We start from the raw sequence: 140,487 nt of genomic DNA, 5'->3' as shown, positions 1-140,487 counted from the left end.
TTTGCACATTAGTTTATCTGAAGTTATTCAGCATTAAAGAATAATTACATTTTGGTCGTCAAAGAGCAAAATTAACAATTGGTTAAAGGAATGAGAAGGGGCCGCAAAACTCCTGTCCTGAAAGCAGAATCAAAGGCAAACCCTCTTAAATTCTGACCATTGCAGTTACAGCTAATTAAGATTAAGTTTCTCATCTCCTCAACCACATAGGATTAAATAGAATGGCTTTCTCAAGAGTGCAGGCTCGCCTATGAGTCTGGTGAGCATGGCCGATGGCAGAGCAGGTTAAATGTGCCAGCTCTTGGGTAAGGCTGACATGGCAAGTGCAGCACATTGACGATACAATACAACAGTCCAGGGAATACAATTTTACCAAAGTAATTCAGGCCCTAGTCTATAAATAGAGTGAAAGAGAAAGCCTATAAAACCACAAAGTTCCCTCTTGGGGTTGTTTTAAGTGGATCCTGTTTGGATGGCTCTGGACCAAAGATCATTTGTTGATTTAGTTGCCCAAAAGCTGCACTCGGATAGACATTATTCTCTTTGCCAATGTTGGCAGTGAGGTAATTATTACCTCTGAAGTACGAGAGCACAATAACAAGCACATTTCCTCTTAACAGTGTCAAGGGTAAAGATGTGACACAACAAGGCTTCCTTGTCAGACGCCTGTGTGGTCGGAGTGAAACTGTGCAGTTGTGCCACTTAGTTTACTCCATTTTCAAGTGCTATATCATTCCAAATGTAAACTTGTCAACCAGGATTAGGCCGACATTGTTGAGGGAGACAAATGTAAAGATCATTCCTTTGCATGCATGAGAAATGTACTCATGCCGTAGGTTCGTCAGACAGCAGTGACTGTTTTTTGTAGTGTGTTTGTGAGTGTTTTTGGAGAATTGGTGGGAGGGATGACAGTTTCATAGCTTTATTTTGAGCCCCTGCTGATTGACACTCCTGATAAAGTGATGGGAACAACAAAATGCTGCAGTCTGACCACCTGAGACCTTGATACATTATATTATATATGTATATAAAACTTGTTTTACAAGTTACAACCGTTTCCTATCCATATAGTTAGAAATGACCTCCTCCTTGCTTGTTTAAAAAAATGTTATTTTGTATTAAAATACAATACAGCGTCAATAAATGCAAATTAAACTGAAATAAAACTTGAAAATTCTATTGACTTCAGCAAACTATCTTGGTAAGCTGACAACAGTCACTTGTATTAAAACTATCATAAACATAACACACTAAAAGGATACGTTGAAGACAATATACTTTAAAGAGTTAGAGGTTTGCAAATCAGAAATCAAATAACGCTAGACATATTAAGGCACCCAAAATAACATAAATAAGACAACCATAAACATGTACCTTAAAGTGTAAATGATTTACCATTCAATAATCAAACAGCCTGCAGAAATAAAGGCATAGTTGTTATTTTTACCAAACATCGTTATTAGAAAACAGTGGCACAACTTGAGAAATGGGTTAAAAAAAAATTCTTTGAGTAGTTGATGGACTATTTGTTCATTCATATTGTTAAGATAGAATTTTCGAGCCCTCATAATAGCAGTTAGCGAGGTTGAACAACCCATTGGGGTTTTCCAAAGATAACTGGGCCTCTTATGTAGTAACATGTACTATTGAGTCACACAGCTGAGCATCCGTTTTTCTAGAAAATAAATAACCAAACTGGAGCTAACTTTAAGTATGAAATAGGCAATAATAACAAAACATAAAGACACATTTGCAGTTACATGAACAAATTGACATTGAAAATGGTCAACTGCCAGCTGATGCTAAATAAATGAGATCAGTTCATGCTGCCACTAAATATAAGCTTCCATTATTAAGTGAATTTTTCCATCAAGCTGAGTTGGACTGTTACCAACAAGTAGCTCAGATGGTTTCCTGACTTCGACACTGGTCAGTCCAGCTTATGAAATCAGCCAGTGTGAGGCCCGGGTTTCACTCTTCCCTTCTGTGGTTCACTCTCAAGTCTGAGAGGAGCACAAGAGGGGGAATGAAGCGCAATTACACAACTTGCTTTTGATTTATGTCTCAAAATTCTTGCTCAAACTGGTTTGATGACATCGCTCCATTCGCCGCTTGCTGACATCTGATGAAAGGTGAGAGAGGCTGTGCTATTCTTTCACAGCTTTTCAAAAAAAAATAAAATCAAAAAGACACTTTACACTGTACAAAAGGAGGATTATTTATGTGTTACAGCGTAAGCGCTTGTGTCAAGATTATTGTAAGACAGCCCAAACTGTGTAGCAATGTTTGCTCAAACAGAAAAAAAGAATGGATTAACACAAAAGAGCTATTCATTTGTATTTACTGCGTAATACAGTCTCATATTAAAAGCATTTATAAAAGCCTGTAATATGTTTTACTAGTGCACCAAAACTAATGCAAAGTATTTTGACATGCATTCCCCGTTGTAAAGATTTGAAGACAAATATTGAGGGTGACAAAATCTGTCTTTTGTACTCATGACATACTACAGAACATTAATTGGAAGCTTAAGACAAAATAATTCCCCATGGTGGAGATTACAATATTAAGATTTTGAATACATTTCCTTTGCATTTCCATGGCTGACATCTATTTTAGCAATAGTTTGAGTTATCGTCATGACTCATAAACTAATGACAAATGGACAAATGGAAACAAGCATTTGTTTCTTCCAACTATGCAAATTTAAGAGTCAAACAACGCGCTTTATTTTCAACAGGTCTGACAGTAGCTGTTTTTAGTTTAATAAGCAAGCCTTGCAACAATAAATCACCAGTAATGACCTTTGAATGCTGTGCTTACTAAAAACAATAACATTTCCAAGTATATGAAACAATGAGTGGGCGGTGCAATGTCATGTTTACCAGACTGGTCTCAACTGTACTTTATGTACAGTAGTTTAAACCAGCATGTGGTCTCACAGGTTTGCTGTACATTTATGTACTTTAAAGAAACAGACTCCAACAGTGGGAAACACTGAGTGTGTGTAATTACTGTGGCATTTGAGAAATGTGAAAAAGTTTCTGTCTGATCCTAAATGTTGTTCATTCATTCTTACAACACTTTGCTTGTTGGCTGGTGAATATAAAGGGATTGTCAGGAGCTGTAAAGAGGGCTTATTGTTACATTCCTGCACTGACCACAGCAACAAACCCTTTCACACAGCCCTTTTTTTTTAAATTTTTATAACAGCCAATTAATTCTTTTTAAATTCCCAGACGTACTTACTTTTGGGGGCAAAAACATTTTGTTTACAGGTTCTGCATCGCCGATAAGCGTTAACCTTTGTCCCTGCATTGCAGTTACTGTCTACGACACGACTGTTGCCGTCTGCGTGCTTTTATCAAGTCGCCATCACTAACAAAACAAAAATCTGGATGCCAATATTGCGTAATAACAGCTTGTTTGCACTTATATCACGAGTTTGTTTATTTCTAAAGACTATAAAATGTACTTGCATTGACTAGTGTATATAGTTTATAATGTGTATGTAGTGTATTGATAATCAATGTCACAATTTAATTTGATCCATCTCCCCTGTATCTTTGCACAATAAAACAATGTATAATGAAATATTGGTAGTAATCCCCTCACAATAAATATTCTGAAAATTGCGTTAAATTTGACAGATTTGGACCAATTATTCTAATTAAATGCAAGTATGTTTCTGCAGTTTGGATTATTTAGATATGGAATAATTGATTATCATCATTATTATTATGATTATTATTTTATACACAAACATCTGTACAGATCAATCAGCCGTTTAGTCAGACTGTTAAACACAACCAAATTGTTTGACAGTGACAATGATCCAAAGTGGTAATAAGTGTTACTTACCCTCTCCACTCGCTCGATGACAGCTCATCACAAAGCAGATAGCGGTCAAAACAAAACACAAAGTCCGGAGCCACATAACTGAGTCGGAATGAAACACCATCCACCACTATTCCGGGTCAAATGCTGAATAATCCTGGGCGAGCACAGTGCACGACTAGAGGAGAAATACCTTCAGGAAATCGGTTTTGTTTTGCGACGTGGGCCGACAGGTAAACAAAAATAAATAAAAGACATCCCGGAAGATGGGCGGAGGAACGAGTCCAACGTGTTCAGTCAACACAAGCTAACGCTGCTGCTGCTAAAGTTAGCCACCTCATGGGGAAACTGCACGTTTAACACGCGCCCGCCCACACCCCAGCCTACCACGGGACACACGTGCCCCCTTTTGTGTCCTTAATGGGTAAACAGGTCCAGTTGGGTTTGTCTTGTGTCCGGGAGAGAAAACAAAGAGCAAAATCAGAACTTGTTGTTCCGAACAGAAGCTAACAGCCAAGCTAATGGTTAAGCTAGCTGTCGAGCCTGGCTCCACCTCTCAAGGTTTAAGGCCACAAGTGAAGTTTGAGCTGCTTTACAGCCAACTATCTCACTTAATTTAAACTTGTATGAACCCCGCGAGCCCCACACAGCTGTAGCGCGTGCCCGTTGATAACAGGAGATACATTGCATGCGGGAATATCGCAGGAAAAGCGACCGCTAACTTAATTTAGAGGGACTTTGTTGGAGCTGCTGGCTGCTGACTCGATGTTCGTGGCTGCGTGGCGTCACGTTAGCGCGTCTACGAAAAAAAAAAAAAAAAAAACACTAAAAGAAACAACAATACTCTCAAACGAGCTCAAAACACCACAGTCGGTTTATTTCGCTTGTGAAAAAGGTGTGTTTAAACTCGTTAACGCCAACGAGACAAACTCCTCTTCAGTCAGAGCACAGATTTCAGCGAGATGTCCCCTCTCCGTCTCTGAAAGGGTGACAGACGGACTTCGTTCGTTCAGCTCTTCTTTCGTTCTTTCTTTCTTCTTGTTTTGCTTTGTGAACAGGTCATAAATACAATTTTCGTATACTCCAAGTTGTGTTCACGCTCCTGCCGCCACAGTCGAGGCTCATGCGTATGTTCGGATGAGAGAAAAAGTAGGTGAAATAAAGTTTTCGCGATATTTTCCCCCACATACAGAGGTAGATTGTACAGTCTCCCAGGTCCTGCAGGATCCCTTCTTCCCAGCCTCTCGCCAGTAAACAAACCGTGCCAGTGAGCCAGATGGGTTTGAGGGGAAATACGGACTGGAGATTATTGGATTACACAACAAACTGATCCTTCTGTCAGGTGGTTACGCATTCAAAAGTTATTAATGTCCTTCTATCGGTACTTTGTCATGTAAAAGACTTGACATATGAAGTACTGAAGGCTGCTGTGGATTTATTGGCATTTCAATTAAAATGACTATATTGCTACAGCGAATGCACTAGAACGGATACAATTCATCGATGATTTCATTGCGAGAAAAGTTATCTGCCACCAGTTTAGAATTTAGGATTTGCTGATTTTCTTCAACTGTGATCACTGTATATTCGTGATATATTATAGGCTAAACAAATTACTGATTCATTGATTAATCAAGAAAATAATGGATATTGAAAATTGAGTTAGCTGCAGTCCAAAAATAAAACACAACATTTAACTACAGTCGTGTACAGTTACAATAATAACAATAATGATAATAATAATAATAATTATTATTATACAAATATATATATTCATTTAAAAAAAAGTTAAAAGGTATATTTTCCAAATTTTGACAAATTGAGTCTAAATAGAATTTAAACTTTCTCCAGTGGATGGAGCGGGTTGTCTTCAACTTCAAAGGTTTGATTATTATTAACATACCAGTATGATGATTCATGCACAACTACAGTGATGGGCGAGCAGCGTTGCTGGCCTCGCCCCCTCCCATCAGGACACAACCATGTAGCAGGGGAACGAATCAGAGTCACAACTTGTCCGCTCTGGACCTTGACGTTTGCTCAAGTACCTCTTGCTAACTTTTTGCAGAACTTTCAACTAAATCTCACTGTCCTCAGTGGCTGGTTTGCTCAGTTGTTGATCTCTGGTTAGATTTGTTCACACTGCAACATCACACAAAGAAGCAGATCTAAGTGTCTTCAACTATTTTTTTTTATCCCAAAGCAATTGTGAAATTTCCTGCTTTCTCACAATCACTCGACAAGATGTTCAGCTTTTTTCATTGTAAGTTGCACAGACATTAAGCAGGATTTCTAAAAAAATACAAATATTACCAGTATACAGGATGGTTTAAAGCATACTGACAATACTGATATGCAGTATTGAGAAACATGCAAGGTAGTTCAAGTGTTTAAAATATGAACATTTTAGCTAAAGTAGGCAGCATTGTCCATCTATGTGAACATAAATTTCACATGATAAGTTTATATGTAAATTGTGTTAATAATAAAACAAATACAGAACACAAATATTTAGTGGCAATCCAAGTGTTATAAAAAAATTACAGAAAATGTAATTTCATAGTTCGAAAAGTATAGTACACTCAATACCAACAGTACTGACTTCCTCCATGATCTCACAAGGTGTAAGTGACTAATTTGACCAATATCAAGTCTGAAAACATGTTCTGAGTAATGTTTGAAAAATCAAATTTACCCATCACATTTTGTCACTTATACATCAATTAATTTGGCTTTTTCTTCCAACTCAATTCAAGATCACATGCTTTTGAGGTAAGTTTTCCAAGGAGCCGAAACAAAAATCCATCCTTAATTCACCTTTGCACAAAACTAAAGAGTAATTGATTCCAATCAGACATCATACAACTGTACATGTTCACAAGTGAAAAAGATCCTCTGTTATTTTAGGAAGCCGGCGGGAAATGACAAAGAAGGAAATCCTTCTGTGATTCAACCATTGTTTAAAAAACAGAACTTGATTTTCCTTTTGATCCTGTGATGTTCTCACACTCAGACGGACTAATGGAAACGTATCAAGATCACGTATTTCAAACTTGAGCTCTCAGAGGCTAAAAATATCTGAGATTGTTCTCGCTGCCGTGTTTGTGAGAGCTGCAATAGTGCGCAGTGCTGATTCACCTGTTTACATCCTCTATTAAAGTAAGAACATAATGTCCTGTTGATAATGGTGCTGGAATAGATTTTACTGGGACGCTCCTACAAAAAAAAAAACTGGACTCAACAGGATTTTTCAAGATTTTACAAGATTTCCAAAAAGCAGCCAGGTGATGTGAGTGAACACGAACCGCATGCTGCTGGTGACGCAGGCATCGATTCAGCGGGAAGTAAAACAGGAGAGCAGCTCATTAGTAATATCAGCACTTAGTAGTAATCAGAGTTATTTACCGAGAAAGTTCACAACAGCACGTCAGAGATGGTGGAAGGAAAACCGAAGCAACCGGGTCAGGAGGTGATGTTCGCCAACGCCTTCAAAACTTGTAACAACAAGGGGGAGAAAAAAGGTCACCATAAGGGATTAGCTACTGAGCCAATAGGACCATCATGCAATGCGTTTCCAATATGTTAAATGTGTTGCATGTCCAACAGTGCCACAGCTCCATTATCTACTTTTTCCGCTCGAGATGTTGATGTTGTGTGGAAGTGAACGTCCATGAACTAGCGGTGAATATCAGACATTTGTTTAATCTTGAAATATTCAGATACCGTTCCTTGAAACCAGCTGTCAGGATTTCCGTCTGGTTTTTAATATCACAACTATACAATATATAAAGACCATTGCACAGTTCAAATGGAAACTGTATGCGAATGACACCAGCTGACAGGAAGTAAACATGGACCCAAGCTGTTGCCTAGGAACATACTAAAAAGGGGCCTTTCAGACAAAGGACAGGTATGTATTTAGACAGATAATGTGAGAAAAATAAAGATATTTTTTAGCATTAAAGTGGTAAACATGTTTGAGGAACAACTTAGATATGAGCACAATGTGTCTTCTTGAAACCAGTGTGGCTAAAGCAAAGTACGTGCCCTTTTTTGCTATTTTGACCAGATTAGGGTCATTATGGCTCAGAACTATTGATGTGTTATCGAGGCTGCAATGAACCAACAACAAGTGACTCATAAAGGCATGATGTGAATGCTGTAACCAGCCTGCAGCCTGTTGCTGGGGACGAAAAGAAAAGGTCATTTTTTTTAGCTGTCTCCTTATCCTGACCTGTGCTGGGGCGTGTCGAAGGTGGAGCAGTCCGACTGAACTCAACATGGACACAGTGCCTGTAGCCACTAACATCTGGTTGTTGCCTTCAGTGGTAAAGTTACAATCTGCATTCATATTGGTCTGGTTCAGGTGACAGGTGGAGGGGGATCAAGGTGATTGCTTAAAAGCAGACGTGTATGTGTCAACATAAGTTTATCTATATTGATCTGATGTTGGAGGTTGGAGGGGTCATTCTTTGGAAACACTCAAAGGTTGCACGTTGATTTACTTTAAATCAAAGGTAACCATTTTGCAGATGATGCTGCTGTATTTAAGACCTTTGGATTGCCCCTACAGTAGGAACATTTAGCAGGTTAATTTAAGGTTGTTTCATCCCCCAAGAAAACAATCCAAAAGTGTATAAAGAAAACCTGTTCTCTAATTTGAACACATTTTAAGTTTGTTTTTATAATATTCTTTGAATAGTTGAGGAATGTAGTTATGAGTTGTTTTTATTTATGTTTTTATTGGTTTATTACATTTTAGTCCAGATTGGCTACAAAGCTGGAGCTGGTGTCAACAATCTTATAATACATTTTCATACTGCAAAAAATCCTAATAGACACCATTAGCTGCTATAGCCAATAAGGAGAATACCAAAACAACAATGATATATTTGCATTACAGAATGCTCATACAATCTGGAAAGTACACATGATTTGCAGTAAAGGAGCCTTAACACCCGTTCGTTCTTACAACCATAAACCCATCAGCAAATACTTAGTACTTAAGTCATTGGCTAACCTTTTCCAAAGCACACCAAGTATTTGGACAGATTTATTCCAACAGGCATTGATTTTCATTTAATGTACTGAAGTATGAAAGTCATTTTTGCGAGAGCTGAAAGTTGCTCAACAATTTCCCACCATTTGGTTTCCTGTCAAAGGGACGTGCAGTTATGTGGGGATGCTGCTCGGAGGAAGAACTCTTCCTTTGCGGTGCCTTCAAGGAAGCTTCAACATCCAATATTTACATGTTTTCTGTCAAAAAGCATTGAGTTCACAACCTATGTTGTCAGGAAATCAGAGTCGGAAGACAAACAATAAGCAAACATGGACTTCCTGGAAATTACTCCGAATTTGGCACAAACATCAAGCGGCTTGGCAGCGGCCTCTTAAGTGGTTTCAAGGCCAAAACAATGTGAATGAACCCGACATGATAACCGAAAGACAGCACAATGAAAAAATAACTAAATCTGTTAAATGGTAAACACAAATTTGATTAATAAAAACAATAAATATGTTAATTTCGCCTATCACTTTACTTGAGTATTTCCATTTCATGTTACTTCATACTTCAAATCCACTTCAAATATATGACAATTCAAATACAATTAAACACAAATATTACTTTTTGCACTATTGCATTTACTTTAAAGTTTAAGTTACTGAGCCGATTCCATTTAATAATACAAAGTAAAAATCAACTGATGAAAAATCATATGTTGTATCCATCAGTATATTAAGAGATTCAAAGAAATCTCCACCTTTACCAGACAGTTAATTAAACAATTATATAATAACATTATTCTGGATGGACCAGTCGGCATAATGAGCACTTTATTGTTGGTACTTTAAGTATAGTTTGATGCTAATACATCTGTACTTTTAATTCTAACAAATGTGATGTAGAACTTTTACTTTACAGCATCTCTACATCAGAGTATTGCTACTTTTCCGCAAGTAAATTATCTGAGTACTTCTTCCATCCCTGGTAACCCTGAGGCTGACTTTGGTACAGCCGAGTGCAAAATTGGACGCGTTTGATGAGACTCACAATGAAATAAAAACTGTAAAATATAGCTTATCATACGCGGTTAAAAGAAAAAGGAAAGCGGGCAGCAAATGTAGACAATATTTGTGGTAAATAGCCTAAAACCCACAGATGTGATAGTCGGAACTGCCCCTCACAGCAACAGGTGCATTACGTTGTTTCTCTCTCAGTAATGACATCCTGTAAATGTGCTGAAATGATCGGCTCACAATAGAGAGTGATTAAAGCGCTCCTACTAAAACATGCCTGAAGCTGCCACTCTTTGGGTGTCTGCTGCATGCAGCCGCATCAGCGAGGACCACACTGGACCTCGCTCCAACAGGGAGGTATGTAGGCAGCACCGTGTTCGAATGCGACCGACAAAACAACAGGGCCAGGGTTCACGGTGATAAGGCTGACTCACTGTGAACACACTTTAACATACTGGTGTTATTTCTGTAAGGCTACAGTACCTATAAGAGTTAAAAGGAGATACCTGAGAGGTAAACACAAGCAGTTTCAAATTGATACCACTTTTTAAAGCGTGGCTTTTTGTGTATAAAACGGCCGTTGCCCGGAGGCAGCCACACTTATCCCCGGGTTAATCGTCAACTACGTGTGCTGGGAAGTCATATGAGGAAACATTGGTGGTCTGCATATAGAACATGGGAACGCGGACAGCGTGGCAGAGATTAGTGACAAAGACAGGTTCACACAGACCTGTTTGACTGGAAGAACAATGAGGTTCACACATGATTCATTCCAGGGCTCTTCCGAGACGCCAGTACGCTACACTTCTCCACCACAGGAAAAGATGCTGCCGTGTGTCAGGGCCGAGTGGGACATCCACCACTGGGTCCACTTCCCCTTCCCACTGCGTCCATGGTTCTAAAGAAAGATTTCTTCCTGCTGACATTTAAAGTATTTGCAAAGACAATACTTTGCGTTTTGAGGCCGAGCTTGATGGATGCTCAGCCTCTCTGAGATTAATGGACACTTACATTTATAGCAACGGTGCTGTGGACCATGTATGGCTTGTGGCCAAGACCACGAGGCCGGTTTTCAAACATGCAAGCGCTCTTCCACTCTCATGCACCTAATTGAAGCCTGGAAAGTAAATGTGCTATGACAGCGACTCTGCATCACAATACATTCCAGCAGCTCCCCCAAATAGTCACATGGCCTCTTTTCATCCCCAACCCGAGCACAACTAAAACGACGGGGGGAAACTCGAGAGGGGCTCTCGCACACACACACACTTGTGCCTTGGAAGTGATCAGGTAGCTCCTCCGAAGCGCTCAGCAAAGTTGCTCCTGTTAAAACATGCCCAATCCCTTCCCTGCCAGAGAGCTGTTAATCCCAACAAAGCTTTGAGCCACTAATTCCCGTAGAGTTGGCGCCCGCTGTTTGTTGATGAGTTGTGTAGCTACAAGCACTGAAGGCTGCAAGTCACAACATCCACCCCCTCTTTCTTTTAGTGCCACGAGAGCTTTAAAATGGGGAAAATGTATAAAACATTATACATGTCAAACATGGGACCGCAAACCTTTACATGTACAGGGGTCCAAACTCAAAGTGTCATATAAAGCTGGAGCAAGGTCGTCATCTTTCTTTCACCAGCCACTAGATTTATGAAGCCCACAGGCCGCAGTATGCGCGTTATAAAAAACCGCGTTATGCTGATGAGTCTACCGGACTAAACCACCACCTACCTCAGTGCTGTGAGAGGGCTTCTCATGAAACAATGGGCATGGATTACAGTTAGGAGTCTTAATATGATCTCCTCTATCCCAGGTTAAGACCACGCAGCACCTGTTGCTCCACTTGGACACTTTGCCCCGCTGGTGTTTCCTTCTGTCTGCTGGGATATGTGATGATGCCGGCAGACTGCTCAGGCATGCAGGGATCACGCTGTAAATGTAGAGGGAAATGTCCCACGAGTGGCTGTCGAGTCTTCTCCATTCCGTCTCGGCAGACACACCGCTTTCAAAAGCAAAGAGTGAAAGTGATGTGAAAGCACCATTCATTTCGCGAAGGATCTTGTTGGCATGCTTTGTTTGAGGCCAAATGTCAATGCACCCACATTTACATTCATGTTATGCTGCTGGTTTCTGTAGAAAACCCTTGATGAATGTATCAAGATTAAAAATGTCTTTATACTCAACCTTTTCTGACACCAGTCAATGGTTTCTAAATGAAGCTAAAGTCCCAAAAGGTAAATAAATATTTTAAGTCATTATAGAAAAAGTAAAGGATTATAATGCATATTTGTGGTCCATGTTGTAATGTGGTACAGTACACCCCAGTGGGGGTCCAAACGTCTCAAAACTACAGAAAATCACATCACATTTCTTTCCCCTCACCATAGCTGCTTTTAATAATAAAAGTTATATAATTCTGGCCCTGAAATGACTATTGGATCGAACCGCTCTCCCCTAGTACACACTTGTTCAGGAGAAAGCAGCGTGACGGTCTTGTTGAGGGTAAATAAGCTTAGGTCTGTGCATTAATAACAGTTGAGTATACACAGCGTCTAAGTGGAGGAAAGCATTAGAGCCTCAGTATAACTCTGAAAGGCAGGCTGACTAAACAAACATCCAACATGTTAGAGCATGAAGCAAAAAGTCTGGTACTTTGAATAGTAAGTACAAGTTTGTAATGGGCTCTAATGGGATTTAGCAGACATTAAATCCAGGATCTGTGTTTTAAACATAACACTAAAAGGAATTATAAATTGATAGAGGAACACCTTGATACAACATGTATGGTAATCCCCCCAGAACCCACAGAGGCAAATTCAAGCATTTCATTGTACAATAAACCTTTAATAAATAGTTTGTCATTAGTTTCCCATATTTACATAATAACCACCATTTACTTATGTTGCCATACTCATTTCTTGGCTAATTTTAGGCACACAGAGAGAGAGAGAGAGAGAGAGAGAGAGAGAGAGAGAGAGAGAGAGAGAGAAAGAGAGAGCGCGAGAGAGAGAGAGGGTTCAGGCCACAAACCACATCGTACTAAAAACAGGAGTGGCTAGCAGGTAAATCTTGAGAAATATGTCATAATAATTGCACCATACAACCAAATAGACCGAGAGGTGGCCATCTCCTTGAGCAATAAATATATACACTGTACGTACAAGTCATTTTAGTACATTTAGAGTTGTCTGCTTGAAAGCTGTACGAGTGCACATGGGGCTGGTGCAGAATCTTACCAATTTTAGTAGGATCCGGGTTTACCAATGTGTTGGTCCAATAAATGTTAAATGATAATAAAAAAGTATGATATTCAGAGATTAATCAACACTAATGGCCTTCTGTCTAGTAACTCCCCTTCTGAAATAATGAAAACTATGACAAGTCAAAATGTTTAGGGTATAGCGGGGTCAACATGTACAGCTTGGCTTTGAACATTCAGTGAATTTTGTTATTATTTACTGATAAATCGGAGAAAAATATCAAATATAACTAACCACAGTGAAATGCTTGTGATTAAATGACGATTGAGATCGAAAGACAAGACAGATGGACAGTCGATAATTTACCATCTCGCCATAATGTTGAAAAGATTCCTAAAATTACCGGATGAAGTTTTAAAAAGCTAAAAAAAAATAAAACAAATTCAGCCCAAAAAAATTAAGACAAGAGAAAACAAAACAATGAAAAATATTCAAACCGCTCAAGTAAACAAGCACACGCACACACACACACAGTATGAAACCCAGAAAAAAATTGGCACAAAATATATGACATACATTTCTCTTCAGACGAGGTTAAACAGCATGAAACCCATTGTAAGCTACTAATCCATATCAAGTTGTTTTTGGCTAATTAAATGCACTTGAGGCATTTCATAAATCAACTTCTTTAAATTTGGATTAAGATAATTTACCAGTCGCGAGCACAGTATGTGAACAAAGGGAACACAGTGTCACTGATGCGAGCCACCAAAACCAGTTCATGTTCAACCAGCGCCGCCTATTGGCAAGAAAGATAACAGCAGCGATTAGACCTGAAGACAGAAACGCTGACGTGCACAGAGTGGAAACAGAACACAAGCTGTAGCTTTGATACTTACAAATTTGAGGTTTTACATTTTGCTACTATTATATTGAATGTTGACTGAATCATACTTCCTAAGGAATTTTGAGACATTCATAGTTCTATCAAAGTCACCGTATAACCTCAGTCCGCCTGGTTACTTTGTAGCTTGATAGTTTGTTTTTTTTGCGTTTGAAAAACATGTTTTAAATCATTTTATGTTGGTTTTATCTAATGGCTGTTTATTTTGGTGATCTGTATTGTAATTAGGCTGCCAGCATTGTTATGTTTTTATGAACCGACTGAATCTTAAACGCCTATAACTTCATGCTATAGTTTTACTCTGTCACAGTGAACACGCGTTTGTGAAAAAACGTAAAACCTTAAAAAGCACTCATCACACATCATCCTTTAAGAAAGACAAATGCGCAAATGTATCATTTGCCAAATATTTGAGGAGCCGTTACATTCCTTGCCTGTAGGGGGCGACTAACATTTCTCTCCCTCTTCAAGTCTAAACTACTGTTGCAGCCAGCTGTTTCCTCTACGTGGCAGGTTAGTGTGAACTGAACTGGTCTCAACTGGCGTCCTTTTTGTAGAGAATCTGAGGGCCGTTAAATGTCAGTTTGTGATTTCGAAGCCAACTCCTTGAGACGCTTCACATCTGAAACCGTTTCATTGTTCATATTACCATTGTAGAAATGTATATACGCCACATCACACTTAACCTTTGAATTATCTTCCGCAGCAGCACAAGTGATATTCTGTTCAACCTAATGATATTAATTCAAAGACTCCGTATTAACAGTCAGTGCCACCACTGACGTGCTGATAGCGACACTCTAGCTCCAAATGGTCCAGTGGCTTGTAAAATAAAAGCATGGTTCTGTAAGCCTTAACCCTGATGGTGATACATGTCAGGAAACAAAGAAACAGAAAGGACATGAAACCATAAAGGAATAAAAAGTTTGTAACTGCTCCGATGGGAGCGATAGCGCACGATTACTGAGCCTTTTCAGACCTCGGTCTTCATACAGGTTACGTAATTAATATATATATATATTATTATATATATATTAAGTCACTTCGAGGCAACATTTGTTTCTTGACTAAAATTTGAAGCACAACTATCCTTCAGTTCGAACAGAGAAAAATATACAACCCAAACTGTACTACTAATCTAGAGAATGGCAAGTAAACACTGAAAAACAGCTCTGGCTAATAAAGTGGTCTCTCTCTCACACACACCTCTCTCTGTCAGAAGTGTGATGTTTGAACAAAGTCTGGTCTTGCGAAGCTTTTTATATCTGAACTGGTTGACCCATCCTGACCTAGATTAGGCAGGCGCCTCTCCCAACATCGGTTTTCAGAAACTCCCCTCATAGGTGTAACGTTGCTGCTGTGCATTCAGAGGAAGAACTGTGTTCCCTTCTCGGACGCTTTAACAGAGCTGTATTTGCAAAGACAAGCATCAGAACTGAACTCAGCTTGTGAAAGACCAGCAGGCAAGTGCTCAACTGACTGTTCGTTACACTCCATTGGACGAACAGACAAAGTTGCCACTTCACTGGCTACCGAAGAATATGAAGAATCACACAGGTATTTAGTAACATTTGATATCCACCCCACTCACACTCTAAACCAAAATGACTCCGGTTCTGTTTTGCACCAAGAGGGGACAAGCTGTTGTATGCTCCACTCTGTTACCGCTTTATAGAAACTAAAGATTAGAGTCCAGCTCAGCAAGACACACACACACACACCTTTCCACGGCAGCCCAAAAGAATACTCAACACACTCTTCATACAGGGTGTTTAGAGAGTCCTCACAATAACCCCCCTGATTTAAAAAAGAAAAAAAAAAGGCGACTAAGGAAGGAGTGCCCACTTTTGTGCCGTGGACAAACACCTCCTCATGGCACTTGAGTCTGATGTGTGCCTGAGGTGAGAGTGTGTCCATGTGGTAAAATGTGTATTTCTGTCCATGTGTGCGGGGGTGTTGGGTTGGAGCGCTGTCTGCCCCCCTTAGCTGTGGTTATACACTGCTGTCCTCCAGCAGCGGCTCCTTGCCCTCGGCCCCGCTGCCCTGAGGGCTGTGGGAGTGACTCTGTGCCCCGTTGCTGTGCTTCTTATAGGCGCCGGGCCTCGCGCCGGGCCCCGTGTGCTCCGGGATAAACAGAGCCACCAGCAGAGACAGCAGCACTGAGCATGCACCAAACAGGAAGGGAGGACCTGGGATGATGGCACTCTGAGTAGAGAGAAAAATTTTGTTGAAGCACAGTTCCCTCAAGTGCAACTTATTATTTGCATGCGTAACAGTATTGTGTATCTACCTCATCAGTGGGGTTGGCCATGTTAGGTTTGGCACCTTTCTCAGAGCCGTCCGTGTCGGTGAGCTCCACGTGGAACAAATAGAAGACAAAACCATAAAGCGCAGGGCCCAAACCATTACAGAGGCCCCGGATTCCAGTAATCATCCCCTGGACAACACCTGCAGGCAGAATGATACAAACAGAACACTGTCAGGAACATCTGTGAAATAAAAGTAACTACTGTAGCATTAAATGCAGGGAAATGTGATTATAATAACTTAAACAATAGCGTTGCTTATTCAAGACTGTGTTTTAGCTGGGCATTAAGTTCATATGTAGCGGTTTTTTTTTAAGACAAAACCAAACCACTGATGCACGCTTATTTAATCAAACAGAAAAAAAGGGAGAGATGTTAACAGATGGTAGCTTACCTTGTTGGTCGGGGTCTGCATTACGGGACACGATGGCGCTAATAGCGGGGAAAGTGATGCTGGACATGGCTGCAACTGCTCCAGCAGCCCACATCATCCTACAATCAACAACACAACTTTTGTTAAGGATACAAACAAAACATACACATATACAAGCAGTGACTGAGCCTCAAAGTTAGAAAAGTTAAAAGCCACTTTGAGATACTTCCTATTCAATTCATGAAAGAACTAAAACCATGACAATGATTTCAATGTTTTTGTTTTCAACCATCATGTGACTGCTTTGGAGTTACAATGTTGAGACTCTAGAAGTAATGAATGCTGTTTTTTCTTTTTTTGTTAACATGGAACAACCTGACCTTTATTGAACTCCATTTCCTGGGTATTGACCGAAGCAGAGAGCAGCAACAAGATGACATGTTGTGAATGCTTTCGTCGACAATCAATGGATATTATGGGTCACTCTGCCCTCCCCTCCAGGCAGAAACAGCTAAACAAACTGTCACAGTTGCTATGATCTATGACCGGTGTGTGTCAGGGTGGTTGTTTAGTAAAAGCATTGCTTCTTCATATTTACACATTTCAATTGAAACAATAGTTGAACTACTGCTTTGGATTTTTTTTTATTGAAGACATTGAATCTCAAACTGTAACTTCCGACAGTGAAATGCCTGTGCAAAAAAAAAATAATTGTACATTGGTCAAACGAAATCTTTCGAATTACACTATACACTATATTGATGCCCTTATTAGGGCTTCAGATGTCAGATTACAGTCTCACAAGCTAATGGATAAGGCTATGCTCCCCTCTGGTGGTTTGTCAGGGCATTACAACAACAGCAAACAAAAATAAATTATAATGCAAAAAAATTTGAAAAGTGCATGTATGACCGTTAACTCAAGGACTGCGCTTGAGACACAGAGGGCTCGGTATCATTTAGATTTAGAAAATTAAAGACTTTGGTTGGTATCTGACTGCATCTTCATGTTCTTGGAATATTATTTGAGTAACATTGAAAAGCAAAATAACACATTTTCAGCAGATCTGACTTCCACAAAGGGGTGTCAAGTATTTTGTGAATTTTTGACTTGGCAGTTTAAAAAAAAACAAAACATAAATACTCTCCAACTTGCCGTGCACAAGTTAAAAAGACTAAATGGTCGAATGAGCCACCATTATGCCAATGACCGGTTTGTACAATGCTGCAGGAAATGCCTGGTCATATTAGACAAACTTCCTTCCTTTCTCCCTCCCTCCATCCTTCCATCCCTTCCTCCCTCCCTCTTCCGTCCTTCCTTCCTTCCTTCCTACCTTGAATTATGCTGCTGTGTGAGCAGATTTATACGTATTAGTTCTAATTGAAACGTGCGCATACTTCTGAATCTGAGCTGCAGATGGAGGCATGGAAAATTAAACTTGGCTTTCAGGAATCATAAAGTGAAATAGAAAACCATATTTCTCCAATAATTTCCGGTTTTTAATGTGTGGTGCGTCTGCCCCTTTAAATAAATACAGTGAAAGATGAATGCGTGTTAGATCCTACTGACCAGGGTTGAGACCCGAAGCCGTACCACGCCAGCTGAAGGATCTGGAAGCCGAGGCCGAGCAGGATCGTGTTCTTATTTCCTATGGACCGCATGAGGATCCCCAACACCAACGTCTGCAGAAACACAGCACACGGGTCACACAAGTAACCTCTCAAGAAGCATAAAGTAATGCAGCAAATAGTTTGAATCATTTTCAAGTCACTGGAGTATTGACTCTTACATAGAGCTGAAACAAACACTTGATTAATCTACGGACAGAAAGGTTAACTGCAATAATATTGAAAATAAATTATTCACTCAAATGTTTAAATTAGCTGCTTTTATTTTCTACAATATAAGCAAGTTGAAGACCCTATTGTTATTTCTGTTTACACTGTTGACATGTCTATCATGTCTGTCCTCTATTGTTCCTTTTAGTTTGTCCTAATCCAAACTGTGGTTCTAAGGGTGTGGTTTGATGTACAGATTTGCAAGCGCTGTGATGAAAAATAAGTCACGACAAATACAATTCGACTTCACTTCAACTTTTGTCAATAAGAGGAGACTCAATTTGACATGTTATTCAACAGCAGTAGTGTTATTCAGTACCTGGGCTAGTATTGAGAGGATCCCCACAACAGCAATAAAGGCAGCCACTGTCTCTGATGAGAAGTGTATGACCTGAGGGGGAGATAGCGTTCAGATAACACAAGTTAGAACACGAGAAGACAAGCACAGCCACAGACAAAAAACACTAGTTGCTCAAAGCCTCGCCCCAATTTTCACTAAACACAGAGGAAGAAGGGGGTTAGGATGTGGCCTTTTGTTAACATGTGCTGTATACAACTGCATTTTGGAAGAACAAAAAAGGTGCACCTCTTTTCTCCCCTTGTATTTAGGTCAAATATGCTGTCTTTTATCTCCTTCGATACAGGCAGCCTCAGATGTAGGTCAGCTGGTGCGAGGTGTGTTTAATTTAGATACATGATAACGCAACTTCGACATAAAAGGGAACTGAAAGGTGTGAAGAGCAATGTTAGCCTCAATGCTCTAGAACTACTATGTGGTCCATTTTCAAGATGGTATGCATTTCAGACTTACCCAACTGGTTCATCCAATATCGTTTACACAAACTAAACAATTCTGACTTCAAGCAGTTTGAAAAAGGAGTCCACGTCACCTCAAAAGGTGCCGGGAGCTATTGTACCTTTAGTAAACAACTGAAGGAGTCTAAATCAGGCTACTTGTGGTTTTAAAACATATCGTTTTATATTTTCATGGAGGCAAACGTTTCGCCCCACCTGTTCAGAGATTATTAGTTGAGTTTTTCTGTAGAAAACTCCAGCTTTTTGTTAGCAAAACAAATGGTTTAAGTATTACGCTTTGACATTTATACCAAATATATATCAAACCTCAACTTCATGTAAGAAAGCGGCGCCTTAAATTCTGAATATCACAATAATACTTCTTAAAATAAAAAACAGCAAAGTTTATAGATGAATCCTTAAAATCACAATTCCATGTCACATTTGGATAAAAATGTGCTATTACATGTGGTGTACAAGTGTACCACCAATATATGGATAAGTTGCGTCTTTTATCCAGTCATATTTATGATCTTTGTGGAAGTGTAAAAGAGTAGAGTGTTACCTGTCTGAGATAGAGGAAGAAGCTGGAGTACTGGCCAGCCTCGGGGAGGTAGGAAAGAAACACTGTGATACAGATGAGGAGCACCGTGGAGTCCTGGCCCACCTTACGCAGCGACTGTCAAGAGAACAGCAAGAACGATTCAACGTTAAATTGATAGCCTCATAGACATGAGCAATGTTAGTGGAGAGCATTTCCCATGGTTTCCTACATAAATGAGCCTTCATTTATACAATAAAATGTTTTTTTAAAAACATCTGCTGCCCAATGCCCTGCTACAATCACCATGAATAGTTGATGTCATGTGAATATCTTTTACATTTATATTTCTTTTAGTGCAAAATTGATTGTTTATTTTCTCTGGACAGTGTTTTTATAGCGAGCTGCAATGGAGGGATAGGAACCAAAATACAAAAAGACTTTATTAGATGAGTCACCCTCATACTGCCGACTAATAATTTACACACAGATGCTGGTGAGAGTTGTTTTTTGACTGCACTTTTCTGTCATCAGGTGTTCAGGTTGTTAGGCAACAAAGACGCAAAGTGCCATTCGGGATGCTTTCTGCAGCTACTTCTAGGTCTATCTTATAGGCTACGGACATTAAAAGCTTTTGTATGCAGTAAAGCGTCACTGGTCTTCTTTTATTGGTAGAAAGATGAATGGTTGGCGAAGAAAGTTTCCTTCCATGTCTCTCGTTTAGCGTTGCTAAATCTTATATCCATTTCCACCCAAGTGTTCAAGGAATAAAAAAAAAACTGGCTGTTTTTTGCGTATCTTAAAGTAAAAACCCATACCAGCGTACTTGGATGTCAAAAAGCGTGCGGGCAACATTAAATGCGTACAGGTTGGCAGGTTTGCAAACAAAAACAGAGCTGATGAAATGCACTGCAATCAAACTGCTGTTTGGGAAGAAACCTGTGCATAATACTGGGTCATAGTGAACAACAAATTGTGTAATGTTGTTACTCACAGCGAAGGGGTCTGCCTGTTCCCAGGAGATGGGTGCTCCCCATGATGCTGGCCTCATCTTCTCTGGCAGTGACTCCGGTACGGCCACCAGGATGAAGCAGATGTCTAGCAGGGCAATGGCTGTGGCCAGGATCACCACCAAGGTGTCGCCGTAGGTCACAGATAAATAGGCTCCGATGGCCGGGCTGGTAACCAGGCTGGCTGCAAAGGTAGCCGATACCTGGAGGGAGCGAGATGCAGAGCTGAGCAAAACAAGGGACTGATCCTCTTTTTTTTTAAAAATGCATTTATATTTTCTAATTGGTTAGGACTCTTTGGTTGAGAACTTATTCAGTTTTGAAAAGTGAAAAAACTATACAGGCATCACTTACAAAAAACACATATTTTAACAGCAGTCTGTTTGGTCAACCATCTCCTTACCAAACCGTATGCTGTGCTCCTCTCATGCTCCTGCGTGATATCTGCCACATAGGCAAAGATCACAGAGAAGGTGACGGCAAAGACGCCGGACATGGAAATAACTGCGAAGTACCACCTGAAAGAATAAAAGGGCTTTTGACATTGTATTTTTACATTTGGGAAGTTTATAATGTTGTTAATTAGTTATTTTGGGGCGTAGTTTATTCTGTTGTTTTCAGGAAGAAGGTGAAGTACTGTAAGGCAACCTAATACAACAAGACTGAATAACTGGATAGAGCTTATAGTGTTTTGTTCTCACCATGGGCTGATCTTCATCAGTGGAATGGGTGCACACGTGAAGAAGACTGTGAGCAGCAAGAAGGATTTGCGTCCCCATACGTCTGACAAGGCTCCAATCAGTGGAGCACTCAGAAATGATAATATGCCCTGGAGAGGATGGAGAGACAAAGATGGGGCACAAGAGACCACAAGTGCACAGCGACTACGATTCAAGTACAAAGAAACCTGCAGATATTGCTTTGAGGTCTGTTTGAAAGTAAAAACCAGTCGCGGACATAATGATGGACAGTTCATAGACACTCTTGAACCTTTCGAATGATTGATTCAAGCACAAACCTGAGATTTACTTTGTTCTTAAATCTACAAAATATTTTAGATCCTCATACCATGTGTACACACAGATTTTAACTAAGTGCATCTCATTTAAAAAGACTTTAAACTAAATTTTAAACTGTAAATTGCCTTTACATTGACACAATGTATTAAATTACTATGAACTTGACACCATCTCAACTCACTCGAGTCATTCTACAAATAGTATAATTTACTAATGATATTAGTGTAGCCTGCCACTGTGAAGAAATACAGAGTTTAACAGGATGCAAAAAAAGTCAAAACAACCTGTGAGGCAGTCAAATGCTGATTTAGAATTTGGACGTTACTATTAATAAAGCTTCGAAATATTCACCAATTCATTATTTGTCATTTTGCATGTGTGCGCAAAGTGATAACATTTCTACGCACATAATACTGAATGAGGTCCAATGTTTTTCTCAACATCACAACAAGAAAATGAAAAATCTAAAATAATTTCAAGCGTGTACTCTCCAACTATCTTTAGACACACACTCCTTTTCCTGAATAGGGACCACGAAGGTGCACTTGAGGTAGTTGGCTCTCAACATGCTTCTATGATATATTCTGCAGCTAGCTGGGAACCTGCACCAGTCACTGGACAGCTTGCAGTTGTTTACTTGTAACTGCATTGGTGTTAAGCAGGGCGTCGCTGAACAAGAGTGCACATGCTCAGCAAATCTTCCAAGGAAAAATAAAAGCAGGACAATCTTGTTGAAGAAGAAACAATGTTGTTAACAGCAGCTTTAGTGCTTAACCTTACTGTCTGGCTTTGTTTGATAGTGGGCTATACTAAATAAATTTAATTGATTAACTTGCTGGCATCGAGTCACAGCTTACTTGCCGGCATGGGAGACAGAATATTCTGTCTGTGTGTACTGATAACTTACCTTTACACCATGGATAAGTCCATTCATCAGGAATGTGTGTTGGGGGAATGTCTGGTGTAATACCTGAAGAACAAACAGATAACGGCCACATAAAAACATGTTATCCACATAGTTTGCATCACATATCAAACAATGACCTACAGTGTTTTAAACCAGAGTTAAACTATAACTAGGGAACAAAACAACATGGCTGGCTGAAACTTAGTTGAATGTGCGGATAAACATTGTTGTCATTCCTCATGTGAGCACTAAATCCTGTTACTGTCATAAAAATGAATAGAGAAAACCGGAGTATAGATCTAAAATACATTCTCAGCACAAGAGTTGTATCGAACATGTTTTGGGTTTAGACATTCACAAGGAAGGGAAAGACTGGAAAGTTGAAGATGTTTTGCTTACACCTGACCTGACTTACGCTGTTTGAGCATTCAAATGACCTGAATCGTTTTAGGTTTTGGTCTGTACTTAGTATTGCCATGGTAACATGTGATGTTCAGGCATCCAGTCGAGCAACAACCATGAATTAGTACATTTACCATTACAACTGGTTGGTTGAACAAATTATTTTAGCTGAAATATATCAGGGAAGAAAAATAATCTCACTTCTGTCAAATCTCTCAGTTTGTAACATTATCTTCCAACATTTTTGGATTTTTAGACAAACCGTTTTAAAAGAGAAACTGCTTCGATATCAAACTCTTATCGATGCATAACCCGTCAGCATGAGAAATTTTCTAAATTGTATCTTAAAATGATAGAAAATGTTTATAATAATTGGAATTTGGCAGCCAACTTAAAACAGCAGGAGTTACAGCTAAAAACGCTGGTGCCGAAGTAACCACCGTCCTGTTCCACATCAAGTAACCACCGTTAGCTCTGCCAGCACCTTTGCAGTTGTTTACACTACAATCACTAGTAGCTACAAGATGCCAGCTTGGCCTTCTCCATGTTGAGAGCTGATAAATCCACCCAACCTCGTATATAGCATCTTTAATAAAATGTTTAATACTTGTATATCTATATAAAAATACAATTGGATTTTTAAAGCTTTATTATAAACAAATGATATCATGGACAACTTTTCCGTTTTTGCCAATGCTTGGTTTAACGTTGATGTCTCACAACACTTAAAACCCAGTTAAGAGGTGGCTGCGGCTCTGGAGATACATAGGCCGTTTGGCCTCTTACATTAAATGTTGTGTCAAAGCGTCATGGGTGGAAGACTAAAAAGTATTTCAGGATATGTTCAGACACTGTTCCTACAATATTGTATTTTTGCGAGGAGGGGAAAGGAGAGTCCAGTTCAAAGTCCATACCGTCAGTGTCATTGACACTGCTGTGAGAACATAAAGCCTTGGTGTAAATTAGGACATCTGGAGCTCGACTAAGACTAAATAACAGGCTCAAGCTTTTGTTTAGGGGGTACAGAAGGAAAAGTTAATGGCATGGAATAAGACTCTCCTCCTCTGGGAGTCAGTTACCCAACACACAGACTGTGAATGCACAGTGACGACTGTTGCTGCTGGATACTAATGAAGCAGTATGCTCATTGGGAGCAGTGAAGCGGTCCCTCTCATCTTCAGGCGCCCTCTGATTAGTCCAAAATGCAAATCCTACCTTCGCCCAGGGATCTTGAGGGCAACAAAACCCCCAGTAATTCAGGCTTTACAAACCCCCAGTAATTAATGCTCAACAGTTACACATATAACCACCTCTTCAAACAAGAGACTGCTGGAAAGCCTGCATTGCATAAGCCTGTCTGGTTCACATCCTGTGGCGTTCAGAGGTTTATCATCATTTGTCTGAGGTTTCAGTTTCCATCCAAAGTAATTTACAAGTTTAAAAAAAAATGGAAAAACTGGAGAAATTTAAATAAATAGAGAGCTTGGCTGAAAAATGGAACGCCACTGTCAAAATAAGGACAACTATTAATACACAATCCTGGCTGTATAAAGCATGTCACCGCTATTAATGATCTTAGCACTTTGCTTACAAATTAGACCCGTCTTTAAGGAAAAGATCCTTTTCTGTTTTTTATTTGGGCTTAATGTTCTTCTTCTGGTGCCAACCTTTTTGCAAAAACACAGGTTACATTTTTGGAAATAATGCTGTCCGAGTTGCATGTAGCAAATATATAAACCACACCACTCTGCAATGCACTGAGGTGAATGTGTGGCGTGGTTTGCCTCGCCGGTATCTGTGCTGCGGCCTGACAACACAAACCAGTGACCCCCTGATAAGCCGTTTCAACAAAGAACTGGTGCTCAGACAATGAAGCAGTTTGATGCCCTTTTCATATTTCTCACTCCATTAGCGCTTGGCAAACCATCTGCCAACACACACGCACAAAAAAAAAAAAAAAACTGCGTCACACAGCGCCTCACTCATTTGATTAGGAATTCAATCATTCACAGACACTCATAGACCTTGTATGATTCCAGTCAATGAGAAATGCCCCTCTTTGGCTGGGATACGAGAAAAGAGAGGTGTAGGCGTCCGAATATATTACAAACTGTTATGTCAGTTTTCATAACGGTGTGTCTGCGTGAGGGTGCGTGTGTGTCCGGGCTTACCGAGAGCATCGGTGTGGTGAGAAGACCCCATGCAAAAAACTCCAGGAAGATGACCACCACAGCATGGTAAACACTGGGCTCACCGATTCCCTGAGGCTGGACGGAGACAGAGAGACGCATACAAATAGAAAGGTGGTCAGCTAAGAAGCTTCAAAAAATGTTTCATGCATCCATCATGCGTAAACAGTAACACAATAACAGAACAAACTGATTTTGCATCACCTGATCCTGTGGGACAGCACACAGTTGGGATAGAGAACGTAAGCAAATGTGAAATATTCTTTCCCCCTGGACTTTTAGAATAAGCATGTACACTTGGTGCACATGCTTATTGATCAAGTTTTTTTTACTTGGTCAATACAGGGCTGAGTGTTGAACTAAAACACTACAAGAAATCAGGATTGCTCTGTGATTTTCCTTCAACTAAAATTATATATAATACATCATATGTCATACTGAAATCTGCACGTTGGTGAAAATCAATTAGTGGATTTACATCTACACAAAATGTGATCAGTGCACACAAACAGATTAAGGGAACTTTTCAAAACGGAAATTGATTCAATTCACAGTAAGTTCATTAAATTGACTTTACAAGATGCTGGATAGTCATAAAACATTAGCTGCAACTTGGAGACAATTGGGTAATAAAAGAACCTAATGAAAATGGTATATTTTTCTAACCTGATAACTTACAGAGAACAGAGAAAACGCTGCATATATGCAAACAAAATTAAGCAGTTTTATGTTTGTATTGCCACAAGCCCTTCTGCAATTTTCTTTCTCTCTTCTACAACATGAGCTTAGTGGTGCCTGCACAAAATATCAAAATTGAAGATCCAAGAACATGAGCGACTAAGGTGCATACATGCCAAAACTAATTTAAAAGCAGTATTGCGGCTCTTTTAATCCTTACTTAGTCGAATAACAATTATGTGATTGAGACAAGGTTAAGCTGTTTATATGCAATCTGCAATATCATCAATATTGCCTTACTCTTATTCCAAATTAATTTTGTTGAGTACAAGTGCACAGACCGTAAATACAGCAGAGACGATAATTTTAATCCAAGTGTTTACAGTGATTGTGCCCATTTACAGGCACAGTAATTTGTAAAAAAGATTTCAATTCATTACTGACAACATTCTTTAACATTTAAGTAAAGCGTTTCGTCATTTAAATTTCACAGCTGCGAAACAAAGTGGAAATAACCAAATATTCTGTGCTATTATTTACTGGGTCAGATTAAATATATACATATATCTAAAATGAGTAAAACACAAATTGGCATCCTTTACATTTTTGTAAAATGCACTCCCTGGAGAGGAAGTCACTTTATTAAAGGACAGTAAACTATATACAAGTCTGTATGGTGAAGAGGAAGTGTGAATGAGTGAGCGTGTATGCTGAGCAGAATCTTTATCAGGAATCACAGTGAGGTGTGATAATTGTGGAGACTATAAAGTAGGCCAAGGCCAATTTAACATAGACATTAGCTCCTAGTTTACTCACTCGTGGTTTGTCACTTCCCCACGTGGAGAGGGTGAAAGCATCACAAAAAAAATTGCCTACCAGTCTAAGTATGACTGAGCGGGCCACAAGAGTCAAAGTTCGGTTGACTGGGAAGGACTGTAAGCTTCCACTCATTCTTTTAAAGTTGTTGTCGTAGGAAAATCGGAGGAAACTTCCCTCTATTTTGTTGTATGTCTATGATTACACCACCTACCTAATTGGAAAAAGGAACAATCTGTAAATGTCTCATTCTAATGTTGCAACTTCCCCTCTTACTGAAATGACAAGCAGCAACATAATATGCGTACCATCTAGCTATTGACTGGATCAAGGATTGGATGTTGAAAGTGAAATCTTAATGAGTGAGTAGTCAGAAGAAGCTGCAGTAATACAGTGAGGCAATAACAATGATCTAAACTAAGGACCTCATAGGACTAAAGCCACATTATGCCAGAACAAACATATATAGAGAAAGCCATCAACAGAATGACAGGATAATTAATGACAGAAAACAACAGTTTGAGGCTTTTCTTCATTAGAATTACAACTCTGTGTTTATATGGATACCGGAATGTTTGGCATAGCTGTCCAACAGATTACATAACCATCTTTGATGCCTCACTATATTTATAACAATCATACCATACTCAGAATTTGCCAAAAGCCTAATTTGGGACAATCACCACCATCGTCTAAAAATGAGCCATTGCACTAGAACACCTTCTTAGTTCGCTGTCTATTTGATCAGTGTATTGAGGTTAAGGATGACGCTTCCTGCTCAGTGCATCGCACCACATTGTGGTTGAAGCGCACCTGTACCACAGGTGCCAGTGACCCAGCGAAGTGTACATGCAAACAACAAGCTGATATTTAACCAATCTTGATCACCACATTCTGAACAGACACCATATAGTTAGAAGCTTTAGTTACGTCGCAGTTGTTAAACAGTGGCAGTCAATATTGTTGCTTGCTTTTTTTCATGAATGTTGACTTAACGTTAACCGTCGTGCTTTTTTTTTTTTTCAACCAACGTTACCCAACCCTGCGTTTTAAAGTACTGCCTTTTCCCATTTACTAAACACATTATCGACTAAGCATATCTTACGTTAACCGAAAAGTAACACTACTTTGTCAAATACAATAATAATCAGTTTGCTGTATCAGGATAAAGCCAACCCTAAATTGGCACATATTGTAGTGAGCTAACCAAGCCCTAGTCTAAGCCTCATAGTGAAGCATCGTCATGCGACGTTTTGAGGTTTCTAACAAACGCGAGACTCCGTGATACATCACGTTCTGGTTTAAAGTTAAATTAACTTATATTTGGGTGAACTGAAATACTGCAGGATGATAAACAAGTGACACAACGTTGACGTTAGCCAGCTAGCATCACCAGGGCTGACGTGTGAAAACGTAGGCCGCTAACGTTCTATCTGCGTGAGCGAGACGGACCAGCTAACGGTGAACGTTATCCATTAAAGACAGACAGATATAAACACATGGCGCTGCGACTGATACGTTTTCAGTTAAATAAGCAAGGCTACTAACTAACTCCGGCAGCCGAGAGTCAGTTTAGCTCAGTGGCAAGCTCACTTGACGAAGATAAATAAATATTTAACTCACACTTCCTCCATCTTTTATTATAATTTTCTTTGCAAGAAGAATGCTGCGGTTCAGCCGCTTTTTCTTCTTTTTCTCCCCCGTCATTGTTAACTTATGTCCATTCTTGGTGTTAGAGGGTCATCGTTGCTCCTATCAAAACTAAAACAATCTACTGAAATCGGCTACAGAGCTCATAACACATCGGAAGTCGGCTATAGGTAGCTAGCAGCAAGCTACCTAAATGATGATTTCTCTACCTCACTTCAACCCTTCTTCCTGTACTAAATGCAGACCCGCCCTTCCAGTACAACATCGCTCAACGATTGGCTGCTTGGTGGGCGAGCGAATCCAATCCGCGGTTCTGATTAGTTAAGAAAAAACGTTGGCGCTACTGATCCTCAAATGGCGATTTGGGTACATCACACCGCGGGTTCGACGTACAAGAGGAAATCCCTTATATGGTGATTGGCTGAGTTTATGAAGAAAGTGTACACGATGTTCAACTACTTCCATTAAAACAATAATAACAAAACATCACACCGCGGGTTCGGTATACAAGAAGAAATCTCCTATACTAGATATTTCAAATTATGTTTTGTTGTTGGCAAAAGTGTTTTTGTGTGTGAGCTGCTTTTAATATATTATTTGTCATATTGTGTTAATTTCAAAAGGTTTTGTCCCCTGTCTATATTGTACTGGGAATACCTAGAACACACAGTAGGCACACAATAACAAATTAAAAATGTCAACAAAACAAAACAAAAAATGCAAGAATGTATAGAAGTATAGAAGTATAGTGTTCAAATATGTTCAAAAGTAGATAAATGGACAATGCAAACAATGCACATAGAGCTTTACATTGTATTGAATTAAATAGTGTTAGAAATCCATTTGAAAGTAAAAACAGGAGAAAAACAATTTTCAGGGCTATTATTTTTGTTAAAATAGATTCAAAATATAAAAATGTGTCTATCTTTTTGCATTAGGGTTTTCATCAAATTCAATGAAGTTTAGCATTTTAGGAAGAGAAAGCAGTGGAACATTGTTGAAAATAAAAACTTTTCTGCTGGAAAACTGTCACGTATGTGTGCAACTCTGAGAAATGTATAGTCAGTCATTAAAAAGATTAGAAGTTTGTACATCTGAAATGCACACTTAGTGATGATCAAACGGATATACATTAAAAAGAATTAGAGCCTTATTAAAAAAAAAGAAGAAAAAACTTGCTCTATGATCTTATTGACATAAAAGGGCAGTTCTTCAACTCCCATCTGCAGTACAATTTCAGTTTACACACATTACATTATATGTATTATTATATGTATGTTTGATCTATTCAACCATTCAAAATAAATCATATTAAATGTGTTTTTATATTACCAATCTCTTGTATTACTGTGCAAAGTATAGAATTGTAGTAACAAATCATGGAACTTAAGCTTTTTTTCTATTTTTATTCATAAGCGTTGCAGCCTTTCAATAAATAAAACAAAGATCCATCGGAACCAATGTAATATAGCATCTTGAAATATTAATATAAAATCAGGTCTTTTGTGCCTACTTGATAGGCCTGTTCAGACAACATTTCGTGTCCTTTTATCATGTTGTGCAGTTTTTCATTTACAGTATTTTATTCATCTAATGTTTGAACATAATATGCAACATAATGTGAAGAGACGTGTTGCTATCAAAACTGCATTATTGGTTATAGACATATGTAACACAGCATGAGACATTTGAAAATGGTCAGTTTATTATACAAAGTCAAACCCTGAGGATGTTCACCCCAATATGCATTATTCCTTATAAAATGTACAGGTATGCATATCTAAAAAAAGAAAAGTATATTCAAAACATTTACTGCACAGCCAAGAAATACCAAGAGAAGTTACAGAGGGAAGTATTTTCAGTCAGTCTAAAAGACAGCAATATGACTTTTCCCCTTTCATGTGTATTGGATCAGCAGTCAGTCAATACCACAGGGAAAGATGAACAACAGCGCACTCAATGAGAGCCCCAAAACGCAATGTCGCTCTGTATAATGGAGAAGCACTCCAATTCTCCTACAGACCTTTTTGGTACAAACAAACACCATAAAACCCCATTAATACCACAGTGGTGGAGCTCAAATGAATGTTCACTAGAAAAAGGAGGGACTTGTATCCTTAATTGCTCATGATGTTTTTCTCTAGATGAAACACAGCTGGTCACACAGCTTCACATAAGTACCTAGCTTTTTATTTTATTTATTTTTATTTATTTTTTTAAAATTTGACCTGTACAATTTGTAAATTTGTTTTAAAATCACATACAGTGCACAGAATATAAGGAGACTTTGTAGTAATTGCCATTCGTTCTTGTCCAGATCAGTTATAAAAACCCTGACGGGACAGTCAGCACGATCAACCATCTCAAAGCACTTTGTTTCCATAGCAGCATTGAAAAATGGAAAAGTATATAAAACAAAGTGCAAAGTTTTGTTTTTTTTTGACATTCACAAATCTTCTTTGAACACATACTTGAAAATATTCCAATTATTACAACTTGTGGTGTTATGAGCAGGTTAAATCTTCATCCTCATCGATGTAAGGGATGTCTAGGTCATCAAAGTTCCTCATGGAAGTGTTGTTGGTGATCTGGGGCTTGCTGTCGGGAGAGGGGTCCGCTAGGCTGGGCAGGAAGTACATGGATTGTGCACCATCTTTCTGAGCCATCAGACTTCTGACTCTCTGCGCCAGGTCAGCAGGTTTAGGGGGGCAGTCTGGTTTCTGGGTTTTCAATCGCATGGTCACCTTTCCTGGTACTAGAAACATCAGATTGGCAAACATTCATGGTATGAGCTTGTAGTTCAAACACACAGTCAATCCGAGTACTTGTGTTGGTTTATAACTTAATTATGGAAACAATGAAAAAAAGACATTTGATATAAATAGGCTCCGTTATTCTATTGAGGGCAAACATTCTGTATATAATGAAAGAGTATATATGAAGAGTGCAGTGTTGTCATATGTAGGCAGGTTGCATAGGTTTTTTGTTCTGCCTTTGGCCATGTTCAGAATTTATCCCTGTGTAAAAAGAACACAGCGCTCTCATGTATTTGAGGCCAGTTCAGCAATGTAGAGTGGTTGACAACATAGAGGGCCCCAGCAAAAAAAACAACACCAACAATGCAGGATCATCCTGGAAAAAAACGAAATCTAGCAAAATCTGTATTGGGTCACAGCTTGAAAAAAACCTCAAACCCCATTCCCCTTTCTTTCACAGTGAGTTGTCTCTTTAAATCCAGAGGAAGGTGAAAATACCGTACCTCCCTACTGACCTTCCGAGTCCAGGCTTTCCTCTAGACTGTCTGAGCTCATCGATGACGATGAGTCTAGGTTGTCATTGTCAGATTGCTCCTGCTCCAGGTCAGGTAACCTGCAGGCCAACGCCACCCTGAAAATAACAAAACAATATATTATTATTCAAACTCATGTAATTTATATGCATTATCCACTGCACATTTAACCTCACTGGAATTTTTGTTTTATCTCAGCTCACTTTTCTTGCTTGATGGATTTGATCCTCTCAATCAGGGTCCTTTCCATTTCATCAGAATTTCCTTGGTCTGGAACATCCAGCTGTGAGGGCTTTTCAACAATCTGTACAGATATCAGAGTGGTTGGTGTAAGCTGGCTTTCAGCTGATAAATTAAGACACTAGCTTCAAATCAGATTAATTGTATTCCCAAAAAATGCTCCAACTAGAATCTGCTCTTTAGAATGTTGTAAACATTATATGCATTAACTATTGGGTGACAGTGGCTAACTGGCAATTTCCCAGATGTTCTTGAATGCTACCTTCCTCAGTATTATGCATCCTATTCCAATTGACAGACGTAAAAACTTCAATTTAAATGACAATGGCAGAGGCTGCTTGACCCAGGTGTTATTCTTTGGTCTTGAAGTTCTCTCTCACCGTGTTTTGTCTCCTCAGTTTGAGCATATTGACAGCCAGGGCCTCTGCGTATTCCAGCTCCTGGATATTCTGCATCTTCTCATTGTAGCGTCTGAACTGCTCAGAAATCAGGACCTCGACACACCTGCAGGCAACACGGTCAAAGATGAATACACGCCTATAAAAACAATGTCCATCTCTAGAGATACATACCGTGTATCCAACAAGAGCACATATAGTATTTTGAAACCAGGCATCCCCACCTAGACTGATTTCTACCGACGACCTCTTTACATCTTCATGACCCATACACATTTTTGAATTGTATACAAATTTGGATATGCACCTTATTGTTATCTTAGACTTTTTAAATTTGCACTCTTCACATTTTGTATTGCAACTGCACAGCAATTTCTCTGAGGATAAGGTTTTATCTATATAAATAGAATAGGAGAAGAATGGATATTACATTGTTTGCTGTGGTCATTGGACTAGTTCAACACTATGTTTAATATGTTCTACTCCAATTCTACTTTTATGGTTTGATCTTGTCGTTTTCAAAAGGGCAAAAAAAAAAACACATACATACATTCATGAATCAAATAAAACTTCCTGAAGAGTTAATGGAGTGTGCAATATCACTTACTGTGTCGTCTTGCCAACATCCTTCATACCCAGGAAGGGGTCATCCACATCAGGTGAACGCAGGATGCAGGGGGCAAACACGATAGCAAGAGAGCTGGGTGACATCTTATTGTGCTCTTCCTCCTTTGCAACCCTGTAAAAAGACACTCGCATAAAGATCTAAAAGGACCTTTATCTCACACTAGTCAACAACAGAATCAAATGTGAGGTGTGGAAGATTCTTTACATCATACATTTGAGAATATTGTGGAACTTGTTTTGTCTTGGCAACACATGAGGCATTACAGTTAATGAGTAGACACAGAAGAGGGTATAAGAGATTGTCCTACCTGACAAGGTGAAAGATGAGTCGCTCTAATGTGTTGTAATTAGCAGATGGAAGTTCATCAACCTTTTGGTAGACAGCCCGTATCCTCTCAGCTTTCTCTGGCAGCTCTGAGGGGCAAACAAACAGAGATCAATAGGGCTGTCTTTTAAACAAAGACATTCTTAGTCAACTAGCAGTCAAAGCAATTAGCTGATTTAATCAATAGATATGTAAAAGAAAGGTTCTCCATAAAGAATCACACAGAAGCACCACTTCAAATCTCATGTTTACCAGAGATGTGTTTTTACGTTTCTTTAAAATAAGTCATTAAGCATAAAAAAATTTTTCAAAAAAATGAATCTGACATTACTAAAACCAAAATGACCAATTAGCTGATGAATCAATTTCGAGGGATTAATCCTAGAGATCCAAAAACCGGTCAGAGTAAACACTCATATCAGGAATTTTGAGTCAAACTGAAAGGATTATTTTTACATATTGATCTGCAATGTGGGGATTGGCTATTTTTCTTCTATTTTGACATACTTTCAACATTTACTCACCCACAGCATTCAGAAAGTCACTGTAGAGGGCAAACGTCATGAGAGGGTCCGGCAGCTCTCTGAGCCAACGTTTAACCAGACCTGTGATGGTGTGGATGGGGTAGTTGTCTAAACATGGCCCTTCAGGATCTAATGCCACAAAACATGGATGAAGCACACCAAAACAATTACAATCATGTCATAAGTATATAAAATGACTTTTTATTTGTCACAATTGGGAGACGAAGGACGTAATAATGGTACTTTCAAATTGTTTTAAAAAAAAAAGCATATCATTCTGAAGTTATTATTTTCCTTATTTAAAAAACAAATTACTAAACATGCACAAAAACAGAGAAGTTTAGACAAAAAAAGCACAAAAAGAAAGAATCTGGGATGTGGGAAATTCCTTGCTGCACACCATTTGTGCAAATTAACAGTAAAAGTAACGTTGTGTTACAATGAAGTCTAACATAAACTTAATACTTATAATCAATAGATTTGTTGGGTCCCTAAAACAACATTTTGTGTATTACAAGTTTCAACTGATAATTTCTTACCCGTCTCCAGAATCTGGTGGAGCTCCCTTGCTTGACGGGTTGAGCCCGACTTGCGGTAAATACCCTCCGTGTAGAGGCCGTTTAGCTCCACGTGCATCAGCAACAACTCCACCACTTTGGGCACAGGGTTGTCTTTACTGCTGAGGACCGATACCTGCACCCCAAAGTGAAGGGAGCCTGGCATACTGTCATCCTATTACAAGCAAAGACAACTGGAGGTTAAAAGAAAGTTTATCAATCATACTATGGTATTTGTAGGTGCATTTAAAGATGTTAATCTACCTGTCTGGCACACCGTGTCAAGCAGTCTGTGATGATTTTGCTCAGGCATTTCTTGTGACATATTAACTTGCAAGCTTAAAATAAAAGACAAAACCCAAAAAATGTTTCCCTCTTTTGAAGATTAAAAAAATAAATAAATGCCGTCATATTTTGTGTTCATGCAGCTCTTTAAACTTACCACTGCACATGTAGGCTTTCTCCATTCCCCAGATGTAGGACCCACACAAGTCACACGACTGCATAATGTTCACCTGGTATGTGCTGAACAGGTGATCCAGAGGACTATTAAGCTGTAGAGAGCAGACATAACGACAATGCACTGGGATGATTTACCTGGACATGTAATGCAAACACTTAACAAATGCAGATAGTGCTATTTAACGTACACATATGTCCTTTTTTCTCCTCTTCGTCCTCTTCTTCTTTGTTGTCTTGGTGGCCTGAGAAAAGCCAGAAGTGAGATTTCGGAACGAGTCTGGGGATAGTTTGGACTCACCAAGTAGTTTGGAGACTGATGGTTGACTGAAAATCTCCAATTTACCTTGGCTGGTTCAGACTCCACTCGTTTTATCTCTCCTCTTATGAAGCCGTCCAGCATAGACTGAAACAAGTTAACCACCAACGAGATCTCTGTCTTCTTCTTCTTGGACCCTGCCAGTGTGTTCACTTTGTTGTGGTAGCCCTTCATCAGATCTTTGTAGCCAATTTGGGGCTTCTGTTGGTTGTAGAGTGTTCATGAAAAGTTTGTGACCATTTTGAACCTTCTGAATTTGGCTTGTTTGTAAGATATTCAGTAGCAGAACAACAGTAAGTGACTGACAAACATGAATTTATCAACACAACATACACAAAACTGTAAAATAACTGTAAAAGCTAAGTCAGCAAATATACAAAAAAATCCTAATGGAGACCTGGTGGTATAAGGTGTAAAATAATATTTATTCCCCTACTTTCTTCTTACTGAATCAAAGTTCATGTTGTACAGAGAAAAGATGCTGAACTCACCTGTACAGAGTACATCCCTTTGATGGTATCTCTGAACTGCATGGTGGCTGTGAGGAAGATGCTCTCTGTTGGTGACAGATCTTTTATTCTACTTTGCAGCTCATTCACCTGAGAACAAAGAAGAGGAATTATGAACAGATGGAACACAGGATTGTTCACATTTGATGCGGGTATGGCATGCAACAAAGGACAGTTAAGTGCATGTGCCTGAACCTTTCGGCTATCGGGGTAACATTCTTAGGAGATTAGACAATACAATTTATGGAACTCTTCCACTATGAAAATTAACACATTACATATATTTAATTTATATGTGAATAAGGCATTCTAAAATATATACATATAAAATGAGTATCAGAAACAGTGTACATTAACTAGTATATTATGAAATAATACAATACATTTTCAAAACTTCCCTCCAAAATGTAGCTATTATTTAGCTATAATAGCAGGATAGTCCCATTGGCCAACCAGGCAGCAAATAAATGTCACATACAATTACAAATTACAGACTTAAAAACAAAAGAAACTGAATTAAATATACATATGTATAATAAAGTACTCTGTAATACTTTTACCAAAGTAATGTGTTTTTCTCAGTTACACATTTCATTTCATAATGATACTTAACAACATATTTGTTGGTTATGCTCACACTGCTCCATCCATGACAGCTGGATGTGTGTGATGAATGTATGTTTATTCTGTGCAGAGATAAAAACGTGTAAGATTCTATTGCTGGGCTACAGCATGTGACAACACTGTACAAAACTGCATGTCTAAAGTAGAAACAAATGTGAGCCATATGTGTTTCAAGATTTGAACGTTAAGTAAAACCGGAGTCAGCTGCTTCAGATTCCCCTTCTCAGGCATAGATCTGACCTGATGGCCGAGGAATTCGTCCAGGTTTCGCAGCTCCTTGGTGTCGGTGATCTCACGCTCCAGAGACGCGTTGCCCTGCAACGCCCGGGTAGCCCGACTGATTCGAATGGTCGGGTTTCGGATGACCCTCTCACTGCTCTGGTTTGTCCTGGAGTAGGGATGCGGAGTGTAGTTGGCCAAGGTGACTGCAGTCGGACGAGGGAGGTGTGGCATAATTAGTCTGACACGACAATTCAAAATTTAAAACAAGATATCTCCCGGTGATGAATTTTCTTCAAGAAGACCTTGTTTTACATGTGTTGATGATCAGAAAATAACCTCCAGATGGCAGTCAAGAGAATAAGTGTGTTAACCAGTGATGAATGATGTAAACGGTGACCTCTACTTGTTAGATCCAGTAAACACCGACATCAGAAGAAAAACTGCATCCAATAAGCTGTGATCGTTTCCTCTTTGCTTTAGATCTTGTCCCACATATATGTTAGTCACTGTTGCTGCCCATTTAAAATGTATGAGTACATATCAAAATCCTCTGCATTGTGCAACAAAAATATATGAAGATTGCTGCTTTTGGTCACCTGCTGTATTTGTTGGAGTCTCGTCGGCTGGAAAATATTTAGGCGCCCGCTTTTTCAGGAATTTACTGAGAAACCAAATCCTGTATAAAAAACACTCTGTATTAACTCCATGCAGAAACATGAACATTATATATTACCTATTGTTAAAACATAAAGCTTAAAACATTGAACAATTTCTTTTGAACTGAGTGAGAGTCTTACCTCTCAGGAGTTGTGAGTTGTGATTGGTTTGATCCTTGTTGTCCCGATTCCTCATTGGTGCCCTTGGCTAGGAAACTGAACCTTGACCCATCAGTTTCTGTTGGTCTCTGCAAAAGTATTAAAACATGAACACGTTCGAAGCCCAAATATAGAGTTTGCTCACCAAAACCCCCCAAAAATATTGTATGAAAACCACCGTGTGCCACCATGTCACCCTGCAGCAGCTCATCAGTACCAGCTCCAAAACAGCCATAAACCCGATGAACTATTAGCACCATAGCAGAAAAAGAGGGAAAACAGTAGTGGTAGTCCTTCACCATTTTTAACTCATGCAAAGCTCCACTGTTTCCTGCCACCAGCTGACTGTTGACCTTTTTTGAATTGATCAGTATTAGTGAGGTTAGTACATATATAAATAACATTGTGTCAGTGTGTTAAAACATTTGTTTTTTAAAATAATATTCCCCTGTTTGTAGGTTAATTATTATATTGTATTTGCTCCAAACAACAATTGTATGATATTTGTCATTAATTTTGATTTTTGTGAATAACAATATTCCAGTGATCTTTATATCAATTAAAGTATAACAATGGCTTTAATCAGATTGCTAATGGATTTGTCCAATGGTATTTGGGGTTTTAGGACTGTTAACATGAACAAAATGAACAGAAATTAATCCACAAGCTAAAACGATCCCCTGTCTTTATTACATTAGATTTAATTTAGATGATGCTTTTATCCAAAGCGACGTACAATAAGTGCCTTCAACCGTGAGTACAAACTCAGGATCAGGAAAGTGCATTTTCTTCAATAAAGTCAAACTACAAAGTGCTATCAGTAAGTGCCATTTAAGTGCTACTTAAGTGCCACTACTGCGCTACCTTCCTTATTCAAGGTGTAGTCGAAAAAGATGTGTTTTCAGTTTGCGATGGAAGATGGAGACACTTTCTGCTGTCCTGATGTCAATGGGGAGCTCATTCCACCATTGAGGAGCCAGGACAGCAAATAGTCGTGACTTTTTAAAGTGACGAAGAAACACCATATTCTGTGGTAACTCTGAACTGTATCTGCTGACCTAAAGCTCATTTAAAAAAAAGAGACAAAAAAGGTCAGAAATTATTTTTGGAAATTATCTTGGATATTTCCTTTGTGTTTCAGTAACAACAGCTTTCCCTCCCCCCCAGAGCAATGCAACCTTCAATCCGTCTGGGATATACACATGCAAGGCTTGCATGCAGAGGAGAGTCGTGGTTGGTCAAAAATGTCCCTTAGGTCAGTACCTTGACCTGGGATTTGACGGCCCGGACATCCACGTTACTGGCTGAGCTCCTCAGGCTGGCCACATGGGGGCTGATGGGAGGCAGTGGAAAGCTCCAGTACTCGCTCTCTTTGGAGCTGCCAAGATTCATCATTAGACCACTGCGGGCGTAGGCTAAGCGCCGCTTGCGTTTGGGCTGCTTGCGGAGACGCACCCTGACCTGATTGGGCCAGGAAACTTGATGAGGCACAGACTGGAAGCCTTTCTTAGATTCATGCGTAAGAAGCCTCCATTTGTGTGGTCGTCAGTTTACGGCACACATAACTATAGTACTTTGAAAAACCAATGCTAACACTTACAACTGTATAAGGAGCAAAAAGTTTAATGGATTGAATGTTTCAGTGTTTTGTATTATGTAACAACATATTGACAAAGATTACCTCATTGGTAGAAGGTGAGCTATCAGAGCCAGATGAGCTGATCTTTGATAGTTCATCAACAGACAAGGACTTCCCTTTGAGCCTGCTTTGCAGAAGGAAATAAGAGCAGAGCAGTGGCCTAATGTGGGACTTTCCAATTATACATTTAGAAAAATGATTGCTGTGTAAACATCTTGTTATGAGATGGACTCAAAATCAAAACACATGATTTGATTGGTGAAACACAGAATAGCTTTATGATATTAGTGAATAAGATGGTTTGGACCATATTAAGAGATGTCCAACATTTGTGAAGAAAGATTTGTATGACTTTAGGATGCTTACTGGAACGTATTGTTAGGTCGCCGCCCTATTTCTGGACTTGATTCATCCGTCGGTTCGCCCTCGCTCTTTCTTTCCTTCCACTTCTCTGCCTTCTCCTTGAAGCCTCCGATATCTGTGTAGCGCTGTAGCGAGCTGCTTTTAGAGGGGCTGCTGCAGGCGTCATCACTGCAACCTTTCGGGTCCAGTGGGAGAGAGAAGGGCCTGTTGAGAGGGGGCGGGGATCCTCTGCCCTCTCGCTTCTCTCTGCTCCTGGACCTCTGCCGGGTCCTGTCCGGGCTGAGCTCCACTTTGTGCTGCCTCACTAACTCCTTTTTTGTTGAGCTGTTATGCAAAAACCACCACATTAGACTGTCATCACTAAAACATATCCATAATACAAATGCTTATGCTTTATTTTCTGTTTTAAAACAAATTCTACCTAAAATGCCTGCTAAAAAGAAAATGCAGAACAATATTTGACCACTAGAGTAATTTGGTATACGTTGAATCTGTGGCTTTAAACTAAAATAGTTTTTTCAAAGACAAGTGCATCATTTGTTGTATTTTAAAGTCAGGGTTGGGTGGATGGCATGCAGCACATTTTATGTCAAAAAATGTTACCCAATATTGACACTTTCGTGTATTGGGGAACCTGCTAAAATACATCTGTTGGCTTCTTTTCTAAAAGCATGCAGTTGTGTAGGTTTGGTATGTACCTGTCCCATCTAGGCCGGGTGTCGGACACGTTCTTATCACCCTCCGTGTCATGTTGGTAGTTTGACTTCTTCAGCGAACTCCTCCACGCTGTCTGGATCACTGTAGCAGCTCGGTTTTGGTTCTCATAAAACTCACGCCAGTTTCTCTAAAAAAGAAACACCAGAAATCTTTTAATCTTGAACTTTACTTGTCAGTGTGACATTTTTGTTATAAGACACTGGGCAGGAAAGCCATAGCAAACAAATACTTATATGGTACCTGTATAATCAGTGTGGCATCTTTTTTTTGCAGGAAGTGCAACCTTAACAGACAAGCACGGAACCAGCGCTGCAGGACGATGATGTGGTGCATCACTTCTTTGTAGTGAGTGTTTTGGAGCAGTTGCCTCTCCTTCTCCTTTAGGAACACCTGAGTAGAAACAAGAGAGGTGCACAAATGATGAAACCACTGGGATCTTTTATATTGTGAAATCTGTGGTACACTTTAATACATGCATTACTTACATTATGTGACTTTATTAAGACTTTAATACAAATAAAAAATTGTCTTTTCAGGAAGTGATTCATGACAAATAACTTTAGGGGGACATGTCCCGTCATTTGTTGGACGCTTTAAATTCAAAACATATCAGCAGAAAATGGGTACATGTATACCCATTGGTGACCTAAGTATGAAGTAATTTTCCAGGCATAGCAAAATTACTCTAATCCTCTGGTGATACAGAGGACCACGGTGAGTTTAAATTACTGATATGATCAATAATATTTACCTTGGTTTTTCCTATTTGATAATTGGTCTTATCCAGCTCCATCTTCTCAAACAGTTCAGTTATGTGCTCTGGTGTTACAGTAGCTCCTTTTGGAAACCACATTCTGAACTTCTCAACAAATTCCTGTCATCAAAAGAAAACAGGATCAGAAGTGCAAATTAACTTTCTTCTCACTCGTCAGGTTTTCTACTAAATGTATTGCAAACTTTAATTACCTTTTGCGCAAAAGTACATGTGAATCAATGATTGTTTTCATCCACTACAGTTATGCAATTATTTGGGGTCTACTAAGGGTCTACGGTCGAAAACTCATTTTACCATTGCAGAAGAAGAGGGCCCAGCAAGATGATGTACTTAAAAGAGTGCCAGTTGACCTCAAACAGGCTACTGCAGACCCATCGCAGTCCACTTTTATTAATTTTCAAACATTTCTGTGTGTTTTATGTAATAAGGTGAGGAAGGTCACATTAGAACTGTGTGGAGCAATTAGGAGACTCTTTGAATCTGCTGCTATCTTTCATCTCTTCAGTGGAAGTTAAAGTCTTATGCTTCAAGCACTAAATCTGTTTTCATTCCATTCCAGTGTGTCACATTTTGCTTTTAACAATACACAAACCTTTTCACCTAAACCAAGTGTAAAAATTAAAAACACCAATACACACACGCCACATAATTCATGAATGCCCACCTTAAATGTGTATTTGGCACTGTAGCCGGACTTCTGGATGTGAACCATCTGCAGTATGCCTTGGTACTTAATTTGCTGAAGCACAAGTTTATCATCAAAGAGCAGCTCCTTCTGCAAAAACAAAGCATTTTCCTAAGTGATACACTGTGTTATACATGAAGGATTACATTCACAATGAGCGGATGCAACAGAATCACAGATGACGTTACCTTGTCAGCATTGGAACGAACACAGAAAATAAAGAATGGCTCGGCTTTTTCAAGTGCCTCCATCAGCTTTCCGAGTGAGGTCTGCAAGAGACAGAAGTGCAGTGATTGTTGTTGATTGTTTTGTTATCATGAAAGTATATGATTTTTTGAACAGTTTGGAGTTATTTAAAAGCTATACATTTATTTTCATTCTATCTATTATTGCAAGTTGGCCTGTGCTCAGCCCGTGTAGAATAGTGCCATATTTTCATCAAAGTAATACAAATATAAAAGAGAGTATCACCTTCAAATAATACATTTAAATTTGAGACTTGAATCAAACTTTTCCCTACCACATAAACTAATGTAAAATGAAGTAATTAATAAAGTTGCCCTTCATGAAACAGAGCAATAATGGTCAGCAAAAGTGTGGAGAGAACAAACCTGAAACTGAGTGCCAACTGTCGGGGGCTTTGTCCTCCGATGAGGATTGAAGATGAATTTGCTGGTTCGGTCATGTGCGGTGAGACCAACAATATGTCTGAGGGACTGCAAATCCATGAGATTCTGTTTGATAAGACATAATTCAGTCTGTGAGCTTTCAGACTCCCAAAACAAAACGTCTTTGGACGGACACATTGATAACAAAAGGAATGAATCACTCAATCACTTTAAGAAGTACAAACATCTGTGTAATGGTGGTGGTTTTGAAATGATGTAAAAAAGCTCTGAACTTCACCAACACTGCAACCATGTAGCAGCAGTCTCTTCTATGTCTGGTAATCCACATTCCCACTGTTACTGTCTATGTATTGGCAATCATCATTCTCTCTGATTTTCAATCTTCAGGGGAACTTTTTTTAAAAGACTACTCAACAAAAAATAAAATTACAAGATTCATTCTGTGTTCAACTTGGCACACCAGTCAGACTGATTAACCTTAACTGAGAGCTATTGATGATCGTATTAAGTCTAATTTGGCTCTTACACATCATTAACAGTTTACCTTTGGAATGAGCTGCTTTTGTCGACTGCCTCGATTTTTCCTGCAGAAAAAAAAAACACAAGATGAAGCTTCATTAACATATAGCTTGAAATTTTTTAAGCAAAACACTCTAAAATCCGTGTGTTAAAACTAAAGACATGAGACCCACTTACTTTCTCTTTTCATAATTGACAAAGATGTCTTCAAACACTTCAAGTGGATGTTCATCAGAGCGATCAAAGGAGAAATCCAGAGTCAGGCTGTTGCTGTAAATGTCACAGAGGTACTTTGATATATACTCTTTTGCATGATTTATTTTTATTTGAAGGTATAATTTTCTTTTGACAAGCATAAATAGCTGTTTATTAATCTTAAGATACATGCATCGTTCCCTCTGGGTCATTATTTTGTCTTTTGTCTGTGTGCATTAGTGTGATGTGAATAGATTCTTGTGAGGATCTATTTTTCTTTGGGTGAACAGAAAATGCCTGCCTGATTCAAAACCCATGTTTGAAACCATTTCATTATATCATAATGAATATTAAGTGTGAACATAGACTTGTCGCTGGCAGTAAAATCCACTACAACTGCATTAGTGGAGTAAAGTTACCTGGACAATCTGTCCACAGCACTGCTGCGCCGTTGTTTCATCTCTTTAAGGGTTTTGCGGGAGCTTCGTCTGGCAGATACTGTGGCAAAACAACAAATCAGTTGGATGAAATCCTCAAAACATTTCTCAAAAGAAGAAAAAAAATGTTGATAAGATAAAGGCTGACTAAGTCATTTAGAACATGACATTCAAGCAAAGACACATCTGAAGTTTTTTTATGTATTCAAACAAAGTGAATTATTGTAGCTGCTGAAAATGGGGCTTGATTAGCAACTCAAGCTACTTACTCGATTCTGCTCGCTGGCGTCCCAGTTTCTTGAATACTGCTAGGATGCGGATGGTAGCTCGCAGAACTCCCCATCTGAACTGGGCTTCTGGACTGGATGCAACCAAGTGATGAACAAACGACCGCTCACTGCTCCGTAGAAGCGATATGACTTCAGGACGCATGTGCTCCGTGTTTTTCTGCTGGAAATCCTGAAGAACAAGAAGAATCACGATGAACATGGTGTATTCCTCTCTTTCTTGTTGCAGTTTCACAAGGGAGCGCTACATGCATTACTTGTATTCACAAGCATCAACTACACAGTGCATCAACAGTCTTCTTGAGGGAGGGAATAGCATTAATCATTCACCTAGTTCAAAGATTTTCCGGGTTTTTCCCACAGTGGCTTATCTAACAAGGCTACTGCAGACACTGTGTTACAGTGTACTTTTACTGAGTTTCAAATGTTTATTATTTACTTTGTAGAATAAAGATGTTTGCAGTGTGGGAAATATACCCCACCTTGATGTGATATTTAACCTTTCCAGCAAACTGTTGAATGACAAAAGTAGGCTCTGTATGTGAGGAGGGAACAATTAATTGGTTGTCCCCATGTTGCTGCTTCAACTTGTCCAACAGGGTTTCATCTGTGGCCTCAGGGACGCTGAAGATACACAGAGAGAAGGACAGAATATCAATATTAGTTTCGACCCATACAAAAGTGATCCCTCTGAATTATCAGATATAACACGGTAGACGTAAGTGGCAGTGTCTGTTTCTGCAGAGACCATGCCCTCTGCCTGTATTTGTATTTTCTTATTTTGCATAGTTGGGGACATTTCTGGGCGTCAACCTCCATTAAAACAAAGCGATCAGGTGCCAGATCAAGGAGCACGCATCAAAGAGGAATCTACGCTAACATAGCAAACGAAAAGCCAAGCGGACTAAGCTCTTTCTAAAAACAGGAGTGAATCAACAAATGGCTTTCAGCAAACACTTGCGGAGATGATTATTTCCTGATACACAATATACAATACTGTTGTTTGAGAGCATTTGACTGAAAAAAAACTATATAATGTGAAAATATATATTTAGTCTTTTTTTAAAAGATCATTCATGCAGTTTTTCCTACAAAGGCATATTGATATGCATGTAAAAACACAACTTTGACATCATCCATATCTTTTTGACCTGACAAAGACCTAAGCGTGATCAAAACATAAAATTGTGGTGCAGTGTGCAGGGATTTTTCTTTATGACGCTGATGTGTATAATTTATCTTTGATTTCATCTGAAAAAAAGTTGTTGCTTAAATAAGGAAGGAATATAATACAGCTGTGATCAGCTGACACAACAAATGGGTTTATTTCCACGTATTGTTCAAGGAAGGAATTATTTATCTCACCCCAATCTTTTGACTATAATTTGACAAAAATCTTCTGACTAAAAATCATCAGACAAACTACTTCATTACTATATTGTATTTACATGCATTTTGATTTCTTTGACCCATCATTTCATGTAAATTTGGTGGTGAGAAAATCCATGAATATAAAGAATTGCAAACAATTACCCAATGTTACATGTTCACCTACTTGCTCTCCTCATCCAGCAGGTCAAAGAGTCCTGCTGACTTCTCGCTGATCAGCTGAATGCAGCTGCTGTTGTCAGTGTAGTCAATGGTTTGCCAGGTGATGCCCTCTGTCACATAATCTTCCTGTAATATATTTCAATTTCAACAAATATATAAATCTGTTACTCAAAGGTGAATGTAAATGATTGCGTCTCTGTGGCACTGATGAAGAAATGTATTATAATTTTACATATTTACAGATGTTTGCAGAATGGTAACTCACTGCAGACATTTGACATTTAATAACAAAAGTACAGAATGAATACTAACTACCCCTAAAAGTCAGGAAAGATTAAAATAAAAGGAGAAAAAAAGAAAACACTGACTTGCTCAAGCTTGAATATGTGCTGGTTGATGTAAAACTGCAGTTTCTCATTAGTGTAGTTGATGCACAGCTGCTCAAAGCTGTTTGTCTGGAGGTTCTCGAATCCAAACATATCCAGGACGCCGATGGACAAACACTAAAGACACAATAGAAAATCCTTCATCACCAAGATACAAAACAGCAGCGCACTGGAAACATGGTAGTGCTACGTATTAGCTACATTACGTGACGCTAAACCTATGTTTTTATATATATATATATATATATATATATATATATATATATATATATATATATATATATATATATATATATATATATATATATATATATATATATATATACTTTTTTTTTTTAAACATGCAACTTTGACTTCAGATAGATGAAAGCACGGATCATATAATGCATTTTTCAGCATTTGATTTGATAATACTTTGTTATATTGGAAAAGGTTTGGGGGAACCATTAAATATATGCAGTCAATGTGGCAGTTTATGGCGGTGAGACTTACAGGGACCGACTCCTCCATGTCCCGTCTGTTCAACATTGCATGGTTGATGTGAAGGATGATCCAGTCAAACAGAGCACTGTATAAACACCTGGCCATGGAGTCTCGCACTGTGGAGGCCTGAACACAAACAAATATCAAACAAAGCAAATTACAACTTCAACTCAAGTGTAAAAAGAAACGTTTGCAGCGCTCAACTCAAAATATTAAACATTTTCATATCGTATTTAATGATTTAATAATTCAAAGGGTCAGCTGTAGTAATACTACATTTTACCCTATACCTCTTGTAGTGTGTACTGTGAAACTACGGCAGAGTCGCCGGTCACCACTCTCCTCTTGGTCAAAGTCTTAACCAGTGGCTCCTTTTTCACCTAGAAAAACAGTGTTACACAACAGTTTCACAATCCTGCAACACATTATTTATCACATAAAAGCCCTACGAGTGACTGTATTCGACAAACAGAACCGGTTGAAACAGGTTTGTTCTTAAGCAATACAGAGCTATTTTAGGAGTAGCGATGATGCAGTACATCTCCAGGGATTGCTGTGATTTCATTCATTCAAGAACAGGCTTTTTATTGAACACTAGAAATAAAATGGAGTCTGTAGACTCCAGATGATAATTTAGCAGTTAGCATCCATAATCATCCGTTTCGCTTAAGGAACGTACTTTGAGCAGGTTAGACAGTGTGGACAAAACTTCAGCAGGTCCAACATCCAGGACTTCGCTGTCCTCTGACTGTGTGTACGTCACATTGCCCAGGTGCAGGATGGCAGAGAGGATGGAAAATATGCTGCGCAGCAGAAATAAGACACACACAAGCAGACGGCTCATTTTTGGCTGAAAACCATATACTTAATTTTTACTGGCTGTGTATTATAAGTTGCACTGCGAAGTGTTACTTTATATTCCGTGAAAGGATTTAGTCTCAATGTTCATTTAAATTACAAACCTGACCGACTCGTTTCACTTTCGGTTCACCCTTCAAACCACTTCATGTATGCACGCACGCACGTACACGCACGTACACGCTCGCACAAACACGCACACACACACTTTATTTCTGACACTCTGTGTATACTTATGTATATTTTAGAATTCTATTTACATCTCTTTTACTGTTTATTTCAACCTTGCTGCTAGTTTATAATTATATCACTAACAACCCGAAGGTGTGCATGTGTAGCAGCTTAACATTACTTTGTTAATATGATGATGAATCAGTGTAGCATTCCAAGCACGTTTAGTACTGGAGAAGATAATAGTAGTCGATAGATGACGAGATGAAGTTAGACCATTAGATATCTATTATTCTTTCAAAATGTGACTCTACAGTGTTTCCGTTGATGTTGTGTTTCCTGTCCCTGCCATCTGATCTACCTTTTCAAATCATACGTGTTTGTAGTTGCTGTGCAACGGGTTTGTTACTGCCGCCACAGGTAAACCTCGACCCAGAAACACAGTGCAAGCTCGAAAATATGTCAATTTTTGGTGTCGCTGTTTTTGTGTGTTGAGACAGTTTGATGAATATGTTATAAGAGTAACACAGTGTGGCTGCAACATCTGTGGTGTTGAAGGAGGGAGAGAGAGAGAGAGAGAGAGTGGACAGGCGTTGACATGTAAGAGCAGATAAAAATGAACACTGACAAGTGTCAGGTTGTCGTTAATGAACAGTCCAGGTTTCAGTTTGTTCATGACTAAATGCTGCAGCTCACCTCTGTGAGAAGCAACAAAACAAGGTCCCCCCTCAGCTTCTCGACCACGGCCTGGAAGCCGAAGCGGGAAAATGATTTTGTTCCTTCCAACATTTGTGGCTCTGGGCATCATTATTATTGTCATGGGACGTAAACATTGTCTGGTCTGTTTTAATGAAGTAACATTAATTACACAACACTTGAGATGAGTAATCCAAAACAACACATTTTAAAAAAATACAATGATTAGATCTTGGGGTTTATGACATTAAAGCAGTCCTCACGTATTTGACTCAGAAAAACATAGTTTTAGAACAGTGTCATATGAATTGCTACTTATGTGAGAACAATATATATATTGAGGAATTCCCATTTTTGATGCTACCGCACAATTTGGCACATTGAGAACACACGGTCCTGCCTAAGAGGAGTCCATCTCTACTTGTTTTATATTTATGTCTCATCAGATAGATTAGGCACCCAAGCCAAAGAACAATCTGTACTTGCAGGTCAACGGACACAGAGTTAGTTCAACGTTGTGTAAATGTAAGGAAGAATACTTTTTTTGTTTAAAACAAAGTCTTCACTGGATCTCTGTGTTTCCACTGGAGGTGATGCTAAATAATGTATGAAGCCTTTTATATAAAGACATTTTTACTTTGTCCATACTGGTTGGAATTTATTCATTCAGACAGTTACTGTCCTCAGTGTGGACCAACCTGAAGAGGTTACAAACTAAGCTGCGAACGCTTTAATGTGTACGAGGTGTAGGAAGTGCCCCGAGGCTGTCAGGCGCTTGATGACACACTTGCTGCATTTTTCCACTGCTTGACTTGACAAGCTCTGACCTGCCCAGACACCAGTGTGGAAAGGAGGAACAAATGACTTTGCCTTCCTACAAAATGATTTGAATGCTCCAGCTAACTGAGAGCAGTGTGTAAGCGTCAAACACTGGGAGTGTTTTCGGGCCACGTACAGCAAATATTTGTCCTTTAAATATTTCTATAAATCCTAGCTTTATTCATTCTCTAAGCGAGTGGACTTAATAATGATAATATACATTGTTGGGCTTCTGGCATGTGTTGTTGTGTTCTTGATGACAAATCTCACATGTCTAACCAAAATAAAACCTAATGATTATTTACAAATGAAGTGTTTTGTGGGCACATTATACTTTTTACCTCTCCTTTTGACTTAGTAAAGCTAGACTGGTTAGTTTGACACCTGCTTTCAGCATTCCAGTTGCGTTGTTCACTTTAAAAATCATACATACTGTTTCTTGGTGGAAGCCAGGAAGCCAACCATCTCCATAGCTTGATGGAGCCTCTTGTACTCATGCCCAAGTTTCTCCTCATCTAAATGGAGGTCTTCCTACAGAACAATCGGACAGGAGACGGAGAGAAAGATGCGTTTAGCCACAGAGACGTATGCATGGAAGCAGATCATAACGGCACTCTAAAGGTCCACACATAATGTAGAAACCAGGTGAAGGAATTGTTTTTATAATTAAATCCAAGAAAATCAATGCCCTCACTTTTTTTGTTAATATTTTAGCTTTCATCTGATTCTCTATAATGCACTTCGGTCAACATATGTTATTTGTAAATGCTCTCTATGAATAAATTGACTTGGCTATATACAATTTTCCAGGTAAATTTTGTGTCACAGCAAATTATACTGCACCTGGCTGAGCTAAAAGGCTTTACCAATGTATATTCTAATGTCTAAGCAAAGCAATAACAAAAAACTTACAGAAGTTAGTTATGCGATTTAGTTGAAACTGCAGCTATAAATTGTAAAAACCTAAAAAAGATAGAATATGTGAAATTGGTGTTGGTTGGTGCATGTTGCATTATCAATAGAAATTTACCAGATAACTTGAAACCAAACAGAAACCAAACTTTTCAGGTGGTGTCCTAGTTTGATAACATAAAATGACAGATCATGTCTAAACCCTCTCTCTGCTGTCGTAAAGTGTGTGGATCAAAGCTACCTGCTTGAGGTAGAGATAATCCTGCGGCTTTGACAGATGAAACTCCTCCTGCTCGTCTTTGGACACGCCCGCCAGCAGATAGTAAAACACGTGGTAGTTCCTGCAGGTCAGAGGTTGCACAAACCAGGCTCATGTAAGTTTCATTTCAACTCTGTTATTTACTCAACATTTCACTGCACGCAGCAGAGTGTCGCATGTTTTTACTGGCTTACATTAGAGGTCAGAGTTCACGTACAATTTGATGACAATGTGAGCAAGGTTGATAGCAGTTAAGTATACATTTCAATTCCCAGATAATGAATGAATACAAAAATAAATGTAAGTGAGGAGTGCCTTCAATATACCTCTCTCCTTGATTTCTGGACACTAGGCGGAACTTTTCCAGTAGGTACTTCTCAATAACTGCCCTGCAAGAGACAAGAGAATGTCAACAAACCTTTGAAGCTTTGGTACGGTTGCCAACATTGCACAATTATGACATCGGAAGAAAAATGAACCGTTAAAACAAATATATCAACCAAGATAACTCTGCTGCAGAAGCCTTGAAGATGTACTAATCAAGTAGAGAAGGTTGGGGAGAAAAATGAAACATGAAGCCTTACCCTCTGATGACGCCATTCTCCAGATAGTTGAGCTGGATGAACTTCCCAAAGCGACTGGAGTTGTTATTCTCTGCCGTTTTAGCGTTGCCAAAGGCCTGTTTAAAACACAGCGAACATAAGTTTTCACTGAAATAAACAGACAAATGTGTAGACATGTAACTCACAGACACTGGCACCCAGTACTAAACACCGTAAATGTTTACAGTGCAGAGCAGCGATCCAATAAATCAGTTTGGTTTTTGGGTGGCAGGGGGCTGTTTCTGTAAGCAATATTATGAAACATTGAAGATCAAGTTGGTCCAACGCTGAATTTCATTTCCCCATGCACTCCAAACACAAGGTACATGTACTGTATGTTTCCAAGTTATGCAACTTAGAAATTCACCCAGAATCTTTTTTTAGTGGGGTAGATTTGCACTGAAGCCTCTTGTGGCAGAAATGGGCATCACAACAACACACATTTACTGCAAAACTTGTTTTTCACTGCACAAAACTTTTCTTAAAAGATAAAAAATAAATGTTTTGATGAACTTAGAATACCAAAAATGAAACCTTTTTCATCAGTTCTTAAATCATAAACACAGGAGAGAAAACTATTTATTTAACCATTTATTCCGTACGTGTAAGAACCTTGCACATAAAACGCATTGTTTACATTTAAACTGTATTTATATATATAAATATAACTGATGTGTTATTTGATATTTGACTTTACACGAACACTGCCAAGAAGTCCCATTACTACAACATTATCATTACTAATTACATCCCTGCATGATATTTCAGTCGGCCTGCATGAACTCATGGACGGCAAAGCTTTCTCACTGTTTGTTGACCAGGAATGCAATACAACCGGGAGACTCACACTTGTTATGCACAGGATTAAGTGGCCACAAACATTGGAAATAAAAGCTCCATTAAGCAGCCTTATTGACTAGTTCTCAATTAGGCTTCTGAATAAACACAGTGGAGTTTCACTCTCACTTACAGGAAGACACACTTCCTTCTTCAGTGGTTGGTGTTTCATGCACTGCGAATTCTCGGTAGTTGTTTTCTACTGTGGGGTTGAAGATATTATCTGGAGCACAGGCAGATATTTTATGATCTACGTCACAGTTGCAAGTATTGTAATTTGGTGTGATTGAAGACGGTATCCAAGGTTCAATATCAACAACTAACTAAACAGACTCCACCTGCGAAAAGCCACCACTGATTGACACATTCAGGATTATGAGCGCTCGCGAGCTGCATCTGACTCTGGATCAGCTTCTCCTTCCTAAGTTTGAACCTTTCCCATAGGAAAGTGAAAATCCAAACTGAGCCCATGTCAGAAGTACTCCCTCATTCCAGATTGAGAAATGCTGCTGGTCGTGTCTTAACAGGCAGCACAATGCTGTCAGTTAGCTAGACCTACAGACCGCTCTGAGAATTACTGGAATGTTCCTTCCCTGTGCACCTCTGTAAACACAGTGCATGGTTTTCATTTTCAACCAGATCCATGAAACATATAGAAAGAAGACACGTGGTGAGAAGATGGTATCTGGAGGAGGGTGAGCAACTAGTTTGGGCTCTAAAACTAATGATTCATTCAGGTAGATCTGGTTTGCTTGTAAAGTAAAACAAATCCCAAGCTTATCATCAGGAATTCGGCCTTGAGAAACTGCCAACAATGTGGGAAATACCAGTGGAAAACTGGGGAAGGTTCAACACACCCGTGGACACTCGATTTGACAGAATGAGCTGTGACATTTCCAAAGCTGCTCTATATTTTAAGAAAATAGACAAACTAACTAAACTTGCTCATATTATATTATTAGGATTGGGCAATATGGAGAAAGTCTAATATCACATTGTTTTTTAATCAAATACAACATTATCAATATTATGACAATATTGTAGGGTTGACAATTGGTGCTTTTACAAAATATTTGTACAATAGGATTTATTGATAACTAATCATCAGTAATGTAGGTATAATGACTAAAGAGAGCATTATTCAAACAAATAATATATAGATCAATTAATAATTAAAAGCCCCAGTTCAACTAACATCACTGTAATTCTAATGTTTTCTAAAAAATCAACCAGCCTAAAAAGGAAAAAAAACAACAATGACAATGGAGTTTTCAGTTTTTGGTCTTCGTCTACTTGACCGATCATTACGAGTCACACAAAGAGTCAATCGTTTTTAGAGGCCTCAAAATTGTTGTTTTTATTCTATAAATCCCAAGATGAAAAGCAACAATTAGAGGACGGTCTTACTTGTTGTCTTGCAACCTCTTGAATGGGACACATTGCCCAGGCTAGGAACCACTGGTCGAGTACATATTTTACATTTCCCACCAATCAATGACCACCTCGTGATTATGTGACATTTCCTCACTTTGTGAGTTGCAAACCCGAACATTAAATTAAGCAACTGAAGCAACTGGTGCTAAATTAACTGCGGGATACTGAATGCTGAACAGGATATACATCAGTTGTTTCTTAAAAATTCAGAAGAAAAGAAATATGTTTTCAACCGGATCACACCTTGAAATGTAGACGTCAGAGAATCCGCGATGCCTGAATTCAAACACATCTGAACAAAGGGGGAAGAAAGAGTGTAAGGGTGCATTTGTGAGACTGAGGTGAGAGAGCGAGAGCGAGAGAGAGAGCACATAGACCTGGCTGAGCCTGTTCTGACACGTTCCTCCTTCTCTTTTCTTGCTGGTGATCCCTCAAAAACAACGCCCTGCAGATTCCCCCCCTGAAGCTCAGCGCGCAACTTACTGAACTGGGGGGGGTGTTGTGGTGGTTGTTGGTAACAACACAAACATCCACCAACAACCCCCCCTCCCCCACCTCCTTCCCTACCCCCTCAAAGTGCAATCACCTGCTGGCTATCGACCGCTGATTGATTCCATAATTTAATACTTTTAAAACTTTGACAAGCTGCAGTTTCACAATCGCGTGCAGTTTCTGCCGCATTGATAACATTGAATTCCGAGTTTATTTCCTATGAAAAGGAACAAGCATGTTAGGGTGTGAGTCATGCATTAAAAGGAAATCCCAAGACGGAAGAGGGCGTTCTATTAAGCAGCCAAACTACAGAACTATTTAAAAAAAAGAAAGTTTAACAGACAAATTGATCCTCGTTACTACAGTGGGCTTCTTGCCAATAGGTTTGGCTTGGCCTCTATTGGTATTCTGTTTTGGTGTCAACACATGTGTTTCACGTTCTCTCTTCTATAGCTAAATCTCTGCCTCCTTGAACGCCTATCAGGAGACGAGCACAAAGGAACACACAGCCGGATCAAATAGCAGGGAAAATACGCAAGCTGTCGCTTTAGGAACTCGTTGGACTCGTTCAGAGAGAGAAAGAGAATCCAAATTATCCATATACTCTTAAAACCAAAGACTGACTCCATGGGATTGTGTGTATGTCAGAGAGACACAAGCAGCAAAGAAGGTTTCGTTTGATAAATAAGCGGAAACCAACTAATGCATTGCCTCCCACTTGGAGATTTGTTCTCAGTTCTTGTGAGTCTCTAAAGTTTTGGTAAGTACCAGGGAGGCGAGTACTTCCCAAAAAGAAAAGCATTCGGCATATTTTCATGTCAGTTATCATTTGACATTGTGTAATTCGATCACAATTACAGGGAAATGTGCCGTCCTGTTACTCATTGACAAATAGTTACTGCAACACACGGCTCATGTGGCTGCCAGCAAGCACATCTTTAACCCAAATGAGTGAGAGTGAAACTTAACTGAGTTCCAAGTTTTGCTCTTCGGGGCTTTACGTTTGAAGAAATGTCACGATACAAACAATGCAAACATTGATATTTAAATATACTGTGTTACTGCTCATTATACTTCAGCATGAACAATATGGATTTTCTGAATTACTATTAAAACTGGTAAATGTTTGTGGCTCTTTACGTATTTTTAGGAGTTCTTCCTAGTCATAGATCTGACAGCCTTTTTGTGGTTATTGTTGATGACAGCAATTCACTCTTTTTTATTGCAGAGAGTTAAAACCACCTGTTACTGATATTACATATCTCTATGGGATGTGGTTTTTTTGTATGTCCTCTAAAGAGGACATACAAAAAAAGTTGGTTATTTGTAGGATGCAAAAAGTGGTTTTAGTTAACTGAAACCTGACCACATTAATCTGTTGATCAGCGAAATCATATCTGTAGGATTCTACAAAGTCAGAGTGGCAGAGTCTTGTAAAGCGACATTTGGGGGTTCTCGAACCAATAACGCAAGCAAGTTGGTGACTAATGTGGTAAAAGATTTGGAGGGGAACAAGGTTAGACTGGAAAAGCCTCAAATGATGTAAATAAAAAAGGGACAATCAGACCAATACGCTCTCATATAGGTTTCATAAGTTTTTGATGAATGTTTTTTTTAAATTTTATTCATGTCGTAAAATAATTTCACACGCACATAAAATGGCCCAAAGGTGTATCACTAAATTGCCGGTTTAGTCCAACCAAGAGTTATAAAAGAAACAGACAGTTCACCTCAAAATCAACCTGTCGTTCTATTGATCTATCTACATTGCTTTGGTGTGAGTTGCCTGGGCTCAAGCTACAGCGCCAACGGGACTATAATAACTTTGTAGGCAGCACCGACTCATGTCATCAAAGCAGCATACAATCACAATGTGTCATAATGAGTCCGCAAACGCTGTTTTTCGTCCCTGTGTGGACGGTGCACACGTGCATCTTTCTGTTTCAGCTTCTCGTCTCATTGTCCCTCTGTGTGCGCGAGTGTAGACATTCCTTAAATTAATGTTTGCGGGCCCTTTCCCAATAAACGGGGGCATTTTGAGGCTGCTGTCTCTCACCATTAAGATTCTTTGGCAGTGTCAGGCTGTGACAATATGTTGACAAATAGCACAACAGGTAAGATTTTCTTGATTTTGAGCTGAACTGTCCCTTTAAGAAGTCAATTCTAACAGTTGAGAATCTGGAACCAGATAATGTTTGTCAGTTTTCCTTGTCAAATTTTCAAGTTAATAATATTAGATAAATTGATATTACTTTTCTGTTGATTGACTGATTGTTTCGCCCTTGGCCTTAGCCTTCTGAAGAATATTTGTTACCTGATACAGATAATGAAACACCACACAAGTGTCCTGCTGCAACAGGTGGGTGTTAGTTTTTTTTAACAGGTGGCCAGATTCACGTCACAGCGACCTACCTCTAGCACCGGGCCGGCCCCGAGGACGGTCCGCTCCAGTCCACTGGAGTACGTCTTCTGGCTGAGGGCCGTCAGGCAGTGGATGAGATAACTGCTGCTCTCAGTCTTCCCTGAGCCACTCTCGCCAGACAACACAATACACTGGTTGACCTGCCGGGTCAGCATTGAACGGAAGGCCACGTCTGCTATAGCGAATATATGAGGGCTTAGTTTGCCCAGTGGCTGTTTCTCGTACATCTTGACATACTTGGGATTGTAGTAAAGCGGGAGGAACTTATTGGGATTGATGGCGATGAGGATGTTACTGGCGTAGGTGTAGATTTTGAGCCTGTAGAAGCGCTGGCGTAAAGCCTCCAGAATATTCTCCTGAGTCACAATTTGGAGGTTACAGAGGTCATCATAGTCCTCACTGCTGTTTTTGACTTTGTAGCCAGGCTTGCTGGCTTGCTGGTCCTGCAGGATGAAGTAGTACCCATGGTTCTGAGGGTGCCACCTCTGTGCATGTCGCGGCCACAGCAGGATTCTCTCCAATAGGCAGTCCCCGGCTTCCAGCAACCTTTCCTCTCTCCCAGGTCTCCTGACCTCCAGCAGGCTGTACGTCTGGCTGGCATCCAGGCCCAGAGTGACCACGGCATTGTAGATAACCGCCCTTGCCGTGTCTCCGGCGCCGACCTGCAGGGGACAGTAGGTGGCCGTGTCCTGGGGAACCCTGGGGTAGATCTGCACAACACGGGCCTCGCCATCATGTTCAGGGGGCCCGGCTCCTTCTGTAGTGCTCATCCTGATTTACAGATATGCTTCAGCATAACTCAATGCCCGTAAACTCTGCTCGCCTCCACTGTAGAAACAAACACAGTATGTGACCAGACGGCAGTTTAACATGAAGGGGAATACAAAGCAGGATTTACTGGAAAGCACAGGTCAATCTAAAGTTGATAAAAATGTGCATTCCAAAAATATTCTTTACTGCAAAAATTATGTATTTCTGGTACATAACCCTCAGCAACAGGTATACAGAACAGCATGTCTATTGCATTGCCTCCTTTCCTCTCACTGTATCCACATGTAAATAGGGCTACCTACTGTATTAACGATAGCCAACATGGACCTTATTCCCATCGAAATTCCAACTCATGCTTCAGTCCATAAATGTATCAAACAAAACCAAAATGTTAAAATATGTCTCACCTTTTGAAAAATAAACACTCATTTCATATTTAAAAGCCGAAATACTCCTGAAAGCGACGCGAAGAGGAAGCTATCTGGCGTTAAGGAACTCCTACGACACAACGTAAGGAAAGAAAAGTATTTATTCACCTGAGCTTCCCCGAAAAAGGTGCGCCAAGAAGCTGCTTACTATCTGTTTCAAATTACATGTATATTCCCATCTGTTCGGCGACGGTAACACTCTCACAAACTACAGTTTCTTTAAGGAACCGAGATTAACGTCTCCGCAAAAAGTTAGGCGAACGTTACTTCCTAGATTTCTCCACACACTGACACACACAAACACACCCGTCGACGAGGTGGAAATACATGTCTTTCCCTCCACTAACCTGGGAGATGTCAGAGTTTAGCCAACAGGAGATGAAGCTGCTGAGAAAAAAAAAGAAAAAAAAACCCACCACGGACCTTTGTGTCAGACAGAGCGAGAGAAGGTGACACTTTCACATTACCGAGGAAAGAAGTTAATAGAGAGCGACACGACGGATCAATTCAATTCACCTCATTCGTTGTGACGGGCGAGATGTGGGGGGTGAGCACCCCCTGGTGGAGGTTTGATGTACTACACGCAGCTCACAGCACACCAAGAGTACGCTTATTTCTTTTTTTATTTATTTATTTTTTACCAGGTATAGGCAGTACATTTAAGCGCTCGTATTGATATGTTTCGCTACTTGTACCTCACTATTGTACTATTGTTTTTACACCACTATATTTTATCACGTCATGTTAGTATGTTCTATTGTTTTACTGGTTCTTTGAAAAATATTATGAAGTATATTATGCCAATATATGTTTCTGTTTTTTTTAAGTTGCTTTCTGAAGCTAGGCAAAAAATGCAGAGCATCTTTGTGTATGTGACAAGCAAATGGGATTTGATGTTAATGCATGATGTTAATCAATGAATAGAACAGATCACAACCCTTAGTTTGGCAACCACTGACCTGAATACTTAAAAGTATATAAAGTCATATAAACTCGCTCCATCTGGACCAGCTAGCAGTAGGCTGCTTACAAATTAATGTCCCAGTATTATTAATCTAGTAATGTCATGAATGCACTGTTAAAATAAGAAAAACTATTTTTCTTAGCACAGTGGAAAAGAATAAATATATATAAACAGAATAGTACAGGAGAGAATATGGCTTTATTCTCCCATGTCAGGAAATGTGTCTCATAAACTAAATAAATAAATAAACAAAACAATTTCCATTACACAAGGGAATCCTAGTGACACTCAAATCATTATCTTTATATGTTCAAAAGTTGAAGCAATTCATTTAAATTAGTGCTGTTTGGTTATTATATTGGTTGCAAGTTACAGTCCCTCATTTTTCTTTTTGTTGACCTGAGGTCTTTCATAGTGTTGTCCAGACTCCAGAAGACATATTCAGAGTGGAGTAGATGGTCAGCAGCATAAACAATAGACGAAGTGTTTGGTTTGGTGACTCAGGTTTAATGCCAGGGTGTAATGGCAGGATCCCGTGTCCCTGTCTGCACTCTTAAAACTGGTCCAGAGGCTCTAAATCCTTTTAACAATTTTAATTAACATTTTGGCCTCAAACCATTTTGTGAAAGTAGCAGCTGAAAATGAATTGGATGTTTGGACTTGAAAAACATGTATTTATAAGAGGATTTGGAGGTTATGTGGGAGTATTCCAAGGTTATGTTAATAATATCAGGTGTGCAGAGTTGCTTCTGGTCATGACAAATCAATAAAGTATTTGTAAATAATGTTAATACTGCTGTTGGACTATTGTGGGCATTACAAAACTGCACATGGACTGAGACTTGTGGCAGTGAATATTGAACCTATGACTTTACTTGTTCATGTGCTTCCACTATAATTTGGCTTTTTATTTAGTATGGATACTATTATATTTAATGTATGCAGGATTCGATAAAAACAATTTAAATAAAGCAAATTTGCAGTAAATCTTGAGACATATAATGTTGGTCTGATTGCAGCTGCGTTGATGTTTTTATCTCACCTGCACAAGTGAACACATTTTCCTCCTCTTCTTGCTGCTGACCACAATGTTCTTATACCCTCTGTCATTAAAACACACCCACACAAAAAAAGGCAAGGAAAGTCTTTTCTATATCACATTTCATACAAAATTATGATTTGAAGCACTTTACATCATCGTAAAAGAGGAAATGCAGCATACGTCATTTAAATGCAAATTCAAAGGAAAGAAACAATTAAGAAATACATTTAAAAGATGAAAAAAAAACAAATACATAAATTGTACGAAAACAAAGTTGCTGTATGTTGTTGTAAAGTCAAGAACAAATATTTCAATACATTTTTTTGTATTGTCTATACTACATTTGGCATGTGTGCATATGTTTTTAACAACTCCACAGGACAATTCCATTGGTGAAACAATTGTTGGAAGATGTCCAAAATCAATAGCATCAGTTTTGCTCACGCTAATGCAGCGTCTGTCGGCAGAGGTGTGGAGCGGCTGCATCCCAATTTAGTGAAGAAGCTCGCAGACACACTGACAGCTTATTATAGGATGAGCAATGAGGAGAGGCAACGGGAAGCGTTACTTAGCACAAATCAGCTGCTGTTGATAACGACTACCTGCAGAGGCAGCCAGATTCTCCTACACAGGAAGACAAATTAGGACACACACACACACACACACACACACACACACACACACACACACACACACACACACGCACACAACACAAATTCGTCGCTCCTGCTACTAAATGCTATGATAAACATGTTTGTGGTCATCTGTGACGAGCTCCTTCTGATTAATTTAATGGGAACGATGATGACAGTCTTGTTCGCTCTGATTGGGTCACGTTAGATGCCACTCTTGTTCCTGCTGAACTGAGCCAGTTCTGCAAAGACACACTGCATCCAGTTCAGTAGGCACGGGAGTGCACAACTCGGAAAGACTGTCATCACAATCACAAAATGATTTAAAGCTCACAGTTCAATGCGCAGTATAGTGTAAACTCTGTGAGGGAAGATAGGTGACACCTTGATAATACTTGTATTGAATTAAATCATCTTTATCTTGAAAAATCTTTAGCTTTATGAAAAAATCTTTCCCAGAAATGTAATGTTGAAAATGGACGTCTTGTTTCTTCCTCTTCTCCACATAACTGCTCTGTACCGTGTGTCTGGACATGCAAGACTTTTAAAGCATTCCTCTTTTACAGCACAGGTTGCTTTTTCATTGAGTGTGTCCTTCTTCTCTCACCTTTCTGTTTGAGGCCAATATGTGAGAGCTCATTATTTCATGTCAGACACTGAACTTAGCCACTGTGAACAATCCCTGTTTGGTTCAATGCTCACTCATGAGCTAAGTTCTGCATCTTCAGAAAAGTCATCCCAGAGTAATATTCACAGCAGGAAATCTGAGCTTTGTGTGTCTCATTCTGCAAGAAAGAAAAACATCTTAGGACAACTCATACAACCATACAGATTTTAAATATGAATGTAATTCATGTTGCAATCATGCTCAGCCCTTTTAAAGTAATAATATCGGTCTACTAGCTGCTTTTTTTTGTTGCTGTAATTTATCCAAATGACAAATCCATGTCCACTTCAGGCAAAGACGTCATAAAATATAGAAAAAAAGGTATTTTGCGAATAACATCAAACTGTAGTCTAATATATTTCACTGGCCACTAAAAGTAAAAGGTGTGGAGACATAAGATGAAGGGGCTCAGTCGCAGTTTTATAATTCCAAATGCAATCTGTAGAGCTCTTACATTAACCTGCACGCTAATAGGCCTCATAAAAAGTGAATTGCCTCACATCACTCTTCAAATCCAGCTGTGGAGGAATTACTATTTTAGTAATTTCAAGTAATGGCACCAGTCAATTTTATATAATTATATTCACTCTAATTATTGTAACTTGCAAGACCTGCAAGCTGCATTTGTAATGTTGCAAATGTTCAAATGTTCAAATCCAAGTTTGCCCAGTAATTTGTAACTATAGCTTTTATTTAAATGTAGAAGAGTAAATAGTCATGTAAAGTATCTCGATGTTGTACTTAAGCACAGTATTTGTATTTAGCTACTTTCCCCACCTATAATTACCAAAGAAGGAGAGGCTGCATGCCAGAAGGTTTAGTACACTTCATGTAAATGACTGCTCGGTGTTTCATCAACTTTAGATGCAGCTATCGGCTTTCTCTTCTCACACAGTCGGTATATTCCTTCCCAACCCGGCCTTGAAGAGTCTACCTCCATCGTTTGTACTCGGATAGTTTGTCTGAGCCTCAGGACGCAGGCTCAGTTTTCAGAATAAACTGTTAGTCCGACCAAACAGTGGTGTCATGACATCACCGCTCGGTGGAAAACAACTCTCTCTCACGTTCACACCACCTCCATCTGTAGCCTTGCGAGTAAACTTAATGCACTCGCAGGCATCAATTGTATCTTGATTTTCAAAACTTACAACAAAATGAACTGCAAGCGTCACATGATCATATTCAGACTCTTCTCTTCTCGGAGTTGTACTAGTTAAATATTATTTAACAAGAACATGCCTACATGAGAAGATACCACTTATTCCCAGTTTTAATTCGATCATCGTGTAATTTCCTCACTTCTTTATCCTTGTTACCCAAATAAGTCCCGATCATTGTCTGTGTCCACAAAATGACTTGGATTTCACACCATTGCCGTGGCACAAATCTTGTAAACACAACCCAAGAGTTGGATTAGTTTCAAGGGTATCAGTGTCAATGTGAAGCTACCTGAGCTCGAATGCCATTATGCCATTCTTCACCCTGCTTCAGGAGAAGAAAAGGCAGCTGCAGCCTTTGTCATCCCGCCACCTCATTGTTTCCTGTGGAGAAGATCCATCTTTAGTGTTAAATGAGAAGCATAACAAGCCTCCACCAGCACCTTCATACATGACTTTATTCAACTTCTCCACTGCTCGGGTTAACAGCCTCTTCTAGAAGTTGTAATGAGAAAACGTGGGTGTAATAGGAAGACGGAGAAAGTGAGGAAAGAGCGGCACGAGCAGTTTGGCCGCGCTACATTCAGAAAAAAATTTCCCCAAATAAAATAGGATACACTGAAATGCATCACAGTATAATTCCAACACAAGCTCTGGATTTCATCTTTGAATTGTCTTCAGTCGATCAAAGAGCTTAGACACCAGCCTTCATGCATCTAGCCATAAAAGTGCCTGTAATAAAGTGTGAGTCTCAACGTACCTGTCTGTAAAGCGAGGAGAGAGGCCCTTTCACTTTCTGCTGTTTCCTCTGCTTTCTGTTCCATGTTCTTAGCAAGACAACGCCGCTTGCTGCTCCTCAAGCTGTTCAGTGCAAGGTGTGGGTGAGCGAGGGGGAGAGCATATGTGAAAAGAGAGAAGGCACAAAAGGGGAGGGAAGACGGAGGGAGGGATTGAGGGAGAGATGATGGGACAGGTGTGGAATTTACACACCCTGCTGGTAGTGCACACTATTGACATATTTTCTCCAGCGTGATGAGTCACCCGTCTTGTGGTGGAAATCTGAGGACAACGTAGATTTTCTGAGCGAGACCGCGACAGACTGAAATATAAAAGTAACGAATTGTCTGCAGGACATATTATTGTTTCAGTCAGTTTTTGACAAGAGTATATTTTATTAGAGATGAAGATTACAACTCTTTGTGGAATTGACACATGTGCCATCTGCACATAATATACGGAACAAACTAAAAAGTTAAGCAATCTGGTTTTCCATCTAATTCCCCACCCAATCCCGGAGGAGACATACCATATTGAAGGACTCTTTGTGTCCAAAAAAAGAGTTATTTAGCTTTCTGTTTATAATTAGTTTATTGTGTTGTACTTAGTTATTATACTTATTTTAACTAAAACAACAAAAACATTTTTTTGTTTGAATTCTAAACATTACGATGTCTTTACTGCAACCGCAGTAGAGCGTCATAGTAGACAATGAGAAAAATATCAAAAAACCTGCCTTAAAATAGGAGGACTATGACGTTTTACAGAAAAAGTTCCACAAATTCTATATAAGGTGAGATATTGTGTAAGTGTACGACAATACGTTGCATGTTTTTCTTAAAAATGCGAAACCATATCAAATGTATAATCCTTGTTAGTTAAAGTCACCAATCCCCAAAAATACCGCCAATCACTTTTTGCAAGCTCCAGTTTGCAGAGTAGAAAATGTAAACTGTTCCCCCTCCATCACATGAGGGCCCTCATGTCATTCACCACACCCTCTATGTACATTCTGCCCTGTCTCCATCAGGATGATTGTTTTGATTTGATGGCTGCAACCCAATACCGGGAGCTTACATACATGGTTGGTTTATGTCACTGTCCCTCTTACAGCAGGGCAGCGGAGGGTGAAAAACACAGGGAGGCTGTCTCGAGTTGTTTTTCTCTCCCCGGCTTTTAAGAGCACTCTGCAGCGTGCTCCTCTGGCCCCTAATGCTCCTCGTCCATTTAGCAAAGCAGAGCTGTGAAACCCAAGATCACAGGCATGGTCAAAAACAATTTCACCCTCTGATTGAGCCAATATCCACTTTACATTTTGAGGACAGAAACAGTAATCTGATATGTGTTACCACACACACACACACACACACACACACACACACACACACAATATATATATATATACAAGCTTTGTAATCTGTTCATTTCAGAGTAACCCCCACTTGTAACCAGTCACAATGTATTTGTCACTGAAACCTCAGAAATGTTTTGCATTTTTGACAGATACCTGTATCCTCTCCAGAGCTTTATTTGACGTTATAACCGAAGCTCCTAAACACACAAAGTTATTAGTTTGAGAGTATAAACATGGGTTTTCTCAGGAACTGTTTCTCAGGCATGGTTGTTTTGCAGCGAGAGTTGCCGTGAGCACAAAGAGATGAGCTTCTGTGTGAAACCAGACCCAGTCTGGAGTGATGGGCAGTGCATGGCGGGGAGTCCTGGACGCATTAGCCAAGGCTAATGGGCTAGCTGGCTCCGAGAGGCCCGACTGTCCTTTATGTGCGGCTACGGCTGGAAGAGTTTACTGCTATAAACTGCTTTTGACCACTCTGATGTCCAACAAGCCCCTTAAATCTCAAATTATTATTGTTCAATGCTGATGCTAATGTTTGAATTTATAAAAAAAAAAAGAGAGAAAAGAAAGGGTGATGATGGTCATATTTGTGGATTTGAGTGAAATGTCACAACATATAATGTATGGATTTCTGTGAAATTTCCTACACATGTTAATATAACCCGTAGGATGAATTGTAATATCATTGGTAATCCCTGAACTTTTACTGGTGCCAACATTTTCATTTTTACCTGCAGAACTAATGATATTCCCATCAGCCTCAGCTGAATTTAGACAAACTCACTCTTACTTATTACACTCTTACTTATCAATCTTATTATCTATTGATCCATCTGTTCATTCATCTTTCCATCTATCTGCTACAGTGTGGAATTATTTACAGTAATGAAATATTAAGTTACAGTATCAGTTCCATCAGATAAAGTTTTTGGAGTCAATACGTAATTTTGACATTCACAAAAAGTGTTGCGACAAATCAGCATGTCCTGTGAGAGCAAAATGACCCGTGCTTCACTGAAAAGGGGAAGTGCATAATGGGGAACCTGAATGTTTTCTGTTCTTGCAGTGAGTTTCAGGTCATTTGGCATCAGCTTTAGAGGGAGCGCGTAAGATAGTTAAAAAGGCCACGGAGACAGGAAGGAGCTGCATGATGAACAGCTCCTTATGTAGAGGAAGTGGATTGATCTGCATCCTTTCCTGCATGCAAAGCCAACGGGCCCTTTCTTTAAAGAGAGAGAGAGAGAGAGAGAGAGAGAGAGAGAGAGAGAGAGAGAGAGAGAGAGCTGTAGATGGTGCTGTTGCATTAATCAAATGTGGAGGTGATAAAATAAGAGTTTTAGCTGCCAAGAATGAGACAGAGATGGGCAGAGCTTTTGTGGCGGTAAATGTTCTTTCACTCAGCAGAATTATTCTGAATAACATCGACGAAAAAGCTGCGCAATTCTGCAATTTATTATGCAAATAAATAATAATGATATGAGTTAATTATTGCAATAGCAATAATTAATTAATTTGAACATATTACCTTTCAAAACTATCAAGGATCAGGAGTGCCACCTATTGATCATAAGGAGAATTTTACTCTATTTCATAGGTGCGAGAGATCATTTAAATACACGTCATGCCTGCTTGGTTAAAAAATGAAAAAGGAGAGTTAACAATGTTCTACGTGCAAGATCATTTAGCTTGTGAGCAGCTGATATCCTGGACTATCAGCGGGGTCAGTAGCTATCCATTGCATACTAAAAAGGAAAACAGCATCTGTTAAAATGACTGGGTGACCTTTGACCCTCACAGCGGCGAGAGGGAGTCAGTGACACTGGTGCATACCAAGCTGCCGGGTCGGCTGCACCGCTGACTCCCCGAGCCTCGGAGGTACAAGTATCACACAGGAAATGCAAAGAGCTCATTATATTACGTATTAAGAGTTATAATTTGAAGGTGTATAAATAATAATCTAGAAATGATCATATCCAAGATAATTTTGGTCACTCCTAGTGTCTTGTTTTGTTGGTCCAAAACTCAAAATATATTCAGTTTGCTAAGACAAGAAAAGGCAGTTGTTCTTTTTCAGAATAAAGAACTTCTCATGCTTCAAAAGGACTCAAAATAGCTATCAAATTAATGTTGTGTTAACTAATTAGCTAATTAACTAATTCAACTAATTAATAATTACTACATATTGTGTACTGTAGTGTTTTTTGCAACATATTCTATATACTAATATATTTTGTTTCCTGTTTTTACTGTCAGCATACAACATTTGTCTATGTATTTTATACAAATAGGAAGTGATGCACTACAGCCAAAAGCAAAATGTTTTTTGGTGCTGTTTATTTATTGTCGGATTTTTTTCTCTCTGAGATTTGCATCTTATTTTAATATTTTGCATCTGTGAGTACCACTTCCACACCTGACCTCCATTTCCTTCATGCATTAGCAAAAATAGTTTACAGCAGCAGAAAACTGATCTAAGTACTGAATATGTATACTTTAAAGTGCTAAATTCAATATTCAGAGCATTAACATAGCAGCAAACAACATTTTGCTTTGTAAACATGTTGAGTTATGTCCACTGGACAGAGAGTTGAAGTCACTCTCCCTCTGTGTGTGTTATAATGTAAGCTTATCATTGCCTGAATGACATAGCAGGCTTTGCTTTTAGTGCATGTGAATGTGTCACTTTTAGTAGCGTGAACACACAATATGCTCTACACGTTGAGCATATTTACTCTACATATTTTAATTCTAAATATTTATTAAAAAATGTACCGCGAAAGAAGAAGTAAAACTAAAATCCTAATAAATCTCTCAAAACAATGTTGATGCTCACCAAAATTTCATTGGAAACGATGGCATCTAAGCTGGGTTTTCATCCAAAGTGTTCAGTGGATGTGATGTCCATCATCCAAAAGCTGTTTTACGGAAAACATGGGTGGGAGACGGCAGAAAAGGATTTTCATGCTTTTTGTACATTTCCCAGTTTCCAGTCTTTGTCTTCTTCAGAGTAGAAAATACGAGATGTAAATACATTTAAACATGTCATCATGACATTTTATTTTGGTCACTCTTTGTGTTGTATGACACAAGGTCATTTTCAACTTTTTTCCAGCTTATCTTCCTTTTCATTTATTTATTTTTCAGCCAGTTTTACGAGTTGCTACTGAAGAAAGATGTCACTTAGTTGTTGTTTTTAATAAATTGAATCCTCCAGGTATTTGCAGAATAACATACAGCATCATCAGGAAAATGTAAGGATTGTTTTAAACAATGGGGCAGTTGTGTGTAAATTATTGCCTGACTGCCTATTTCTGCTTCTTTATGCATGTGAATAATAATATGATCACATGAGAACTACACTGCGCTGTAAGTAAAGATAAATGTCTTATTCTTTACTTTTAACAAAGAGCTTTTTTAGTGATAAAAATGCTCTCAGGAGTCAACCAAAGTTTGATAAATAACAGCCCCAGACTGGACGTTGCCTCAGATGGTCTTTACGGCAGTTTTGATAATAAATAATAATTATGATAATTCTATTACTGTATTATATAATTAATAATTGGGGCGGCTGTACCTCATGGGGAAAGTGATCGTTTTAAAACCACAAGGTAGATGGCTCGATCCCCGGTCTCACCATAGTTTGCATGTCGAAGCGTCCTTGAGCAAGACACTGAACCCCCAGTTGTTTTTCGGGCGCCTCACGGCAGCACACCGCTCCTTAATTACTAAGGATGGGTTAAATGCAGAGACTAATTTCCCCACTGTGGGATTAATAAAGGATACTTTCTTCTTTTTAATTTAGCGGAGAGGCAAAGACTCTCACAGATAAGGCTATGTAAGAGCTGCGGCACTAAATAAGACACTGCCACTTAGGAAAATAAGGGAGGTCGCATAGCTTGAGCCAAGATTGAACATTGTGTCAGCACAGCGTGTTAAACAACACTCCCAGACTTGGCTGTTTCTGGACGTGGTTCAACCTAGGTCTTGCATGCATGCCGATCCTTTTAATGAACGTTCGCGAAGCACAGAAACACCTCTACTGACCGTCGGCAGCTCTTCTCACGTCAAGGCTACAGGAGGACATGTTTGCGAAATGATCTGTCAATGCAACCACAAGACCATTTTTAATGATCCTCCATCTATTTGATCCTCGATCAGATGTGAGCCACGCAATGGTCTCAACAGCGAGAAACTGTGGCTTCCAAGCGTTTCCAGAGTACATCAGGGGATTGTTTTTCTTTGCCATCTGCTGTACCTTTCCGTATCTCCACAATAAAAGACACCGAGAGCTACTTGAAGAAGAGCAAGATCGAGAAAGTGCAACATTATTTATTCAGAGCAAGTTTTCGTTTGAGGCTGATTTTAAGTCGTTGTTTAAAAGGAAATGGGAAGCAAATTCTGATTTTGACGTTAATTGCTTACCTTCGAGAATTTTATTCTAACATGTGAAATCAAACACAGTATGTAGGTAATAAGTTTTCTGTCAGGACATGTAAGGCTTTGATTTCTCCCTCAGTGCACCGATTTAAGTGCACCGCTATTCATCCCTGATGCGAAGATTTGAAGGCTGGAGGCTTCACTGTTTGTGTTGCAAGGCAGAGGCAGCGAATGAATGACTCAGCTGTTCTTTGTGAGCAAACATGAGAGATTTCTTGGAACAAATGGACGGCCGTGAACTTGAGGGTCAGAGGAATGGTGAAATTGATGTTTAAAAATTGCAGGAAGCTTGAAAAAAAAAGAAGAATTGAATGAAAAAGTTTATATTTAATACAGCGAGGATGTTTGGCAGTTATTATATATTGCCTCCATTGGAGAATGATTTAATCAATTCTGAATAAGTAGGTCTACTTATATGCAGAACGTCTTATACCTGAATTCTTACATTATCAGTTTTTAATATCTGGATCTTTAAGAAAGAAAAACATCCTGACTGTGCTTGGCGAGTACTCCTTGACTGTTTAGCTCATTATGCTCACAGGGAAAGTTTTCCTTTAACTCTATTTTAATGCAAATGCATCCTGTCCTCCACCTGAACGAGATTTCTGGCAGAGGCAAACATCTCCCACGTGAGCTTTATTTCTGTAACCAGTGTAGCATGAAAGAGGAACTAGCAAGCTAGCTAACTCGCTAGCCGCTAAACTTAGCTGACTAAAATTAAACAACTTCATGTTTCATCACTGACTCTTGTCACAGTGGAGGAAAGCACGTCGCTAACGCCAGATAGTCCGGCAGTCAAAGCACAGTATTAACACAAAATGTCTGATACCAAAGGTTTTATGATTTTTCCTTATGAGGTTATGTCACTATACCATACGACTAAGGAACAACCCTTCGACCCCAAATTGAATATGCTAAGATTAACAAAGTAAGGGGATAAAGTTATCGATTTTTGAGAGAAGTTGCAGACATATTAAAAAGCATTGCTTTACCTTTCTTAACTGTGGATGAAATCTTCTTCAACTTGGTGTAAATATTGAAAACATGCACCATGTTGCTATAACATTTTCAAAAGACTTTGTTCGAGCTTTTTTTGTTAAACAGTTGGATCCTCGGAAGCTTTTCTGTGAGGCCTGGTCTTAATAGTTTCTAGTACCTTATACTTACAAAACATGTAATCAACTTTTTACATGTAATGCATTGTTATAGATTTAAATACCAAAACATTAAGCTACAACAGTAAAATACCACTTCCACACCAATGCATAATACATTATAAATATAATATATGACATATAACCCTCACAGATCCATTTCTGTTATACTTCATTTTAACAAAGGATCTGAATGCTTGTGAATGCTTCTTTCGGATGTAATGTAATGGACTTTGGCAATGGTCATTTGAAATCTTCTGCCCTGGACTAACGACCGAATGCCTTGGCGTTAGCTGCTTAATGAACAATGAGATGTGTTTTTATCTGGGTCAGTGCATGTTACTGCTGCTGGTTAGATTAGAGTGAAAAGAAGTCTGACTGTCTGTTCCTGTTGTAGAATCAATGTCCCTGACTGTCAGATGATGGCAGGCTTGGCTTTCCTTTTAAAAAATGGATGTTTTTGTTTTGTGTTTGTTATTTGGTAGCCTCTGAAGGGATTTGAGTGTTTTAGTTTGCCCTTGAAAACACTTAAGTACTTTAAACAGCATCTTGACTCACGAGCAGAATGACTCAAACAGATGTGTTGGTCTTTTATATATCATTTTATATTGTTCATATATTTATATCTCAACAACTATTTGATGGATTGGCATGACATTTGGCACACAGTAATAACATTTCAAAACTGGCGCCATCTTCTGGTAAAGATTACATATCGTCCAATTCTTTTGTTTTTTTTGTCCAAGTACTGTAACTGCAAAATGATGTCATTCCCATCAGACTCAGCTACACTGTGTTCAGTGCTGATACATTAATGTTAGCATGTTAATACAATAAACTAAGCTGGTGAACATGGTACTCATCGTGAGCCTGTTAGCATACTGATGTTAGCATTTAGCTGAAAGCACAGGTGTGTGAAGTCTCATAGAGCTGCAACTGTGGCTGAATGTCCTCCTCAAACCAAAACCCTTCATTTTTACACTCATGTAGAGTAAAGGTCCTCAAACCTATAATCACTGATTTATCAAAAATATAAACGTTTATTGCAAATTCTTCAGAATGACCTCCATTACTGTTCAAAAAAATTCCTGTATTTTGTCGCTTATAATTGGAAAGACGTCATACCGCATCACTTTGCTCTTGTGGAGATTTGCACTGCTTTTGTCTTGACGCTGTCTCCTCTTCAGCTCACGTCTGTTTTTTTTTTTAGAACTGCTGTGTATTAATCGGAAACACTCTTATCTATAAACATGACCTTGCTTTTGCGGTAGCGTGTCCTTTTGTGCTGTCAGTTCAGCTGATAAAACTCCCCTCCCATGGCTCCCCGGTTTATCTCTGCTTCCCTCTTGTCACCATTCAAGAGCCAAACCAGGTGTCCACAAGCACTTTTTCTTAAGTGCCCAAGGAAAGTTCCATATCCTGGCAACAGGGCAAACTTAATCATTCCCTTTCCTTTTCCTTACTGTCAGCCATGGCAACTGCTCTCTGCAAGACGTCTCAGGAGCTGGGCTTCTCACCACTCACTCCCCCTGTCATTAGAGCTTTTTGACATTGTCATTTTGGACTCCCGTTTGGTGCCCTTGATACTCCCCATAAAGGCAAATTAGCTATAGCACTTTAAGGTTTTTAACACGTTGTGTGCAGATTGCGTTTAAACAGGAGAAATTGTCTAAAGGTCTAAAAGCAGCCAAGTATTTTTCTTAAGACAGTCCTTTTTCAACCTTGCACAAAGAACAAAAGAATAAAAGTGATTTGCTCCGTTGTCTATTTTAGTGTCCTAAAAAGCAAGAACACAGTGTCTCTCAGCTTCCAACGTCACACTAAAGCTATTTTGTTCTCACACAAAAACTCTAAGGATAACTTATCTTATATGAATTGCATGACGGAGCGGGTTTTATGGCACCATGATGCAATTAGGTTTCCTGGCTCAGAAATAGAAAATTGTTTTATATTCCTCTTTGGTACAATGTAACCATTGTGTTCCCTAAAAGCAGGACATGCATCGACACACCGAGAGATGATATGAGATATGTCCTCACTGGGTGTCAGATCCGGTGTGGTCTTCTGTAAAATAGTCTCGACAATGTCATTAGTCACTAGCATGTGACGGAGAAATAACTTCTGACTGCAGTTTTTCAGGCTATTTCCTCTTGTCTCAGGGAATCCAATCTTGCCTCAACGATTTTTGGACACTTTTACAATGCTACCGAGGGGCAAATTGGCTTAATTTATGTGATTTTTGGCCTGTTTTTGATACTTTCCATACACCATGGGTCTTTTTTCCCCCCAAAGAAGTCATGTAGGGGCTAGATGGAAATTACTATTTCACGGGGGTGGTGGTTCTTCACGACATGCAATAATTAACTCACAATAGGAGATCGTTTGGGAGTGAAATTAGATTGACATCTACAGCAAATGTTCATCCTTATTAAACCACCCAGTTTGCACTGTATGTGCAAACTATCAGGGATGAAGCCTGGTCTGTATGAATGATCAAAGCCTGGTCTATATGGCTCAAGCATGGTCTATTTGGCCCAAGCCCGGCTTGAATCAGCTCAGTATGTCTTTTGGCTGAGGCTGACTTTCACATCTCACAACTGACGACCGCAACCGACGCATAGAACTGAATCACATTCATACTTTACCACATGGATAATTACAAACAGAGGCATACAAAATGACAAATAAAACTCAGCAGCAAACCTTTAGGGTGTGTTTACACTGTAATATATTTAGTGTATTATGTTTTATGAGTTGGTTCATTCATGGTGAATCGGCAGCCACAACATTTTTTGGGATATATTTGCACCTCTGTGTAAATAAAAGCATTGATGTGAGCAGCTGCATGAATGAAGTGTCTGCACAGGACTCTCTGCGGTTGTGTTTCTTTTGGGGGACGGAGTCACTGTTTGCTGCTGCTCTTTTTTTACCTTCATTATGCAACGTTATAATTATAATGTACACGATGGGAAGCTTGAAATACTCATGAGAACATAATGTTGAAAGAGCATGTTCAGTGTATTGTTATTATACTTCTGTTGGCTCTAAAGTTTGTAAACACAACGTTCACATTAGCAGACCCTGGTGTATCTTAGAGCACTCATTTAACACACTGTGTGTGTTGTTGCAATAGGAGTCAGATTCTCTACTCCAAACAAGTATTTTGAAGTACGTTACGAGGTTTTCACTGAATAGTTACAATGCGGTCAGCTTAGTATTTTGAATCAGAAAAATTGTAACATAAGGGCATAGAGACAGCGTATAGACAGAACAATAAAACATAGGCTAAGTTGATACAAGGACATACATTAAACAGAATAAAACACTGGATGTGAGGGAGGCAATAGATTGAGACATCATGACCAGTGTAAGGTTAAAGGTTTTAAATGAGATGTGAACATATTGACTATTCAAATATGTTTTAGTTGATTGATTTGTTACTTGACTATAGGCGGATGACTGCAGACCGACTGAGAGACAACATGGCTTTGAACGCTCTGTGGCTTTTTCATGTTGTGCCCTTTAAGCAGTAAAACATTTAAATCAATAGGACACACTGGACGTGAGTTTGATGAGGCTTAAACGAGCATCTACAATAGGTGATATCACAGACAAAACATAAATCATATAACGTATAATTTGCATACTAACGCATTACTAACAATTTGCATACTGTGTATGTGGGACACTCAAGTCTGCGTCAGTAAATTTCTGGGCCCTTGCATCTGCAGGAGGGTAAATAGGCCACACGCCATCTGACACATCACTGACACCATATTGAGCACCTGTTATAGGCTGGTTTAGAAGTATCCATATGTGCTAATTAGGTCATCTTGACCCTAGTGAGGACAGCAGAGTGCAGAGTGGCAGAGCGGCAAAGTGTGGCGCCCACTCTCCGCTTCCTGGTTGCCCTCCAGTCGTGCAGCCAAGCGGAAGGTTTGAAGGCCAACACAAAAGAGTGTGATGTAAGAGCTGCATAAACTGGGAACTTTTTAAGGCAACACACACGCACACATACTAAACCTGCCTATAGGTAATGGTACTGGCAGTGTGACAACTTAAACTTTTGATATTCTATTTGTAGCTCAGACACTAAGATCTGCCTGAGGAACCCCTACTGTGAAATACTGAGATCAAGACGACAGGTTGAGGTGTTGCTGTCTCCTCCTATCGACTTTCGTGTCTCTTTGTCTTTCTCCCTGGACTGTGTATGTATGAGATGGATAGAGTTGGAGGGAAGTGCTTATATTCAGCCGTGTAAAAAATACTAAAATGTTAAACTTGGGTGGAAATATTGCATCGTTGCTAATATTTTGCTCCAATCAAAAAAAGTCTAAAAAACTTCCAAAAGTAGTTAGTTTCCAAAGTTGCAACTAAAAATAGATTGAAATATCACAGTTTACCACGATCAGCTGTTAAACTAAACAGCTCGCGTGGTACCAAATCTACGGGCCGCTAGTGATATTTACAGTAAAAGTACAGGTAAAAAGCAATAGTTTATCAATCCATCTGTGCAACATGTAAAGGAAAGTGAAACCTAATTCATTTGTCCACCATTGCTATGTTTACACCAGAACAGCATGCACAATCTGCCAAAAGTTTTTTTTTTTGCTAAACTTATCTACACACCGAGACAAAGCAGTCAGGAGGGCAGAGGACAGATGGCAGGAGGATAGAGGACAGGAGGAAGGACGGATACAGACTGATGTCTGTTCGTCATTCTTTATAAACTTCACTTGGAAGTGTTATCTATTTTATTAACATTACACATTGGTTTTCAGTGAGATTTTATTGACTTTATGTCGGGACTTGAGGTTGTAAACATAACTGTTGCTGCTCTATGAACAATATATTAATATGGATTCTATGTATACATACAATGTGTATACATACAATCAAGATTATATATATCAAATGTATATAGCCATTTGATGCATAAAATTAAATTATATATGTTTTTAAAAGCAATTATTAAGTAATTTAGAAAAGCATGGTATTGATAAAAATACAATCCTAAAGATACCATACCAGTAGGCCACCGTAGTACTCCAACATGCAGGTTAGTTTGGAGTTTCGGATGCAGCCAAGACTCCAGAAGGCTAAACTCTGAGTCTAATTCCTTTGTCTTCACTAAAATAGAAATTCTAAATCAACCACGACCGAAATCTAAAGGATTGCCAAGTGGCAGGATTTCAATTCTGGCTGATGTAGAATTTCTATTTGAGTGAAAACAATGGAATTGTACTTTGAGTTTAGCAGTCTGGAATTATTTTGTTGAGACATGAGCTTCAGGTTTTCAGAACTGTAATAACACATTTTTTTCTCAAGGAATATTGCCACAGACACAACATTTGTAATACTGCAAATATGCAAATATCCAATACTTCAGTATGCCATAGGCTCAATCACCATTGTGTTAGCTCTTTCTGACATAGTTAGTGACTTAACAGACATTTATTCAAACTGGTATTACCGACTCAATGTTGCATGCCTCAGTCAACCAGTCACATAACAGTTAACATCCATAAAATGTCATCACTTCAGAATATCATCCTATGCAATTTGTGTGAAATTGTCATAAAGTGCATATGAATATGAGTTAGGACCAAAAACGCTTTATGAGGTCACAGTTACCTTTGACCACCACATTCTAATCAGTTCCTCCTTGAGCGGAGAGGTCCCCAAAGTGGACATCTGTGCCAAACTTGAAGACATTTGCTCAAGGAGTTCCTGAGATATTGCGCTCATGAAAATGGGACAGACGTGAGCTCACACTGACCTTGACCTTAACAATATATATATATATATATATATATATATATATATATATATATATATATATATATATATATATATATATATATATATATATATATATATATTTACATATATATACAGTTTATATGTATACATACACTTATACGTAAAGTCAATCCAGCTGTGTTTCATCTACAACAACAATCTTTCCCCGCAGCTGGGACCAGACTGCGTATCCTCTTGCTGCGATATGGATGAATCCCCTTCATCCTCCTCTGCTGTTATTCTCAGTAGTTTCTTTTTCTTTTTACAACCCATTGTCTTTTTTAAAAAGCTACAGTTATTCTCTTTCAAAATAAATGCCTTGCTGTTCTCCGTCGCTGGGGATTTAGAGCCACAACAGAGGCGCTTTATGCTATTTTTAAGAGAGATCTTGATTGCTCAACCTGCTTTTCTTTTCTCTTCCAGTTAGCCTGCCATTATGGTTATCTACACTGAGCAGAGATTGATTTATAATGAAAGAATCTAGAGTTTAAAATGGCTTGAAAAGTTTAAATGGCATGTAAACACCATTGTATGGACTTGGGAGGAAGAAGGGTGCGTGATTTTCGAGAGAGTTCAACAAAAATATCTGTGCTTGCCTCAGCAGAGTTAAGATTTGCTCAACTATTGAGGTGACGGCACTTTAACCGAGACAATGAGAGAGTGGATATGACAGGAATGACAAAGGACAAAGAGGGGGAAGGCATTGGTGGGAAGAGAGGTGGAAAAAAACTGAATTGTGAAAAAAAATGTTCCCATGTACAAAGGCAGTGGCTCTGTCTCCTTGACTCAGAGTGCTATCTACTCCCTCATATGTGTATGTTTGAAACCCCACCTCCCCCAGTGCTTCTCTCCTCCCCTCCCCTTCCCTCACCTCCTCCTTCGGTCTCCGGCTGAGGAATCCCAGGCAGCGTTTAATTGCAGAGTGCAAAGGCTTTAGTTGGGCTAATGAGCTCAGCACCGGAGCTGGGACTCTTTCACGCACTCTCTGAGGGACAGAAATCCTTTACCGGAGAAGCCTCGCCGGGCGGCTGGATTTTAGGTGGAGGGGAAAAGAAGGAATTCATGAATTCAGGTACAATCGATTATCAGAGAGCATATACCAGAGGCAGGAGACGGAGTAAGAGGTGGAGAAAGAGAGGAGAGCGGGAGAGGGGAGGGGAGGAAACGGGAAATACACACAGTCACACACACAGAGAGAGAGAGAGAGAGAGAGAGAGAGAGAGAGAGAGAGAGAGGGGAGGGAGAGAGGAAGAGAGGAAGCCTGCAGCAGCAAATGAGACAGAACAACGAGGCGGGAGAGGTAGAAGAGAGACAGAGAGGAAGGGAGGTGGAGAGGGGCCCCGAGTAGGAGAGAGGGCTACAGGGTGAGGAAGAAGTAGAGAAAAAGTTAGGAGAAGTATGAGAAGGAGGTTTTCAGGAAAGAAAAGAACTGCTGCAGAGATTAACAACTACAGGAGAGAAGGAGAAGGGAAACAACAGACAGGAAGGAAGGGGAGGGAGAAGTCCTGGGTAGAGAGGAAGAAAAAAAAAAAAGAGCTGAAGAAAAGTTTTCTTGTGGGAAGACTCAGATGAGGAAAACAGAGCGAGTGAATGACTGGGCTAGAGAGAGCAGTGAGGGGAGGTAACCAATTGTTTTCTAAGGCGTTTTCCACACAAGCCTCAGGACTTCTTTGGACATGTACACAGAAGGCTCACAAACAACGGGACACCACCGATTTCTTCAGCCCATCAACACCACCGCCCCCTGCTCCTGCCAGCACTGCGTCCACTATGAGCAGCCAGCGTACGGCCATCACGGTGGGCTGGGATACCAACCAGCATCAGCCAGACAGACAGACCACAAATCTCTGGACTGTAGGAGAGACACCCAGGCTCCTCGGCTTCAAGACGGAGGAGGGAGAGCTTTCGTAGCGGACAGAGCTGAGAGAAGCGGTCATCGCAGCCCACAGAGGAGGCCTGTGTTCGCAGGGCCGGGCCCTTACAGCCAGTCAGACGACTTGAGCCAAGTTTGCCCCTGGGAGTTGAACCCTGCCCAGTGGAGCTACCCGCCGGAGCCTGGGGTGAGACACTATCCGTCTGTCAGAGAACAGTGTGGCTGTGTGGTGCACAGCGACACCAGGGCACACCCCTTTAACGCCGGGATACCACATCCTCTCCCCCATCTTCAGGTCAAAGGTCAGGGTTATAGGCACCGGAGGACAGTCAGGTATGTCTCAATGGAAGAGGAGGAAGAAGATATCGGACGCGTCTCTGAGAGCTATCATTCGGAGCCACACAATCCCCATCTGGGTGTTTTACACATGCCAAATGGCCACTGCGGACCAAGGCCTGTGCACTTTGAGGGAGGGGAGGAAAGAGATAGCCATCAGGACCGGGGCAGACTGAAGGGTGGATCAGAGGAAGACTGTAATTCACGCGGTGGCGCTCACAAAGGCTTCTTTCCCACTGAAGTCCCACAAATACACTTAAACCAAAGAAGACAGAAGGAGCCCTGCGTCCCACTTTCTGACAACAGTAGTCCGGAGCCCTCAAAATCGACAACCAACGGGGACCATCAGTGCCAGGGTTCAGCTGTGGCCAAGCAGAAGAGGAGGCAGGATTCGGTGAGGGATCAAATCAAACAAGTGGTGACAGATCTGGAGGATGTGTTGGGGGGTTTGAAGCAAGTTCACGTGGAGATGAAAGAGGTAGGAGGGTCTATTATTATAGATGTCTATTCTTTACATCAGGCGTCCAAAGATGAAGGTCTGCATGTAGGTGTCTCAGCCTTTTATCCATACGCCCCTGCATATTGTGACATTTAATATCGACATTTGATATTGTGAATCTAATCAAAAGATTAGATTTAAACAGAAAGTCCAGATCAGTTTGACACATTGTGTATCTGTTTGTACATGTTCATGAGAACATGTTGGCATGTGTGTCTGTGTGTGCGTGCACGCTGACTGCATGTTTGTGACTCACCTATCGTCTCTTACTGAAAGCTGTGATTGAGAACGATTTGCACTGACCTTTTGCAGAATGCTGTAGAAATTGGCTGCGTATTAAAAAGCACATTTAAAAGCCTGGCTTCAGACTGTTACTAAATTATACCTTGCTCTTATGGTATCCATTTTGCATGCAGCTGTAAAAAAGCTTTGATTCACAGCTGAATGCATCTGGGCAAGGCTTGACATTGTATTGAAAGAACATTACAAATGAAATACCTCCATGATTGTGAATAGAGACAGCTGGAAACTAGAGGACATGACATTTAAAATACATTTTGGCAGTGGTGGAAGAAGTACTCACATCCTTTACTGGAATGTTCCAAGACTATAATGTAAAACTACTCCATTATAAGGTTAAATCCTGCAGCGAAATACCACTTGTGAAAAAGTAGGAGAAAGTTGTATCAGCTAAATGTACTAAAAGTGAAAAAAAATACACTCATACAGGATATCATTAGATTGTTACTAGTGATATACCAATGCATAAATCAGAATTGTTCTATTGTAGCTGGCCGAGGTGTTAACTACTTAATATACAGATAGTTAAGTCCAGTGTTTCCAACAAAGGGGTCAGGACCCCTGTCAAGGGTCACAAGACACATCTGAGCTGTAGTGAGATGATTAATGGGAGAGGAAAGAGGAATAAAGATAAATGTGACGACACAGATCTATATTAATTTTTTTTTAATTTTCTCTGTATTCAGCTTTTTGTGAACTATTGGAAAGACTTACCTCTTACATGACATGAAAGCATCCCAGCTGTTCAGAGGGGGAACGTCTTCTTGACTGAACCGCAAACAACTCATCTGAAATACAACAAGGAGCCTGAATTAGACACTGTGAAAGGTTACAAGACCAAAACAAATTGAAACCACTAGTTTGATTTTTAGGAATGCATTGTGTTTCATAAGCTCATCAAATGTTTTTATGTAAAATCTTGTTCTGACAAGTAACTGATGTTTATAGTTGTCAAAGACATGTAGTGGAATAAAACATACAATATTTCCCTTTGAATTGCAGTGAAGTAGAAGCATAAAGTGGGATCTTCAGTACAGAGTATCTTTATTGTCATTCAGGTGGTCCAGCAGATTGATCGTCTCACAGCCAGAATTGACCTCAGCGAGGAGACGCCTTGCATCACTCTGGGGGCGTCCATTAACTTTCACGGCTCAACTCATCCAGGTGACCTGAGGGTGGCCCAGCTGCATGATCACAAGCCTGCTCCAGTCCAGGCAATGCAACACATCGACGAAGACCGCATCATTTTAAGAACTAACTCACCCTCCCCTGTTCACATGGCATCAGTCGTCAAAACCAGCCGCTTCACTCCATCCAGCATCACTAAGGAGGTCAACCATGAAAGGACAGGTGCAAATGGCCACCCGCCTCACCTCTATCCCCGCAGAGACTCCAACCACGTTGGCCAAACTCATCCTGAGTCGCACCCCCAGAGCCTTGACCCTACGGTCATCATTGGTAACAGCACCTCCAGTTCAAGGACTCAGAAGCCTCCTCTTTACCCTCAAAACGGGCGCTGTGGGAAGGGCCCGTACCCGCCTCCCAAGCCCGCGAGGACCTCTGCTTACCCCGGGAGAGGCTGCCAGAGCACCAGCATGGTGTGAGGGAGGGGGGGGTCATCTGCCCCAGTGCCATGGGGGCCTGAAACATGAGACCCTGTTGCAGCGAGTGGAGGTCAGAATGGGAGCAGGCAGGGGAACAACTCATGGTAAGTTCAGATTTCTCTCTCGTGTTTTACACTGTTGATGTTTCCATCAGCGCTCTCAGCTGATGACGTTTGCCATGTTTACTGGCAGCGTAGTTTTCAAAGTCAGTAAATGAATTGCAGTGTTCCTCCCTGTTACAAAAAAGGGTTTATGCGTGTGTTTGATGTTCGTGTGTGTGTGATGTCTGTGTGTGGGCGGTGGCGGTGGAGGGGGCGTAATGTGTCTGTTTTTGTTGATGTCACATGATTTCCCAGTCTTCACTACACTGCAAAATGTGTCTGTCTTGGCAAGTGGGATGAGAAATGAGTATTTACACTTCAGATTCAACCAGCAGGCTGAAAAAATGTCACTCGCTGAAGGAAATTTACACTTTTTTTGGAGTAGATTTGAATATCTGAGGAATATCTGATCTTGCAGAACAAGATTAGACATTGGTTATTAAACATCTTAGAACATAACTCAAAATAAAGGCCAGATAAATTCGAGCAGCTTAAAAAGTCTTTGAATTTTGGCAATCTTTCTCACATCAATCACTTGTATCTGACAGCAAAAAAAGCAAGATAAAATCTTGAAACTTTTTTTTGCAGTGTAACTTAGTCATCACTTCGAGGCAACAGAGTTGGCAGGAGCTCAGTCCTTTGCGGAGGAAGACCCCACAGCCGCTTGACTCCAATCATGTGACACTAAAGAGGCGTCATTATATTTACAGGATAATCATCGCTCTGACTCAGAATTGGCAGAATTTACTTATCTGTCTCACTGAGGAAAAACTAAAGTTTTCATCTCGTGTCACCGTCAGATGTTTAATTAATGACTGTGAACGAGGAACAGACTTAATAACAAGATGACATCTGTGAAGAAGTCGTTTCAGCAGTTGGAGGGAGAGGGAGGGTGGGAGTACATACAGTCCTACAGTCCCTTCAAAAAGTCCACCTTTATAGATACTTCAGAAACAGTGGATGTTTCTGTACTTCCCTCTTGTGCAGAGTATGCGTAACTGCAATCTGTTTTTCTGGCCTTTCTGAGTTGGGCAAGCACAATCTGGTTTTAATCATAAAACCCTCTGGCCACATGCCAGAACGGAGTGAGGCAAACTTGGTATATTTGTGACGTCCATATAAACACAAGCACCGCTGCACAGTAAAGCAGCTCCTCACATTATGCTGCAAGGAGAGACACGCTCCAAGCTTCAGGTCGAGGCTGGCTGCCAGAGAAACGTGTCGGAAAAGTGCATGTACTTGAGCTTTCATTTATAAAATGAGACGAGAGTTTTACGAGTGGTAAGTGTAATGTAGCTTTTCTGTTCAACACTGCCCTTTCTTTTCACTTTCAAAGTCTTTCAAAGCATTGATGCGTTTGACATTATAAAGGCCTGAATCATCGGAATTAATCACCCAGAGCAGGTTCAGTGTTAAAATGGCGAGCACAACAGATTTTGTTGTATGTAACCGAGCCCCACGCACACACACACACACACACACACACACACACACACACACACACACACACACACACACACACAAACACAGATTTTGACACGTCCAAGATTTAAAAACTCCATGATTTTAGATAATATCGGGTTTTAATGGTGCACATTCCTAAATAAAATTCTGTTTCATCAACTTACCACATACTAATTAGTGCACAGCAGTCTTGAAGCCCGGTATTATTGAGTACTGGTTTCTGCAGCTCTGGGCTAAATGTCACTAGCACCTGGCAACATACCCAAGGCAACATGTTATAACATTTCAACTTATTTTTTTAACTGTTTTAACTTGTATTCTCTGTGTTCGCTCATTTATTCTTTGTACTTACATGCTGTGCTCTGTTGCTGCACAATCAACTGCCTTTTGATTGCTGAAATGAGTGGTCAATATTGAACCACAGCTCATTTATGCCTCAAGGATTAGTCCATGAGTAGAAGTCGGCCTGAGACTCACTTGCAAAGACTGGCATAAATGCCCTCACGTCCGATAATACCGCCACCCTCAAGGTATGAACCTAGCAAACAGCCTTTGCGACAGTAAAACTTGATAAAATCTGGTTTACAGCACTCCTCCACAAGCGAGGCATCATGACTCACAAGGACACTCACACACAGAGCTTTACGTTCAGTACAATAGAGATTAACACAATTTCTATGGCTCCATCAATGAATGATGAAAAGCCTTGAGAAGAAGCCCGGTCTTTACATTTTTCAGTCTGAGATATTCAAGGTGCTCAGTTCAGAATCTAAATTATATTTTTCCCTCTCTTTTGTCGTGTTGTTTCCAGCAGGAGCTGATGCCACTGAGACAAGCTGTCAGCCGGTGGAACCAGAGCACGGCCTGAAGGTGGGGATATTTCCAAAGGGAAAACTCCCCCCCAAGAGTCGACCTGCAGCTGTACGTCACGCAAGCACAGAAGCATGAAGGAGTGGCAGTCAAACCTGGACAAGAATTTATGCTTTTACTTTTTTATGTGAAGAAGCGACAAATAATGAGAAAGATAATGTAAACTACCACTCAATAACCACCATTAGAAAGATAAAAGGTATATTTCTATGACAATGTTAATTTATTTTATAGTAGGCTATTTTTTATTGGGAAGAAATATATTTTTAGGCAGCTTACACCAGTATGGATACTGCCTAACTTAATGTATGCTGTATCAAGATTTATATCATTGAAACTATTCGACAGATATTTTAATAAAGAGCATGGACAGGTTTTCTCACTGCTACGTGGTTGTCAAAGTATGTCAGAAGAATAATCAGCAAGGAGACTGAAAAGTTGGAGAAGCAGAGCTGAGATCAAACTGCAATACAATACATTCTTCTTCCGTTTTTCACACAGTCTGACGTTTCAATTAGCTAACTCTAAGAGATGTGCATTGACCGCTGAATGTCCCACATTTCAATATGAAATAAAAAAGAATTGATGCCAGCATTTCATTGCCCCTGACTCTGGGAAATTATTTATGCATTCACTGAGTCCGATAGAAGAATCCCAAATGGTTGTGGAAGTTGTGGAAGTACTTCTCTGGCTGCTCTGGAGATGGCAGTGTGTGAGCCCTCACGGCCTTATTCTGTCAAGGTGGCCCGGACCAGCCAGGCCAGCGTGTGTGTCTCTTGTTTGTTTAAATCTTGTCTGAGATTTTCACCACTCTGCTCACACAAGCTGCTGCTGTTGTTATCAGAGGACACCGCTTCCCCTGTGACAACTAGTATAATTCATTCACATCACAAAACACCCCCCACTTTCTGTCTCTTTTATTGTGTGTAATCCTGACAGGAGATGACACGTGCAGACTGTTAACTGTCCTGACCACTTTGTCACTCTCCATCTGTGTCTGCAGCCTATAGCAGTCAGAGTTATTGTGTTATAATGGCAAGTAAGGTTGTAAAGAATGAATAATCATTATTTGTTAAGAGCATCACGCAAATTATTGCACCACATTATTATATACTTTCATAATAGTATAGAGTAGAGGGAAGATTGTTTTACTTAGCAATTAATCATGTAATTACTTTTGAGTTTAGATATTATTATTTATTATATTATTGTTAGGTAAATTGAATTCCAATATCAATTTCCCAGAGAAAACCACCAAATTAGAGTCATCGGCCTGCCACTGAGGACGCTGCCCCCCACTGTTGCTATGCCTGTTGAGCACTGCATGTGTGCAGTTCATGAAAACAATGAAAGATTTACAACTTGAAATTCCTGCACAGAGGTAGACATAAGCAGCCGTGTCATTTCTAACCAGCAACAGCCAATTTTACGGCCGAAATGGCAACTGTCACTGCCAAATTTATCAGTAGTAGCAGGATAATGTTACAATTAAGCTAACGGTACATTACGCCGTTATTCGTGCTAAAACGTGAACCGTGTAAAATAATTGCGTCATGGCTATAGTTGATATCTTTTCTAAAAGATATAAAAGCGTTGTCTTGCTTTTAGCAACAGCAGGCAGCTGCTTTCAATCATAATCCACAAAATAAACACAGTACTGTACAGTACATGGCACCAAACAGCAGACCGACTCAGTTAGCTACTCGCTGGTGAACAAAGTGGAGCATTTAGCAGGTAAAGAGCCAGATATTCCCATCAGGAGGTGGTGCTGTCTGTTCTGAAAAGGCTTTAAAAAACATCGGACATGTTGGTCATCGGTAGGTATTATGTCCCATAAAGTTTTTGCTACATAAAGTCTACATATTGTTCTGTGGCGCTTACGGTGTGTGTGAGAGAAAGATGAGATGGAGAGAAAACATGTGTGGACTCTCAACTGCTTTAACACTCACATTAATTAAGAATAGTTGAATCTTACAGATGTATATATTTTCAAAAATCATGTTACAGTTGTATCTTTTATGTATAATTCAATTCAAATGAAAGTGAAAAGGTGTTGCTGAGTAATGCCTGCCTCGGATTTGAGAAGCGTTAACCAGTGAATATTTGTCATGTTTGCTTATTGAATTACTGGACTCATGAAGAATCATGAGTGCAGCATTGTTACTACACTTTTTTCTTGAGGGAGAAAAGACTAAATATTTTATAGTTTAGTCATTAACTGTGTCAGAATGTTTTCCATTTTGCAGACTCTGCCAGTGATAGGAGGGGTCTGTTTTGGCAGTGAGCTAAAAGTATGGCCTTAAGATCTTTGTTTCAAATCTTTATACCAAAATCTAACTTTTAAAACAAATAATCTTGTTCAGAACGCTCTATGAATACCAAGTTGGAATTGCAAAACAAACATCAATCCTCTGAGGGATCACTTTAAGGTCTGCAGGCTTGGATCTCAGATGTCTGCTACAACCTGAGAAAGGCCATGCGTTGGCCTGCTGTCCAAGTCTGAACCTTTCCGCATACTTTGCCTATGAATCTTGTCAGACCGAAGACACACTGGCTGAGCTGCTGGCCGTGCCGCCTTTGTAAATACTGGAGTGACTGAGGAATTTCAGACAAAGATTCAGACCAAGAACAACACCAAATTTAAGTCCAGCCACCTCCTATTGGTCTTATCCACCCAAAAATAATACATGAGTAGGATGTTGTTAATACCACAAGTGTTCGATTCCTGTCCAGAGGAGTATTGTTTCCTGGTCTGTTCAGATTCTGGATGGAAAACCACAGCAGGTTAAGCCACTGCAGTCTGAGAGGCCCGATCCTGCAGTAACAGCTAGGTGCTAATGGATCCAACCAGCCTCCTAAAACACTGAGCCAGGCAGGAAGAGACAGTAGCAGCTTTGATTTCGGTGACATATTTAGTTAAGTTGGTACATTGGTATCAAAGCATATGTTGGCATATATGTTGATGTGTATGTTGTCCTACAATAACAGGACAGTTTAAAATTTAATTTTTAAATATTCGGTTAAGTGCAAATTTATCATAGCTCCCACTACGTATGCGTATGCGTGCACACAGGCTCGTGCACACATTTTTTATAAGTCATTTTAGGGTAAATACAGGTTTAGTTTATACATCAATTATGCAGGCATGAAAATGGGTCAGGGGTAAAAAGGTGAGAAGGACATATAAGTATGTATATATATATATATATATATATATATATATATATATATATATATATATATATATATATATATATATATATATATATATATATATCTGTTCACTTAACACTAACCGCCCCCCTCCCCCAAAATAAACTGATCGAATCTACATTATTCACGTCGGTCACCTATTTTGGTTTCAAAACGGCGAATTTCGCCGAAAGGTGAGGGATTTTCATGCCTGATTATGACCCTGTTCCATTAAGGTGGGTTAGGGCCTTGGTATTGTACATGTTAGCTCACTGGACTAACTGTGTCACACTAAATAGGAATGGATCATTATTCATCTAATCAGTTATGCCTGTGTTTGTCCTGTTATGAAACGTCAAATGAAAAGATCCAACAATTTTGTGAAGCCAATCCTTTGATAATAGCGATAAGTTGCTTTCTCTTTTAACAAAAAACTGTGTATGATCTATTAGGGGTTTTCAGTTTTCTTTCTGTTGTCAATACAGCCAACAACAATCTTGTTTTAAAGATAATCAAACTAGGGATAACATTTTTTTAAATCTCATGTTGCCAGAAAATGAGACGCTAACAAAACAGTTTTACAATTTCTTTTCTATCCCTGAGCTTCATTTAGGCGTTTTAAAGTGAACAAAACAGATTAATGCAAGTGTATGAAGAGCTTACAGGCAGACTGTACAGTAGATCAACAATCAAAGAAAAGCAAATCCTTCGTGCTATCCCTCCAAATACCACCCAAGTCACGATACCACCCAGCTTGAAAGAGAAACACAATTCATCATCAGTCCCACTCAAAGATTACACTGTTCTGTTTCAGCGCACAATGTCGTTTCCTCTCTCTCTCTCTATATACGACACTGCTGGTTGTGTAAATGACCCCCCGGGTGAGAAAGTAGGCCAGTATGTCTGCCCTATACGCCCTCGCTAGTCTACGGCTGACCTCAGCACTGTTCTTCATCTCAAAGGGATGACAGAACTGCAAAGGAATTTCTCTGCTCTGTGCCTAAACCAACCTGTCAAGGCGCTCCTTTTAGGCTGAGCACGATCCTCTGCTACGTCCCCGCCGGCTCTCACGTGGCCCTGCTTTGTTGAAATATGACCTGGAAATACCAAACCCTGGCCTTAGTAACCTCTCCAAACACTGTCTACCTACGTGCAGATGCATCCGGAAAATGTCTCCCCCTGTCACAGTATGTTCAGTGTGGGCTGCAGGCAGATGGCAAAACCCTTCCCCTCCTCACCTTACCTACCTGTTCGCTGGATTGTGTTTGTTGAGGCCGAATGAGAGGTGCCAGTCTGCCTTTTTTTCTTTTTTGGCCTTTGCCAAGGCTATTCTGTGTCTTTGTGTAAGGCTAACGAGAGACTAAGTCCAGATGTTGGTGTGAAGCTCCACAGCTGAACAAACAGTTTCTGTCTTCTCTAGAGCATGACATGTTTAAAATGACATGCTGGTCCAAAAAGGAGGAGACCAGCTGAGTTCTGAGGAACATCGTCAGCCAAACACTCATCACCTGATCGGCTTGTTAGGACAGCTTAAAGTTCAACATCCCTTGAATTTGTATTGGCTCTGGGCATGGCCATCTTGGCCGGACTTAGAAGTGAATCAAAAAAACAAAGTCAAGCGAGTGAAAAGTAAGTAAAAATTCAGAAGATTAACGCCAAATGGTAAAACAAACAAGGATTTCCTGCAGATTCTGTGATTTTATACTAATGGCAATAAAGATATATTCCTTGGTTGGTGTAAATTCAAGTGGGAGACCAGTGATTTAAATGTTTGTTTAATCTCTGAGTCATCGTATTATTGAACAATCACATTTGAGTGGGCTTTGGGTGAAGGAGTTGGACTGCATTGGCCGAAAGGCAATCTCATAACCCACCGGTTATCATCTAATGGATGGATTGACGTGGCATTTTGTACAGACGATCATGATCCCCAGAAGATGAAGCCAAATCACTTCATTGATAAACTTACTTTTGTTCCAGCGCCACCAAAAGTTTGACATTTTGCTTGACACGGATTGGATGGATTGCCATGAAATCTGGACAACACCATCATACGTTTTTCCGTCAAGCTCAGCAGTACTTTGTGTACTGTGGCTCAGTGGTTAGCCCGTCTTTCAATCAGAGGATCGGTGCTTCGAACCCAGCCTCCGCTCATTCACGTCGTTGCGTTTTTGAGCAAGACACCTAACACCTGATTGCTCCCCGTTGCTGTGTCTACGGTGTATAGAGCAAAAATGTAAATCGCTTTGGATAAAAAGCGTGTTCTAAATGTAATTACATTACATTTCGCTGATGCTTTTATCCAAAGCGACTTATAATAAGTGCATTCAACCATGAATGCAAACTCAGAACAACAAGAATCATGAAAGTACAATTTATTCAATAAAGTCAAACTACAAAGTGCTATCAGTAAGTGCCATTTAAGTGCTACTCAAGTGCTACTACTACGCTACCTTCCTTATTCAAGGTGTAGTCGAAATGTAATGTAATGTGTTCAGTGCTAATTAGCAAATGATAGCATCATGTTGTTAACATTTAGCTTAAAGCACTGCTATGCCTAAGTACAGCTTCGCAGAGCCTTAATGATGTTACCTCTGTTCAGATCAGACTTTAAAATTCAGACTTATTTAACCCTCTGTTACAGCATTCCTTTGCTAAAATAGTCACTGAGTGTAAATATTGTCCTCAAAATTCCCAGACAGACAAGAAGCCAGACGACTCAATAGGAATCAGAGGATTTTCCAGACACTTTCAATAACATAGACAATCTACTCTGGCAGGGAAGCACCTTGGTGACTTCCAACCTAAACATTTTCAATTGCACTTAATCTTCCCGGTACGCTGCTTTTTTAAACTGAGACTGAGTTCTATTTGGTTGTAAATACCCAACATCTGTGCATTTAACAAGGCATACATTGTCTGGAGCCCGTATGTTTTCCATTACATCATTCAAAACCGCTTCATAATATATAAAGAGAGTGATTTGCTGGAGGTAAAAACATCTATGAATAAGCTGAAGCGCAGTCACCTCTCGAGAGAATACAATCTATAAAGCTTTAGTGCTCCGCCTGTCATTTTTTTGCGGTTTGAAACAGTCTAGTGCTTGCTGCTTATACACATTTGTCCTTGGGAAAAACATCTTTGAATGAATTGCTTGAGATATTCTCTGACAGGTTGTGTTAATTCTCCCACTCAGACAAAATATCCCAGACACAATCCCCAATGGACGTGAATTATGTGATGGATTTATTGCCAGGAAGGAGCTGGGAGAGGCACTTCTTTTTACATGCACAGAGGACGAGAGTAAGAAAAGGCCTCCATTCATGGTGCTCTAGCTGTGTTGTAGTAAATGGCATGGTCATATAAGATCCTGCGGCTTATGTCTTCACAGAGGCTTGTCAGCAAACATGCCGCCTGTTTGTCTCTGAGGCCTTGATCAGCACGCATCCCTCAAAGTAAAGCCCACTATTCAACAGGACAAGGACGAACAGCTTACCCAGTCCTCCACAGTGGACTCACTTTGTATGAAAAAGATCCTTTTCTCCCTAACTATAAAGACTATTATATAATAGAGCTCGACATTTCATCCTAAAACATGGACATAGCTAGAATCGAGACTTCAAAATCTTCACAGATCCATAGATAAACAACTTTGATATTGTGGCATTCAGGAAGATTACTCCTGCCTGTGGTTATCATAAAAAAGGAAGAATTGTTATGATAACAAACTCCTCTCTCCTCACCATCTTTATTGCATTAAATCCAACATGCCAATAGAATATAATACGGTTTTCAACAATGTTTTAGCAATATTAGCAGTTTTACAAAACAGTTTCGCCCATTCTTTTCATTCACTCAGTTATACACAAATCACACATTCTTCAACATACCATTTAACATAAAATGAGATATTTTCCATTTGCTGATTTGACCACAAAGTGTTTAAAGAATCGGTAATATTCTGCCTTTTTCGTATTGTCAACACATGAGATGATCGAAAGCAGCAGTGAATTGATCCTACAGTACAAATACATGCACCATCCAGCAAACGTGAATTCTCACTTTCACATCCAAATACGCGGCCAGAAATAATCCCTAAAAAATGTTCTATTTGCACCCATTTGAGTAAAATGTACAAAGAGCGACAGTGCACAGCTGGTTTATAAATTTGATCAAATGAAAATGTATTTTACCTGTTTTACGCAGATTTCTCTCTTGAACCAATGGACTTGAAAACCTATGCTGTAGAAGTCGGGAAGCATTGAGAGAGACGTTTTCCTTTGCCTCTAGCTATATCCGGTCTCCGAGAAGTCTTGTAAAATACCTTGTGATACTAAAACCCGGTGAATCAACCACTTCCTACCCGCTTTCTGTCTATGCTTGACCCAGACTACCTCACTCCTCGGACCGTCAGCTAGCTGAGCCCCCGAGGTGACTTTGATACTTTCATGAGATGTACTGACAACAAGGAAAATAAAGAATATCATATCCTTTAAATTAAAAAACATAAAAACACAGTACACATAATAACAACAAAAACAACAACACAAAGCAGTATAACAAGACAAAGACAACATGAGGCAACAACACATTTCAAGCAATAACCAGCATTCAAGAAAAATGTATATGAACACAGTACTTGTATTTGTTAAGGAAAAAAGAAGATATCTTTTTGTTATGACTTTAGGCACATTTGTAGAAATACATAATCAAGTAAATGTGAGGATCTCACTAGTTTAATGTACAAAATATGTGTAAACGTTGGAATGTATTTCCAGTATATGCAACACTAGACTATGTCAGGAATGTAGCACACAGTTACAATTAAACACTTTACCCATCGCACTTTGTGTTAGTCAGAAGGTTGATGTTGCTGCGCAGCACAGGGAGAGATGGTTGCTACAAAATTCCTGCAGGGAATATTTGAAAGGGAAGATTTTAACTCCTGAAAAAGGGAAGAAAGATAATTATTAAAAGGCATCCAAAGGCATCAATCCATCACAAGACTTGATACAGAATCACTCAATAGTCATTAGAAAGTTTTGCCCTTTTTTCGGATGTCATCGTTGAACAGAAACACTCTTACGATACCTTGATACTCGACAGTTGCGCGTCTGAACATAAGTCCCGGTGTATATGATATCACATCTCACTATGTTGTTGGTGAAGTCTGACTCCATGACGTGGAAATTGGGATTGACAGTAACCTGAAATATATAAAAGCAGTTTTAAAGGGCTCTCCAGGCATGTTAGTTAAAAAAAAAAAAAAATGTCCATGTTGAGAAATGTAACGTGCTACCTTCAAGATGTAGTTTCCTGGAGGTACGTCAGTGATGTCGATCCATTGACAGTCGATGTTTGCAGCGTAAACGTCATGGCATCCCGGACTCAGTCCCTGAAAAAAACAACCCTCAGTATTGTTTATTAATGCTTTGACTCTGGCTCTTCAGACGACTTGGACTGCTTTTTTCCTACAAGCGCTGCAAATGAAGCACATTTGAGTTTTAGTTAAACAAACAGTTCTTTGGAAGCGAAGCTGTTACAAGAAACCAGCGCTAAGCAGTAAAAAAGACAGAATCACAGAGCCCAGACAAAAGATATGCAGTAAGAAATATTCCCGTTTCTCAAGAAGTAGATTTTTTACTATTTGGCATACTGGAGTAAGTGTATCTGAGGGGATTTGTAAAAAAAACAAAACTTTTCAACTCCCAGCCATGCTACTTACATTCTGTTTGACGAAATAAAATAGAATACAAAATGTACATTTTTTAACTGAACACTGAAAAGAAGAGATGTTGGTCTAGGTCTCTAAAAGTGAAGCTGTAGAGTTTTGAACTTCCAAGAAGGTCCAAGACTTCTGCAGCAAATATTAAGATTTGAACTATTTGAGGAAACATCTGTCTCTTATGAACATATCTTCGTTGATAATGTGTTGTCTATCTGCACTTTAAAGTGAACATGCACTACATTAAAAAGGTCTCCTGCTAAAGTTGCTCCTGTATATTACATCTCTTTGTTCACCAGATCAGACTCAAGATTGACTGACTCCCCTTCTGATCTGAATGGGTTTTATTCTGACCAAGATAGAACCCTCTCATTCAATTCAAATCAATCCAAATCAAATCAGATGTGAAGTGCAGGATTATTAGACATGATTTTTTTCCCTCATGACTTCCAATACTTTACTACTTTTTAACTGTGTAACGTGTCATTTAACTTTGATCATATTTCATGATGCCTTTCATTGTTTCTGATGCCTCATTACTGATTTCATCAGGTCTCTCTTGCAAAACACAATTTGATCTCAGCGAGATCACCCAATTAAATACATTTACTTCACTGTACCTGTGTATGAGACGTACAGGCGTAGCGCCGCCTGAATCCGGGGTCACAGCCTGTGTCCTCCAGGCAAAAACTGGCCTTGTGTCCCTCGGCAACTTTCCGTCCAGTGACGATGTCCAGCAGGTCGTAGTTACTGAAGGCCTCCATGCTGTGGAAGTGTCTGAGAGGGTCGAACAGAGCAGAATACGAGCGTATCATTTGTGAGATGGCCCGATTAGGGTTCAGGGATGCTTTTAAACCCACAATGTTAAGTTCTTAAGTGATTTTTGAGGGGGGGTTCAGCTTTGTAAATCATATTTAAGTCATTTCACTTTTATTCTGAGTGAACTTACTGGTGACAGCTGTGCCAATCCCACTGATATCTTGGCTTGACAGGAAGGAAGTCAGAGGTGCCTTGGTTCTTTACTTTCTGGGGGAACCGCAGGAGGACTCTGAAGTCAATGTCTCTCACTGAAGGTCCATAAGCCGACCTTGAATGGATCAGAGGGGTTAGGCGTATAAGCTGCGTTGGAAAGTTGCTACTGGCTGAGCTCCCAGGGGCGAGTTGTGTTGCGAGCAAAGGGTTTGTTCCATTGTTCTGAATGCTTTTGGGAAAATCAACCCATAACATTTACATCTTGGCAGGACATGATGTTGGAGAATCACTGCTCCATGCTCCATAATACCATCAAACTGTTTTTCGAGCACTCTGAAGAGAACAGTTGTACCACCACATTGAAAAGTCATACAGATGTAATTGAAAGTTATCCTGAAAAAGCCAAAAGTTGAGCAAAAACTAGTAAGATCAACCTTCAATGAGCAGTAAAAACAAAGGAAATACCTGTGTTTAGTGTGTGTGTGTGTGTGTGTGTGTGTGTGTGTGTGTGTGTGTGTGTGTGTGTGTGTGTGTGTGTCTGCTTTAGTGTCTATGTAGTACCTGGCTAGACAGTTCTCCTCAGCGGCACAGCGTAGCGCAAACATCTGCATGCGTTGGATATAAGCACCTGCTTGGATGGCATATGGGTCTGGTATGAGGTCTGGAAGTCCTGGGAGACAATTAAAGGAACAATCCATGTTTTTTGTTTTTTTCATATTGCGTTCTTAATGTTGCCAGTTGATTAGTGCTAAGAACAATGCACACGCAAAAGGCCATGTCCAGCTGATGATGAGAGCATTGCTTGACATGAATCAAAGGATTTTACATTACTAAATGAATTCAGAATTTTTTCCATTCTTGCCATTCATGTATGTTTCGCCTCTCAGTGAGTGAGACATGAGCATATTAGAATATTTAAATCCATGCAAACTAAGAAGGCTAAACTCATTCTATCTGATTAGGATGCTTAACTTACCGTTCTGGAAATATCTTGTTCCATACCCTGTGCCAGGCGGACGGCGCGTGCGGGCCACTGACCTCCCTCTTGTAGGATAGGAGTTGTAGAAAACCGAATTCCTGTGGTTTTTTAACGGGTTTCGAGGGTCGTCATTAACCATGTCCTCTGCATTGCCGTTTGCCTCGTATGGAGCATCCTCACTTAGTGCAGGGGATGGAGCAGGCGCGCCAGATTCCCTTTCCAGAGCATTGGAATGTACTGAGATGGATTGATCTGTCTGTGCGGGTTGCCTGGAGGAAGACACCGCCTCTGGCACCGCGCGTAACTGTTGGTAGTGCGCACTAGGTCCTGGTTCTCCTCCTCTAGTGTGCAGGGCAGAAGCACCCACACCGACACCTCCTCCCCTGCCTGCCAAATCTGTAAACCTCCCCGGTGCAGAGGCGTTGATGGTGATGGCGTGTTCGGAGTTAAAGCGACGAGCGCCGAGATGACCAGCAGCCCCTGGTCCGTGAGGCCGCTCAGGCGGCTGTCTGGCCCCTGACGCACGGCCATTAAAAGGCACATACTGTCTAACATCGCGTACTGACGCAAGAGATCTCGTCCCTGCACTGTGATCAGTCCTGGACTGTCTGGACTCAGCCGGCACGGGTCGTCCAGGCGTCGCTCCTCTGTGCGCTCCGGGCATTTGGCTCCTGGTGCTCTCCCTCCTGCCGGTGACGTACAGCCTGGACTGGCTTCGGGACTGAACCGGAGCATGGTACTCTGACCCAGTGCTCATTAAACTGTAAACCTGTCCGTTGTTCTCCCACTGAATCCGGTGCCGCCAGGGTCCAGCTGCGCGCTGCTGCTGCCCAAAGATGGAGGGAAGTTGTCCATGGAAAAAGAATAAAAATAAAACCGACAATTTTGCCATGGCAGTAGGAGAGAGAAAATATAGATCCCGCCTTTAAATCAATGATACATTCGATTGTGACACGCACAGAATATGTGGAAAGTTGCTGAAAAGCAGCAGTGCGCTCTCAGTTCCAGCTCCGGCACAGAACAAGATATCAGTTGTCAGGAGGACTGACAAGTGGAGGAGAGGAGGACTGGAGACTTTTTTTTCCGGCTCGTTTATCGAATTCAATTCGATTACGCAAAGTCAAACTTCCAAGGAAGAAGATTTAACCCATGCCTCGCCGTGGCTAAGTTCTGGGGACGTTTGCTTAGTAGACTTTACGCACGGGTGTGAAGTGAAATCACCTCAATGTTAGCATTCAATCTGGATACAGTTAAGAACCAATCAGCTCATGAGAAAAAACTAAGATGATCTGGTTTTGATTTCAGCTCGCATCAGTTTATCCGCTGAAAATATTAACAATACTCTGAAGTGAATATGGTTGCATCTAAATGCCATTAGAAAACTTAAATAATCATAATAATGAATAAAGTTAACAATCATTTTGCCATTGAAGTGCCCCAGATGGTTATTTTATTAATATCAATAAACACATCCCAGATTATCTCTTTACATATACTGACATGATGCCGCACGTTGGAGCAAAGGGTTTCCTGCCTCGTGCAGGACTAAAGCTCCGCCACACGGCGGCAGGATGCCTCTGTGTCACTGTCCTGCAAACACTGATGCTCTTCACACGGTTGTTTTTATCTTCCAGTATCATCCTAGAGTCCATGGTCCAGCAAACAAAACGCTGTTATCAATAATTATTGTCAATTTTATTATTCTTTTGACTGAAGTTTAAATTTATATTTTGAAAGAAACAATCTATGCAACAAATTCAAAACTTAACATTCTTTATTATTATTATTATTATTATTATTATTATTATTATTATTATTATTATTATTAATCTCTTTAATTTGAAGAAAGGATTCAGATCGTTTACTTCAGTAAAAGTAGCAATACCAAAAGTGTGTGTGTGTGTATATATGTATGTATATATATATATATATATATATATATATATATATATATATATATATATATATATATATATATATATATATATATATATATATCTATATATACACACACACACTTTTATATATATATATATATATATATATATATATATATATATATATATAGAGAGAGAGAGAGAGAGAGAGAGAGAGAGAGAGAGAGAGAGAGAGAGAGAGAGAGACTGTGTTACAAAACAAAGTCATGCATTTAAAACCTTACAGAAGTAGAAGTAAATGAGTTAAATAAAACCACTTATATAACATACGTAGTACTGTATCCATTATACAGAGCAGCTTTTTATTTGTTCTATTCACAACATGAACCTATAAGCTACTAAAGCTGTACAATGTTTGGAGCATACCATTGAGTACAAGTAACTCCAAAATGTTATCTAAGTTCAGTAACTTAACCGCTGGTTACTGAGGATGTCAGACCAGCTGATCACATTCACTAGGAGCCATCCCAAGCTGTCACTCACACTAAAAGAAGATGAGCAACACTAATATAAAGTCAGTTTTATTGTACGTGTTAACACGTTCATTTAGTCATTTGTCGGCACGTGACAATATATGTATTAAAAGAGGGCCGCATATGTATAACTACTAAAATCACTGCTGTTGCCTCATCATATATGTCGCTCAATGTCTTTTACACAAAGACTATTTTAACCTCGTCTGGTTCCAGGTGTGGAACTTAGGTGTGACGGTCACAGATAGGAGAGAACACGCTCACTGAGTGAAGCAGAGCTCAGTTCCTCTCAGCTCTCACATGCAGAGCCGCGGTGTGTGTTTCCTCAGCCATGTAGGGCATCAGGGTGGTGCGCCTGCATGCTTTTCTATTCTTAGTCAAAGAAACCTTCCCCCTGCTCCCAAGTCCAGCCCCGCCCCGCTGCTGCGGTCCAGATTTATAAGAGCCGCAGATCCTCGGCACTGGTTTGGCACAAGACTTCCTCAGCAGGACATGTAACCCACAAAATGTAGCCAGTAAGTATTGATGTTGAATTCAGTCTTTATTGTGTGTCTGACCTGGAAGTAAACAAATCACAACAAATGTTGCCACAAAAAAAAAACTTAATCTTTACTGTAAACTAGGAGTGCTTGTACATAAAATAAAGTTTCTGGTTGTTTTCATGGTACACCTTCAGCAGCAGCAGATCTTTCCCGAGTGAAAGACTAATTATTTTTACCCTTTGAATATATCTTATCCCATGAATCTAGGTATCGAGGGCTGCTCACAGCTTTGCTTCTTGTGAGATTTAACGACGATGATGGTCTTAAAATGGTTTTACCACAAGAAGGAATACACCTGTTATCTTCCCCTGAGGCCTCACACTGCCAGTCTGAGGAGTTTACAACTATTTGATAAATCCAGAGGGTTTACCACAGATCATGGGGAGACAATACAGGTGAGATGCTGAAAAACATGTGTGGAGAAAATGATGAAACAAATCTGTTGTCCCATGAAGTGAACGCTTAGTTCCACCTGAAAGCGGCAAGTGTGAATTCTTAAATAAAACAGACTTTTTTTTTTTTTTTCCGAGCCTGAGATAAAATAGAAGTGTCTATGAAATGATGGATTGTGTGATATTTGATGACTGCAGATCATCAGGTTTCTAATGACACGTGTTGCTTATCGTTGATCAACCTTTACCAAAATCAGCTCGGTCAGCTGCGCTCACGTTTCAGGTTTGAGCATCATGCGACCGTATCTATCTTCACGTTTTGGTTCGTCTACACGTGACAAATTAATGTTGAATGCACTCAATGTGTGAGCTATTAAAAAAGTATTTTCAGTGGACCCTTAACTCAATCAAAAAGTTAACACTGTCTGATGTTCAGGGATTTAAGCTTTACTTTTTTGTTTTAACACTTGAATTAATGAGCACAACATGCCGTTTATTTCTCTAGTATATTTTTGACTTCATGGCAAACCAATAAGGGTCGAGAGCCAGTTACCTAATCAGCCACTTTGTGACCTTTTAAGGGGAGACACAGGTGGAAAGATAACTTTAAAAATATACATTTAGGTATTTACTTTACCACTGAGTTTATTTGTATCTGTAGATTTCTCTAAAATTCACCAAACGTTACCATAAGATAATGCCCAATTTTAATATTTAAATATACTATTTCAGAAAACTTTTAACACAAACAAATATTGCGTTAATTGTAGTAATCAAACTTTCATGGTGATGTCTATTAGTGAAACTCTTTGACTGTATATCTGGTTGGATGTCTCACCTTAGAGTTGAATCCATGATAAACACAGAGCCCACCTGTTCCTGTATCTATATCTAGCACTTAAAAGTAGTATATAATCATTTAATTCATGGTAATGTAGCTGTAAGCAGATATACGTGTTTATTAATTCATTTCTCTTGGTCTTAACGTCTATCAGACAGCTGCAGCGAGTCTAACATGTCTCTTGAACACCATGAATGTGAGCACATTCCTGCGGTCCTTGACCACTGCATCGGCTTCCTGTGTGTTGAAGACTAGAGTTTAAAACGGTATTACCCGTCTATAAAGCATTAAATGTTCCTGGACCGAATCTCAGTACCGCTCAGGTCATTTGAGACGGGTTTACTCTGTGTTGCCAGAATAAAAAAACATTTTTATTAATCCGTAACAAATAATTCGCTTTTTTATTTAATTGCCCCATAAAAATGCAACTTCTTTCAAATGTCTAACTATTAATTGGCTTGATCTTGCTTTTTGCTTTGGCTTTCATTGTCTTTTAAATTAAATGTTAATGTTTTCTTCAAGTCTTGTGTTTAATATATTTCTATAAAACACATTGAATCTCCTTGTGTCTGAATAGTGCTCTAAACAAACTTACATGCTGCTGTATGAACAGATTACTTTTGACAATATTGTAAAAAAAAAAAAAAAAACACTGTATAAGATACATCCTAACAGAAATGAATACTTTACATTAAAAATCAGTTAAATGTTCTAATACCTGTTTACAGTGACATTATCGGGTATAGTAAACCATTTGTTACACAGCTTGTAAATGCTAAATAGGGGGACTTCAGTTGTTCACATGTGTTTAGTGACAGCCGAAACTATTCCTGTCGTTACTTCAGGGGCATAACCACAACTGTTCACATGCCTCAGGGGCCCTCACTCACTCACATTGGGGGATTTGTGCAGCATGTGACAGCCGCTCATCTCTTGTGTCCCTGCCTCGCCGCCTAAATATGGATGCCACGGCTGAACTTTCGGGCGGTTGCCATGGCGGCCCGTGACGTGGGCGCACGAGGCTCTCACCTTACCAACCCGGTGGTGGCGTGTGGCGCGTCGAGTGGGTGTGTGGGAGTCAGCAATTGGCTGCACACTCATTTAATATTTTCCCCTGACACCCCAACACTTAAATATATGCCTAAATATAAACTGACAGACCAGCTACCCTCTGCGCCGTGCCAACTGCTGGCATCTGAAGACTCCCAGAAACGTATCACAAGACCCTGAACCCTCTCCAGCACACCCTCTGTGGCTCTGCCAGAATAATGTGCAGCGTGCATGATCAGACAGGGACAGTCATAAAAAGCCTGCATGACACTGAAGATGCATAATATGCTCAGACTATAAATCCTTAGTCATCACTGCCGATCAGACGCAAGTCATGTCGTCCGCTGCAGATAGAACAGATAACCCTCAAGGTGACCATATCATTTTTTTTTTTAAAAATATTGACATATCCATCAAAGTGAAAATGTACTGCTCTATGTTCCCATTTCTGTGCAGACAGTGTTGGCCGAGGCTAGAGTGATGTGGGTGACTTTTAAAAAAGACGTTTGATCTTTTAGAGTCGTAGTAAACTATCAGTGACAAAGACAAGCACTTTCACTTTAAGTTGATGACATTCATTGAAACCAATACAGTTGACACCTGTATTCTGTAAAGCTACGGGCTAAAATATAGAAAGGTTATAACATTATAGAGGTTATTTTTTTTTCCCTCCAGTAACTGGAGCTCAGCAGGGAAGCGTAGCAAGTCTTCAACCCCTCTGTGGCTGGTTCTGCCCTTCTGTGAGAAAGGTTTACAGACATATGATGCGGGCATTTTGTGCTTTGGAGGCGGACATTGTGGCCTGATAACCTGTTCCTCATCAGTTGGCTGTTTCATTTTTCCTCTTTGCTTATACTTTAATACACTCAAAGTTTAATTGGAGTGATGAGAGTGTAGCTGATATGACCTGCACCAAGGGACCAGCTGGAATCAAACCAGGGATGTTGTGGTTTTACGGCAGGCGTCTAAGGTCAATTTTAGTTCAACGTTAGACTAATTATTTTCCCCATTTCATATATAAAAGCAACGATGCTGATATGACAATATTCGTTATCAAAGAGATATCCACGGATGCAGCTTTAACAATCCATTTCTGGATACTTGAGTGGATGATTAAATATAAAGCGCCGTTGATAAATATTGGCAAGTAAAGAATTTGCACAGTAAACTTTCTCAATATAAAGCAATCTTCTGTTTGTTTGTTTTTTTTGTGCTGATTTTATATTTATATATCCTTCAGTTAAAAATTAAGATTACGTTCATCAATTGTCTTTCAGAGGAAAACAAACATCCTCTGTGATTGAGCTTCCAGACCAATTTCATTGAGGCTCTAATTCTAATCTGGATTACAAGGAGTCTCATTCAGGAGCCACAGGATGTTATCAGTCATCCTTAACGTACATACATACATGTATATGTTGTAAAACTGCATGTTTGTGATTTCTAACAAGATGTGGGAGCTACATGGATGTGTGTGTGTGAAATGAAAAACAGGAAACACAGATTAGATTTAGTCGTTTCATTTGTTTGCGAGACACAAATCCATCCTCCAGTGGGCATGTCATGTATATACGTTCACAAACAACAAGATCACAGTGGAGATCTGTCCCTGATGTTAAACACTGGGCAGTCCAGAGGTGGCTTATCTTTTAGAAAAAATTACACAGGACTATACAAAAGACAACACTTCTGCCATTAGTTCTTAATAAGTTACAGGATTAACTATTTACAAATTAGGCTAGAAGTGCAGAACCGGTGTTACACCTTGAGGCAAAGCTATATTTACAAGTCTATACACACATCCTTGTTATCCCCGTCTACCTGCGGAGAGAGAGAAAGGGGAGAAGTTACACGCACTGACGCTGTCACACTGTCAGTGAAAATGTGGAGGATAATATCTTTTTATTTACCTATAAATTGTTCAGCACAGAGTTCTGAATACTTTCATGTACTTTGTTGTAGATATCTTCCTTTGATGTCATCCCATCAAGGTACTCTGTCCAGAAAAAGACAAATCAGAGGTGAATGACAGTTTATGCCAACAGTGCGCAGGTAGAGCTTTATTTTGAAAGGAGGGAGGGGATATTTTGCTTTTATTTTGGCGTGTCTATAGTGAAAAAGAGCATGCACATCAGTGGTCATGGAGATTTAGTTCCAGATGGGAGGATCTGGCTTGACGTACTTATTCTGGCACAGTTGTTCTCCATCTCTTTCCTGTGTCTCAAGTACATGGGCCAGACGTGGCCATCGAACAGGCCGGGGGGGTCGGGGAGTGTGTATGTCCTTGTACTGCAGAAACATATCCACTCAAGTCACTTTACAAGCCAGTAATCTGTCCAACACGTTGTCAAATCTGTGTTTGGTCGAGAGCTCGTTACCTTCTCCTCCTTTTGCACTCCTCATAAGGAATGGAAATGTAGAAACATTTGTCATAGATGTCAATTAGAGGCCTGCAGAGGGGAAACAATGCTCCGATAAGTAAAAAAGCTTCAGAGGTCAACATGCCTGTAGGTTTCACGTGATAGCTCGTGTCAGAAAACGACTCACTTGTAGTTGTAGATGAGGAACCCCTCCACGATGAGAATATGGAGCCCCTCCTGCGAGTCGGATACCTCAACTTCAGGTGACAGGCTGACGCCGTGCGAGCGGGCAAACTTGACCGGGTTCTCCTGCCAGCCTTTCACAGTGTTAACCATGGCCTCCATGTCTATGGCGCTGATCACTGATACAGAGGTGGAGAGAGAAGAGCAGGCTTCACCACACATGCAACCGACACTTCTCACTGATGTGCTTCAACACACTGTAGTCACAGTGAATGTTTGTAGCATTCACAGAATAGATGATAGAATACAGTTTAGGACTGATTTGTTACAAAAGAAATGTGCAGGAAAGAAAAAGTACATTACTGCATGGTTTTCCTACGCAAAATCCATTCTTACCATCCCACTGTCTAAAGCCGTCCTTCCCGACTTCTATTTGATCGGGTTTCTGAAATAACAGTCACCAATAAAACATTGCTGCAACCTAGTAACCAGTTGGAGCTGATCACACCTGGACAGGACAGGCCAAGGACTCGTCTCCACCAAAAGTAGCGCACGTTAACAATTTCGGGTGCGGTTCAAAAATGTGTTTTGAATGTTTCGCTTGCAAAATATCGGTTTCAAATGCCCCCAAAATTAGCTTTCGCTAAATAATTTATTTTATAGTACTTTAAAAATATGCAGGAGGGTCGTAACGGTCATTGTCGCCTCACTTTGACGAAAGTGTTTTTTAAAGATGGAAGCCAGCTTGTTTAGCAAACACTCTTTGGTGTAGTCCTCGATGTATTGCTAAAGCAGTGTGATGAGCCTTTATACGTGGTAAATTACTCAACGTTCAAAAACAAACAGTGATTGGTGGTCAATTAACTTTTACAGGCGCTGAATGCAGCACGAAGAGATGGATAAGATAAATGTTCAAGCTTTTTTTTTGAGCCAAATGAGGTTAGCAATTATGCAATAAATTGGTTGCCGGATTTGCAACATAATTAGACGAAATCTGACTTTAAGTGGGGACGTTCAGTCCTTTTATTGAGTGTCCAGGAGACAATCAGCCAGATGAGTTACTAGGCTGCTGTGATGACAGAACATCTGGCGGTTCATTTCTGAACTCAAGAGTAAATTTAACGTAGCAAATGAAATATATTAAAAACAACAGTTACTATAACTCAACATTAATACAATGAAATAGTTACTGTAGCTTCAAACTAGCCAAAATGTTAACGGAAAAATCTTAAAATAATAATAACTTTAATCCAGCTTACCTTGAAAAAGTCATCCTGGTGCACCACACAGCAGTTGGGTAACGTCTTTAGTAGACTATTCGTCAAAGTGGTCTTCCCACCGTTGGTCACTCTGAAATCAAGATGAATTTCATTCCACACAGATGTGAGTTACATCCGAAGTTTCACCACGAGCAGAAGGAAGTGGATAAATTAAACAAAACTTACCCTCCAATGCCAATGATGAACTTCATTTTGACTTTGTTTGCGTCTTGGTCACCGCGGGAATTCAGTAAATAAAAGAAGGGAACCCACCCAAAGCAAACCGTCTACAAAAGGCTTCTTCTGAAAACCTTTTCCTTCTTTTCTGCCACAGACGTTCCCCCCTTTTACTACTTCATTGATAGGCAATCTCCTTGCCGGACATATATAGGGCTTAACTGCAGCGTCACCGCCTCTCAAACCAATCAGCCCCCCTTTTCCATGCAGCCTATAAGTCACTGCTTTACAGCCGGCAGCACCAACGGGAGGAGGGGCACCTAGGAGCCTCACAGTTGCATGAAAGGATATCCTAAATGTTCCACCTGCTGTCAGGGGTCAGTGAATATATATATATATATATATATATATATATATATATATATATATATATATATATATATAAATAAAAAGACATTGTGATGCGGCAAAGCTGTTAAATTCACAATTAAATCTCTCTTTGGAAGAGCCTCGGTCTCTTGTCACAGACATAAAGATACCACAGACTTATGATGCTGATACTTTAGAGTTTGTATTTTGAGATTAATTTCATGGGGGAAAAAAAAACTGAAAAGACATGTGATTTAAGTGCAGATGTGATTATCATAAGGGAGTTTTTTTTGTTTTAATAAAAAAAAAAAAAGGCAACCTATGGAGAGGAGCATATTGTACAATCAATAAAATTCACACCAGAGTATAAACGTCCCGTCGTCTTACTGAGACATCTGTATCACAGGTCGAAGAGAAACCTCACTATTTGTCTTTTTAGAGGGAACGTTTTCCATGCTTCGACAGCTCTGTCTGGGTAAAAGCCAGAAGCACTAGAGTTAGTCGCCTGTTGGCTGTCTCCTTGCTGCGTCACACATATCTCTGATGCAGCTGGCTGTAATACATGTCCGTCAGCCATGTGATCACAGTGTCTCGAGTCATGGCTGTGCACTAGGTCTGATAACAGATCTACGTCTTTGAAACTAAAGTTTATACGCCCTGTTTGTTACACACCTCCGAATGTGTTCAGTCTACCTTTGTATTCATTGTATTTAGACAGCGTTTTTGAACAAACTCTTATCTCTGACATTGTTAGTATTAAAGAGGTGAACTTTGAGTTCAAGTTATCAGAGCACATGTTTTCATGTTCAGGGTTTCATGTTTTACTACGATGTTGATCTCTATGTAAAAGAGATGCTGTTGTCACCATGTCATAGTTCCTTTACCTCTTGTACCAAAGTGATTAGCAACTTTGTGACGGTTTTCCGGTAGTCTGATGCTAGATAACAGAAAATGTAGCATTCTGGCTAAGAATTTAGGATCACAAAACTGTCCCAACTAGGCTCATGTATTGTGTAGGGCACTAAACCAGCATGCATGTGTTACACATGCTTCTTCTCTCTTGAGGACTTAACACAATGAAGGAATGACAAAAAAACATTAAAACGCTAAATACTTTCATGCAATTGTGTGTCTCAGGGCTTTGATTGCAAAAGAAAAGCAAAGGAGTCGTCGATGTGATTTGCGTTGCCTTTGAAAGGACTATTGAAATGTAATTTGCTTTCTCGGTTCGGACCAGAGTCTCATTTTTGTTGTTTCATAAATAAAAGCACAACTCAACCCCAGCAAGAGGGAAGAGCTCCGATGCAAATTTTGCAATTGTCAACAGCAACTTCCAGGTCTGTCACATGACACCATAGGGGCCTAAAAAAATGACTATATGTAAGGGCTATAGGTTTTCGGTAAATAAACTACCTAAAACAAATATTGGAATCCTACAAGCTATAAAAGGCTCCAAGGCCAAATGCAGAGTTATTTTGCTTCCTCTGTTTGTTCTTGTTCTGGAAAAAAATTAACTCATGATAAAAACAACAGTTTGTCAAAATATATTGACGTGCAAAGTCATCACAAGACAGAAACACATCGAGTAAAGACCTGTTAAGAACACGTCAAACTATTCCTTTAAATGCAACACTTCCGTCATACTTCATTTTATCCATTTTCCTGCTGAAGTGTCACTTTCATATTATTATAGGCCAAGAGACATAAAAAGCCATTTCAATTCAATGAATAAAGTATATTTTTCAGATCTGAACCATTCTTTAAATTGTTTGGTAATGGTTTAAATGACTAAATTTGGTTAATAGACGAGAAAACTTAAATGGTAAAAATGAACAATCAAGAGAAAGTACCGTCTATTATGGGTTGTGTATCGTGTTCATGTCTTGTGATTACAGCCTCCACGTGTGTCCAACATGTAAAAATAAAGAAGGGTAACCTCAAGAGAATTATGTAACCCTCCAAAGAACAACACAGGACTGCAAGGTGACACAAAGAACAGAAACACATCAATCCCTTTTATAAGTCTCCAGTAAAAACCTGTCAAAAACATTCTGGATCAAACTGAAATGCATTAAGAGGCAATTAAAAAAAAGATAAAAATATAAGCTGCAATGCATCCGACTCATGACAATAGCTTGTTTTTGTTCATTCATTCCTTTATTTCTTTTTTTACAAACATTAAATGGCACATTTTAATAAATAACACTTTTAGCAATTAATTAGACTCTTTCTGTAAATATATTTAATTTGTAACAATGTATGATTTCCATCTTGTAAAAGTACATTTTGAAACATGAGAAAAGACTAAACAGATGAGACAGAATTGGTATAAACAAGCATGCCACCTGCATATCAAACTCTGGAGAACTTGAAGACTGTAACACACGTTTGCATCAGTATCATCTACTGTCTAAGAAGAACAATATCATTGCACATTAGTTTAGTAAACGGCCATAAAATCAAACAATACCATGCCACTCATATCAAAAAACGGATATCTGTGCAAACACCTTTCTCAAAATATATCTATACAAGTATGTACACTTTGGAACGGACGACAATCCCTGCTTTGTCTGCGGGGGCTTGAGAGTTCATCAAGTCTTTTTATATATTTATATAGCTGCTCATGCTGGAGATGGAACTCAACTTGACATGCAGATATTTTTTAATGTCGCTATATCTTGTTATGCGTTGGTGTCTATTAACTTTTAGTTAGAAGCAAGCATGTCACTGAAAATATATTAATTGAGAAATGATTGTCTTGCAGCTAATGGACTGGAGATTTAATCCTGTGCAACAAGCGTGTGATGGTGGCCGCGGCTGGCTTCCACTGTAATGAATGACGTCCCCCATTTGTTCTGTTGTTCTGTTCTGTAAAGCAAAGACAGACAGTTTCAGACTTTCCTTCTCTGCCCTCTTCACCCCGACATCTGAATGATATCAATTGTCATTTGTGAATCTCAAGAAGAAAATGTTGTCCGATAGAATCCTTAAATATGGCAGTGTGCCAATAAGCATGCACTCAATCTAAGCTAAGTCCAACTTGACACGTTGCCTATTTACTTTTCCCCCCGATTCCTCCCTTGGCATTTGGTTAGTGATGGTGCCGGTGTCCATTCCTGGGATGTCATCCATTCCTACAGCTAATAGCTCCTTTGATATATGGAGGCTGATAGAAAGGGGTAGGCACACACCGGGGGAAGTTTATAACCCACCCAAACCTGCTCCAGCAGGTATTTCCCCCAATTTAAGGACAGGCTCTGGGACTCGGATCAATTTGCCAGACCTCAGTTGAGCAGCTCATTAAAAATAGAATTGATCGGTTGTGTGCAGAGAGGCTTAAAGAGATAAGCAGCTGTGCTTTACGTAACACGGGGACGAAGGGAATACGATGTTTGAGGATCAGCTAAAACTTCTTGGCTGCAAACGCAGTCTGAAGCTGAAGACCTGAAACATGACGAGGCAAAATAAACGATCTGGCTTTAATGAGCAATAGAAATCACAAAGCAGTATGTTTGGTGCTTCAGCCTTTGGTCCAGTGCTCTCAGAGAAGGACGAAGAGCGAAGAGTCAACACATGTCTGTTCCCGCTATTTATGATCAAGTGCAACTTGCAACTTTAAATTCATAACAGAAAAGTGATCAGAATTAAATTAACAGGCGCGTGCATGCTTCAGCTTCCTCCTGGTGCTGACAATCCATGAACTAAATGAACTTTAAATTAGGCTGGTATTCTAAAACAATCAATAGGATTGATTTATGATTATTTTCTTATCAATTGTCGAAGCAATAAAACATCAGAAAACTGTGAAAAATGTTCAAAATACCAAAAATATTAACAATCAACAGTCCAACCAAAGCACAATTAAGTATTTCATTCACTTTAATACAAGACAAAGAAAAACAGCAATTTCTCACTTTTGAGAAGCTAAATGTTCACCTGTGACCTGCTTCATTTAATTCTGATACACTATTTGTTTTAGATCTATTTGTATAAAGAAAAAAAAAGAGCATCACATCTTTTAAGAGACGTTTCGAGTAACAGATCTGAGTAACAGATCTGAGTCATGTCTTTCTTTCAGCTGGTGGACTCATTTGACCGGGTGCAATACTACGAATTGGACCTCGGTACCCCTGAACTGAGAGATGAGCCTTTGGACCTTTAGTCAGTGACTCAACGCAATTACCAGCATTTAGCTAATTTACTGTTTTATGTCTTTTAAGCACATGAGCGTGTGCGTGTGTTTGTTTGTGTGTGTCTGCCCGTGAGCGCACGTGCGTTCCCAGACGAGAACATATCGCTGTATGTCAGAGTTTAGTTACAGTGAGCTGACATTACAAACCAGCCTGGAGAAGTTGGTTGTAAAGGGAACCCTTACCTTAATGTCAGATGTCACGGCCAACCTCCGCCATCATTGACTTTGGCCTGAAAATGACAGATTAAAGTTAAGCCATAAGTAAATATAAATATTTAGCATCAAGCCCATAGTAGCTTGTGCTTTATGTTACTAAAACATATGCATGTGGCTGCAGTTGCTCACACTTAAAAAGGGCAGAAACGCTCAGGTTGTTTTTCAATTCATCCCATTAAATCTGATTTTCTTGATATGTATTTCAGTGTCTTCACTGACTAAATTAAATTCAGTTGCATTGTGCATGAGTGAGAAAGAAATGGTTTCCCACTTCGAGCCACCAAATGTCTGATCGTTTTCCCGTGCTGTGGTGCTGAAGTAGAAAAAAAAAAAATGGCACTGGACAGTATGTACTGTAAATTGAGGTCACCTTTCTTTAGGCAGTGTTGAGTTGCTCTGCTGCATCTCTTGGTGAAGTCTGGAAGTAAGATAGGCAAGTATGTATTCAAAATACTACCGAGATGCATCAAAACTCCTTTTTTGACATAAAATCTTATGGAAATCTACTGCTCACCTTTCCCTTTGTGCTTGCATCTTCTCATCGTCATACCTTTAAAAATTAAAAAAGAAGAAGATCTGGACTGATATACACATTACGTCAACATACTTCTCACCAGTCTATTGAAGTACACTATTGCAAATTATTGAAGTATTCACTGCAGTGCAGTGTATTCACTTACAGTTTGATTTTTAACAAGTATAAGAACAAGTTGTTAACTTTGTTTTGACCGCTAAGCAAATCATCTTGCTCATCATCTGTTTCAGCTGTGAATACATGAACATAAACAATGAGAACACTTACTGAATGTGAATGGATGAAATCAGGTTCAAGTTTAGTTTCATCACTGTACTGTGAACATTCTCTAAAAAGGTGTCGTTACTGTCACGCGCAATACACACAACGCAGGATTAGTGTCTCGACAGTGACCCTCGGTGGCTCAGAGTACTTACTGCAACACACACTCGGGGATCTGCACATGCTCCATGGGGATGATCTGGCTGAGCTCCTCCAGGGTGTGAACGTAACGGATCTTATCCATGAACTTCACGCTGCAGAAGGCATCAACAACATGCAATAACTGTCACAAGTGATCTGAACACGTGTATCATTTATCTGTTGTCACGCCAAGGACTTATCGCACATCTCTCGTTCTCATAAGTTCTGTAACGGTCTGAATCATTATGTCACAATGCTGTTATACATCTTCTGTCTGCTTCTTAGATTTGATAAAGAGGAGCCCTTATGCGACTCGACGGTTGGATGGATGGACTACAAACCACACTGAACGTAGTCTCACCTGATGAAAGGTCTTGAGATGGCCAGGACGGTCCGGATGAACCACGTTGGGTGAGCAATGAGGAGACACTTGAGATTCTTCCTCAGTCTGCAGGATACATTTCCAGTGTTCAAGCTTTTCTCCTTCTCATAACATTGATAGCATAACGAGTCCAGATTGTATCATCATTTGTCTTCAGCATCGACGACATTATTTGAACACTCTTGTCTTTATTCTTAGTTCCATCACTGTCGCACAAGCTTACTTTCTGTCGATCATCTGGTAGCATCTCTTCAGCCAGCTGATGCCGGGCATCTTCCTGCGAGGAGTTGCTCCGTTCAGGTAAACAATCATGTAATCTTCTGCCACCAGCAGCTCCAGGCTGCTCACAACGTAACTGAGGACGAAGCAAATAAAGCTCAGATCTGACATGAATTGTACAGCAGCGTGTAAGACGAACCGATCCAGATATGGACTTCACAATGTAAAGAATACAGAACGGATCTTACAGGAAGAGATTCTCCATGATGTACGTGTAGTCCTCACAGCCACTGTCAGGAAGGTAGCAGGCTGCAAACACGATGATGGCATTCAGTCCCTCGCCATAATAACCTGAAGGAGGGAGACACACATTCAGTAGGACGGCAAGAATGGTATAACTACAGCTTTATTACAGAGATCTGGATAACTATGAAAACTGATAATGACCTACCGTTTATGATTTGCATGTCAGATGCTTAAGTATGTTTTTTTTTGCTTTAAAAGAAACTTGACAACATTTTTTAATGTGTGTTCTTTGCATGCTTGTTGTGAACCGGTCTTTCTATTAATTGTTCATTCCATTTATAAACAACAATATAACAAAGGACAGTTCAACAGCACTACAAACTGCATCCTCTAAAACAGTGTACCATTTTATTTTATTGTTAATCACTGTGCCATATCAACACTGAGGTTACTATTAGGGTTTGTTTATGACACACCAACATTTTAATCTCCATCTGAAATTGTATTCCATTTAATATAGGCAACGTACATTAAAAAATTGTCATTACGAGTCAGATGGTAGAAATACATTGTAACCTTTGTGAGGGTAAGAAATATTGTGTAAAGTTTAACAGTGAACCAAACTTATAATCAACCAACTGGGAGTTTGTCCCTGTATAACTCCGATCCACACTCACTCTATTTGATAACCCAGCTGTATCTGGATGGTCTTTGGTTGAGTGCAATGTTTCTGTCTTCAACTAAGTTATTAATATAAAAAATAAACAAAAGTCACCACCTTAGATCAAAAAAGGTAATGTCAGTAATGTTCTTACAAAATCTATTTTGGATGAATCCTAACATTCAGCTGAGCCCACACTTGGCACACACCTGGTGCTAAAACACACACAGAGACACCCACACACACACACACACACGTTTGCTTACCTCCATGTGTGACAACCCTCAGGTACGGTCTGATGACCTGCATGTCAATCCTCTGCTCCTGGTCACCGATGATCACTGTTCTCCACAGTCGACCGGAGGAGTCTCTCTCCTCATCACTTTCACCTGGAAGACGCTTGGCAGTCGCCACAGGAGTGTCATCTAGACACAGGGCAACACAAAACGGTTGTCGTCACATTGTTTAACAGTCCTTCCCCACCTGGAGTGTGCCTTCCACAATATTGATCATCTGAATCGATATCATTTGACCGATCTCTTACCTTCCCACTCCAGCTCGTTGCCATTGTTGATGAACTCCAGAGAGTCGGTTTCATCGGGAGTCTCCATGTCGTCTACGTTGATGTCCAGGTCGTCGGGCGTTTCCAGAAACTCATCAGAGAGCACCGACCCCTCGCTCTGATCCAGGGAGAGGTTCATGTCGGGGGCGACCAGAGTGCGACGCGTACGCTGGGCCATGGTCTCACCCACATTCAGAGTGGTGGGAGGATCTGGACAGGCATGGACGGAAAGTTTAGATACAGCGTATGTTAAAAGTACATATTAATGCAGCGCATTTGTTCCACTTACTGGTTCTGTTGTCAGTGAGGCCACATGGAGAATCCACATCTCCATCCTCTGGTAGTGGCCTGAAGAGAAACACATTAATATGCATTGTAAAGACAATATAGTATCAATAAAACAGTATGGATGGAAAATAAAATGACATATATCAGAATTATTCTTTCTCTCTGGCCTTTTGTTTTTCTGTTAGCAAGTTAAAAGATGTTTTATGCATTTTGATTGACTCAACAGCCCTCAACATGGCAACAGCTGAGCTGGTGGTTAGTAGTGCTAATAATGCAAACTACAAAAGTGATGACAGAGCTAACAGTGTTTACCTGAAGGGGAATCGGAGGGTGGTTGTACGCTTCCACCTCGATGTAACTGCACTATATCTTTACATAAACAATAAACTGCTATATTAATGCCTTTAATCCCACATGTGCCACCTTTACTGATTGTTTTGGTTGTCATTTGCAGTTACAAGCATGAACATTAAATTGCTATGATCAATGTAACATGAAATACTATCAAATATGAGTATATCATTATTAGCATTTTCACTCATTTTGTTGTTGAAGTGGCACTTTTGTTGTCTAACAATAGTGTGTCTTTGGAAAAAATATGTGGTTTGTGAAAGCAACACCAGTAATTACCAACTCCCCCCTGACATTATAATAAGACATCTAAACCCTCAATGCTGGGGGCGCATGAGGGCCAGATTACAGTGGAGCACGCACACATGCGCACACACAGAAGGACATTAACACAGACATGCATGCATAGACAAACACGCCCTAAAATACCGCAAACATGGGCGAGCTGATAGAGCCGTTTGCATAATTGCTGTTATTATGTTGCCAGCAGCTTTGTAGATGCAAGTTAAAGACAGCTCCAGATATTCAGGAGTGGATAAACGCTGGGGAAGAGGAACACAATTAGCTTTGTTAAAGAATCTTGAAATGTTTCTCGTCTGTAGATCTCTTGTTTAAACCATCTGCCTCTACATTCATTGTGCTGCACGTTCATTATTTCTCCTTTATCTATTTACAGTATTTGCATTGTGTAAGCTTTAACCAACAGAGTTACCAGAATAGCATTGTGATATTATTATATCTTAGGAATACCACAAGGACTTGCAGCTGTATATTATAAATATATGTTGTGAATACCCAAAATGTCCTTGAATAATCTGTTTCCTCTGCTCATTTAGCGATATACATACATTTTGCCAGTAAATGAGTTGCTGGCTGACTATGTTTTCTACTGCTGGACACTAACATGTTTGACTTGTCTTTCCTCTCGGTGTTCGCTGCTAATTTGTTCACTGACTTGATACAACATAGATCACGTAACGACTGCATCAAGGAAAGAACACACCTGCTGCCCTCCAGCATTCAACAACACCATCAGAGCTGGGGTTGTTTGTCAAAGCCTCCAAACAAATCAGACAAACTGCTCGCTCACACGCACACGCGCACATGCACACTACCTGGGGAAGTCTTCATCCTGCCACTCATCTTTAACCTCCATGCTGTCCATGCGTAAGGTGGCTTCTGCTGTCCCCATCCTCTGCCAGGGAGGACAGGCTTCAGCTCACTGTGGTTGACAAACAAGTGAAACAATGAAAATCAGGATACCAAGAGTTAAAGTCTGTTAAAACGCACAGAAAATTGTAGCTGTTTGAAAAGGGAACTCCACCCATTTCATGAAACCCTGATGATTTCATCAGGATTATCGGAACTTTAGTAGCTTTAAACTCATAATTGCGGCAAACTTACGACAGACAGCCAGCATGACACACTGAAGGTGTGGAGTTTGAAAGGTCTTTCTTCATCAGGAAGGGAGGGTTAAATAAACACTATCCAGTTGCATTGTGGGAAATGGAGGATTTGTGGTTTCTGGAGTTTGGACCACACTAGAAATGGAAAATTAGCATATCTCCGTTCACTTTTTTTCTTTAATTTAGACCATTTATTTTTACATCTCTCTCTCAAAAGTCAAACAACCTTATGGGTGCGGTCTACTATATCGCTGGAGTGCCCTTTAATTAAGTAAAAGCTGACTTATCCACAATATACAGCATTTAGGAGCTTTAATGATGTGCTCTAGAGAGCAGCTAAAAGATAACAGTGTAATGAAGAATCAAATCAACATTTTTCCAAATTCAACAGTCATCCTTTTCTAACAAACATGATACACATAGCAAATGTATCACACAGCATAATAAGTCAGTTTCTTAAAACACCAGTGCTCGTTTGCCGTGGTTAATGCCTGCGTCATGATATTGTCAAATACAGTATTGTCAAAACTATTTCCCAACGCATTTCCTTTCCTTACATCCCCGGGGAAGGAGACAAAAATAAAACATAACATTACTCATACAGCCCCTGAGGGTGATAAATCACACGTGCCGCCATAGAGCAGATAGTCATCTGAACTTCCATATTTTACATAACCAAAAGTCTCCATCCGACGCTGCACGTCATTTTCTTGTGTGGTTGTTGCAAGCTGTCATACAAGGGTCAGTCATGCACAGAATGAACATCATGTATGACTCTCGTGTCAGAACTGCACATATGGGGGAGGAGTGTCCATCCTACATCACTGTCCCAGCCAGAGGTCACGCTGCAGCAGACGTTACCACAGTCCATTTGTCCATTGGGATGGCACTGATGTGCTACAGTCAGACACATCGAAGGCTATACTGAGAAACACAGAAAAAGCGGTCTAAAAGGCACAGACCCCTCGGGCTGCACGCTGCTGGAGCTGCTGTGTTGGGATTAAATCTAAATGACGGTGAAGTGTTGACACTGCACTATCCTGAAGGGAAGTTGTAGTGTTTGATATATGCTTGATGGGGAAATCCTGAATGCCGCTTTAATAAAGTTCTTTTTGGCACACTTTGATTTGCCTTTGTTTGTTCTCATATTTTAATCTTTTTAAGAAGAAAAAAAGGCTTTGAAAAACAGTGTGATCATTTTCCCTGCTAAATTAAGAATGACAGAGGGGCTCGACTAGTTGAGAATGAAGAGGGAAACTCACACGGACCAGTGTTTGTTGTCTCTTGGCAAGCTTCAGCTGCACATACAGTGAACTGCTGATTGATGGGCACAGAGTGACGTTGCAGAAGCACACATTTGGGATTTCAGTCTAGATGGCCTTCATTTCCCAAACACTATCTTGATCACAAATTATGAACATTATTTCTGACAAAGTTAAAAAAAACAAAAACAAATTTTTTAGGTATAATTGAATTGGATGGACTTGCTGTGGTTTTATCAGATTAATCCTGATTGGTACACAAAAATGATCACTTTTTATTCCAAATGAGCCTCGTCCAAGCAAGTGAGAAGAGCACAGAAAGAAGCTTATATTTATATAAAAAAACTTGGCTTAGAGTGGACATTTTCAGGGCCTTCAAATATGTGCGAAAGGAGAAAAGAGATAGATTGATCTCCGTCACGACTGCCTCTTTTCACTATCTGACTAATGGAAACAGACATCGACTCAGTCGTTGTAGTCCCCAAACAGTAACAGAATGAAACAAAGAACTGAAAGGGTCACTGATTGAGACTCTGTTCACTAAAAAGCACTTAATTCAGCCAAAACCAGAAAAATCCCAGCTCCTGAAATGGCAATCACATACCTGAATCAGGAAGACTTCCTCTTCGCCGTTTTGAAAGCTTCCCTGTTTTGCTTTCAGATGTTCCTCTTGATTTTCTTCCTACTCCTCCTTAAATCGGCCTCAGCGGAGTGAGCGTCGTCATTGTTTACATCTGCAGGTGGGACCCTAAGGTGCCCAGGATCTGGGCCGCTGGCCGTTCACGAATGCTTCTATTGGAGGCTGAGAGATAAATTGTATCCTCCTGCAGAGCGGACGGTTAGGAGAGTCAGGGTTATCACACACCAAACGCCATCCTGCTCTCGTTTCAGTCTCGACGGCAAATCAGATCCCATGCAGCATTTTGGAATACAGATAATCCTCGCCCTGCGCCTTCAGCCCGTGTCATGATGATCACTCTTGATCTCTCTTCCTCCCGTCGACTTCTGCTCATCTCTGCTGAATCCCCCTCTGCGCTCCTCCTCCTCCCTCTACCAACACTAATGCTCTCACCCTAGGCTCTAATCCTGATGTGATGATGTCACCCGTATGTGTTATGATGGTTATATAATCACACCTGCCTACCTTCTCTTTGATTCTCTTGGGCTGCTGGGAATCAGGATCAGCTGTTTTCTTTCGCCTCACGCCTCAGTCCATGATGTAACCTGTTTCTAGCCTCCTGCGAGCTGGAAGAAATGGACCTTTTTTACTTTGACGCTGTTCCCTGGCAACAGCATCTTCCCCCGTCACACACACACACACACTCTCTCTTTCTTTTTCTCACCATCTCTATGAAGCACTCTCGCTCTCGACGAAACCCCACCTCCATATGAACGCCCCTCCTTTTCTCTTGCTCCCTCGCTGTGATGCATACACCCCCTCCCTTTCTCCCCTGCTCTACTCTCAGCTGCACTGAGCTCTGGGCGATGTCATGACACAGAGTAGCTTTGCTTTGGCATTGCACTTATCACCCAGTGGGGGCAGCCAGAGTTTCCTATTCTTCTCTTGCCATTGGCTGCTTGGCTGAAAAATTCATTCCGGGTGTGTTTACAGTTTTTTATTAATAACGCTACTTTGCACAGTACTGAAATAAAGCAACATGCCCAGACTTGTGACTAAAAACATTTGTTTCCCCACAGACCTGGATGTGGCAAACAAATGCATTGAGAAATGTTGAGATGCTGAAAATAGAATAGATAGCTTTAGGTGTTTGATAACATTAACATCAGTTCATATTATTTCAATTAAAAGGAGTGCATTACTTTCAATGACTTATCCCAGTTCTTGGTCATCAAAAGATGTGAGTTCTTTTCCATAGGCAAAAGATTGATCTTCATATGTTAAAAATGTTTAATTATTCTTAATGGTACATTCCTACAGCTTTTTACAGAGAAAACAAAGTGTGCACAAACAACTGCACACAGTTTTCATGAAGTGCACAAGCATAAAGTATTTAACAGTTTGATGTATTCATATGGATCGTCTGTAACTGGGTCACTGAGATATTTTATTGTTTGATGTCCTGCCACCAGATGGCGATAGATCGTTCCCTATGAAAAACATCTGCAGTTCTACTCGTCATAGGATTCATGGGTTGGAAAGACGTCTGATAGTACTAATAATATGGAGTAAAATATCTTTATTATAATTATATTTTTAAAAAAAAATACATATTCATCCTTACAAATTACATGTTTATCCACACAAATTACAAATTTATCCTTACAAATTACACAAAGTGCTGTTTGGTTCCTAAAGAAAGCACAACAATTGTATGGGAATTTTATCAGCTGGGACTAATGGCATGGTTTTATCATACAATGTCAGTAATATTGGGGTGAAAACAGGTTAAAAGCAACAACAAAAAGAGATTACAGATAGACGTTATGGCCATTAATTCAAAGGGGGCAGAAGGGGATGCAACCTGTTTAACCGGTGTTCCAATAACATTTGCAAGAAAAAGGTACCAGTAGTTTTTCACTGTTTTGTTTTCATAAGAGTTAAAACAATCGTTTAGGGATAACGGTCCATGTTGCGAGCTAAATGATTATCAACTTCTACTGTATAGTTAAAATACAACATATCGGTTTAACCAAGACAAAGAAAGATTTTTTCCATCGTTCAACAAAATCATATTACATTATTAGTCAACACAGATTCTGTCAAGCCTCACGAGGCTCACATCTGGGAGATATTCTCCGAAAAACGTGCATCTGCAACGCATGTGCGGACATGCAGACGCTGCACTACACTCACACCAACACAGTCACCCAGCACATTGGTGGTAGTCCGTAGACGATCCCTATAAACAAAGAAGAACTGAGGTTATATTAGGAACTCGGTGTGACTTGACCACAACTACACCCAAGTTTACAGGATACCAAGTCATCATTAACCATGTTACAGATGAAATGAATAATTGCATTATTCAATGGTTAAAATTGATAAAATATAGGCATTTAAAGGATTGAAAATGGCTCAACACATTATATCCTGAACACGAAGGACAATACTTAGTCAACACTTATGGAGGTCATGAAAATTATCTATATTAAAAAAAATTGAACCACCAAATAGGTCACATTCACAGATCCAACCCCATCTTAGCCCTTTGTATTTTTCAAAATTTGCAGTAGGTGAATCAGACTTAGATCTGGGTGTGAAGTTACACTTTAAACTCAATCAAAAACCCAAATCCTTTTCAATAATTAATATCAAACGGTCAAAATGACAATGTCAACATCGGAAACAGATATTGGTTTCATGTGCACTTACAGAATCCAATCAACAATCATGAGCAGGGATATATCTTCAGTGGGCAATCCAGCTGACTCCAACACGAGTATCATGGTGACCATGCCGGCCTGTGGGATGCCCGCTGCACCAGTGCTTGCAACTGTGACAATCAAACTGCAGAGGAGAAATGGTCATGGTTTAGTTTGGAATTTTCATTTCCAGCATTGCAAATACAGCAACGCAATGGGAACTAATCTGATGTAAAGACTGCACTTTTCTTTGACAATCGGCTCATGTGAACTTATTCAGTGATCAACTGAAAACAGCAACATTTGACCAATCTGAGTTTACCTGAGGAGAATGATTTGACCCAGGCCAAACTCAATATCATTAATCTGGGCAATGAATAATGCCGCTACAGCTTCATAGAGTGCTGCACCATCCATGTTCATTGTGGCCCCAATAGGGAGCATGAAGCGTGTCACTTGTTTGTCCATGTTGTGATTTTCCTCCATACAGTAGAGGGTAATCGGTAGAGTTGCACAACTGTAAAAAAAACAACCATCAAAAGTTAACTGCCATTCCACTGTTGTTCATGAGTCTCTCATGGTCAATATAAAGACTGTAGCTCACCTTGACGAAGTCCCAAAGGCAGTGGTGAGAACATGGAGGAGACCGAGCATAAATCTGAAGGGATTCTTTCGCGTGATGATGAAATAGATGAGGGGTAGAGTGAAGAGGCTGTGGATGAGGATGCCAGTGGCTACAGTGAGAGTATACATGCCAATTCCGCGACCTATCTCTCCAGAGTCCTTCACCTTCACAATCTGTCCTGCCAGGAGGAAGACGAGTCCTACTGGGGAATACCTGTGATACGGAGGTGCGACACAGTGGCGGGAGGAGATGAGAGAGGCTCAATGTTGTAGTCAGCGAGTGTATCCACATTTGGGTATGTTCACACAATATTTCCTAGTTGGTATAACGGTACAAGTGTACACACACGATTACATTCAGTACATCACAAGCAATCAACCTCAGGTACGAAACGAACAGACCGACAATGAATTGTTCATCACAGACCAAAACCTCACAAAGAAATAAAACTGCACATAATCACTAACAGTAGCGATGGTAGCAGCCAGGCCCTCGTCTTTAAATGCCTACCATGATCAAATTTATAGCGAATGAAGGTTAAAATATGCATTAGACAGACGACACATATCCAGTTCATTGTCCTGTGCTTACCAGATGACCATGTTGACCAAGCGCATAATGGCTTTATTCAGGCAGTCAAAGAAATCCTTCAGAGGTTTTGCTTCATCCTCCATACTGCCCAAGATGAGACCGAAGACGACAGAAAAAAACAATAGACCCAAAACATTGACTCCGTCTGAGGTTCCCGGCAATGGGATCAGTACTGTGCCATCTATAGGGGCCGAAGGACTGCCGTTAGGACGAGGTGGTGTTGTAATAATGAAGATCAGACATGGCAAATTAAACATTGAAGTGACACTGATTTAGACAAACATTTGGCACTATTTATAGGAATATAACAAATTATTCTCACTGTTTTCACTAGTTGCTGTCACACTCCTGGAATACACGGTTTTGTACTGTAGATAAAATACCATAATAAAAACCATTATGTATTAGACTAGATATTCCTTTATTAGTACTGCATGCTGGGACACTTCAGAATTACAGCACCAAGCAGGGTGAAGTGCACACAAGAGACATACAATTGTATCTTAAAAAAAAAAAAGAAAAAAAGATACTAAATCGAATCTTACCTTTCTGAAACAAGCTTCCACCAAATTTGAGGGATTTATGTTTCTGTATGAAACAAAAACACTGATTAGACATTTTAAACTTTCAACGGTACAATTACAAGTGCCATTTTATTTACACTGAAAGAAATGTTTTACCAAGGAATATTTTAATACACACCTGATGACATCTAAAATTGAATCCACAGTCTGCACAGCCTCTGCGTTGCCACGAGAGGGCACTGAGGAAGTCCTGGATGATTTCCCTGGTTGCATAAGAACAGCTACGGCTATGCCAGTGAACGCAGCAATAACTGTGGTGACCATGTAATAGCTGAAGGCTTTTAGCCCAATTTTTCCAAAAGCCTTCTTGTCCACAGATGACATTCCTGAAAAAAAAGAATATAGATTTCAACATAACTCCATTGTATTTATTTATTCACAATGCTGTATATGTTACCTTAATAACTTAACATACTAATATATTACCAGAGTTTCACATAATGGGACAATTCAAATTGAAATATTTTTTACATACACTACCGGTCAAATGTTTTAGAACACACACATTTTTCCAGTTTCTTCAGAAATTTAAGCAGTTCAAGTCCAGTGAATAACCTCAAATGGTACAAAGGAAAGCGGCAAGCTGCCAGAGGTTAAACAAAAAAAGTTTACATTACCAAAAACTGAAAAATAATGTAAATTTCAAGAGTCATGAAAGTAAATTAAGCCTTGAAAGTTGATGCTAACAATTCCTACAGGTGACTTAACTTGTGTTGCTTACTTACAAACCCTCTGTATGAAAGCAGTGTGGGAACAGCCTGTTACTACCCCCTCTTAAGCATTATTTGAACAGTATTGTACTGCAGGAAGTAGTATGTTGCTCTTATAATGGTAAGAAAAGGGCATTAACAAAGGAAAACAGACCGACCATTAAAAGTGTAAGTCTTTCCTTCAGCGAAATTGTAAAGAAGGCCAAGGTGTCAGTGAGTACAGTGTCCTACACCATCAGGCGTTTGGAAACTGGAGAAAACTGTTGTGGCTTTGGTCTGGGAGACCCAAAGCCACAACAGAGTCAGAAGACAGGTTTCTGAGAGTCAAGAGCTTGCTTAACACTGGTCAAAGTAAGCAAGTCTCAGTTGCAACTGTGAGGAGAAGACTTCGAGCTCGAGGTTTGAAAGGTCGAGCGGCAGCAAGAAAGCCATTGCTAAGATGGAAAATAAGAAAAAGAGGTGTGCCTGGGCCACGAGTCACCGCCAGTGGACGACTAAAGACTGGAAGAAGGTCTTATGGACCGATGAATCAAAATTTGAAATCTTCGGTTCATCACGGAGGATTTTTGTACGCTGTGAGTAGTTGAAAGGATGGTTCCTGAGTGTGTTACACCAACTGTAAAACATGGCGGAAGTGTGACAGTCTGAAGCTCTTTGGCTGGATCCAGAGTCGGCTTCTTGCACAGATTAAATATACTTTTAGGAAGTGGATCAAGTTTCCAAACTCAACTATTGCTGCTGTTGGTTCTGTGGCAGTTCACAAGACAGTGAGGCGTCCGTTAGTAAAGACGTGTCCGTCCTCCTCCGTTGTGTAAAATAGCAATACAATGTCAATATTTGTGTTTATTCTTCTATAATTTAATGATTACAACAAACTACAGTTTGGGATGAACTGGACAGAAGGGTGAAAGCAACCTACAAGTGCAACACATGTGGGAACTTCTGCAATAATCTTATTATGCAATAATCAAAATCAAATATTGTCCAAATATTTGATTTTGATTTTAGAAGGAATGCCACGAGTGTGTTCGGCTGTTATATTTGCAAAAGGTGGCTACTTTGACGAGTCAAATGTTTAGATTAGATTTTGTTAAAAGAAACGATTCCATGATTATTATTATTTTTTTTTTATCTCTAATTGTTTATTTGTTCTATGCTTTAATTTCAGAGTACATTGAGAAATTAAAATTTGTACATTTTAATAAAAACTGGAGAAATTGAGCTGTACTTTTGACCGGTAGTGTATATGTGAAGAACAGTTTTCTGACCCTACATACAGTATTCAAGAAAACATAACATCTTGGTTGATGCTCTACTTGAACAGTGTAGGTGAAAAGTTAAAATTTAAAAAAAAAAAAAAAAGAACACTTATGTAATAATTAAACTGAAACCTGGGCAGTAAACAGATCTTTCATGGTTGGCTACAAAAAAAGAATCAGCTAAAGTACAGAACCAGTTGACATCTTTTCTAGGGAAACCCAGACTTTGTGAGCCTCTGCTCGACACGTGCCCTGTGCGCCACTTTCATTTGTCTTAATGCTTGGTAACAGTTGCACCAGCCACTAGTGTACTTTTAGTATACATTTAGTGCATCTACCATTATCAGGAAGATTATACCATACGTTATCAGTTGATTGAAAAATTCAGTTCAACCAAGCTGAAGTGGGGCTCTCACCTGCGATCACACTAGAAATGATGAGAGGAAGCACCATCATCTGCAGTAGTCTCATCAGGAGCTCTCCAGGAAAGGTTAAATATTTTACATCCGTGGCGGACATATTAATGTGTCGTAAACTAAAGCCCAGGCCAAACCCTCATAGAAAAAAGGAACACAATTTAGAAAGTCACTGCATCTGTCAATGGGTGAGGTCAAAAAAACAAAACAAATGCAGAAGAGACAATAGACACAACAGTGTTGGGTAAGTAGCAGACTAATACAAAGCAAACAAGTAGTCACAATGTGTCATTATAAATGATAAAGCAAATCAATGGCAGATTAAAAGACAATATTTCGGCAGAAGAATAAATTCCCGTGTTTTAAAACCACTTACCTAATGCAATACCAGCCATTGTGGCCATGACAAAAGCATTTCTCATGAGAAAAGCCACAACATTAGATCTCTTGTTACATTTGAGAAGAGCTGGGTTGTCCAGGGGTAGTGTAACCTCTACTGCGTTCAACTCCAGGTCATTAATGTTTGGTATCATCTCTGGCAAGATTATATCCTACAAACAGTAAAACAAAATGCATCTTGAAATACTTGACTGAACTTGTCAAAATTAATCAAACACAACATCTTACAACATGAAAGCAGGTTTGAAGTGTGAATAACCAAATTACATGATGATTTGTTCATAGAACAAACAACCAGGGATTATAAAAAGTAACTCACTTTCTCTTCAGGCCCGATAAAAAAAAAAAGATTGAAATGGAAAAACCTTTTATTCTTTGAACCGTCTACGCATGAACTACAGTACAATAATCATCCACTTTGTGTCAACTTTTAGAAACCGGTCTCCCAACAACTCTTCACAAGACGCGTTGTCAGTTTTCTCCCTTGAGCTGTTAAGACTAACCATCAAGCCACATGCAAATGATTGTTTGAACATTTCATACACAATAAACATTATGTGAAGTACCTGCAAGCAAAGTTCCACATCTTTATTGATGTTCTGCATGCTCCAATTAAATCCTCACTTTTTAAATCATCCATTACTCTTGGTTACTCATTCTTTTAAACAAATCCACTTCAAAACTCCTTTTGCCATTTTTGTACATATGATTAACAGAATAAAATTACCAATTTTTAGCTTCCATATCTGAAAATGAAAAACTAGCAAGACTCACATTAAATAGTCTGGAGTTTTTTTTCAGCATGAGAAATAGGATTTGTGGCGTGAGGGCGTGACTTAAGACCCAAACGATTCTGTGAAATGTACTTTTCAAACTTGTGTCAACTCGGCAATAAAACTGCAAACTTGGGTTTGACAAATTCATTTGACAATGTGGTTTTAACTAATATACAATGAAGATTTCCAGATAAATTTCAGTTTGCACAACAGCTCCATTCTACAGGACTTGTTTTAGTAAAATAGTATTTTTGAGTAAGCTTAAGGTAAAGCTTATAGTTGATATGACCTATGACCCCAACGTCTAGACCCTGATAAGGTCTGTGTTAGGTACAGAGGTTTTAGGTCACTGGGGTGTTAAGTCCAGAGCGTCGTTAAAAGTCTCAGGATGAGAATACATGACAGCACTAGTGGACAGGACAGCTTTTCAGCGAGATTTATTATCTTACAGCTTCTTGATTCCTCTGAATACAGAAATACACTCACAACGGAGGTCCAGTCAAGACTGGCCAATAATCTATTAAATACCTTTTATTTAGTTTGTATTGTAAATTATTTTCTAAAAAGGACATTGTCAAATGCCTATTCATTCCCAAAGGTTTGCTCATATCTAGTGATATATCTATAGATATCTACCTATCGAGAGAGAGAGATCTATCTATCTATCTATCTATCTATACAAAACAAACAATGTTCAGTGTGTGTCTGGGTTGCTTTTGATATGACATTTTCAATAATGATAATTTATTTTCTGTATAAAGCTCTTGCGATGCTCCCTTGGCCAACTTACTTTAATTAAATTCAACCATTGTTCCAATTTTTTCCAGACAACACATAAAAGCTGGTGACCATGTAATAGAGCGTCTACCAGTAATGCTCGAGTCAGTGCACACCACAATGAATCTAAAAAAGGAGTGTAAATATTTAATTTACATTCCTCGTATCAGTGCCAATCTGGCCATATTTGAATGAATCAGTATCGGTGTGTATAATAGTTTGGATATCCCTCAATGCCACATGCAGTATTTCAATCAGGGGAGACGTCGTTAGAATTTTAAAAGAATTTTTTGTAAAGGTTTGACAGAAACTATGCGATTGGTTTAAGGAAACCATGCAGAATCTTGTTGGTTAATTAAAGTAAACGCCCGCAGTCAACAGATTAATGGCAGGGATATTATAGAGACTGAGTGATTATGAATGAAAAGAAACTCAAAGAAAGTCTTCCTCACTGAACTTCTGCCTAAGCTTCATATTTGCATTTTAGAATTACTGGACATTTGGATATTGTAACTTCTTATAGTTCTGTAGTAACTGTTGATTAAAACGGTCTACCCTTACTGTATCATGGGATTTGCACTTGCTTTTTTAAGTGTTTATTACAACATTACCCATGTCTATTTTAGTAATTAGCACTGGCGAGTGAGGTAGACAGCAGTGGCCTACATCCTCATCGTTTATCCTGCTACATCTTGTTGACAAGGTAAAGACTTTCCATGGTCTGCTTCCAATTATGAGCTAAGCTCTTTAGCGGTTTTACTCCAGCCACAAGTTATTGATACAGTGTAGTAATCTTGACATGTAATAGCCACAGTTACATTTTTGGGAAGTTTGAACATAAAGCTGCTAATTTTTTGTTGTTCTTACTAGGACCCTTCTCCCCTTCACTAGGCCTCAACTACCCTTTCCCCTTCTCCTTGTGGAGCTGAATAACATATTTAACCATAGCTTAGGTGTTCTTCTTGAATCAAACGTTTCACCAGAGGAGACAATGAAGAGAAAAGTAAAGCAGGAGCAGATAAGAAGGAAAGGCTCATTTAGAAGCATGTAATGGGAGGAGTTTGAACCTTACCAAAAGCAGCTGGCGGAAGAAAAGTGACTTGTGCTTTCAACAATGAACGACGAGTGCCGCACAACTGGCTTACAGAACAAGACTGTAACACCCTGGTAGTTCTATGTGTATGTGTGTCTCCTGATTGTTCATTCCCTCCAGCTGCCCTCAGCCACTCTAATGCCTCCCATGTGTGTCTCCTGATTGTTCATGACCCACACCTGTGTTTCCCCGCTCATATTTATGTCTATATATACTCTCCTGCTTTCCCTTGTCCCCTGCCAGATTGTCTCTGTATACCTGTATGTTTGCGGCGCCGGCGAGCTTTACCAGTGGTTGTTTCAAGAATAAGTTTCTTCCCATGTGTTGTTACTTTAATGGGTAAAATCACTTCACGGACAAAAGTGAGCATACGTGTTTGATATTTCATACTGAATTGTTGAATAGCGTGGAAAGCGTAAAGAGAAAATGACCTACATATCCATTAAGCAGGGATTAGCAGGTGTGATAAGTACTTGAATTAAATCTAAGTTTGTTTAAGAGCCACAGATATTAACATAGATAAACAAAAAGCATCACACTCCTTCCCAACGTCCACATTTGAATGTGGACCGGAGGCCTGTTTCGCGAAGCTGGATTTCCGATTAGTGAGGTAACTTCTGGATTAACTCTGGGTTTTCCGTCTCACGAAGCTGGTTCACTTCTTAGCGGGGTCCGTTGCCCCGGTAACTTACGCTGAACGCCTAACCTGCTTTGGAGCAGGTTAAGTTCCTGGATAAGATCTCAGCGGGGATACAAGACGCCTACTGGCCAATCATTGTCCTGGAAAAATGGCCTGCCCATTTCTACAGAGACCCGTTGAGGAAGGTGCACGGATAGTAAGAGCAGCGCTCTGCAGATAGTGTGTGCATCGTGACCGGCAAAATCATCCATCATACATGACGCCTGGAAGATATTATAATAAACTCACTGAGCGCTTTGAACTAGGTTCTTGTATTTTGTTTTAACTTGCTCCCATGTTCTTTTAGCTCCACTGGGGTTGCAACTGAAATAAGGTTAAATTGTTAAAACAAAAAGGTAATAAAAAATAACATACATTTGAGACAATGATTTAATATTACAATCCCAGTCATTTACGCATTAACAGAATCGCTGTTTTGTTTGTTTGCCACGATTCCTTGCGGCTTCTGGCTGCTGCAGCAGTGTTGCTTTATGCTTTTTGCATAAAGTAATAAAGTAATTTGCTCCTGCGTTGTAAAATACGTTGCTCTCGGCGGCTTCTCCATTGTGAACGATTGGTCAAACGGAGTTAACTCCGCCCCTTTTATGTGCACAAGCACAGATCTAGATGAGACACTCCTGGGTCGACTTAACAAGTTGATAACCGGCTTCGTGAGACCAAAAAGCGAGACCGCGGACATCTGGTTAAGTGCAGCTGGATAACTGAGGGAAACCCTGAGTACGTTAACCCAGCTTCGTGAGACAGGTCAAGCCACTGCGTTGGCTTGATCTTAACAGTATAGAGCGGTTAGGTTAGACACACCTTTCAATATAAGGCAGCGGGCCTTAAATAGCCTCCAGAGTTGAATCAGCACATTTCTGGTCAACACAACCTGAACATAATCAGTCTCTCCAAGGTAAGGAAGGTCAATAACAGGGTTATCCTGATCAATCTGAGTGACCATGACTGGTGGTTTCCTGACTGATGAGTAAAACAACAAACTGTCCTGAGTGATGTGTGTTGACTTTGAGCTCTCAAATGCCCAACTGCAAAGATTTGTTTGGGTCTTCTCAGTCCTAAGCTAATTTGTGTGTGTGACGTTGTGTATATTAGTCAATGTAGTGGATAGTTCAACTCTGTAATAGAACATAATTTCTTTGATATAGAAATATTATTTAGATTTTAGATTAAACACAAGTATTACATTATTCCTTGTTTTGAAACTAGTTAATCAGACAACAGGACAACGTGTAACAAACACAATCGGCCCTTTTTACAGGGTCCATTTTGACATGGGATTGCAGGTTAAACACTGGTGTAATTAATAACATTAATTATGGCCCTCTTCCATTTAAGTGGGTCAGGGCCTTAATTATGCACGCTGGCTCACACGAATGGCTGTGACACACTAAATATAACAGGACCATAGTCAATTAGATCAACTACACCTGTGTTTATCCTGCCTTGACATATGAAACAGGCTGCTGTGAAAAGGGTCTCTAGATTAAGTTTATTTCTGTTTCTTTCAATGTGGGTGTGACGTAGTCAGTTTGAACTCGCTCGCGTGGCCATGTGTGATGCATGTGTGACATCAACGGATGTGAGCAAGGCTTACAAGGTAGCTTTAGGTAGGGGTTTATTTCCTTGGGGCTCAAATTAGCCAGAGAAGCAGATTAGTCCCGTGTAAAAACTTGTCACGGCTCGATTTCAAAAAGCCACCATTAAACACGTCTCTTAGCCAGTGTGCTTTAAAACAATAATTATTTAATCACCTTACAATCTCAAGTAATGCTGATGTGTTAGTTGTCTTTAATTAAGTAAAAAGGCAAATTGTAAAGATAAGGTATCATTGTCCAATTGACGGTTTGGTTTCTTTGTGATGCGTCAGTAATTTCTTTAAATTCAAGTAACATAGGGTGTTTAATAATTCATTTAAAAATTGTAGTTGAAGAGTTTTCAAGCTATATTCTACATCTGGCTTGAGTATAAAGTAAAGAATATGTAAATTTATCATAATACAATATAAATATTAGTCTGCATATTTAATATTCCACAAGTTTCAAAGCATTTTTTGTAATTTTTTTTCTGAGATCTAAATTAAATAGACATGCCAGAACTAGGGGTGAGGTAGTAAAACAACAGATTATTTGATCAAGTAATTAAGGACAAACTACAAATCCTCTTTTTTTTTAAAGACACTTTCAGTCAATCTGAAGCTCATCTTGGTTTTTAAACGGCATGGCAGTGCAAGGTAATGATCTGGAGGAGTGCAGCCCTGGCCAAGGCATCGAGTAACTGTGGGCCTGTGCCAAGCGGCAGCTCTTGGTGAAGATAATCTTATTAAAAGAGGGTCAGGGCTTGAACAGACCACCCTTAAATAGCCAAAGTTCAAACCTATCAATATGGACACTGCTCTGTAGTACTGACGTGTGTGCTTATAAGACAAATGACCTTTGTTCAGTTTTTCCAGGCCAGGCGTTTAAATCTGGATTGAAGGGGAATATAATTTACAGCGTCTTTTCTGCTTTAGCTAGGTTAACTAAAACCCTACTGTTATGAAACCAATTGTGGAATGAACTGTATGAACTAAGTAAGTAGTCTTTTATTAAGTAACAAGGAGAAAAACGTTACCATTACTCAAAACAAAATAATAAACCCAACCTAATCCTTGCATAATCAAAGTAATCGAACGTTACTTTACCTTTTGAAACACTGACCGCCAATGTAACCAAAAGAAAAATCCTAAAACAACAAACTGCATTGGTATATAATTCCTCTTGTGCTTTAATCAAATTTTGTCTTATTTTACAACATTTTACCTTTTTGATTTAAGAACTGGGGCCAATGAGTATAATAAGACATTTTGGCAAATCCAGGTCAGTGGACAACAATACCACATTTTGTGGCTTTTGGACTTTATATTTCTCTAATTTATATGTATCTATAGTCATAGTAACCCCATCAGGCCAACCTGTTCTCAGTTGTAAAATGATGAAACACAAGACCAAATTGTGTAATCCTTTGTAACTCTGTGAATAAAATGAAACTGAGGATGACGTAGGACTATAAAAGAAGAGTCTAGATTCCCACTGATGCACAGAAGGTCATATTACTCTGGATTGAGATCAGTTAGAGTTTTACAGCTTTCTTACCTAAATCAAAACGTGTTGGTTCCATTGACAATATCATGTTTGTTAATACATTGTGTGAATTATTTTCCCTTGTTAACAACATCACTGGCAATGTGGCTGCTGCTGATAAGACAACTTACTTCAAGGAAAGCTTTACTTGAAGCCACCTGCTTCTTTTTTTCTACCCTTTAACCTTGTAATACACTGTCCTTATGCTAGGACACATTGTTCAGGCTTAGGACAGAGTAGGTGTGAGACACATTTAAATGTGTAGGGATTGTAAAGATAAAACCTTTTTTCTTTGTCATTTCTCATGTTTTTAGAAAGAGATCTTTTTGAGAAATATCACTCTCTACTCATGTATTTTGTAGTACACATAAGTTGCATTTTCCCCCCTAGTTATATATTTATTTACACCAAAATAATTCATTGTATCCCAATATGCTTTAATAATAATAGCATTTTTTTTTTTGTAAAAAGGTATTTTTCATGGTCAAAAAGTTAACATGATAGGAGGAAAATCATTCCAGGTGTAAACAATTAAGCAATTTCCAGTGGTGTTTTACTGTGCATGTTGGCCCATAGCTTCTTGGGACACTTCAATGAAACACATCTTTTCCATTCCATTACCTGAACTGCTGAGTGCGGGGTAAATTAAACACATCCATTGTTAACGTTATTAGTTACACGTGTGGTCTAGCTGCTACGACAATGTAAATATCTGCTATGACAGTGTCAGCTCTTCCTTCCCATTTCAGCTCAAGCTGATCACATGACCAGTCTCTCAGCTTTTTACCCTCCCTTTCCATCATCTTCCTGTCATCCCCTGCTGCTCACCATCCCCCTTTCCCCCTGTAAGCTGACACAGCGCCTTGAAACATTAGCTGCTTTCTTCCTAATAGGATCTCTTGGGCTTTAATTGTCATCTGATAAAACTAAGGAGCTTGATAGCTATGCAGCACCCTCTTAACCAATTTGTACTCAATTAGGATAATGGAGAAACAAGCAAAGAGGGACAGCTTTAATATATTAATGTGATAAAATGATTATCAATTTCCTTTGCCTACGACTTGGGTGGTATTAAGAGCAAGTCTCATATACCGTTTATGAAGTGGGAAGAAAGTAAAGGATATCCAAAATATTTAAATTAGATCTAAGAATATTTTAAACCTTGTCTGTGCGCAGTGGCATAGTATACAAATGTTGAAATACAAATGTAAGAACAACCATTTTGATGAAGCTATATTGCATGCACTGTACAAACTGGCACACTGAAACGTTAATTTATATTCTTAATTACGTGTCCAAATGTTCACCAGCTACATTCGCCTCAATTTAAAGAGGTACTCCAGTTTCAGTGTTAGTATTTAATACTTTCACAAAGTCGGGTTGCAAGAGACAGATTTAGAAAAGAATGTCCTTTTGGAAGCAACAGAGGCCTAGTTGGAAGGTCTTCTAGCTCTGGTATGGGTTAAGCATTAAACGCCTTGGATACTACATCTCCCACAATGCAACTTGAAAGCCTCTTTATATCAGGCTCTACCTGCTGCCCACATCTGAACTCCCACATCTGTCAAACTGACCATGTCTTTGCTTAATGTTTGTAAACAATTTATTATGATTTTTATTGACTCAAAAGAAACCCAAACAATGAGAATTGACATTTAACTGTGAAGGAAGAACGATTTTAGCAAGTGTACTTGATATAAAACCGAAAAAATAGCACTTTTTTATAAAAATGATTACATACTGATAACTCTGTTAAGATTCAATATTGGTCTACACTCCAGATAATTAATGACGTGATGCAATATTTTCAAGACATCAGCTAAATGTAGCGAATGGCTAGCAATGAATCTAAGTTTCACTGATCAATGGGACTAATTATCATCCTTTAAGTCCATAGACTGTCTTATGGTATCAGCTTACAAAGGCAATTAATGATGCTTTCAATGTCTTGTCTTACTAGAATATTTCAAAATATTGGGACAAAATATTTTAAATGAAGGCACGTAACAGAAAACCATAAAAATGGCAATACCTAAATAATCAACGCATAACTAACATGTATGTTTTCATTCATGTACTGAAAGTTAACATAATGCAAATCATTGCTAAAGGGACATCTTTAGGTTTATGATTATATGTATCGAGTGACAAAGCTTGTCATTCACAGGCAAATGAAATGTGCTTTGCAATCTCTCCTTTTTTAGCAAAACAACTTTGACAGCCAAGAAAAGTTGCTGGCCCAAAGCCACTTACCCTGTTAATAAAATCATAGCACAAGGCAACACAAAATGTCTGTCTGTATATAATAATATAATAAATGAATAACTCTTCCTGAAAACTTGTGGTTATTCTGGGCATGGCCCTAACCCTGATGATAAACTGAATATAATTAGGCTGAATATAGGCAAACCACCACTAAAAAAGGGTGTGGGCTTTCAAGGAATAATAATAAAGTATGCTCTTGGTTGATGCTTGATAATACTTTGTATAGAAATGTTCCATGTTGGATTTCTTTTAGTCTCGCGTGCAAAGAACTCCTATATATATCATCAGATAGGAAGAGTGAGGTCAGAGAAAATCTCTAGTGAAGTCTTTAGACTGATTAAGGATGGGATTGATCTCTGCAACACCTACTGTAGCTGCCCCAGCTTTGGTTGGGCCAGCTGGCAGAGGAGAAACTTGCAGGCAGTAGGATGAAACGCCCCCAATGCCCCCAACCCAATTCTACTGACAATGATCAGAGGCTCAGCAACTAGATTATTCTTCAAAAATGCAATGTTATTTTTTATGTATTTGACTCATGTAAACAATATAGTTGCATGTCACACAATTGAAAAATGTTAAAGGGGTAACAGGGACTGTGTTCGACATTAGTATTGTCTACTATTTGCTTTTGTTTGAATCAATTAGGTCAAATAGACAAGTGTATCTTTTTACTTTGCGTTGTAATATAAAGTCATTGTTTTTTTTTGTTTTTGGTTATGAAAAATTAAGCATCAAAAATCAGATGATAGTTTTTATTATTATGCTATTTATAGTAACTCTTTCTACTTCAACAAAATAGGAAACTATTTAAAAAATATATATATATTTTTTCAACAAAATAATATAATGTGATCAAATCCGCTTTGAACAACACATGAGTCCAATCTTCATTTTATTCAATTTCATTATTAAAGCCAGCTAATCCAAAAGCAGTGCTGCTCATAAAGAGTTAAGTGCCTACATTTTTTTCAATACAAGTCTTTATAGTGTGTACCCATTCAAGTTAAAAGTCCATCTCTGTGTCTTTTTCCCTTACATTGTCTATAATGAAGGGATTAGCGAAAACTCTCAGTACACGCCATTATCTTTCAGACAATAGATTTTTTGAAAGAAAGTCTTGTTGAGGCTTCATTAGCAATGGCCTCCCTCTGTGGTCTGAATGCAGGACACATTTGGAGCAATTACTTGACCAGAAAACAACTGTCAGTCATTCTTAAAGGGGAAGGATTCCAATTAATAAACCTCTTAAACCCTTTGGTTTTACTACCATTCCCCCCACAAGCTTTGGTGTCTTGTGTGGTTAAGGAGAGTTTTGTCAGGAGAGAAAGACATTACATGTACTTGTTGCACAGGACTCCGTGGGTAGGTTCTTTGCTCACTTATGTGCAGGGGATTTCAAGGACTTAACTGGCAGCAACAAGTGCCTACAGTAGAGATTGTCATTTGGAACTTATGGACTACAGAGACACCATGTTTATAGCGTAGCCTGTGGGAGGAATCTGAAAGAAGGTAAGATTACTTTATGAACTTATGTACTGTGCATTGTGTCCATTTAGTCTTTTGAGGCACATGTTCCCTTAATGCTTCTGGGAATTCAAGAAATAAATTAAAATATTGTACAAGGACAGCTGCGTGGATTCCAAACCAAATTAGCTGCATACTTATGGGAAAACTTTTAAAATGCTGATATTCAAATATGTATTGAAAACTGATTAATCAAGCAATCAGACTTGATCGTTTGATTGCTTTTTCGAGACACCATAAGATTAACATATTCTTAATTTGTCCCCTTTCTTCCTACATCTTGGTTTTGAATGTTGTGATTATTTATCATAACTGAAATTGTGCTTACATAGCATAACTTAAAGTTTGAAGTTTCTTGTGGAGAAAAAAGGAATAAGTCACACTCACTATTTAAAGTGATCTCGCTTAATAATCAAACAAGGGAACCTGCTTAATATCACATTGGCATGACTAATGTCTAATGTTATGCCTTATTTATTTTATCTCATTCTCTTGCAGACAAAGATGTGAATTGGTGTCAACAATATATTCAGTCTCCTTGAAGGATACGGCCCTCACGCTCCACATAAATCTGCTCCATTTCATGTGAAGCGGAACAATAGCTCTGTACAACAACTGCCCTGCTTTGTCACACTTGGTAGCATTTTGCTTTTTTTCCTGACCAAGAAGATAAAAGGTGCCTCAAAAGGTTCGAATGCATTTGTCAATGGATACCCTGGGAATAGTGGACGATAGTTGCCTGGACAACTATGACATGGCAAAAGGTGCTGGGTCAAGTGGTGGAGGCAGGGTCCACAGCATTGACGTTATACTGGGATTCACTAAAGACCAGGACCCTTTACTCCATTTGGAAGGGGATGACGACAGCCAAAAAGCCAACGGCGAAAACGCACAGCACCCTGAGAAGCAGGCCCCCCCAGATCCCTATGGGCACCTTCCAGAATTGGGTGACAGCTCCCAACATTCTTCCTACCATGGTGAGTTTTTTTTCAGAGAAGAAACTATTTGGCACAAAAACTCTTTAATACAGGATCATAATGAAAAAATAACAATAGCAGTTTTGGTGAGTGGAAAAGGGGAAGCATAGTACTACTTATTTGTGAATTTTATATTTGTCCACTTGATCTCCGAAGAACACATTTTGCAGTGCGACAACAGATATACAAAGGCAGCCTGAGAAAGATGAAATAATAGCAAACGTCCCAGCTACTCTGCTGAATCCTCATTTTCCAATTAACTGTACCCTTATGTTGCTTTAAAGTAAAATAATAATAATAATAATAATTACAATATCACTCTGTATCTGCTAGTTTTAAAATTGTATTTAATTTATATGAAGCTTGATCTGAGTTAAATAATTTAAAGCAAGTTGCAATTTGTATTATGGCTTCAAATCTACTAGATATGGAACATAACAAGGCTTACAAGGCTTCATTTATTTTCATTGTACAACACAGGGTTTAATTAAATGATCTATTTTAGTATTTTAAAAATCAATAAAATCACTGCTGTAATGCAATGCAATAGAATAATGGACATGGTCAATTGCAGCTCATTTTGTCTCCGATTGTCTCTGCTATTCATAAACGTCTTGTGTACACCTGAGAAATGGAGATTTTTTATAAAGACACAATCTTTTCTGTATATGTTGGGTAATAAAGAATGACTATATTAATATTGACTAGTATATGGAGTATTGACGTAGCTTCAACCAATGACATAATGTACTTCTACTATTAAAGTACTTCATAGACCAATTCAAAATTAAGCAAGACTTTTATATAGCTTTTTTTCTTCAACTTTCTATTAATCTGCAAGAGTTTAATTTTTGATAAATTGAGATATTAAGCTTAATCCTCCCTCCCTTTTGTGGTTATCAAATGGACAACTTGCTCCATAGACATGGCTGACATTGTAAACTACACACCTCTATTAAGTTGTTTATACCTGTAACTTGTACAGATGTAATAATAACATATGCCAAAGCCTGTGCCTAAAGAGCTGCATATTTAATCCAGAGTTCACTATATCACGGTTAATAAAACAAAGAATAGTGATGACGTGGAATAACTTTTTTTTCTTTCCAATTCAGCAGAAAGCACAATAACAGTAACTTTTAATTGGTATTAAAAGTCTTCATGTTACTCATGTCTCATAGTTGACCCTTTTAAAACAATCATGCTTTAAAGATTTCACAATCCAGCTGGAAAGCAAATATTTTGCTGTCCGACAAAACAACTGCCAATGTTGACCATATTACCTTAAACTATTTGTTATGATTAACGAGCTTTGGTGCAGTTCACTATTGGCTCAATTTGAAGACACAATCTGGACTATGACTGTTTACTCAATTTGTGCAGAAGCCAACTTAAGTCCATTATTAGATTAGAGGAGGCAGGGAATCATAGGTTTAACTGGTAGCATCTGTTACCATGATTACGGCAAGGGAAGAATTCAGTGAAAGACGTGATGTCATTTGGACTTGCCAAACCCCTGGTGTTTGGGCAGTAACAGTAAGCCCTCAACTGTATAAAGAGCATCAGTCATTAAGCTGTTTTATCATGAGGAGATTTCACTTTTTGATCAGGCTGCAGGTTAAAATGTTACATATATTTTGAAACGATCAATAAGGAGTATAAGTAGAGGTGTTTTCTTCTGGTGACTTATTTTTGTCCTAGACTAAAGACAACATATGGTTGATCAAGTATAATGCATTTATTAATTATTATATATTTAATACACATATATATGGGCAGTCTCCATGCTGAATGACATAATACACCTACTTTTTGGAATAGCTGTTAAAAGTTATCAATGTTCATGCGCCAAAGTTCAGATAGTTAGACATTTCTAATGCTGGTAACTACATTTCTGGTTGAAACAAGTCGACATGGTGATAAGTAATGTGGGGAGTGACTGTGGAACAGGCAAACACATACGCATTACTATCTTGCTTGGATTTGTCTATTAAAAAAACACTAATTTAAACTTTAAGAATTGCTGCTCTGAGGATTGTTTAACCCTTTTTATTTTTATCTGTCAAAACCTTTTAATCAGTATGAATAATTGTTAATAGGTGTAGACTCCTGTCAGCAACTTGTTGTTTGGCTGTTGCCACCTTTTTTTGGAAATGAAACCGCGGACAACAGCCAGACTGAACAAGGCTATCAATCATAAGTTAGCTACGCTTAAGGCATACCCTGATGAATTGTCTCTTTTACTCTAAATGGGACCATAATTCGCTAAATGCACATTCTGTATTAAAAATACCACAGATTGAGATCAACTTATGTTAAAACTGTTTACTGAGGAAATAAATCAGGTGAGAAATAATGTTGAGTAATTTTCTCATAGACTTCTATACAATCAGACTCGTCTTTGCGACGAGAGGGGTCGCCCCCTGCTGGCCATTATAAAGAATTGAAGTTTAACGCACTTTCACGTTGGCTCAATTTGTCAGAAGAGGAGGTTGTGTCCTCTATCTTTATGGCCATGCCAACCTTTAGCACGGCCTACTGGCTTGATGCCAGTTGCACACCAGTTGGTTGTTTTTAAATTTTAATTAATTATGTAAATATATAAAAGAAAATTGTAATTCAGTGTTGGAATACAAACGATTGGCAAAAAATTTACAATTCACATTTTTAGATATGGGTAAATTATTATATATATATAATAACATTGTTATTATATTATAACCCTTTAAGCTGCATTGTATTGGTGTAATTTTTCTATTAAATAAGAAAAATTGTAAATAAGGAATAGGTATCTAATCAAAATACTGCTGATGGCTAGAAAAAAGCTATCACAAAGAGTTCGAGTAGAGAGGATCCCTCTACCCGGGAACAATGGATAGAGACATGAAAGGAAATCTAGATAATGGAAAAACTGATGCTTTGTTTAAGACAGCAAGAAGCACAGATGGAAGAAAAGTGGGTGACATGGACATTATCCAGAACCCAAAACAGTGATGAAGACTACAGAAAGGACAGCTGATCTAGTAGATCTAACTACGAGGATGCGGACTAATAATTACCAAACATAAACCTTTTCCATTTTTATCAAATTAATTCTTTATTTTATGATATATGTTTGTTTGTTTTGATGTTCTAAATCTGTTGGCTTTAAGTTTGTAAATGGTCAAAAACACTGAACAAAACTGCACTGGAAATAAAATGTGAATTAATGGATTGAATATACTTTTTCTTGCATCTTATACTGTGTATACTTTCACATTTATTGTAGAATCTGACCTATTCTCCGGAGACAAGTGTGATGACGAAATGAGTAACCTGCAGAAGGAAGGGGACATTGCTGAGGAGTCTCCAGAGGCCATTACAGAAGAGCACACAAAAAAGAAACACAGAAGAAACCGGACTACTTTCACCACTTATCAACTTCACGAGCTGGAGCGGGCCTTCGAGAAGTCCCACTATCCGGACGTCTATAGCCGTGAGGAGTTGGCAATGAAGGTTAACTTGCCTGAGGTTCGAGTTCAGGTAAGGGTGATATGATAGTCTAATGATATTCGATGTTGGCACAAAGCCATAGTAGTGGTATTGGTTACATGGCGTTCGCAGTACTAAGCAGAAATTACAGCTTAAAGTTATGGCTAATTAGGCCTAAAATAAGGTATAATTTAACATAGCGTATCATTTTTTCCATACTTCAAGTTGTATAAAATGAATAAATGTAATTCATTTATCTTTGTCCAGGTGTGGTTCCAGAACCGCAGGGCCAAGTGGAGACGTCAAGAGAAGATGGACACGAGCACTATGAAGCTCCATGATTCCCCCATGTTATCTTTCAATCGTGCTCCGATGCCGCCTAGCTTGGGGCCGGTGTCCAACCCGATGCCCCTTGATCCCTGGCTGACCTCGCCCATCTCCAGTGCTACACCCATGCATACTATTCCAGGGTTCATGGGTTCACCGCAGGGCCTACAGCCCGCCTATCCAAGCCACAGCTATCTCAACACTCCACCTGGTATGGTCCAAGGTATGCAGCCAATGGGCCCTCCTCCCTACCAGTGCCCACCCAGCTTCAACGATAAATACCCGATGGAGGATGACAGGAGTTCGAGCATCGCAGCACTCAGGATGAAGGCTAAAGAGCACATTCAGTCAATGGATAAAACCTGGCAGCACATGTGATCTGATGAGCCACTGTGGAGAGATTCTTTTAGCTGCTCCCATGAATGTTTACAAACTGCTTTTCCACTGTTTGTTTCATGTACCCATGACGCAGACACATGACATAAAAGACGTCCGCCCAAAAAAAGGTTTGGGAATAGACTTGTTAGAGAAAATTCTCAAGGTGAATGTTTTAACACGTTTGTGTCAACATTAATTTAGTAAATGTCTAATAGATTTGATACAGTGCTGGCCAACTGAAATATATGAGAGGTTAAGAAGAGCACTGTGGTCAGGCGTAGCAACGTCTGCGGTCTAAAATCCTTTTTATTGGAAAGATTTGAAAAAATGTAATACTGACCTCAACTCTCTCTACATGGAACCGGGTATCTGACTTCTCTGTTCCCCTGAAGTGATAATATTTTCATGAGGTTTAATGAACACTGTGCTGTGCGTTGGGAATTTGCTGTTGTCTAGATTGTCAAAACTAGACAATGTTAGGATACATTTGGTTTTGTTAAAAGTGGGTTTTTTTTCCCCTTTGTCTCTTTTGTTGGGTTTTCTCTTTGTATTTTCTAGCTATTTTATTATTTTCTGAACAGTGTAGTTATTGCCCATCATTTTTTAGTCTATCTTCAGGTCCTTTTGTAAGTGGGCACACATGTTTTTAAAAAACATTTCTTCCACTTAAATTGAAGTTTGATCGGTTCAAAAGTGATATGTGTCTAATTTAAATCATTAAACTGGCCTTTTTGGGAGCATTGAGCCCTGATGGTGGAGGTTATCGGAAGTCACAGAGCGTAATCTGGCTTGAAGACTAATTTAAACAGACAAGCATACCTCTTAACACCTAATTACTACTTTTAAAGCGATTAACCCCAGATTCTCAGCCATAGACAGAATGGCCTCAGATGCCCCTGAAAAATCCCTTTCAAGCCCTGCTTAACTTTGCCCCTCCCCTCAAGCTAGAACATTTATATTATTTCTAATTTACATATACGGCACAACATATCAAGGTAGTTTTGTCTTAAATCTTCATCCTATTGGTCAAAAATGATCCTTATTACGTTGTTGACTAAATATTCATTAAAGACAGGTGGATTAAGTGTTAGAAAGTTAATGGGTGCTGGCAGCCTCTCTAACCCTGGGAAGAAGCACAGTTTGATGTAATTGATGAACAGCAACCCGAAGCAAATTATATTTGTCAGAGACATACGTTCATGAATATATTGCTTGTGTGTTTAAACTGTATGTGTTTATCTGGTGTGTGTGCACTAACATTATACAGAAGGGGGCTAGGCTATCAAAGTAGATTTTCTCTCTGGCTTTTAAAACACGCCAAAATAATTTAATGGAATCAAGGGAAGAGTAACTTGCGATACATTTTACTCATGCTTTCCACCATCTTACTAAATAATGTGCGTTTTCATTACTTACATAAATATTTTACTGCCTACTTTGGCAATGCTTTGAGCGACATTTGTCTGTCAATGGAAGTCCCCTGTGGCATAATGAAGTGTAAGGAATATTTACATCACTTCAGAACATTATCTATACATCATGGCCTTTAGAAATGACAACATCCACACTGTCAGTTTTATATACATTTTTTGTTGATATTGTTACCATCCCTGTTAACAACAGTGGACAAAAAAGCCAAAGAAATAAAACAGAACATCTCTAAGAACACATACATGTATACGTGTCTCAGGATGTTTATTATTTTAAAATATTTTTTTCATAAAGTTTTCAGAATGTGATTTTTTTTTTGTCCATGTGCAAAACAGAATAAAGTTACAGTAGCACCACTGTAGAAGCACTTTGATTGTGGATCTTGTTTTTTATTTCTACACATGCATTAGTGAGCTAGCAACATGACTTAGTGTCGTTAATGAGCGCTTATGTACAATAGGCCATGAAAGCTGTGACAGAGAGAGTTGGCCTGATGGAGGCCTGTTGTGTTCGTCCAGGCCTGTGGAGCTTTGCCAAGCCGTTAGGCAGATGAAGCTCCACTCCATCAGGCCCATCCAGGGGTGTCAGGAGGCCAGGCTGCAGAGGCCACAAGGGCTCAAATTCTAATTGCCCTCTAGTAGCCTGTGTGGTTTAGCTGTTCCAATTTATTTTTGGATGCAGGTCTGTATAGAGGTCTATTTAGCTTCTGAGTACTTTTTATACTCAACAATGTAATAGTAGGCAGATAACTTAAACTCAAGACCCACCATTTTTGAGACTGAGCGTTTTTTGTTGTTGTTGACATCAATAAAATGCTTCTGTCAGATGGTTCACAAATTACGTTTATAGTATGTTTTGTATTTGTATTTGAAGGTTGGGATATGAAATTGTTCAACACTGAAACTGAGACAATATGAGAGGTGTTCAAAGTTCAGTATATAACAAAGGAACAACAGCGTGCAAAGATTCTCTCAGGGCAAGAAAAACTCTTCTGTGGGCAGGGTTGTGTTTATTTGATTTGATAACGCTGCACAGAAGCGCCACTTGAGATAGCAGAGGAACAGATTGAATAATAAGAGAAATTATTGGGAAAATACAAATAGCACCGTTAGAATAAAATGAAAATATAACCGGGTACTATATTTGAGTCTTGGTGAGATGTCTTGTCTTTCTATGTTTACAGTTGGGTTGAAACCTGGATCTGTGATCCCTTTCAAATAGGACAACATGCATATTTCCCAGGCTTTAACCATATTTAATAGACCTCCTCTACTCAGACTCTGAAAGACCCTCTTTAGCCACTGGAGAGCGAAACTTGCTTCCTGTCCACACATATCATCTGTTTTAGACTTGTCAGTAAGATTCAAAATGTTCTTTAGCTTTACAGCCTTAGACATTGTGTTAGAGGCAAGAGCAGAACACTCTTTGGTATATAGTAATAAGAAGAAATATACCAAACTTTACCAAATGATATTTCAGTCTCTTTGCATCTCTGCACTACGAAAATAATTGCCCAGGATAGGATTTTTACATAATTTTACATGATTGTACATAATTTCCTCTTTTTTCAAGTTATATCTCCCATTTATTTGCTACTCTTCAGTTTTTGCAGGGAGAGCATTGCTAAATATTAATTAAATGTATTTGCCTCAACAGTGTGTCATCAGTGAAAAACAAGGATGTAGATGAAAAGTATTGGAATATGCTTAATATAGTGAAAAGCCTTTTTCACCACACCTTTGTCAGAAAGACTAAACGTAACAACACCCAGAAATTGCTTGAGCGGCCCTTAGAACGAGTGATTCATTACACACATTATTATGTTATTTTGCTTGGCCAAGCGTGACCTTCGCTGGGGCCCAGGCTCTAGTTAACAGGCTGACTAGCAGGACGTAGTCCACGGTGGAAATAATAAGGGAAAGGAGCGGAATTAATTGAGTTTGATTAAGAACACTTAAAAAAAAGACACCCTTTTCGTCCGTTGACATAATTGTGGCTCACTTAACGGGTGGGGAGGGAGAGGGGGGGGGGTTATGATGGCTGGCGCCAGTTGCTCGTCTTTGCCCCAGTGTTCACTTTAGAAAACAGTGAACACTGTCACTCAAAAACACGTCCCCAAAAAAACACTCCCTACCTCGCCTGTCACACATGTGCATACAATTCACTAGCGCACGTGTTAACGGTTAAGTTTTGCATTCATTGCGTTGACTCAACATAACTTTAACTGACTAATGAATGACTAATTAAACCAACACTGACCTTCAGAAAAAAAATTAGAAAATGATTAATGTAATTTCATCAGACTGACAACACAATCTAGCCAGTTATTTATCTACATTGTGTCTTTCTCTTTGCCATCTTATATTTAATAAAAGGCGTTTAAAAAATGTTCAGACTGGAGTGCTGACTTTATTGCTTTTGTGTGTTATTTTTTCGTAACGTTACAAATGGTGAGATTCTGAGCAGTTAACACATTATTTTGGCAACTAAAAAATGATAACAGTCATTCTCAAAATCTTTTCCATATCAATTAAATTTAACATATTTAGTATGGCCTATAATCACACATTTGCCTCAGAATATCACACCACTGGATTGGTTTGTGTACATGAGAACACCTGTCTCATGTTGTTCATTGGTTAGAAGCTGAATATATATTTGGGGAGTGACTAACAAGAGCCTGATTAAACTTAAACACATGCTGGATCAGACTGTAGTGCAGCAAAATTCATAGACAACTACTCACTAGTACTTTCTCTCCAAAAGGAGTTACCTGCATCAGC

General features: G+C 39.4%; 9 protein-coding genes and 1 long non-coding RNA gene across 17 annotated transcripts in view; 3 read left to right on the top strand and 7 right to left on the bottom strand.

Moving 5' to 3' along the window:
• insra (insulin receptor a) overlaps positions 1-5,062 on the bottom strand; it is a 45,245-nt gene extending 40,183 nt beyond the window's left edge. The window contains exon 1 of the mRNA XM_068602421.1: positions 3,862-5,062. Within this exon, the coding sequence (XP_068458522.1) occupies positions 3,862-3,961 (100 nt within the window). The 5' untranslated portion in view covers positions 3,962-5,062. The remainder of the gene's footprint in view (positions 1-3,861) is intronic.
• A 7,620-nt stretch (positions 5,063-12,682) lies between these two features.
• On the bottom strand, positions 12,683-28,689 carry mfsd14a2 (major facilitator superfamily domain containing 14A2). The gene is made up of 12 exons (XM_068571060.1): positions 28,448-28,689; positions 25,313-25,408; positions 22,740-22,802; positions 21,515-21,642; positions 21,217-21,331; positions 20,798-21,016; positions 19,828-19,941; positions 18,787-18,858; positions 18,199-18,311; positions 16,651-16,748; positions 16,241-16,398; positions 12,683-16,155 (listed from the first exon to the last, which is right to left on the bottom strand). Exons 1-12 carry the CDS (start codon positions 28,529-28,531, stop codon positions 15,943-15,945), a joined length of 1,473 nt encoding a protein of 490 aa, XP_068427161.1. The 5' UTR covers positions 28,532-28,689; the 3' UTR covers positions 12,683-15,942.
• A 1,468-nt stretch (positions 28,690-30,157) lies between these two features.
• LOC137781245 (myosin IXb) lies at positions 30,158-57,248 on the bottom strand. Of its 5 annotated transcripts, none has more exons than XM_068569899.1 (40): positions 57,173-57,248; positions 55,541-56,378; positions 50,348-50,442; positions 50,090-50,152; positions 49,746-49,845; positions 49,026-49,123; positions 46,728-46,851; positions 46,339-46,428; positions 46,058-46,174; positions 45,548-45,682; positions 45,184-45,305; positions 44,111-44,252; positions 43,611-43,800; positions 43,324-43,402; positions 42,887-42,979; positions 42,735-42,774; positions 42,173-42,295; positions 41,750-41,830; positions 41,541-41,651; positions 40,853-40,975; positions 40,342-40,491; positions 40,083-40,228; positions 39,388-39,708; positions 39,064-39,148; positions 37,365-37,471; positions 37,164-37,243; positions 36,586-36,770; positions 35,704-35,811; positions 35,240-35,413; positions 35,085-35,138; positions 34,877-34,988; positions 34,699-34,772; positions 34,417-34,609; positions 33,878-34,006; positions 33,337-33,442; positions 33,009-33,140; positions 32,384-32,507; positions 31,967-32,067; positions 31,746-31,861; positions 30,158-31,229 (listed from the first exon to the last, which is right to left on the bottom strand). In XM_068569899.1, exons 2-40 carry the CDS (start codon positions 56,318-56,320, stop codon positions 30,979-30,981), a joined length of 5,454 nt encoding a protein of 1,817 aa, XP_068426000.1. In that variant the 5' UTR covers positions 56,321-56,378; positions 57,173-57,248; the 3' UTR covers positions 30,158-30,978. The 5 variants fall into 5 exon arrangements, with proteins under 5 accessions (XP_068426000.1, XP_068425983.1, XP_068426009.1 ...); XM_068569882.1 differs by having other exon boundaries at positions 57,097-57,211; XM_068569908.1 differs by having other exon boundaries at positions 39,064-39,145; positions 57,097-57,211.
• An 18,815-nt stretch (positions 57,249-76,063) lies between these two features.
• Positions 76,064-82,376, top strand: LOC137782125 (uncharacterized). 2 transcript variants are annotated; one of them, XM_068571246.1, is made up of 3 exons: positions 76,064-77,422; positions 78,802-79,451; positions 81,727-82,376. In XM_068571246.1, the coding sequence occupies exons 1-2, from the start codon at positions 76,412-76,414 to the stop codon at positions 79,345-79,347; spliced, it is 1,557 nt and encodes a 518-aa protein (XP_068427347.1). In that variant the 5' UTR covers positions 76,064-76,411; the 3' UTR covers positions 79,348-79,451; positions 81,727-82,376. The 2 variants fall into 2 exon arrangements, with proteins under 2 accessions (XP_068427347.1, XP_068427346.1); XM_068571245.1 differs by having other exon boundaries at positions 81,724-82,376.
• A 6,796-nt stretch (positions 82,377-89,172) lies between these two features.
• LOC137803677 (protein-lysine 6-oxidase-like) lies at positions 89,173-93,579 on the bottom strand. The gene is made up of 8 exons (XM_068602388.1): positions 93,157-93,579; positions 92,648-93,102; positions 92,233-92,341; positions 91,649-91,786; positions 91,320-91,476; positions 90,274-90,369; positions 90,066-90,181; positions 89,173-89,919 (listed from the first exon to the last, which is right to left on the bottom strand). The coding sequence occupies exons 1-8, from the start codon at positions 93,540-93,542 to the stop codon at positions 89,913-89,915; spliced, it is 1,464 nt and encodes a 487-aa protein (XP_068458489.1). The 5' UTR covers positions 93,543-93,579; the 3' UTR covers positions 89,173-89,912.
• A 1,951-nt stretch (positions 93,580-95,530) lies between these two features.
• LOC137803697 (uncharacterized) lies at positions 95,531-110,398 on the top strand. 2 transcript variants are annotated; one of them, XR_011080094.1, is made up of 5 exons: positions 95,541-95,575; positions 95,810-95,997; positions 107,867-107,992; positions 108,162-108,263; positions 109,647-110,398. It is a non-coding gene; the product is annotated as an uncharacterized lncRNA (long non-coding RNA). The 2 variants fall into 2 exon arrangements; XR_011080093.1 differs by lacking the exon at positions 95,810-95,997 and having other exon boundaries at positions 95,531-95,575; positions 109,647-110,382.
• LOC137782281 (nicotinamide riboside kinase 2-like) lies at positions 99,390-102,046 on the bottom strand. 2 transcript variants are annotated; one of them, XM_068571498.1, is made up of 8 exons: positions 101,874-102,046; positions 101,688-101,778; positions 100,825-100,873; positions 100,433-100,607; positions 100,264-100,335; positions 100,068-100,174; positions 99,796-99,881; positions 99,390-99,706 (listed from the first exon to the last, which is right to left on the bottom strand). In XM_068571498.1, exons 1-7 carry the CDS (start codon positions 101,897-101,899, stop codon positions 99,796-99,798), a joined length of 606 nt encoding a protein of 201 aa, XP_068427599.1. In that variant the 5' UTR covers positions 101,900-102,046; the 3' UTR covers positions 99,390-99,706. The 2 variants fall into 2 exon arrangements, with proteins under 2 accessions (XP_068427599.1, XP_068427600.1); XM_068571499.1 differs by lacking the exons at positions 100,825-100,873; positions 101,874-102,046.
• On the bottom strand, positions 104,383-114,256 carry LOC137803686 (caytaxin-like). The gene is made up of 14 exons (XM_068602400.1): positions 114,103-114,256; positions 113,563-113,782; positions 111,406-111,512; positions 109,941-109,999; positions 109,634-109,861; positions 109,356-109,514; positions 108,431-108,533; positions 108,187-108,318; positions 107,943-108,029; positions 107,596-107,694; positions 107,159-107,194; positions 107,015-107,062; positions 106,612-106,658; positions 104,383-105,104 (listed from the first exon to the last, which is right to left on the bottom strand). The coding sequence occupies exons 3-13, from the start codon at positions 111,480-111,482 to the stop codon at positions 106,619-106,621; spliced, it is 1,068 nt and encodes a 355-aa protein (XP_068458501.1). The 5' UTR covers positions 111,483-111,512; positions 113,563-113,782; positions 114,103-114,256; the 3' UTR covers positions 104,383-105,104; positions 106,612-106,618.
• A 1,439-nt stretch (positions 114,257-115,695) lies between these two features.
• Positions 115,696-121,000, bottom strand: LOC137802731 (excitatory amino acid transporter 1-like). The gene is made up of 10 exons (XM_068600816.1): positions 120,844-121,000; positions 120,468-120,605; positions 118,201-118,408; positions 118,029-118,086; positions 117,930-117,943; positions 117,499-117,696; positions 116,887-117,120; positions 116,605-116,799; positions 116,293-116,427; positions 115,696-115,819 (listed from the first exon to the last, which is right to left on the bottom strand). Exons 1-10 carry the CDS (start codon positions 120,998-121,000, stop codon positions 115,696-115,698), a joined length of 1,461 nt encoding a protein of 486 aa, XP_068456917.1.
• Positions 121,001-131,814: 10,814 nt separating this feature from the next.
• Positions 131,815-136,273, top strand: LOC137782222 (retinal homeobox protein Rx2-like). The gene is made up of 3 exons (XM_068571420.1): positions 131,815-132,097; positions 135,366-135,619; positions 135,836-136,273. Exons 1-3 carry the CDS (start codon positions 131,815-131,817, stop codon positions 136,271-136,273), a joined length of 975 nt encoding a protein of 324 aa, XP_068427521.1.
• Positions 136,274-140,487: the final 4,214 nt, after the last annotated feature.

This window comes from Clinocottus analis, unplaced genomic scaffold (assembly GCF_023055335.1).
Source record: "Clinocottus analis isolate CAN_PGR_092001 unplaced genomic scaffold, fCliAna1.0.p SCAF_11, whole genome shotgun sequence".
NCBI lineage: Eukaryota > Metazoa > Chordata > Actinopteri > Perciformes > Cottidae > Clinocottus > Clinocottus analis.
Note: the sequence above shows the minus strand (reverse complement) of the source record. Positions and strands in the feature narration are given on the sequence as shown.

What these genes read in the sequence shown, in the direction of transcription:
- mfsd14a2 (XM_068571060.1), bottom strand. Translation starts at nt 28,531, where the DNA reads ATGACGGGGGAGAAAAAGAAGAAAAAGCGGCTGAACCGCAGCATTCTT. An exon ending in CTGATGAAGATCAGCCCATG is followed by an intron (nt 21,332 to 21,514) that starts GTGAGAACAAAA and finishes TTATTCTTTCAG; the next exon opens with GTGGTACTTCGCAGTTATTT. An exon ending in TGGCCAACCCCACTGATGAG is followed by an intron (nt 16,156 to 16,240) that starts GTAGATACACAA and finishes CTCTCTACTCAG; the next exon opens with AGTGCCATCATCCCAGGTCC.
- LOC137781245 (XM_068569899.1), bottom strand. Translation starts at nt 56,320, where the DNA reads ATGAGCACTACAGAAGGAGCCGGGCCCCCTGAACATGATGGCGAGGCC. An exon ending in ACCCGGCCTAGATGGGACAG is followed by an intron (nt 39,709 to 40,082) that starts GTACATACCAAA and finishes TTTGCATAACAG; the next exon opens with CTCAACAAAAAAGGAGTTAG. An exon ending in CGACCTAACAATACGTTCCA is followed by an intron (nt 39,149 to 39,387) that starts GTAAGCATCCTA and finishes CCTTCTGCAAAG; the next exon opens with CAGGCTCAAAGGGAAGTCCT.
- LOC137782125 (XM_068571246.1), top strand. Translation starts at nt 76,412, where the DNA reads ATGTACACAGAAGGCTCACAAACAACGGGACACCACCGATTTCTTCAG. An exon ending in TTCACGTGGAGATGAAAGAG is followed by an intron (nt 77,423 to 78,801) that starts GTAGGAGGGTCT and finishes ATTGTCATTCAG; the next exon opens with GTGGTCCAGCAGATTGATCG.
- LOC137803677 (XM_068602388.1), bottom strand. Translation starts at nt 93,542, where the DNA reads ATGGCAAAATTGTCGGTTTTATTTTTATTCTTTTTCCATGGACAACTT. An exon ending in GAGGAGAACTGTCTAGCCAG is followed by an intron (nt 91,787 to 92,232) that starts GTACTACATAGA and finishes GATCCATTCAAG; the next exon opens with GTCGGCTTATGGACCTTCAG. An exon ending in GATTGGCACAGCTGTCACCA is followed by an intron (nt 91,477 to 91,648) that starts GTAAGTTCACTC and finishes CGACCCTCTCAG; the next exon opens with ACACTTCCACAGCATGGAGG.
- LOC137782281 (XM_068571498.1), bottom strand. Translation starts at nt 101,899, where the DNA reads ATGAAGTTCATCATTGGCATTGGAGG. An exon ending in CGGCTTTAGACAGTGGGATG is followed by an intron (nt 100,608 to 100,824) that starts GTAAGAATGGAT and finishes CCTCTGTATCAG; the next exon opens with TGATCAGCGCCATAGACATG. An exon ending in GAACAACTGTGCCAGAATAA is followed by an intron (nt 99,882 to 100,067) that starts GTACGTCAAGCC and finishes TTTTCTGGACAG; the next exon opens with AGTACCTTGATGGGATGACA.
- LOC137803686 (XM_068602400.1), bottom strand. Translation starts at nt 111,482, where the DNA reads ATGGGGACAGCAGAAGCCACCTTACGCATGGACAGCATGGAGGTTAAA. An exon ending in CAGGATGAAGACTTCCCCAG is followed by an intron (nt 110,000 to 111,405) that starts GTAGTGTGCATG and finishes GTTTCTCTTCAG; the next exon opens with GCCACTACCAGAGGATGGAG. An exon ending in ATCATGGAGAATCTCTTCCT is followed by an intron (nt 108,319 to 108,430) that starts GTAAGATCCGTT and finishes CTTCGTCCTCAG; the next exon opens with TTACGTTGTGAGCAGCCTGG.
- LOC137802731 (XM_068600816.1), bottom strand. Translation starts at nt 121,000, where the DNA reads ATGATACCAAACATTAATGACCTGGAGTTGAACGCAGTAGAGGTTACA. An exon ending in TCAATTTTAGATGTCATCAG is followed by an intron (nt 118,087 to 118,200) that starts GTGTGTATTAAA and finishes TGTTTCATACAG; the next exon opens with AAACATAAATCCCTCAAATT. An exon ending in TTGGTCAACATGGTCATCTG is followed by an intron (nt 117,121 to 117,498) that starts GTAAGCACAGGA and finishes TCCGTATCACAG; the next exon opens with GTATTCCCCAGTAGGACTCG.
- LOC137782222 (XM_068571420.1), top strand. Translation starts at nt 131,815, where the DNA reads ATGCATTTGTCAATGGATACCCTGGGAATAGTGGACGATAGTTGCCTG. An exon ending in CCAACATTCTTCCTACCATG is followed by an intron (nt 132,098 to 135,365) that starts GTGAGTTTTTTT and finishes CATTTATTGTAG; the next exon opens with AATCTGACCTATTCTCCGGA. An exon ending in TGCCTGAGGTTCGAGTTCAG is followed by an intron (nt 135,620 to 135,835) that starts GTAAGGGTGATA and finishes ATCTTTGTCCAG; the next exon opens with GTGTGGTTCCAGAACCGCAG.